The 127085-nt window shown below is 39.5% G+C and overlaps 1 protein-coding gene across 4 annotated transcripts; it reads left to right on the top strand.

Annotated features, from left to right (window-relative positions):
- Positions 1 to 10269: 10269 nt before the first annotated feature.
- FRZB (frizzled related protein) lies at positions 10270 to 60405 on the top strand. 4 transcript variants are annotated; one of them, XM_045806266.2, is made up of 9 exons: positions 10270 to 10490; positions 13269 to 13342; positions 15696 to 15857; positions 27735 to 28495; positions 35896 to 35943; positions 51262 to 51327; positions 55165 to 55369; positions 55747 to 55810; positions 59168 to 60405. In XM_045806266.2, the coding sequence occupies exons 4-9, from the start codon at positions 28018 to 28020 to the stop codon at positions 59282 to 59284; spliced, it is 978 nt and encodes a 325-aa protein (XP_045662222.1). In that variant the 5' UTR covers positions 10270 to 10490; positions 13269 to 13342; positions 15696 to 15857; positions 27735 to 28017; the 3' UTR covers positions 59285 to 60405. The 4 variants fall into 4 exon arrangements, with proteins under 4 accessions (XP_045662222.1, XP_045662221.1, XP_045662220.1 ...); XM_045806265.2 differs by lacking the exon at positions 13269 to 13342 and having other exon boundaries at positions 15700 to 15857; XM_045806264.2 differs by lacking the exon at positions 13269 to 13342.
- Positions 60406 to 127085: the final 66680 nt, after the last annotated feature.

Below are 127085 nucleotides of genomic sequence, written 5' to 3'. Positions count from 1 at the left end.
GTCAAGAAACTTGGCTCTTTCATGAAAATAATAGTTACTCATTAAACAGTCCGGGAAGCATTATGCTAGTGCCTTCCGCTGGTCACAATGCCATGTGTGTGGCACACCGGCCAGGAGGCAGCTCGGCAAGCCCAGGAGCACAGCTAGCAACTGGTGAAGACACGAGACCTGTGCCCGAGCAATGGTCTGAAGAGCTGATTTGTTCACAGACTCTATGACTATAGAGGGGACCTCTGCTTTCATACTCAGTCACTTCCTTCATTTTACACGAGAAGATCTGAGCCCTAGAGACATCACATGAATGGGAGCAGCAACTTTAAAAACCTGTCAGAACTCCTGAGTCCCCCCAGCCCAGTGTAAGTTTTTTCTTCCAAAAACCTTTATTCTCAGACTTTCCTGGGTCAGCACAAGAGCGTGTGCAAGACATTTCCCCATGATGCTGCTTGGCGATTTCACCTCCAGGGACTGCAGGGACTGTGAGGCTTTCTGGGGGCTCCTTTGGCTCTGTGAAAGGCTGTAGGTGCCCTGGGGAGGAGCAGACCAAAGTACCCCCACCCGCCTTCGCCCCGATGGAAACCTGGAAACCTGGGCTCTTAACTCGAGGTGGGGAGGCCTCTGGGCTCTACTGCAGGAGGCTTGTGACCCAGGCTGTGTATTTACATACGTGTATTCTTTCTCCTAGGGCCATAGCTCATATTGCTTATCAGATTTTCAAGAGGGTGGGGGAAAGGTTAAGAATTATGTCACTGTACATATATAAAATAGTCACCGAATGGATGCTTGCATTGGACTGTATTTCTTCTTGAAAAATTTCTTTTAATATGCATCATTTCTTCTTGAAAGATTTCTCCACTAGAAATTCCTCAACCAACAAAGGTAAGAGCCTATTATTTTACTGTCAGCAGATGTGTAAACATTTTTTAAATTGTTTCCTTTTCCAGAGCTCCCCCGCTCCCTTCTTCTGGAATCTTTCAAGTCTGAGAGGCAAAGTACTCCTGAATGTCAGAGAAGCTACACAGATGGCTGTGGCCCGAACATTTCAGGGGCCTTGAGTTCCCCCGAACATAGAGTCCTGGCTGTTCTGTGGCCAGCAACACAGCGGTCCATGTCTTCAATTAGCGCAGAGCCCGGGCTCCCATGAGGACACCCCGTCCCATTCAGCCTCAAGCAGCGACGTGATTTCTTGGGCTAAGCAGGAGGGAAAGGAGGGACGAGATGGCACAGCCTGAAAACTTGCAAGTGAGATCAACTTTGAATTGATCCAGAATGAAGCCTTTTTTCCCTCCTAAGCTGCAAGTCTTTGAAATGCTCACTGGTGTCTTTGGGGTGGGAAATTAGCATAACTTCCTTCTCTCACGGTCAGGTCTTCCAGCCTCCCAGTGGGGGCTCTCTTTGAAATACGAGGAGTGTGTGTGGAAAGGATTCAGGAGCAAGGCTTGCAGGCCAAGAAGAAAAGCAACCGGCCTATTTCCCATCCAAAGAGTAACCAAATACAGCTGTAACTTTAGAATGAGGTGCTTGGGAAAATGGTTTTTATTATTATTTATTATTTTGTAAGAAGCAAGTGTGCACTGCTATGGAAAGGATCTAAAACGTGGCTTAGGAAGTCTGGCTTTGATGATATAGTCTAATGTATTACGTAAAATTCAACAAGTTAGCTGATTTGTTTTCTTGGGGAGAAAAATCTCATAATTAAAAAATTTTTTAAAAGACAAAATAATTAAATATTGATTTAGAAATACAAACCAGAGATGCCCAAACACCCAGCGGGTAGAATATACTTACAGCCTGTTCCTATTTCCTTCTATATTAGCTCCGTTCAAGTTTGAGCAATTATTAAAGGAAGCTAAAATTCTCTTGTGTTTTGTCTACCTGTGGGAGCTATAACGGCATTGCCGCTGAAGCAGGAAATATACAATAAATCCCCCCTTGATGACTGGAAGTGAAGTATTTTATGGCCTTTGCAAGTCATGTAACTTTGTAGGGGAAACGAGTAAATTACATTGTAAGTTATGTATCACTAAATAGTCTCTGCTGAATAATAACCTGTTTTGTATATTTGCCACCTCTTTGTAATTGCATCCGGTGTCTGCCCGGTAGGTAGCACGTAATCAACTGTGATATTGAAATGAAGAGAAAAGAGGCATTTGACACTGAGTTTGTGAAAGCTTATGTGTAATGAGATTTCCCATGAGCAAATGAGACCAACAATGATATATTGTATCTTATTAGTTTGAATAGAAAAACGCTAGGTGACTTAAAAACTAGGAGATATTTCAAGAATATGTTTTTTTGGCTCAGTGCTTTTTTTTTCAAGGAGTCTTTAATTCATGAGTCTTTCTTCTGCCATTTTAAGAGAAATTCAGAGTAGTTATTCTTTGATGACTGTTACCAAAAAGCTAACTTTTAAAAAAGAAAGAAAACGAGACACTGTCTTAGTTTTCAAAATCCAGTTTATTTGAAAAGCCTATACTGGGGGTCACCATATTATGTGCATTTGAATCAAACTCTTTTTGCTCAAGTCAGTCTACCCACCTCTGATCCAAATTTGGTGGTGTTTCTTGATACCTGCATCACCTCTCCCCTGTCTGACTTTGCATCTCCAACCTATCACCTGGTCAAGAGCAGACGTAATCGAGATGAGACTTATAAGGTGTATCCCTAATCTCGACACTATTGAAGATTCTGGTTTAATGTCTTTAAAGTCTTGAGAGACCTGGGTTCTGTGTATCTCCAGTGTAAGGCTTTGATCATGATATCAGTGACCATCAGTCTCACTGCAACCCAGGCGGTGTCTCTAGAAGGAAAAGAAACCTTTTTTCATACAAATGGAAGACTAATTCATCATAGAACCCATTCATCTGAAAAGGAATTGAAGTGAAGGGATGCAGAAGAAACTCAGAATCAACCTTCTGCACCTGTTTTTGTTCCTGGTCCTTGCTCTGAGTGTTGTGATTGTGGCTACAATCATAGTGAGGCATTTTGTGAATCAGAGGATAGACTGCAAATACCAGAGACTGCCAGAATGTTAGCTAGAGGATTCAGCGTCGAGTGAGACCCATTTCTCCTGAATGCTGAGGGCAATGCTACCTTGTGGCTATGTGCATTATGAATAAATTAGGGAGGGCCTCATAAAAGTGGGGGGAGAGCCCACAAAACAAATTCGAGAAAAGTAAAGAATAAAAAACAATCTCCTTCCATGAGACCATTTCACTGAACCCGTTAGTATATATACATTTCTACTCGATGTGCTGTTCACTGGAGATACTGTGACTTAAATAATAATGCAAAATTGGATTCGGTAATTGTTCCTTCCTATATTTTTCATGCACAGCATCTAGGCCTTCTGTCATGTATCAAGCTGAATCCTAATCTTCCATAGTTGAAAAAGACCATTTCTATATTTATTTCTTTAAGGCCTTCTTCTTAAGAGCCAGCATTCTGCAGAGGATATTATACCAGAAGTATTTGACTCTAAGGTGTTATTCCCTAGTGGAGGTGACCACATTTCCTTCTTCGTTATTAAACTGGGGGAGGCAGTCCTAGGTGGATAAAACAAGAAGGAATTGGATGCCAAAACAAATTTTCTATTCCATCTACTACCCAGCCATGAGTACCTGGCTTGACGGATTGGCCCCCATTTTGCTTGCCATAGAAAGGTTCAGTGTGGAATTAGGCTCGTCTTCACTTCAAAAATCTGAAGATGTTTCCCAGATGAATTTAGAATGCCTTAAAGCAACCATTAAATGCCTTTTTATCATGTTTCAGATGATAGGTGGCTCAGTGTCCTAGAATTTGTGTGAAAAGTCACATATCCCTCAAGAAATCAAAAGCTGCCCCTGCAGTTGTCCCCGGCCTGGGGACTGGGATGGTGGCTGTGACTCCGTTCCCATGTAGCCTGGCCACGTGGCAAAGGAAATATGGCTCTGCCTGCGATAAAGCCCAAAGGGCATGACACAGCATTGGTAGAATTGGGGCTTAAAAAGTATAATCACAGGAAGATATGCATAATAATACTTTTCTTTTAGAGTGAATATGGCATAGTCTCTTATTGGTCTAGATATGCTGTTTTCTCCTTGTGTCATCCACTTAAATATTTTTCCATATTATAAAGTAATACCCGTTTGTTGAAGGAAACTTACATATTTATTGCAGAAAATCCATGTTTATTCAGAAAAATACATCAATAGACACAAATGTTAAATGACCTCAAATCCCATCTTTATTAACATTTTATCCAGATGTAAAGAGATATCTATATAGATATCCAGATATGCATATACTTCCTAGAGTTATATGTATTTCTGTATCTACATTTATATTTATAAATATATCTACATTTATCCTTACACACCAATCTATCATCTCTCAATTTATTTCAGTATCTATATGTACTCATATAAGATCATGCGAGATCTACTGTTTGACAATTTTTTATAAGACTTAACACATCATGAACATTTTTCCATACCATTTTCTTCTACTACTATATAATCTACAAAGTCATTTTTAATGGCATAATGCGTAGTATTCCATCGAGCATACATTTAACAACTCTCTGTTGTTTTTTTAGGATCAATTCACAGAAGTGGAGTTATGAGTCAGTACTGCAAAGCTTCTGCTACTCAATGACATTGTCTTCTAGATGGTATGTTCCTATTTCTACTTCTACCAGCAGGGTTGGGGAGGGTCTGCCTCCCTGCCTCATTACCAAACATTGCTTTAAGCTTCTCTGGGCTGTTCTTTATCAGAACGGCTCAAAGTGCCACACAGACGTCCATTTAACAACGTCTTCTATGTTAGACAACAGAGTGAAAAGAGTTGTTATTCTGGTTTAGCAAAGAGTATTCACTATATGGTTGAGGCAGGAAATTAAGAGTAGATTCCCGGTCAGCTGATTGCCCAGTTACAGCTCTTTCTTTTAGCTGTATTGTAAACATTGCCAGCTCTTTGCTATTGGGCTGACCTAGAACTTAGAGGGTTTCAGTGAGGATTAAATAAAATAATGTATCACGAGTACTTAGCACAGAGCTTAGCATACAGAAAAAAACCTCTTTATATCTGAATGCAGGAAAAAATGTTTTAGAAGGTGGAGTAGACAATTGTTTGGGACCCCATTAATTATGTTGACTCCACTTGATATTACTGGGGCTTACTTTGCCCCCATAAGAGGCAAAACCACCTTTCCACTCATTGCAGAAAATCCAATGCCTTCCCATCTATGTCCATGAATTTCCGAGAAACGTATGGTCACCTATGGCTCCAGTCTCCTGCTTCTACCAAATTACTCATTAAGAGATTGCCTCATTTTCCCATGAATCTGTCCATGTCCTGTGCCACTTTGACCCTGACACATCACCCAGCGATTATCTTTCATTTCCATATACACTCAAAAATTACTCAGCAAGGATACTAAGGTCTGTGTTGAAAACTTGACTGCAGTGTCAGGTAGAGGGATTTGCATCACAGACACATTAACTTACATATTCAATGTTGGATATTTCTGATTTTGAAAATGCCTTGGCCATTTCTGAAAAGTGGGCTATCGTTAAAAGGATGGTGAATAATAATACCTAAACCACAGGGTTGTTGTGAGGGTTAAATGAGATAAGCCATAAAAAAACACTTAGAACAATGCCTGGCATGAAGTGGTTAGCTGCTTTTCCTCTTGCTACTACTCTCACTATTATCGATATCTGGGCTGCCACCATGTGACTTGGCCATCCTCTGTCTGCGTCCCGTCTCTTTCTTCTGCCAACCACATTCCTATTTGTTGTCTTGGCAGGTGCTGACCTTTAGCTCTGGCATTCATCAAGATATTTATGAAACATTTCCCAAACAGAGACAGTTCCCTTTCTAAGAAGAATTCTGCTGCCAGCTGTTAAGATAACATGTTTGTGTGTGTGTGTGTGTGTGTTTCTTTGCCCTACTACTTACATGTTTCAAGCTTATAAAACAAATTTACTGAAGAAGGCAAATTCCGCGTGTATCCCAGATTGAGATCACATTCATCCTCCTGTCCTAAACAATCTATACCTACTAGCTACCCAGGTAACTTATTGACCAAAGAGTGTGTTTCTTGTCTTTGTTACAGGAGAATTTACTCCTTGATGGCATGGTTGTGCTCCATACATTTTGGTTTGACACGGAGACCTGCATGCAGGTGGCTGTCATAAATAATAGTGGATTGCTTTTCTCCCTTTCTCCACCACTGTGGTGTGTGGGGTTGACACCTTTCCTTGTCCTGTTTCCTATAAGACTTTCAGGATCAAGTGATTTCTGGCCAAAACAAACAAAAGAAACAAAAGCAGAGTCATTTTCATTCCCCAATGAATTCACCTGGAAACTCATAATAAATCAGGTACAACTCTAAGAGGAGACATTGGAGAATAACCAAGCTGTGTCTGTAAGGAATCACTCATCGGATGACTCACACCTGATGCTGTTGTCAAGCTCACTAGCATTTTACCCTTGTATCAAGCTGAAAAACTGCCACTATCAGAACAGTTGGGCATATTTTATTGGGAAAATAATTTTTTTCTTTATACCTCTGCACAGATTGGTGCAGTAATAAATACGTGAAAACTTTTGTTTGAAAAAAAAATAGCTAATTAAATGAATAGACTGAAGAATACTGAGTATATTTAGCTCCAAGGAAGAAAAGTATTTTTGAAAAAAGAGCCAGCAATCTTTTTAAGGTAGCATGGAAAGGTTTAATTCATTCGCCCCCCTCACAGAGGGGTGGAAGTGGTGATAATGGTTACACGGAGAGGCCACCTGTCTGCCCCAGCTGAGCCCACGGGCAGAGGGGCATTCTGGGAACGACTCGCCGCAGCTCGCAGCGTGGCTCCCAGCAATCCAAGTGCTGAAGACACCTGCTGTGGGAGCAGGTGGTCTGGAAGGTTCGCCGGTGTGTGTGCGTGTGTGCACGAGTCTGCTTGTGTGAGTGTGTGTGAATGTGCGTGTATCTGTATGGGGTGTGCCCCGCAGAGCGGTAGGGGGCCGGCCGTGTGTTGAGGGGGTGGGGTGGGGGTGCGCTTTTCCTCCTTGTGTCTAGCTGAGCGTTTCCCGACAGCTTTGGATGCATTTGGCCTTTAAAATAATCTTGTAGGTATTCTAGCCTCGGGCATAATACGGTTTAGGATATTTTATATGAAAGGGGACATGTATATAAGTCTTAGAACTCAAAAATCAATTTTCACCATCTGCAAAAACCACGGATTTGACATCCGTTCTGCCCTTCCTGATGTTGCCCGGTAACTGAGATATTCCTTTGTTTCTCCTTTCTTGAAAGGAAGGAGGAGAGTGAATGATGTTGACTAACTTCATCAGCTGTAACTTGTTAGTAGTTGCGGAGGACCAACCTCTCTAGGCTCCAGCAAGGACGGCTCTACTCCGGGACACGGAAGCCCTACCTCAGCAGAGCTCATCAGCTCAGCGATTTACACGAGAGCCAAGAAGACTGTTCCATTTAGAACTGGCTAGAAAAAATGTGCGAATGAGAGTCAAAGAGAGAAGGAAGGAAGAAAAGAAGGGAGGGAAGAAAAAGAAGGGGACAGGGAAGAAAGTCTAGGGCTTACTAAGGGTTTATTCAGTATTCACTGTGGAGGGAGTAGGGCCTGGGAATGAAGGGGGTTAGGTATACAGTCACTTTCTAATTATGGCATCGATTCACTGAGGGAGGTTGTGGGATATTATGTTCTGACGGTGTTTACATTTTGGAAACTTCCAGACTTCATTTCTGAGACCTGTGTTTTTGTTATCACTGAAAAGACAGTGTGGTTTCCTGTCTCCTGGCCACAGACCTGAGAGATTTCCCCCACCCCGCAAACCGCTCCCTATTTAGGTGGTTTGGTCTCATGGAGGCAGCTGCTTCCCCTACTTGCTTCTGAAGCATTTCTGTGGAAGCAAAAGTTTTAAATTTTACTTGAAAAACAGTGGGAATACACTTATCTGATCTTTTTAGTGTCATGGTATAAAGTAAGTGGCTAAATTCCCCCTCCGTCTACTTGCACCACATTTAATCCCATCCTCCTGGGAAATTTTTACCCTCTCTTACATTTTTGACTTATCCTTTCCAACTCATTCCTACAGAGACGCAATGGTATATGCAGATATATGCAACTATTTCTTGCCACAAAACGGAGTAGTTCTATGTATATTTGTTTGCATTTTTTCCCCCACTCCATATATCATGGCTTTTTTTTCAAGTCACAGTGTGCAAATCTGCCTTGTTCTTTTCAGTTGCTGTATAGGGTCACCTTTGGGTAGGTACCATCATTAATTGAATCAGGCCCCTATTAATAGCATACAACTACAGCAAGTTAATTACATGTACTATATGTATATGTAAAGTTGTTTCCAACTTTCTATTATAAACTATCCAGCAACAAATGTCTTTTTAAAAGCAGGGCTTAATTTTAGAGCATTTAAATTTTTTCTATGGTCTTATGAATGAGTTGAGTTGTGCAAAGCTATTGTTCCTCAACACTGATAGAGACAAGAATTGCGAAGACCAAAATTCTGCGTTTTCTCCTGAAAATTATGGGGTGGATTAGTTAGAGAGATAATCATACAAATAAGTCTAGTATATGTAATTAACTTGCTGTAGCTGTATTTCTTGGCCTGCTAAGTGTTATAGAAGCGTTAGGATCTTTTATTATGTTCTTACCAGTCTTTTTTTTTTCTTAAGATTTTATTTATTTACTTGACAGAGAGAGAGCACAAGCAGGGGGAGCAGCAGGCAGACGGAGAGGGAGAATAGGGTTCTCTGCTGAGAGCCCAACATGGGACTTGATCCCAGGACCCTGGGATCATGACCTGAGCTGAAGGCAAATGCTTAAGCAGCTGAGCCACCCAGGCGCCCCTATTCTTACCAGTCTTAAGATCATTTGAACACAGTCCTGCTTCAAGGTAAGATGAAGAATGAGACGATACATAAGATTACAATCAGTTTGATATTCTATTTATATTATAATTTGTTGTATAATTGGAATAATCTAATTATAATTTTGTAGTATTATATAGTTTAATAATGATACATTGCTGTGTACCTCAAATCTAAGTCAGTTGGACCTGATTTCTGTAAGCCAGTGTTTCTGAGCCACTTCCCCCACAGCTTACCCTGTTGAGAAATCTATTTAATAAGCTTATTTCACAAAAATTTAGCCATTCAGTATGTACTGAAAACCTAATTGTAAACGAGAAATACAGAAATATATGTCACAAAATTTCTGCCCTTAAGAATCTTACTATTGTAAGCAGTCAGAAAAAATTCACATTTCATTTCAACGTATGAAAAGTTGAATGAATAAATATAAATGACAATGTGATGAAATGCTAAATAAGTCAGACAGTAAGTTTAATAAAGAAGAAATGAAGGAATTGAGTCAACTTATCCTTGAAATTTCATTGTTAAAATGATTTAACATTGTCGAAATTACAACTTACAAATTTATACTGTTTTTATATACATTATCTTATTTCACCCTTAAAATTGCTTTTTGATACAGAGTGGGAAAGGACTACTAGGCTCATTTTACAGATGAGGACACTGAGGGTCAGAGAAGTTCAATGACAGACAAGGTCAAGATATTCGTATGAGATGGAACCAGGACCCAATATGCCTTGCTAGACTTTATATTCAGTGAGGTTATTATGATGAGTAACTTCTCAATGTTGCTGTTCTTCAAGAACAATCAGCAAAGATTCTTCTTCACACTCATTCATTAATTCATGCAACAAATATGTTTTAAATATGCACTATGTGCCTGGTTCTATTGTAGGCACTAGAACAAAATGGTCAAATTACTATCCTTGTGAGCTTCCATTCTAGACAATAAAATATATACATATATAATATTGTTTATTACAAGGTGCTAACAGTTATGGAGAAAAATAAAGCAGTACGAGAGGGCTAAAGAGGGCCATGGGGTTGAGCATGTACCTTTTTAAATAAGATTGTCAATGAAGTCTTCAGTAAGAAGTCAACATTTGAACTTAGAGAACTTCAGACAGAGAAATTCACAAATCAGGAGCATTTCCATTCCCAGCATGTTCAAGAAACAGCAAGGAACCACATGTGGCAGAGTGGAGCGATCGTGGCTAAGAGTAGTAGAAGATTAAGCCAGAAAGGAAAGGGAAAGGTAGCTCCCGAAGAGCCTGGTTGGCCACTATGAAGACTTTGATGTCTGCTTTCCGTGAAAATGAGAAAAGTAACATGATCTGACTTCTATTTTTAAAGTATTACTCTGACTGTGGTGTCAGGATTAGATAGTAAGGAGCTGACAGTGGAAGCAGGGAGATGACTCGTGAGGCTCTTTGAATAATCTAGACTTGTCCCACTGTGCTAACGGTTGAGGTGATAAGAGGAGGTCAGATTCCTTATATATTTTGGAGGTAGGACTGAAAGAAAGAATGGCCCCAAGGATTTTGGTCTGAATTAACTGGAAGGATGGAGCTGCCATTCATTAACTGAGATTGGAAAGATTGTGAGTGAGCCAACTTTTTAATTTTTTATTGTTTTTTTGTGGGGGTTGTTGGTGGCGAAAGATCAGGTGGTGAAGATCAGGAGCATGGTTTGGGACATGCTAAATTTGGGGTGTGTATTAGACATCCAAGTGGAAATGTTAGGTAGGAAGTTGAATAGAGTTCAGGGCCAAACTTGGGCTAAGAGACATAAACCTGGCAGTTTCTCGATGGAACATAAAAAGCCATGAGATTGGGTGAGATCACCAAGGAAGTGAATTCAGGGAAAAGTGTAGGATCAGAGACTGAGCTCTGAGGCTCCCCAACATTAAGAAATGAGGGAGATGAGGATTTCCAGGATCATCTTTTAGGTAGAGAACATACTAGGACTCTCCTACATATACAAATAGTCTGCCGCCACCACCATGACCACCATCATTATTATTATTACTTCCATGGCCACATAGCCGTTGTGTGATGCTGGTTAGGTGCACTGGATCTGCCATCACAGTGCTTTACAGAGCAAGAGTGACCTCTTTGCATATCCATGAGAGTGGTGAAATTGCTGAGTGGAGAAATTCCCTAGCCAACTTTCATATGAGAAGGGATACCTCTTATTCTACTACTATAGAATATTGGCTCAGGAAGGGCTTTGCTCTGGGTTCACATGCCTTGATTAAAGAAGCTACACAAGGTAATTCTAGAGAAAAACGAAGAATCTGTTCTCATTTAGGTTACAAATACTAACCATGTACTATGGGAACAGCACACTGGGAAGTATGGCGAGACATACAAAAGAGTTACAATATAGCACGCAACCTTGAGGCATCACGAATTGTTACATGCCTCTATAACAAGGAGCTATCTGATGAAGTGATACAGTTGTGAGTCCCTGCATGCTGCCAGGGTTGGGGAAGAGTTCGTGAAGGTCATGCTTATACAACAGTCTTCCTGAAGCAGAGCATATGTATTGAAAGGCAGCTCTGTGTTGACTTGGAGAGAGGAGGAGGTCAGATCTAAGTAAGGGGCATGAAGAGACCAGGACCAAGGGAGCCTTGGGGTGGTGGTGGTTTGGGAGGGGAACATGGCCTAAGCAGTGGGAGAATGTCAGGGGTCTGGCCATCCTGGGCCAAGTCTCTGAAGGGTTTTGATTAAAACCTCAAAGGGTAAGTCTCAGCCCTAGCCACTTATACTACTTTAAAGAGACATGGGTTTGGGGAGGACTGGACGTCGGGACTCTGGGCACCTTCTCATACTGGAGATGGAGGCCGAGCAGCCTCACGGACCTTCGGGGGCTTTCCTAAATCTCAGGACATGAGGGGCACAGGAATGACTTCCAAGGATCGCCTTCTTTCTTCCCTTCACCCCCACTAGTGTTAGATTGAATTTCACTAGGAAAAAGTGTTGTGAAATTTTTAAAAACATGATTTTTTTACATGAAAACATTCTTAACAGAAAGTTGTTATATGAGACAAAAGTGACACATATTCTTTTGTTTATTTTTTCATTCACTCTGCTCTCACAATCTACATTTATTGAACATATATTTAAGACATCGTGCTGAGGACACAAAAGGGATGAAGTCTAATTTCTGCCTTCTGTGGAGGCTCTGACGTGCTCACATCATTGTTATAGTTGGAATGCTTTCTGGTAGAAAAAAAATCATTTAAGTATGTGCCCCATCACACCTACTCCCCAGAACCTCAAACAGTGGGTTCAGTTTAATTTTGCACCTGTGTGCTTCAAAGGAGAAAGTAATGACCAAGCATTTTGTTAAATAAAGCCAAACTGTTCTTTTAGCTGCAGTCATCATGTGCTCACCTTGAAGGTTAAGAGCCTACAGAAAAACCTAGTGCTAAAGTTATTGAGTTTTATAATTTTATTCCACTAACAAGTGATGGTTTTCACTAAGCAGGGAAAAGGCATAAGGCATTTAGTGGGATAGGTGGTTTCAAGACTTCTAGTCAAACGATTTTTATTTCATTATTAACAATATCAGATTTTCTCTGAAAGCTTTCTTTTGCAAAGACTATATTGAACCTCAGAATGTATTTTAAGTGCCTTAATCACTGTAATAAAAAAAGATAAACACTGTGGCCATTTTCATAAATTTCAATGTCCATTTTATGTCTTTGCTGCAGAAGAAAGTCAAAAGGGAGAAAATGAACTCTGGCACTTCGTTATAGTTCATCTAAAATTTATTTTGTCTTTTTTTTGCTTTCTTAACAGTTATGGCTGTATTTACCATTTGGGACTGGGTAAATGCAGCAACAATGACTCTGGCAAAAACTTTTTTTTTTTTTTAAAGAAACTGAGAATTTTGGAACATTTCCAAAACATTACACTAAGGAGCCTTTAATTGGTAGCAGTTAAGTTTTGTTTAAGCTTAGCCATTTGGTATTTTATGTTTGTCTGAAAAAAATTGCCTCGTATGTGGCTGCCAAAGAACACACAATACACACAATAAGTTAAATTTGTAGTTCAGTATGCCATCTTGAAACAAAATGGCGACCTAGGAGAATTTTCAAGTCAATGTAACATTTTATGGGTTTCTGGGAAATATTTAATGTAAGTTATTGTAGAGTCTTCTATTTTAGATTGACAAATTAATCAAACTAATGGAAAGTCTAAGTTTTCTAGTTAGTTTGCTTTGAATCAAATGGATTTAAAATTTGTTGGTGGATATTCATAAGTTGGAAGAGCTCTCTAAATTAAACATTGAAAATCTTATTCTTTAGAATAGAAAGGAATATGCCTTTCCAAAGAGTTGTATTTTGTTCATGTTTAATCCAATTTCAAAGCCTCCTGTCTTCTTACCAAGCTGTGCTGCACAGAGAAAGGCTATGGGCAGATCTTGGCTATAGTTGGCATTATCGTAAGTATAGACTGTCTTGTCTTTCCTAGAGGCCCTAATAATGAGACACTGAATCTAATTCTAACCTTATGGTGCTTCATTTGTCAAATCAGGGCTATCTAATCAGAGCTGGAAATGGGAATGAGGCAGTGTTGATAATCTCTGATGAAACCGGCTCAGAGGCTCTTCTCCTCTCCCTCCTCTTGCAAAACTGATTCTGAACCCTAAATGTTTTCTCTGCATATCTCAATGATCTGTTTTTTTTCTCCTTCCTCTTTCTCCCCTAAATTATCATTATCAATAAAATAATCGGTGTCAATAAAATAATTAGTATGTACTTCTGATCTCATAAAGTGATTTAAGTTACATAATTTTAATTGAATTTTCTTATCATTGAAAATAGGATCAAAAAGCCCCAACACTACCAACAACCAGATAATTCAAATTTCAATTACATTCAGTCTGGCTTTTAGTTCTTAATTAGTCAAATTTGTTTGTTAATATATAGATTCAATCATAGGGATGGGTAAATTGTTTTTCTAAGTGCTTAAAATGTAGGCATAACATTGATCTAAAAACAAAATCAAGTATATAGATACAGGTATATATGTGTATGTATAATAAGAGAAAGAGAAAGAGGAGGAGAGGGAGACGGGGGTGGGGAGAAGGGAGAGAGAGAGAGAGAGAGAGAAAAAGAGAGACTGAAACTTTGGTTTGGTGAGGGAATGGGGTTTGAAGGTCACAAGGTGGGGAAGTTATACATTCTATGGTATATTTGTAAATGTAAATAATTCCTAGACCATGTCTGCTCTTAAGTACAGAGATGCATTTTGAAGTTTTTTTTTTTTAAAGACTTTATTTATTTGAGAGAGAAAGAGAGAGAGAGAGGGAGCACAAGCAGGGGGAGTGGCAGAGGGAGAGGGACTGATGTGGGCCTCGATCCCAGGACCCTGATACCATGATCTGAGCGGAAGGCAGACACTTAACTGACTGAGCCTCCCAGGTGCCCCCATTTTGAAGTTTTTACTTTCATTTTTCTTCTCTGCCTCTTCTGTGTTTTCCCTTTATTAGTTTGAAAGTTACATTTGTAGTGGTTACCTTAGACAATTTGAAGGACAAATTTAACCTAATGCAATCTATGTTAATAATTAGACAATCAAATAATCCTTCCAAACAATAAAGGATTTTAAAATGCTTTAGCGCTAATCACCACACCTTTTGGAATTACATGCTATTGTTACCCAGTAAATAGGTACCTATGTGTGGACATTCTTTAAAAAAAAAAAAAAAGAAAGAAAGAAAAAGAAATTGGGAGACATTAGTTAAGGGTTCAACAGATGTAGGTTTTTATAAATAATTTACAAACTAATTAATAATGGAAATGTACAGGAATTTTTACCCCTAAGCCATCCATTGTTTGTAACCATTCCATATCATGACAGAACATATTTGTGTCCTGACTCGAGTCTTGGTTCACAGGCTCCTGTGAACATACTCATTCATTATTTCTGTCAATGAAGAGTTGCATATTAAATAAGCAGGAGAATCTTACATGATAAACCTGGTAGGATACATGGTAAATTACAAGCAGATTACACAGAAGCTCAGTGGTTTTCATGGATCTTGCCTCAGAAACTTACACTATTTTATGGCTTTAGATACAGTACAGATCAGATTCCTGAACAGTACTTATATTATAAAAAGGTACAACATAATTTTGGCCTTATAGAAACATACAATATGCTAAAAGCACCTTCCGTCCTGTGTTTTCTGGGGAGGGGGGAAAGGTTATCGAGCACACCATCTGTTCCATCTTGTATTTATGTAATGGTTAATCTCCAGGGCATCTCTGTTTATAGATAAGCAAAGAACAGGCAACATGAGAGAAAGATTGGTGGGAATGTCATGGTGAACATGCGAAAAACAAAAAAATGGTGAGAGTTGAAGGATTGGTAAACAGTATATTTATCATCTGTGACCTATTTATTCTTTATAATCTTATTTATAAAATTAAACAATAATATTAATAAGAGTAGTACTTTGGCATCAAAACATCTTTTTGGAATCGTATCCTTTTTGGTGGTGTATTGCTGCGGTACCACACGGAGGTCCCATTACCATCCCTATTATAGGGGAACTAGATTCCAGTGGCAGACAGTTGTCCCCGAGGCTGATGAGGTGAAATTAGACTCCTGGTAAATCTTGAAGGAGTCCAATCAACAAATCCCTCTGTTCCCAATTCAAATTGGGAACCACTTGGAAAGTAAGTTCTAGCAGAGAAACTAATGGATGTTATTACTAACAAAGTTGATTGGGGAATGTGGCTTTAGGTATTTGGCTAACAGGGCTTGCTAATTTTTGATTCTTGGCTTAGTAAGAATGAAGTACCCAGTCACAGGACTACTGGACCACCTCTGGTGAAGCTTCCCTGCAGTGGCTGAGCCAACCCTGGAAGTGACCCCACGGGACATCAGAGAGAGTGGAAGAGAGCCTGAGGAGAGGGGAAGCCTGAAGCATCCTTTGCTCAAATTCACAGGTCAGAAAAACTGCTCCTTGCCCACATTCCTCCCATGATTTTCCATCCTGGGGAGAAGAGTGGACATCGCCTCCCCTCTGTCGAAATAACGTCTTGCTTCTCTACTAGTATTAAGTTCATCCCCACCATCCTCCCATCTTATTCCCCCATGCTTTCCTCTGTTCTCGTTAATCTCCTTGGGGTGAGGGGGGTGATCGCATGCTGTATTGATCCTGGGCAGCCATCAAACATTTTTTTTTTTCATTTTCTCCTAATCATTTATTTCAATCATGTATTGTAGCCTTAGGGATATAATATTAACATTAGTTATACCCATTTAAGATGCAAACATGGGAACAAGTATTTTATATATTTTGAGATCTCTATAAGAAATGACACAAATCTTAATTGTCTATATTCAGGAAAGAGAAATTAACTTTGTACTTTGGTTGAAAACATGGAATGTGTGAATGCCTGAGGAACGTTACATTTGTTAAAACTATACAATAAGGGACTCCTGGGTGGCTTAGTCAGTTAAGCATCTGCCTTTGGCTCAGGTCATGATTCCAGGGTCCTGGGATCGAGTTCTGCATCAGGCTCTCTGCTCAGCGGGGAGCCTGCTTCTCCCCCTCCCTCTGCCTGCTGCCCCCGCTGCCTGTGCTCTCTCTCTTTCTGAAAAATGAATAAAATATTTTAAAAAACCCCAAAACCCCCCACTATAGAATAAGTTTCTTTATATACAGAGCCTAGACCTTTGTTTCCCTAGAGGTAGCAATAGCTAGAGAGAAGCTATTGATTGGCTATCTATTTGGGTAGTTTTTTCTTTTCTAAATGTGATTGAATTCTGTTCTATTGGCTTTGGTTCCTTTGTTATAATCTTACTAGGAGTTAAGTGTTAACAGTTTTTATGGTTTTCCGTTTGGTTCTTCTTAAATACTTTAGGGAAAATCTTAGCCTGTTGTTGACCACATTCCTCAGAGAAAAACAAGTTCTAAAACGAAATGCATCGCAGATGTAAAACACTGCAAGGTCCCCCACCTGGTATCTCACTGCAAATGATATGTGTAACACGAGGCGGCACACAGCGTTACTGATGTGGTACTGGGTGACAGAGAATCCCTTGTGGCTTGCGCAAACCTGGCAGTTAGGGTCTTATAGATACGTCCGTGAACATTTTTTATATCTAGATGAGAAAATGAAATTTCCTGCAAAAAAAAAAAAGAAAAAAAAAAAGAAAGAAAACAGCGAACATGTCCATGGATAATGTGGGAAAAGACACAAAAATAAAAAGAATATATAGACCTTTAATTTGGTGAAATGAAACAATAAATGTCACCTGCAGGACAAATAATCATTTCAAATGTACACCCTTAGGGTATTATTATATGCAAGGTGAGTAAATAAATCTATATACCAACACGACAATATGTCAGTGAAATGTAAGCAGTTTTTCAAAAGCTGTTTATATGCACTTCCAAAAATGCCTAGTTAATCATTTTCTATCTGCTAGTTCTTTCTAAACCTCACCTCCCAGGCTGTCCGTCTTCCACATTAAGCAAGGGGCCTGTCTGAAGATAAGAGGGAAATTTGTGGCTTGGTTTGCAGTGGAGTCATCTACACTCTTACAAGAGAAAGGTATTCTCTCTTTCAATAGTAACTTAATTTTTAAGGGAACCATTTCAGGACTTTACCAACCTCTACCTCGAACATTCTTTACAGCTATTGTAACTCTTTCTGGCTGTAACATAATGTTGTAACTTAGTCTTTCCTCAGCTAAGGTACAGGACTGACCATTTACGGTTCTTCCCTGTTGTAGAGAAAAATTTTATCAGAATGCAAATTTTATGGAGGCCCTGACTTTGCTGTGTTTATTGTATTGTTTAGTCCACCTAAAACTATCTGAAACTTAACAGGCCAGCAATAAGTGTTTAGTAAAGGAATGGATGAATTTTCTTCTTCAGAGCAAAAATATTCTTTTAAACTTTATCCAGAGATTGTATTCCATCTCTGCCCCGCAAAGATGTCTCATGTTTCCTCTGTATCTTGTCCAGTTTGGTGCTATTGGACACAGATTTCTAGACCTTAACAGCTGTGTTGTCATTGTGTTAATCACCATCTTCATCACTGTAATAAAAAACATGAAAACATTTATACTGTTTATACAACAGCATAAGTGGATGCCAGTGGACATTCCCCTCCAAGGCTCTCTTGAAGACCTATAAACTGTTTTCATTTAAAGCAGATTATATTATGCTTACAAATTAAAATCACTTCAGCTTCAAAATTGGTGAGAAAGAAAATCTAAGAAAAGAGGTACTATGTCTTACTCTTGCAAAATATTTAAGGAATTAAAAATGTTTTTGTTTGGCAGTTACTAGTGAAAAGTCAAAATCTGAACTTCCATCAAAACAGGAGGTGGATTTATAGAAATTCTGTACTTAGAAAATATCTGGATGGCCTGAACTGATCTTCATGCGTGTTGTTGTTTTCATAACTTTGCCAGGTTTTTATTTTTGGCAGGCCAAGAGAAAGGATGGCTGATTTGTTGTCCCCATTTCCCTTTTCACCTCAGATGGAATAATTGAGTGATGTTAAACTCCATATAACATCTTTCCCTAATTCTCCCTGGGAAACTTTCCCATGTATCATGCTGCCTTTCAGAGGACATGTAACTAGGGGAGAGGGATGGTTTCCCAGAAGACCTGTGTACAAAGTCCTATCAAATCCTACTTCATCAGGTCAAGCAAGGAATTGGAGAGACTCTTACTTCTCTGTTCCTTTAATAATGTACATGATCAGACTGAGAGCCAATATTGAGGATCAAAATAAGTATTACTTATTATGAATTGTAATTATTAAATACATTCTAAATAGGCTTAGAATCTATTTCTTATAAAGGACATAAGTAAAAACAAATTTTTATCTAGATAGAAGGTATAGAAGAGATAGAAAGTATAATTCTCCCCAGAACTATTCTGGAGACTGTCATGTATCATAATGTTATAAGTAATGGGTTTAACCAGATGTTTTTCCTTTGGGTTCAAAAAAATATTTGCTACTGTGTTCAGCTAATAATATTGTATTAATAACATATCAGTCATACATTCACGGTAGGATTTGAAAATTATAATCATCCCGTCTTGCCTTATTATGTCTGAGAGATTGCTCAAAGAAGACAGGACTTACAGGACAAATTTTCTAAGATAAAACCAATCTTGGTGTTAAGGTCTTTGCTACTTATCATCAGAATGAATCAGGATATCAAGAGAATCAGTGGAATAGAATTGAGAATCCAGAAACACCCTTTATATTTATGTTCACTTGATTTTTGACAGAGATGTCAAAACAATGAAAAAGGAATGGAATTATCTTTTCTACAAACAGTGCCGAGACAACTAGATAGGCACATGCAAAAGAATGGAGTTGGACCCCTTCCTCATACCGTGCACAAAATCTAGCTAAAAATGGATCATAGCCCTAAATACAAGAGCCCTAAATACATAGCCCTAAATACACCTACCTCATACCATGCATAAAAACTAGGTAAAAATGGGTCATAGCCCTAAATACAAGAGCTGCTTTAAAAGAAATCAGAAGAGTAAATCTTTGTGATCTTGGGTTACTCAAAGCCTTCTTAGATATAAGACTAAAAAGCACAAGAGGCAAAAGAAAAAAATAGATAAATTGAACTTTATCAATATTAAAAACGTCTGTGCTTCAAAGAACACTATTAAGCAAATGAAAAGACAGACCATAGAGTAAGAAAAGATATTTGTAAATGATATATGTGATAAGGAACTTGTGTCTATACCATATAAAGAACTCCTACAACTTAAAGCAAAACAAAACAAGAACAAATCATCAATGACAAACAGCCCAATTAAAAAATGCAAAGGGTCTGAATAGAGAGATCCCCACAGATGTTACATAAGTAGCAAACAGGCACTTGAAAAGATGCTCCATATGAGTAGTCGTTAAGAAAATACACATCCAAACCACAATGAGATGTCATTTCACAGTCATTAGGATGGTTATAACAAGAAAGACAACATTTATAGTAAGTGTTTACGAGGACGTGGAGAAATTGGAACCCTTATACATTGCTGGTAGGAATGCAAAATGGTATAGTTACTTGGAAAAGAGTTTGGCAGTCCCTCAAAAGGTTGAACATGAAGTTACTATGTGACCCAGCAAGTTCACTCCTGAGGATATACCCAACAGAAATGAAAACATATGTCCACACAAATTAATGTGTGCACAAATGTTATAGCGGCATTATTCATTATAGCCCCAAAGTGGAAAAAAAAGGTGCCATCAAGCTGCTGGGTGTTTGTTTTTCCCCCTACTTTTTGGCTACAACATAAATGAACCTAAAAACATTATAGGAGGTGAAAGAAGCCAGTCACAAAGAACCCATATTGTATGACTCCTTTTATATGAATGTGCATATATGTGTTTAAAATAGGCAAACCTGTAGAGATAGAACATAGATCAGTTGTTCTCTAGGGCTGAAGCAATTAAGGGGGAAATGAGAAGTGACTGCTGATGGGTTTGGGTTTCTTTTTTGGGGTGATGAAAATGTTCTGAAATTGATAGTGATTGTTACATAACTCTGTGAATAAGCTAAGAACCACTGGATTGCATGCTTTTAAAGAGTGAACTTTATACATTTATGTAAATTATATCTCAATACAGCTGTTATTCAAAAAAGATATCTGAGGCATGGCATGCAATTTAGTAGGTAGAGTATTTCTATTATATTAAAGCATCCCAGACTGCTCCTCGTGGGCACTGTGCCCAGGGGAAGGGTAATTTCTCATGCAGACAATTGTCTGAATCGGAATCGTGATAGGACCTCTTATTAAGTCATGGGATCTTGGGAAAATGATTCTTTCTGTGGCGCAGCTTCCTCATTCATAAAATGGGAATAACAATGCTACTATGGTATAGAGATGTTGTGATGATTAAATGAGTTAGATGCTTTTATTGTGCCGGGCATCTAGTAAATCAGTCAATGCTGGGTAAGCACTTGTAACTATGATAGAGTCTACAAAATTCAGAACTTAATCCTCTGGTGCTGACTGAATTCCAGCTCTTCTTGTTTCCAGCTTAGGGAGTAAATACAGTAACAAGGGAGCCCAACTTTGAGTAAGGAAAATAGATTTCCAGGGACAAATTTCAGACAGATAACAAAACAAGAGACAGAGGAAGAATACGGTAACATCTGCATTTGCCTCCTCATGGTCCAGTTCTTTATGATGGAAAAATGGAGAGAATGATTGAAAGAGTATTAGCCAGAGGTGGAGATATTAGCCAGTGATGGGAAGAGTAAAGTAGCTGAGGGCCACCTTGAAGGTCAAGGACATCAATTAGAAAGGATCAGGGGAAAGATTGAGTAGGATGGTTAATATTCGTGGTGTAGCAAGAAGGTCAGCAGACTAGAATTCCCACATGGGGTAAATTAGTTGATTGGTGATATAAGGGTAATAAACCTAGTCCCAGGGGCGCCTGGGTGGCACAGCGGTTAAGCGTCTGCCTTCGGCTCAGGGCGTGATCCTGGCGTTATGGGATCGAGCCCCACATCAGGCTCCTCCGCTATGAGCCTGCTTCTTCCTCTCCCACTCCCCCTGCTTGTGTTCCCTCTCTCACTGGCTGTCTCTATCTCTGTCGAATAAATAAATAAAATCTTAAAAAAAAAATAAATAAATAAACCTAGTCCCAGGAAAGGTTCTATTAACTCTAGGAGGATCCATGTTAAGATTTAGGCTTTAACGTTGGCTAAATTATTTTTGAAATACCTCATTTTGACCCCAGAAAATTTTCAGTAGCCATTTCTGATATTTGGAAAAACACTTATTACTCTTTAAGACCGAGGAAACAATTTTAGACTTACAAAAAAAATTCACTGGCTCTGGTAACTGATTTATTTGCCAAGTTGGCAGATTCATATGCTCATTATTTTTATATCCATGGAAGGGAACAATTCATCTTCCAGGTTAAACATGAGATGTACGACTCACATTTAACAAATCACCAATGACTGAGAACTAGCTGGGTTATTGCTTCTTACTGATTTTTTTTTTTGCAGGATTTCTAATACCGTGGGGGTTATTTTAAGGCTCTTCTGACTTGGCCTTGATGGTCACGGTCAGTTGCTCAGTTGTTCAGCCGTAAGCCTAAAGCGCGTGTTGGAATGACCTGTGTGCCGCTTGATTTCCCTTCATCATCAGAGGGGGGAACTAAGGAGTAAATCAAAGACTTTTAAAAATATAAGACATAAGATATAACAAAACACGCAGGTCTGTTCTAGAGTAAGATGGCAAAAGGGTGTTCTAGAAATCATCTGTAATTAAATATTTTCAAAGGGAGATGAGAAAGAAATTCGGGATCACCTGAGATTCAACTGACATTAGACAGAGGGAGCACTACAGTCTGGGGTCCACTTGGATGCATCCCCTACTTCTGCTGGACCCCCAAATCCATTTGGGCTGTTTGGAAGGTTTGGATGATTTTGCGGGATTGTAAAACTGAATACCATTATGCTTAGTTATCATACATATTTTATACAGGCATTGGTGTTTCCAAATGAAAGAAAGACACATGCTTCCAACAAAGGATGGTGTAAATAGAAAGATCATTGAATGGAGCATCCATTAACTGCCATTAACTGACTCCATCCATGATTTTGCATAAGTGATTTTTATCTCTGAGTTTTTTTCAAAATAAGGTAGGGAAGGCTGGAAGGTTAGAGGGGGAGGAACAGGTGGGTGGGCTAGATTGCTGAGGTTCATTTCATTACTAAGATACTATGGTTACTCCTGGAACTTCTTTGAAGCTGGATCTATTGTTCTTTTGTTGCAGTGGGGGTGGAGTGGTGCTATTTTCCTTTAGGAAAGTATGTCGGGGTCAGAGAGCCAGCTGATTTTATTGTCAAGTCTCACTGGGGCTCTGAGGTTGGCCTTTGAGTAAACTAGTAGAGAAATCTAGTCCTCTTTTTCTCCCTAGCCGCCCTTCAGTGTCATTTAGCTGTTAGACTGCTTTATTGAAATTTTGCTTCTCAATTCCTCCTAAGAAAAGATAACTGGGCAATAAAATAATGAAATCTTTATAATATGCAAAGTTTACTAAGGGTAAATCAGGGCTTCGAAACTAGTTCAAAAGGGTGATTCTCAGAGTGTTGTCCCTGGACAGCAATCCCAGATAACCTGGGAACATATGAGAAATGCAAATTCTCAGGCCCTACCCCAGACCTACCATACCAGAAACTGGATGGGGCCCAGCAGCCCGTGTTTTCCCAAGGCCTGCAGGGGATTTTGCTGCACGCCACAGTTGGAGAGTCCCTGCCCTAATGTCGGTGTAGCTCCCCAGCGGGAAGCTTTTACTGGACTGTTTGGACACCAGAAAGGTAGTATCTTCCTAAAGTGGAACTTGAGGACTTACAAGGTCGGCAGAACAGTTTGAATGGGGCCACAAAGCAAGAAGATCTCCAGATTTGAAGAGCAGGGCTGCACATTCTGTTCCTGGGAAAGCAAAGCCAGCGTCTGACAACCTGAGTGAACAGGGTTCGGGCCGAAACCTAGGTCCCCAGAGAGCTGTGGTCTTTCCTGTTCCTAGATCCTCTCTGCCTAGGAAGAAGTGTGATTGCTGGAGTTGGGAAAGGAGCATGGATTCAAGTCCCGCCTCTGTTGGGTCCTGTTCTAGTTGTGAGAACTTTGGGAAATTCTTCCATTCCTCTGAGCCTCCGTTTCTTTGTCTTTGGAGCGAATACCTCCTGCAAAACATCTGAATTGTTTATGTGCCTCACAGATAGTATAGTTCCCTTCCTCCCCGGGTACAGAGGGATGATCCCCAGTCGGCAGAGTGGGACTAGCCTCAGTCATTCAGACTGATTGATGTCCGTGCTTGTACTAGTTGTTAATTGTTTCACATATCAGCCCTGCTTAGAGAAATGTAAGCACATTTTCTTAAGGGACAGATGTGGATCCTCTTACAAACGTAAACCGGGGGTAATTTAAAGTGTACTTAAACAGATGAAAAAGAATGTTAAATTACTGACAAAAACAAGACATTACAAATTCTTTTTTTTTTTTTTAAGTTGGTCAAATTTAAATTTTGGGAAGATGGCTATTTCACAATGAACACCTCTAGGAGGATCTTTTCTTTTTTTTTTGTTTGGTATTTAATTTTTTATTTTATTTTACTTTAAAGATTATTTATTTGAGAGAGAGAGAGAGACAGAGATAGCACGAGAGAGAGAGCACGAATGGGGAGGAGAGGAAGAACCAGACTCCCCACTGAGCAGGGAGTCTGACGGGGGCTCAATCCCAGGACCCTGGGATCATGACCTGAGCTGAAGGCAGATGCTTAACCAACCTAGCCACCCAGGCGCTCCTGGTATTTTATTTTTATTTTTAAAAATTTTAATTCCAGTGTAGTTAACAGACAATGTTCTATCAGTTTCAGGTATAAAATGCAGTGATTCAACAATTATATAGGAAGATCTTTTCTTGAAATCGCTACTGGAACCCTTGTCAGGAAATGAGATGAAATGCCAGTGACCATGGGGCCATGATGCATTCTGAGAAGACTGATTGGCCATGTGTAGGTCTGGGGACACTTCCTAAGCAGCTAAGAGCCCAGAATTGACTCACAGCCCCAAGTAGGCCCTGGGGGCAGGCGCTATGCTGCAGCTCTCAGAGAGTCAGGTGCCACGTGGTTACTCTAAGCACCCTCATCCCCTGAAGAGGCACTGGGTGTGCTTTAGGGGGCTGTTTAAGGTCTTGGAGTCTGATCTTCATAGATATTTTTCAGTAGGGTCTTGGTACATTAATACTTTGCATTTGCCACCTTGACAACTTTCTCAACTATAAAATCCACTGCAAAAATCTTTGATTTTCATCCTTAGTTCTAAAAAGTGAGTTTTAAAAGATACCTATTGCTGTGCCCATCAAAATATCATTTAAAAGCTTCCGTTCTCCAGCCACTTATGTGTTGCCTGCAAATTCTTTACTCTAAGGTTTCTTCAGCAGATCTGGGGAGATGTCTGAAGCAGTCAGCTGCTTTCACACAGCCCAGGCGAGCTTTTACAGAAGGGTTCTGTCAGTTCAACGCTGGTTAAATAAAAACATCGAAATAACATAAAAGAAACAAATTACCTATGACCCATTTCCTCTGAGGAACCAGGTTTCCATCTTCCCTTGATTTTCTCTAAACGTGGGGCTGTTGGAAGGCACTCATTCTTAGGGTATGGCTCATCCAGTAGTGGTGACCGTCACGCGTAATTTGTGTTTTCTTCATGATCACGTAGCCTATTTTTCAAACTTTGCTATCACTATTTGTTCAAATTGTATTTTATTTCTCTTTAAGGTGTTTATTTTTTACTTTTCAGACATTTATATTTTAATATTTAAAATATTGCATTCTAAACTATACTAGTTCACATTTCTCAAATGCCTGTTTCAAAATATATAGATGAATTCTCTTCTTGAAAAAAATCATGCGGGCCACTTAGGAAGGCAGCACACACCCAGGTGAAAGAATAAAAGAAAAAATTTTAAAGCAATACATTGACAGGTGCTAAAGAATAATTTGCAAAAATGAACCAAGTTCAAGAGGAACTAACTAGAAAAATGAACAGAACCAGGCAGTGTACTAGAAAAACCTTCTGGGAGGCAGTGACATTGGTTTTGGGTTTTGATAAAGACACATTTGGATTAAAGAAGACTTGTGAAGGGGCATGTTAGACAAAGTGGATAATTAACTTCTGTGAAGGGGAAGGAAAGCAGCTTTTATTCCAGATAGTTGTGGAACCATAAAAACAATTGTTTCTTCTTATATTGTAAGCCTTAGGATGAACAGGCCAACATATATAGCAAACAATCTATTATATTTATTCTTCGCTTCTTCTTGCTAATTTATTGAAAATCCCAGCTACATTTTTAGATGCAGAGTAGCCCGTACACGCTCTATTATCAACTGTTTTCAATTTTGCTCCCCCAAATTGTACTTGCTATATCATTTTTTATCTAATTCATTTCTATAATTTTTGGCTTTGTTCTCTTACATGACATTAAATAATCGTAGACCAGGCAAAGTTTGTATACTAAATGACTCCCTATCTACCATCTTTTGTGTGTATTTTTTTCCCCCTCCTAAGTGGAACACACTTTCTTCTGCAAAAATTTACATTAGTCACAAACTGCTGTTTATGGTCATTTTAGAGATAAAATTCCATAAACCCAAGTGAGCACTGCTGTTTTGTCAGTGCCAGCAGGTCGATGCTGGGGAACGGAAACCAGCATCTCCCCTCGTGCTCTGAAGTGGGGGCGTCTTTTTTCTGTTTCTGACTGACTGTGAGAAATGGCTGGATTAAAGCAGCAAAATATCTCAATGATGCAGAGCAGAGGTGACTTCCTGTTTTGTTTTAGGGTTTGTTTCCTTCTCTTCTCAATGAAGGCTGTGTTTTCTGACATTCTGCAATCCTTTTGCCGGGTGAAAGGGCAGGGTGCAGGGCCTCTGTGGGTCATTCCATTTTCCATATGCCCTGAGAAGGGAGAGGGGGAGAGGAAGGAAAAGGGGCGGCTCATTAGTGGAAGGAGCAGACCAGGAGGGGATCTGTTTTCTATTTTCTTCTCTAGATTGAGCTAATTTGGATGGGAAGGGTTTTATTGTTGTCATCATCATCATGATTATTATTACCTGTGTGGAGTAATTTTCTTACACAGTTCTCTCAAGTGTTAGGTGAGATCGTTGGTGACGAGAAAGAAATAATTAGTGCCATGTTTTTGTAGTGAGTAAAATCAGAAAAAAAATATCCAAATACCTCAAAGCAGGTAATTTTTCACTCTTAACCTTAAGAGGCAAACCCAAAAGTTCTAATTCTGCTGGGCAAAGAAAAAAAAATTTTAAACCTTACTTCTTGCTTCTGGGGGCCTACTTGTAATTATGTACAGCATTTTTCTTTTCTTTCCTTTTTTTTTTTTTTGAAAGGCATGTTTCCCCCACTTTGTTATTCATAATGCAGACTCCGTAGTCCTGACCTCTGGGTTGACAAGTCTCCACCACTCACGCAGGGGTCTGTGTTTTCTGTGACTTGGACATTTAAGGTGACATTGCAGCAGTCCAGCCTCCTCAGGTCTGACTTTCTGCAGAGCTGGCGATCTGCAGAGGTAAAGCTGTAGTTGCTTAAAGAGCCACCTCCAGGGAGCGAGGGGGCTTGGGCCGGCTCCCCAGTGGGGCACTTGGGGTACTCCTCCATGAGGGATTTGTGTAGGCTTTCAGGCAGAGGCTGGGGGCTCTTCTTTGGAGCCAGTGTGGGGATGGGGAAGGGGTGCACGTCTCAAGTCAGCGCTGTGTTGGGTTATGGCATCCTGGCTGCTTCTCGAGGCTTCCTTCCCCTCTGCCTGCATTCCGCAGACCTTCTCTCCTCCATCCCTGCTCCCTTCCCAGGAGCTGGCGTCGGAAGGCTAGGACTGCACCCAGGGAGGGTGGGGGCGGAGCTGCCTTTCGGGCCAGGAGGTGGGAAAGCGCAGAGCGGCGGATCGAGGCACGGACCTCGCGTCGAGGTTCCTGCGGCCGGCGGGTCCTTCCAGCCTGTGGCGGTCGCTGCAGCCGTGGCAGTTCTCACCGAGCTGGATCTTTTTGCTCAGCCTACAAGACTTGAAAACTCTTACTGCACCCTCCTCCCCCATTAAGAGTCTTTTCCCTGTGGTTTCCCCTCCATCCCCGCCCCCTTCGCTCCCCCTTCCCATTGGAGAATTTCATGCTTCTGTTAGCACCTTTTCGTAATTCAGGGGACGTGACAGTCCAGAGCTCCAACTGCCTCAGCTGGATTCTACTTTTGTTTTTATTTCTCCCTCGCTTCTTCTTGTTTTCCTCTAATCTGATTCATCTGCGAAGTCTGACGCTTCTGCCAGAGGGAGCAGGGAATAAATAGATGCTGCTGCCCCAGAAGGCTTAGACGTCGGGAAAGAACAGCCAGAGAGGCAGGGGCGGCGGCGGCGGAGGTCGGCGGAGCTCGTGGGACCCCATTGGGGGAATTTGATCCAAGGAAACTGAGATCGTCGGGGGAGGAGAAGCTCCCAGATCATTGTGTCCACTTGCAGCGGGGGGAAAGGGGACCGCGGAGCGGGCCTCTCGGCGTCCTCGGCACTGCTCCACCCTGCCCCGTCCTGCCGGGATCATGGTCTGCGGCAGTCCAGAAGGGATGCTGCTGCTGCGGGCCGGGCTGCTCGCCCTGGCTGCGCTCTGCCTGCTCTGGGTGCCCGGAGCTCGGGCTGCAGCCTGTGAACCCGTCCGTATCCCCCTGTGCAAGTCCCTGCCCTGGAACATGACCAAGATGCCCAACCACCTGCACCACAGCACCCAGGCCAACGCCATCCTGGCCATTGAGCAGTTCGAAGGTCTGCTGGGCACCCACTGCAGTCCCGATCTGCTCTTCTTCCTCTGTGCTATGTACGCGCCCATCTGCACCATTGACTTCCAGCACGAGCCCATCAAGCCCTGCAAGTCTGTGTGCGAGCGGGCCCGGCAGGGCTGTGAGCCCATCCTCATCAAGTACGGCCACTCGTGGCCCGAGAGTCTGGCCTGCGAGGAGCTGCCTGTTTATGACCGTGGGGTGTGCATCTCTCCCGAGGCTATCGTGACCGCGGACGGAGCGGGTGAGTCCGGCCCAGCCTCTCTCCTGACCTCTAGCCACCCCGCTTCTCGAGGAGTTTTTGTGACTCGCCTTTTACTTTCTAATCCTGCCTCCCCCCCCCCCCCATTGGGATCGCTTCTCTTAATCACTCTGTGGGGCACCACTTCTTCCTTCTCTCTTCCAAACTGATGCACTCCATGCCAGTATCTGTCTTTCTAAAACAGGCAGTTCATTCCACTCCGGTCACACTGTTGTCGACGCTGACCCTACACTTTCCGTCCTTTACATGTCCAAGTCACCACATCTTGTATTAGTGATGCTCCTTTCTTACTGTCTTAATTTATTTACAGTCACTGCACTTTCTTTCCAGATTCTCTTGCATTCTCAGTCATCCGTTTTCCAGAGCTTTGCTGGTTTAGCCACTTGTCAATATTGTGAAAACAGAAAACTGAAGCACCATTTTCTTCTAATCATTAGAAATGCCTAATTTCAGTAACCTTACTCCAACCCGCAGATGTTAGTGGTATGTGTTTGCTCAAAGTCCAATTTGAGCAATTACCTTCACCTTAAAATTCCCCCTCCTTTCAATGAGATAAACTGTTCTTCCATTCCAGACTGAAACAGCTGTGAAACATTGCTATGCACTGCTAATTAGTGTCTGTGACTTGCTCCCAGCCTCAGAGCTGGCGAGGTGAAATCGCTGGGCTCTTTTCACATTCCCACATGCCTTCAGGTCCTTTTGTAAGTGACATATGGGTGAAAGGAGTTATATTTAAGGTGTGTTATGTAACATTATTTTTAATCTCCCCCCTTATCCCATTGTTATGCTCGGCAAATATGTCTTTAATACCTTATTTCATGCCCTTTGTTCCGTGTGTTCTTCAGCCACACGTTCATCTTAATCTTCCCCCACCGGAAAGCTTGATTGCAGTTCTACATTTCATGGAATCCATCACAAGTTGTTTTCTCACTGGTGTTTGGTCTAATTATGACAGTCCTAACTCGGAAGACCTCAGCTAGACCTAGTTCATTATGGTTCATTTAATTCTTATTCAATATCACTCCTACCAGTAACCCCTGAACTCAAATTTCACCCTTCATACAATTTCATACTTTCTATGGTTGGTCGTATTTCACACCCTCCCCAGAGGAACTCTGTTACTAGATGCGATGACTTGATTGCCTCCTCTGTTCATTTCCTGGGCATCAGTTTTTTCCTTCTTCTGCCTCTCAACTCGCTCAGCCTATGCTCATGCCCTTAGTCCATTTCTAGGTAACAGTTCTGGGTTGTCAGAGAATTGATTTGGAAAATTTGCTTTCCGTGCACATTGACCTGCTTAATGGAAAGTGAGTGAAGAGGTGAAAAGTACAAACAGCTGCAAAATCACCAAACAGAAAGATTCTGGAAGCTTTTCGATCATCCTCTCATTTAGTGAATTGGTCTTATAGACCTATTGTCCTCTTGATTTTAACCAAGAGCTAAGAACTGGTTGTATACTATAAGCAGAAGGGAATGTATTTCTTACTCTTTGGGCTAAAAGAGCGCTCTTGAGCCTGTGTACTTACTAGCATCCCAGGCTGTGCAGAGTCTGGACGAGCTTGGTCAGTTGCTGCCTGGCTTTGCCAGGCACTTAGAATCAGTAAATGCTGGCGCTTCACTCAGGCCAAGGACTAGGAATGAGGTGACTATGGTTCACTCAGAAATGCTTTCCTCCCCTTAAAGGAGAAGACTTGCTCTGACACCTCTCTTAGAGATGGACCTCAAATGAGAGAGGTTTGGCGAGGTAAACAGCTTTCAAAAGCCATGGCCAATATGGATGGGAAGCAGTTTCCTTAAGTGTCCCTGAATTACCTATCATCAGGGACCAAATGCAGAACAATTGCCTCATTGAAGCACTCAAACAGGTCATGCATGGAAACAGTTTGTCAGTACGTGGGACCTGGTTTCTGAGCTGCTTTAAAATGCCATAATATCTGCTTTGTTGGCAGCATCCTTGCTAGAAAAATACCTGGGGTTGGGTGGCAGTGGGAACTGTATTTTTGTGATGGTCTTCCTTTACCACAACCTGCAGTGTGAGTCAGAGACTGGTGGTAGGAGGGGGCTGCAGGGGAGGGGAGATGGGGAATGGAGAGGTGGATTCTAACCCTAAGCGTCTCCCAGCTTCCGAGGCCAGCTTGCTGAAAATTGCATTCCCTACCCTGGGTTGAACTGTCAGGCACCTGGAATTACTTAGGAACTACCATATGTGGCCAGTTTAATTTACGATGCAATATACTCTGGTTCAGTGGGATATGATAGTTCACGAAGCCCTTTTCCCCCCTTCCTTTAGGTGTAAACAGAATTGCTTATGTTTTATGTTTAGAATCCGGCCGAATACAAAAATGAGGTCTCCCTGAATAGAAGGGGCCACCCTGCACATTCCTTCAATGCCAAGAGGATTTTCAAATCCTACCATTCACATGGGTCTGTTCCGTCCTAGCACAGTATGTTTCCACAAACAAGTTTAGGCCCATTTACAAAGCATTTTGAAATGGAGTAGTGCTTCAAACTACTTTTTGCTTTCAAAATACTAAGGGCCAGCATACATTAAAAAAAAAACAAACCCTATCCTGACCATTACTGACAAATGCACAATACATTTTTTCTTTTTCCACATTGTATACTTACTATGGAGCTGTGGCTTCACGCACAACTGCTTTATCTGAGAATTCATTTCAGCCACTTAAGACCTGTAGTCCAGTCTTCAGTATCGTGTGGCCAGTCAGGAGTGTGCACTGGGAGCCCAGCACACCAGGCTTTGAATCTGGACTCTGCTTCCTCTCCAGTGTTATTATGGGGAAATTCTAGAAGCTCTCTGATCGAAAGTTTTCTGGTCTGTATCATGGAGACAGCCTGCCTCTACATCCCCCGGGGATAGTGAAGATGGAATGAAGCAGCATAGTACCTGGGACACGGTCCCTAACAGATTATGGTGCTGCTTTGCTCTTTCGCCATGGTTATCATCGTTCTATCAAAATGAGGTTTTCTTTGTTAAAATGGTATGCTGGTCAATGCAGATACAGCGTAGAACTTTGATCACTTCAGCTCTGGAAACCAGGCTTCACACTGGGACCCAACTGGAAAAGCAGATCTTCCTTCTGAACACATAAGCTTAGTATTGCATTTTCCACAAGTGGACCTAGATCTCAGGCTCAAGAATAAATCCTGTTGGGAGCACCAGGAAGAAAGAATGAGTCTGACGGATGCCTATTAGTTACAAATAGTTTATCTTGGAAATGTAGAGATCAAGAATGTAAGAAAACTTATGGTACGATATTTACCAGCTATTTATTCAACAGCCATGGTTCACCATGCCAAGGGCTTTATAATCAATCCTCAGTCATCGCTGGTTTCCGCGGCAGTGTTAGCTTGTCACCCCAGCTCTTGCTCAACACACTTCTCCAGGCCCTCTCTTGCCTGCCTGCGCGCCAGCTTTCACATGCACGCACCGCTGTGGAGTCGTTTCTCTGCGCCCCGAGGAACAGGCAGCCTTTTCTTTAGCTCTGGTCTACAAATATTTGAGAGGCCAAATACCGAGAAGGAAGAATTATTTAGTGTGATAGGAGGAAAATGGAATGGAAAGGAGAAATGGAAATTTTAGATTAAGGCCGGAGAGAAAACGGTTCTAAGGATCCCTCATTCCACAAAATATTGAAAGGTATTCCGGATGGGGTAGGGAGGAGACTATCTCCGAAGTTCTGGTATTTCATTATAGCTAACCTAATTAGTGGTAATACAATCTTGTGTAGTCCCCAAATCTTATTTTAATAATTCATTTCTATTTCATTCCTACCAAATTTCCAGATAGTTGTTGCTGTAAATAGCAGAATTGACTCCGTTATATTCGGCCTTTGTCTTTCCACTAGGTATATAGAAAGAAGAGACACAGTTTTGAATAATTAAGAATTGGTTCTGTTTCTGCAATTTCACAGTTTGAGAGGTAGAGGCCCTCAGTGGGATTTCCAGCCTTGCCATTAATGTTAGACCTTGAGCAAGTCATTTGAGATTGACAGTGAGAACAGAGAAGAACAAAAGAACTATTCATGTGACGTGATTGATAAATGGCAAAGCGTAACAATGACAGTGTGCTCTAGGAGAGGACAGGTCCTCTCAGGAGAGGGACCTTTGGTAGCAGCAGAATATACAAACATGTTCTGTCTGCTGTTTGAAGTGTGTTATGCATATCAATTTGTTATAATAACTACATGGTAGGTACTAATATTCCCATTTTGAAGAAAAGGAAGCTGAGGCGTGTGAGTGACTTGTGCAAGTTCATAAACCTATTAAGAGAAAAGATTCAAGCCAGAAGCCATTCTCCACTACACTTTTGTTTCATGAAGAAAGAGGTGATTCATAACTTTAGAAAGAATCTGTGTCTTTTGACACTCAGATTGCAGTTAAAGGATCAAATTTTGTCCATTGTATTTTGAAAGCCCACTTATATGTAGCTTAAGAGAATAAAAGACAGCCCTGGCCAGGGATTTCAAGAGATAAGAGATAACTACTTCACTGCCCTTTTGAGATAACAGAGTGCATTCCAGACTCTCACATCTAACCCTGAGACCCTCAATCTCCTCACGCCACAAAATGAACTTCTCATTTCCTTACCCTCATCTGCCTATTCTTTTCTAGTATTTTTTATATGGTTATGAGGCCCCAGCTTACCCATGCTCCAGACCTGGGAGTCAGCCTAGATTTTACCTTATTGTTTTTTTAAAGATTTTATTTGAGAGAGAGCGAGAGCGAGAGACAACACGAGCAGGGCGAGGGGCAGACGGAGGAGAAGCAGACCCCATGCTGAGCAGGGAGCCTGACACACAGCTCCATCCCAGGACCCCCGAGAGATCATGACCTGAACTGAAGGCAGATGCTTAACTGACTAAGCCACCCAGGGGCCCTGATTCTACCTTATTCTTTATGCCGCTGCCCCCCCCCCCCCCCCCCCCGCATTCAGTAGGGGCCGGTTATTGGATCTACTCTGAATCCAATTTCCTTCCTTCCTTTTCTGATGCTACTTTCTTAGTTCAGATCTCAACACATCTCACACGGATTATGGCCACAGGATAATAACTGGCTTGTTTACCCCCAGTACTGCCCCTCCTTATTCCAATAGGATGATCTTTCTGAACTGCAATTCTTTTTTTTTTTTTTAAAGATTTTATTTATTTATTTGACAGAGATAGAGACAGCCAGCGAGAGAGGGAACACAAGCAGGGGGAGTGGGAGAGGAAGAAGCAGGCTCATAGCGGAGGAGCCTGATGTGGGGCTCGATCCCATAACGCCGGGATCACGCCCTGAGCCGAAGGCAGACGCTTAACCGCTGTGCCACCCAGGCGCCCCTTGAACTGCAATTCTGTTGCTTAAAGTTTTTTTGGTGTCTGTCTCTAACCTTCATGACCTCATCCCTTCCTATCCCTCTAGCTCCATTTCTCCCTGCTCCCACATCTCTCTATTTTAGCCACCCTTAAAGACTTGCAGGTCCCTTGGTGAGTACTGTAGTTTCTTTCCATACTTCTTATACATGTTATGTGGAACCAACCTTCCCCAGCTCCTTTAAGACTCTTCTTCTGGAAACTTCTATGACTCCTACTAGAAATCCTTGGGGCATAAAACCTACTCATGCCTACTAATAATCTTAACGTAGGATGATTTTGTTGGAATTCCCAAGTTGAATTTTCTGAAAACAGGTTTTTTTTGGATTATTTATGACTAGATAATTTTGTTTTTTTCTCTTATAATTCTAACAACTGATTTCTAAGCACTTTTAAAAACAAACATTTTCCTGTGAATAAAAATGAAAGAAGAAAACCACTTGCCTAGGTTCAGCTGTATCAGGGTATTTTTTTCCCAAGGAAAGGGATTTATTTTTCATTTTTATTTCAACCTTTCAACACTTAACAGTTATTTTACATGTGGATTAATATAATTTCTTCATTTATAGAGAACTCATTTTTAAAAAAAGATTTGAGAGAGCGAGAGTGTGTGTGTGAGCAGGGGAGGGGTAGAGGGGGAGGGAGAGAGTTTCTCAAGCAGGCTTCCCGCTGAGCATGGAGCCCAAGTCAGGGCTGGATCTCATGATCCTGAGACCATGACCTAAGCCAAAATCAAGAGTTGGGTGCTTAACAGACTGAGCCACCCAGGTGCCCCCAGAGAGATCATTTTTCTATAGATCATATGTGTGTTATTATGATTATTGGACTTATTCAGTAACCATTGGCATGTTACTTTAATACTTGGATATATTTATCATGAATAAAGTCTTTGAATAGAATAAAAGTCATTAATAGTATATGACTGAATTGAACCTAATGTTTTAGAATACAGTATCTGTTGCCTATTTGTTTATTTGGTGGTTACTTCTTTCCTTGTATATAGCTTTTTAAATACCAGATGAATAAAAATGAAAAAAAGATTAAAAAATCAAATCCCAGGTGATGATTACTAAGCTGGAGAAAGTAATTCATTAATTGTAATTTTGAGTGCTATTGTCCTAAAATGGTATTTAGCCACTCCTTTTTAATTTATTCATGAGACATCCTATAAGGAAAAAGGACAGAGGAAGAATGTTATTTTCTGTTAGGATAAACAGATATTAAACTCATTTAACATAAAGTGTTAATACAAAATTAAAACATGTGAAAGGAGGGAGTTGAAGCTTCAAGACGATTACATAGTGAGGCGCAGCAAGTCTCAGCATGGTGTTTTGCTGGGACACTCGTATCCACTAGAGACTGCATTGTTAACTAGAACACAGAAGAACTTTATATAAGTACTATTTACTGTGTATCATTACCATTTTCTGGGATTATGGGAACATGAGGAGAGTCATTGGCAATTTCCAGTTATTGCCATGTCTATTAATTGCACCGGCTTGAGAGGTCCTTGCATGGTAGGCTTGTTTTCTGCTGAAGAACTGTTTAGTTTACAAGTAACAAAGGGCATGAGAATGTGTTCTAAGTGTTTTCCTGATGCACTAAGAATTTAAATATATGCTAGTCATGCGTGATCTATTTACCGAGGAGATGTGTTTGCTTCTTTTAGTATGGCACAAGTGTTGGGTGAGCACTTAATATGTATGTGGACTTTATTGCGTCAGAAATTTCATGAGACTCAAAAATTTATTAAATCCTGAAATTTTATGCACAGTTGATGAGGATTCAGGAAAGTGTATCATCTCTCAATCACACAGAAGAATAGATCTTGTCCTTATTTGACCTATAAGTAATAGAGTGCCAAGTTCATGGCATTAATAAGAATCCACTTCCTTGAGACTCCTGGGTTCTTACCCTAATTAAATTCATGACTGAATTAGATTTTATATGGGAATTTTTGAAATAATAATGAATAGATTATAATTCTTTCCTTATTCTATCACCTTTCAGATTTTCCTATGGATTCTAGTAATGGAAACTGTAGAGGGGCCAGCAGTGGTGAGTACATCACTATCTTCCTAGTTTTCATTTGTGTTCAAATTAGTCTTTGTAACCTACTCAACTCTTATATGGGTACATTTGTGCCCTATGTTTTAAAAGTAAACTTAAAAAATTATATTTTATTTAAAAAATTAGCATATAAAAATTGACCTTTTCTCTTGGTCATTAAAAATTGTGTGGATTTTGAGTTCTGTGGATTTTAATGCACGAGTAGACTTGTGTAACCACTACCACAATAAAGATACAGAACAGATGTATCACCTCAAAAGGAACTTCCTCATGCTATCTCTTCATAATTACAAGCTTTTCTCACCCTTTACTGCTGGTGATCACTGATCTATTCCTCACTCTAGCTTTGCCTTTTTGAGATGATCTTATAAATGGAATGGTAGAGTGTGTAACCTCTTGAGATTGGCTCATTTCACTTATCATAATGCCTTTGAGCTTCATCCAAGTTGTTGCTGCAGGTAGCAATAGTGATTCATTCTAATTGCCAAATGTTTAATGACTTGGGTCTATTACCATTTGTTTAGCCATTCATGTCTTGAAGGATTATTGGGCTGTTTCTAGTTTTTGTCAGTCACGGGTAGATCTATTAACGTTTGTATAAAGGTTTTGTATAAACATAAGTCTTTATTTTCTCTAGGGTAAATATCTAGGAATAGAATTACTGGGGTTATATGGTAATGGTATGTTTAACTTTGTAAAAAAAACTGCCAAATTGTTTTCAAAATGACTGTTCCATTTTACACTAGCAATGTGTAAGAGTTCCGATTGCCGTGTACCCTTTCTGACATGTATTTTCAGGTTTTTATTTTTTTAATCCTAGCTCTTTTAATAGGTGTGGAGTGATAGCTCACACCTATTAAAGTAGTGCCGTATTCTGGATATAAAGAACCATCTTTTGGTTCCATTGACTTTCTCTATTGTTTCTCTGTTTTCAGTTTTATTGATTTCTGCTCAGTATTTCTTTCCTCTGCTTGTGTAGGATGTATTTTGCTGTTTTTTTTTTCCCCCTTAAGGTGGAAGCTTAGATTATGATTTGAGGCTTTTCTTCTTTTCTAGTATAGTAATTTAATGCTATAAGTATCCATCTAAGGATGGCTTTATTGGCTTCTCACAGAGTTTGATAGGTCTTATTTTAATTTTTCTTCAGTTTAAAATATTTCATAATTTCCCTTGAGACTACCTCTTTGACTCATGAATTACTTAGGATTGTGCTATTAAAGTTGTTGCCATTTGGAGTTCTTTCTCTTTGCTCTATGTTGTTATATTTTATTCTAATTCCCCTATGATTAGAGAACATACTTTGTATAATCTTATTCTTTTAAATTGGGTAAGGTTTATTTTATGACCCTTATTATATGACCCAGGATATGATTTATCTTGGCGAATGTTTTATTTGTGTTGGGGAAAATATATATATATTCTGCAGTTGTTGGGTAGAATGTTCTTTTATTTATTTGAGAGAGAGAGAGAGATGGAGATAGTGAGAGAGAACACAAGCAGGGAGGAGGAGAAGGAGAAGCAGGCTCCCCGCTGAGCAAGGAGCCCAATGTGGGGCTTGATCCCAGAACCCCGGGACCATGACCTGACTCAAAGGCAGACACTTAACCAACTGAGCCACCCAGGCATCCCGGGTGGAATGTTTTTAAGTGTCAATTAGATTAGTTAATACTGTTGGTTAGTACTTTTATATTCTTGCCCATTTTCTGTGTACCAGATCTATTGATCACTTTGAGATTAATATTTAAGTCTCCAAATATTGTAGACTTTTCTGTTTCTCTTATCAGGACTTTCAATTTTGTTTCATGTATTCTGAAATTCTGTTATTTGGTACATTCACAGTTAGTATTTTTATGTCTAATTGGGGAATTGACCCTTCATCATGTAATGTCCCTCTTTATCTCTGGTAATTTTCTCTGCTCTAAAGTCTATTTTCTTTGATATTGATATAGCTTCTTCAATTTTCTTTTTTGATCAGTATTTGCAAGGTCATCTGTATCCTTTTATCTTTAACATACCTATATTATTATGTTTTAAACAAATTTCTTGTGTACCTTGTGTAATCGGGTCATTTTTTTGTTGGTATTGGTTTTTTTGTCCATTTTACCAATCTTTGTCTTTGATTGGTGTATTGAGACTATTTACATCTAATGTGACTATCGATATGTTTGTATTTAGATCTACCATTATATTATTTGTTTTCTGTTTGTTCCTTCTCTTTTTCATTCCTGTTTTCTATTTCCTAGTTTATTTTGGATTATGTGAATGTCTCTCTCTCTCCCTCACACACACACATATATAACACACAGATAAATATATATATTCACAAGGTATATATATATATCATGAGAATATATATATACTTGTGTTTTTTCTTTCAGACATTAAAAATGTTTCTTTTAAAGATTTATTTATTTATTTTGGGGGGGGAGGGGCAAAGGGAGAGTGAGAGACTCTCAAGCAGACTCTGTGCCGAGCATGGAGCCTGATGGGGGGCTTGATCTCCTGACCCTGAGATCATGATCTGACCTGAAACCAAGAGTCGGATGCTTAACTGATTGAGCCACCCAGGCACCCTGACATTAAAAATATTTTAAACAACTCAATAGAAGAATAGCCTACTGGGTTTACACAGATGTTTTTAATTTCTATTGTTTTCCTGATTTCTAGTATTCCTTCTGCCTGAAGAGCATCCTTCAACACTTCTTTTATTTTTTTAAATTTTTTTAAATGTTTTTTTAATTATGTTAGTCACCATACAGTACATCCTGGTTTTTGATGTAAAGTTCGATTCAACACTTCTTTTAGGGCAGTTCTGGTGGTAATAAATTCTCTTAGTTTTCCTTTATCTGAAAATGTCTACCTTTCACCTTTATTCCTGAAGGACGTTTTCATCGGATATAGAATTATTGGTTGGCAGTTCATTCAGTGCTTAAAAAAGTTATTCCACTTACTTCTGTCCTCATTGTTTCTCATGGAAAATTGGTAGTCATTCAAATATTGTTCCCTATATATAATGCATCAGTTTTCTCTGGTTGCTTTCAAGAATTTTTCTCGGTCTTTATAGCAGTTGGATTATGCTATGTCTGGACATTTGATTTCTTTGCGTTTATCCTGTTTAGGGTTAACTGAGTTTTTTGAGTCTATAAGTTTTTGCATTTATCAAATTTGGGAGGCTTTCAGCAACCATTTCTTCAAATATTTATTTTTACAGCACATTTTCTTCTACTTCCAAGTCCATGATGATGTGAATGTTAGAGCTTTTGTTATTGTCCCACAGGTTGCAGAGGCTCTGTTAATTCCCCTCCCAATCTTTTCTGTTTCTTCAGATTAGATAATTTCTTTTTGTCTGTCTTCAAGTTCATTGACTCTTTCCTTGATCATGTCTGTTCTGCTATTGAGCCCATCCAGTGAATTTTTTATTTCAGTTATTGCAATTTTCAACGTTCAAAATTTCCACTTGGTTTTTCATTGTATCTTGTATTTCTTTCTTGAGACTTTCTATCTTTCCATTCATTTCAGGGGTGTTCACTATTACTTTTTGGGCAATTTTTATAAAGTTTGCCTTGAAAGTATTGTTGCATAACTTCAACATTTGTGTCATCTGATTTTTTCCCATACATATTGAGATTTTTCTGGTTCTTCATATGCAAAGTAATTTATTGCATCCTGGTCATTTTGATTATTATGTTCTAAGAATCTGGGTCTTATTTAAAGTTCTATGAAGAATGTTGATATTTTTATTTTAGCAGGAGTCAATCTTGCTGGGTTAAAGTGGCAAATTCTGACTTGTCTCCTGTGGGTTGTGCTTTCAGTATCCGTTCCATTGTCCATCTTTGCAATGACTTTCACATCCATCCCATGTGTATCCTACCCAGTGGCCAGTATGAGATCAGGGTCATGATCTATCCCATAGTTTAGTTTTCAAAGTCTATGGTGTACTGTTTAGTGTCGGACTCATATATACCCAGGGGTGAATCTACCAGTTCATATACAATTTTATGGAATTTTTTCTAAGTTCCTCTCTCTCTGTGGTCTTCTCAGTATTTTTCAGTTCATTGGGGCTCCTGTTTTTGGTCTTTTGGCCAAAAGCTGGAGCTTTATTTATCCCACTCTCTGATGTACTTCCTATGACTGACTCTGCATCTGAGGCCAGATGGTGGGAAGACAAAGTGATGGAACTTTGGCCCAGTCTCATGACGCTACATGTCCAATCACAAAGGAGGTCCTTCAACATCAGCAGTTTAGGCTCCTGAGGGCCTCCCTTGGTGCAGCTATTGTCAGCATGGCCCCAGGATTGTTTGAGGGATGGGGTACAAGAGAATGGAGTGTTAGAAGACCCTTTTCCTACTTCTTGAGTCAGGACTAGAGGGCTTCTCCTGAAGAACTCTGTCTGCATCATGCCCACTTACAGGCCATGGGCTGTGCTGAAACTAGGCTGGAGGATTCCAGAAGGGAAAATCTGATGAACCTACTACCAGTTTGATAGTATTGGTCTTTTCCCCCAGTCTTCCTGCTACTATTTACTTTTTGGAGTCCTTAAGTAGTTGCTTCATGCATTCTGTAACTGTGTTCAGTGGGAGAGACAGGGTGGAGGCTAGTTAGTCCATCTTAGCATAAAATAAGCTTTGAAATGAAGTATGACGTATGTGCAAAGAAAAGCACTAATCATAAGTGTGCAGCTCAGTGACTTGTCACAAAGTAAACATTCTTGGGTAACCATCACACAGATCAAGATATATACCATTACAAGCACTTCAGAAACCTCCTTGTGCCTCTTCCAAATTGCTCCTTCCACCCTTCTTTCCAAAGGTAATTGCTAGGAGAAGTTCCAATACCATATATTAATTTTGTCTGATTCTGAACTAGCTATATATACATATATATATATATATAGGGTGTGGCTTCCTTTGCTCTTTATTATGCTGTGTATAGTAGTACTTGTGAATTTTCATTGCTGTATCGTAGTTTATCATATGAGTATACCACACATTATTCTAAGGCTCTTGGATATTTGGGTTGTTTCTAGTTTTTATTTCTATGATTAATGCTGTATTTGCTCTTCCAAGAATATTATAACTACAATTAGTTCCTGTATACCTTTTATATTTTACTTTCCTATAGGAATTTATACTGATTTGGGTCCATGTGTCCTGCCTTCTAAGGTGTCTTTTTTTTTTTTAAGATTTATTTATCTATTTATTTGATAGAGAGCAAGAGTGAGCTGTCATTCCCCTCCACAGACTTGAGATTAGTGGGAAGTTCGTTTCTACATTTGCTTTCATTTCCGATTTAGCCTCTACAGTCCACACATCCTTTCCTTTTGGGACTGGACAAGCTTCCCTGAGCACATCCTTTCCTTCTTTATAGCTCCTTGAGTTCTCAACACCCACCATTCGAAGTAGAAACAACAAATAATGGTTGTACTTTATCCCCTTCCCCCCAAAAACCCCAGCTTTAGTTGTCTTTCAATGTATTGAATCCCTGTCATAATAAAAATATTTAATGAAAGAAAAGCAAGAGGAATTAGGTCGTGTAGAATAGTTTTTCTCTGCTGTGGAGGCCGCTGGTGGCAGGAGGGCTTAAGGGAAGATCTGAGAAGGAGAAACAAGAGTTCCCAGTGGAAAGTAGCCAATCTGGTTTTATCTGGAGTAACCATCAACTTTGAATTTCAACTTTTCTCGTGACCTTGTTAAATACTATTAACTCCATACTTCTCTCCAAATTCAAGGAAAAACGGAAATTTAGAGGGAAAATAACCATTTTTTTCTACTGAGAATCCCGTATCTTTAAACTATTAATGCTCAAACAAACCGAACTATTAATACCAAAAGAATCACTTGACTTGTTCATTTACCTGCTCATCCTCTATAAGAGTCATTCCACTAGGGGCGCCTGGGTGGCACAGCGGTTAAGCGTCTGCCTTCGGCTCAGGGCGTGATCCCGGCGTTCTGGGATCGAGCCCCACATCAGGCTCCTCCACTATGAGCCTGCTTCTTCCTCTCCCACTCCCCCTGCTTGTGTTCCCTCTCTCGCTGGCTGTTTCTGTCAAATAAATAAATAAAATCTTTAAAAAAAAATAAAAATAAAAAAAGAGTCATTCCACTGAAACGACCTGAGATCATGACTTAGCCAAAATCAAAAGCCGGATGCTTAACTGACTGAGCCACCCAGGTGCCTCTACCTTGTAAGGTGTGGAAGTGGAATATTTATTTTATTGAGTTGTAAATAAATTTGAGATATCAATTTTCATTAGACTGCAGCAGTTTTCATTGTTGATTTCCACTGAATCTTGTCAGAGTGACAAGGGTTTGGCCAGAGGCAATGTCTGCCAAAGGTGCCCAACAAATATTTATCTTGTGAAAAACGTAAGTGAATGAAAATGACTTATTTAGAATTATTTCATTACCTACTTGATGCAATTGAGAATGTTCTTGCAGTGTCATAAAATCAGCTGAAAATTATCGGTGTCTAGCCATGGTTCTATTTTAATGATCACTCCTACTTTATATTTGATCAAAACAAACCACAAGGCTCATTTGTATAGTATAATTGGTAAGTCAACATTTTTGGCCAAGTGCAGGCATGTGCTATCAAATTATCCAGAAGTTATGGTTAGAATAATATAGTACTTCAATTTGTCAATGAAAGAAGATGGCATCAACAATACTATAAATAATATACAAAAACAGTTCAGTGTGTAAAACTACCTGTGATGAATGTCATTTCTTGGGTTTTGTGTTTACTGTTCTTCTTTTACAAATGTTTTCCCATTCCCTGGTATAATGGGAACGATGAAAACCAACCAACAAACAGGCAAAACCAAGCTCATTCTGCTTGTGAAAAAAATGCACTGACATATTCACATGTTCTGTAAAGAAAATATAAATTATTTTGCACTTAAAATTGTGTGCTTTGGAAAAATGGAGCAGCCGAGGTTGATAAAACAGGGAATGAGGAAGGTATAAAAACACTGTAAAACCCACATAACCCCACTTTCAAAAGTGTCAAGCTGTTTCTGCCTGGAATTTGGAAAAGAAATTCTTTCACTCCAGTTAATGTATCCTTTGCCAGGAAGCTTAACGATTCCCTTCTCTCCTCCCCTCCCCCCTTCCCTCCTCGCCTCTCGCCTCCTCTCGCCTCCTCTCTTTTCTTTTTTCCTTTCCCTTCCTTTCCCTTCCTTTCCCTTCCTTTCCCTTCCTTTCCCTTCCTTTCCCTTCCTTTCCCTTCCTTCCCCTTCCTTCCCCTTCCTTCCCTTTCTTTCCCCTTCCTTCCCCTTCCTTCTTCCTTCTTCCTTTTTGAGATAATGACTTTGTTGAAGCAGCTTCCAATTTGTGAGTTTTACTATTGTAAACCCGCTGTCCTAACAAGGAGTACATCACCTCTAGTTTCCATCACGTGGAATTTGGGGAAAAACAATTTTAGTTTTATTCCACTGAATCATTTGGTCTGTCAAATCAACACAGAAAATGAAGGCAGGTATTCAAATGATGCAATGAAAAGATCTATTTTTTATTATAAGAATTCTCTGTTTTCTACTTTGGGATGGTGACCAGTTTATGAATTTTTATTTTTGAAAAACACAAATTTTTCCAGGGAGGAGATATAGCTGGTAAACTCTGACACTAATTAATTATAGAAGCATAACCAAATTGCTTTTCTGGTTTGTTTACAAATATAAAATCAGACTGTATTGACCTCTGAGTTTCCATCGGATATATTTTCGAATCAGGGAAACATTAGCAGTATCCCCAGTGTAAGCTGGGTGCTCTGCACGGTGTTCACTAACATCTCCCTGCCCAATGTCAGAGGTGCTGCCGACTCTTCCGGGTGGCTGAGTGGCAGCTGCTGAGTAACTGGATCCCTGATTGCCTGCACCTGCCAGGTCTGCACCAGCTACCCCCTCTTCTGGGGGGGGGGGGGGCTACGACTGGATTAGGTTCTAAAAATTCACTCTCTCTCTCCTTCTCCAAACTTCTTCCCTTCCCTTTGACTTCCTCCTAATTGGGGGAAGGAATTTAGTTTTTCTCTTTGGTGCAAATGTACATTGACTATAGCAGGTGAATTAATTTGGGGGGAACTTCTGCCTTTTATTGGAAAAAAAATTAGGATAGATAAAAAGTAGTATATTTATAATTTTATAGTAGCTTACAAGTATATGCGTTCTTTTTTTTTTTTTTAAAGATTTTATTTATTTATTTGACAGAGATAGAGACAGCCAGCGAGAGAGGGAACACAAGCAGGGGGAGTGGGAGAGGAAGAAGCAGGCCCATAGTGGAGGAGCCTGACGTAGGGCTTGATCCCGTAACGCCGGGATCACGCCCTGAGCCGAAGGCAGACGCTTAACCGCTGTGCCACCCAGGCGCCCCTATGCGTTCCTTTTTTTATTGTTATTATTACTTTGCAGTATTTGACACTTTCGATTCATTTTTATTCCTAAGCATTCTCCTCCTCGAGCTGTTACCCAAATCGTGCTTGTGCTTCTCCTGTCCCCCAGCTGTGGGCATTCCCCGAGGCTCTGTGCTTGGCCTCTGCTCCTCTCTCCTTACAATGGTTTCTTCCTGTGGGAGTGCACCCAGCTCCATGGGCTCCGTTATCAGTCTCGTGACTCCAGGTCTTATCACTGTCACGGGTAGAGCACCACATTTCTCGTTCAGTAAACATTTCTACCGGAGTCACCTAGTTGTACTTCAAATACAACCTAGTTAATATTTAAAGCCATCTTTGAATTAATAACACATTTCTTCTTTACAACTTTCTTTTTTAGTATATGGCACCATTGTTTTCTCAGGTCCCCAGTATCGAAACTTCATAGTCAGCTTATTGGTCCATCCACCCCACTGTTCATTAGAAATGTAATGGCTGCCTCCTCGTGCCAGGCATACTGTATGCCCGGGACATGGGTTCAGGGAGTGAGCAGTGACTGCACCTCCCTTTTCTGCCCTCTTTTCTGTGTGCTTGAGAGGGCTAGATAGATAACTGATCTTCTTCTTCTTTTTTTTTTTTTTTTTTAAGATTTTATTTATTCGAGAGAGAGCGAGCGAGTGTGAGAGAGAGCACAAGTGGGGGAGGGAGGCAGGGAAAGGTGTGAGGGAGAATCAGTCTCCCCACTGAGCAGGGAACCCAGACACAGGGCTCCATCCCAGGACCCTGAGATCACAGGACCCTGAGATCATGACCTGAGCTGAAGGGAGACACTTAACTGACTGAGCCATCCAGGCATCCTGATACATGACGTTCTCAAAGACTGTGAAGCCCACTTTGTTTTTGTTAATTGAGCTCTTTAGAGTATATTGCTGAACATAGCACTTCAGATCTCACAGGAGAAAATGGGCGAGTCTCATTGACTGTCTATATTTTGTATATCCTGAATGATCCTTGGGTCCAGAAATGTGAAGGACAGTTTATTTAAAAAATTCCGAAGAACGAAATCCTAAAGGAATAAACTAAATTTCCTTTTCTCATTAATACAGTGTTAGTCCTCTCAAACGTTCCCCTTTACAAATTACAAATTACTATGAATAGAGACCTCTATTACAATATTTGAGGTTTGTTTTTTAAGCTAAACTGAGCAAATGTTATTTTTGCGTTTTAAAGCCTTATTATATTACCTACGTTCACCAATCAACTGAATTGCATTTTCCACATACTGCTCTCATCCGAAATAAAATCTGATAGATTCTTTGTCTTATGCTTATGATTGGGAAATAAATATTATTTTAAACATGTAATGAACAGCTGCTAAGTCATGTCACACTTCAGTTTATGGAAAAATGAAAGGAATGTCTCATGAATTTTTATGTTATTGGTACTTTATCGATGTATAATTCACTTACAGTAAAATACATAATTAAGTGTATGCCACACTGAATTTTGGCAAATGTATACACCTGTGTAGCTATCACCCAGATCAAAATAACATTTCCATCACCCCTGAGAATTCCCTTGGGCCCAATCACCCACCCCACTGTGAGACAAGCACAAGGGTTATTTTTATCATAATAATAATAATGTCTGTTTTTCAGGTTCATGTAAAAATCATATAGTACAATATTCTTTTGTGACTGGCTACTTTTGTTTTTGTGTAATGCTTTTGAGATTTATCCATTTCTGTGTTTCATTTCATTCTTTTTGTGGAATAGTGTACCCTTGTGGGAGCATAATACCGATGTGATTTCCTCTATTTTTTTAAAATATAGTTCCTCCCCAAACTAAATGTAATACATATAGAAGTTTCTATCTCTAGGAAAAAAATTAGTACATTTTTATCCTTAAACTTAAACTTTTAAGTATAAACTTTAAACTTTAATTTTAAAATCAACTTGCAGATGATTTTTGGTTAGAAGATTATCTCTTCTGTTTCATCAACTGCTCTTGAATTTGCATAAGAATATAGATGTTCAAATTGTAAAAATTTATTTTTTATGTCTGTTTTAAAACTTGTGGTTTGCTCCTAGGTTTCTTAAAATGGAGGGAAGGGGGCAAGTGGGCTTCTAGGGTCAAATGCCAAGATATAAAATATATTATACATTTGGTACAAATTAAAATTACTTAAACTCTGATCTGATTAGAATGAGTCAATCTTGAAATTACAGTGGAAATGGTAAAACAAATAGAATATTTTCTTTAATCCCCACAACTTTTTGATAATAGATTTTGCACACAGATCTAAGGTGTCTTCTCCTAGAAAAAGCAGAAAACTACTAATTCATAGATAGTATTGCAAAGTCATGGTACCCGAAAATCTATAGGGGTTTTGGAATCTGGCAAAGGAAGTCAGTTACAGTCGTAGGGCTCTGGATGAGCCCAGGCAGTAGTCAATTTCAAGCAAAGGTCAAGGTTAGAAAATTGTATCACCCCTAAGCATGAAGTTGAACAGATCGCATTAAGTAGTGAAGGTCCACCAAGAATCAAATTTCATCATTTTATCAGGTACTTACAATTCTTCAGATTTTATGAAACCATATGAGTCTTTAAAAATACTATTATCATTACGTGTTTTCGATAAATGGGGCCGTTTTTATGAACGAAAATTTGAATAAAGAAGGATGTGATTACTTTCCTCTCTGAATTATATTTATAAGAAGCCTCATTGTTGAGAAGTACATGGGGGCATCTCCTCTGAGTTGCAAACCGGATTCTGTGGAGCTCAAGCATGTTAATTTTGAAACTGTTTGTATGAGGGTGATATACTCATGTTTGTACAAGGATAATAAACAGTCTTCAGTTTCATTAGCAGAGATGTAGGAAATCATTGATTCTAGGAGAGTGCCGGAGAGAACCAAGCAAAAATGTGAGGGAGAGCTGCCAAAGGTGGTTTGCTGATGGAGGCCCGTGGATGCTTGTGGGATGCAGCACGCCACGCTATTTTGTTATGTTCGATCCTAGATGTTGAGGCAAATGTATTGTTAATACAAAACCTTCCCCATGGTTGAAGAATTCTTTGTCACTTATCTCGTTGCAGCCAGGTCCTTTAACTTGTTCATGTACTTTTTTTCTTTAGATAAAAATGCCAAAGCAGTTCCTTTACAACCTTTTCTTCTCAACAGAATGCACGCAAATCAATATCTAACGGTTTTTGTGCAAAGCTCAGTAAATAATAGATTTTATTTTGCCACTGTAGAAACCAAAATTTAAAAACCTTGTACAATTGGGAAGCTGGGAAAGGAAGACTACTGGCACAATTACTAGCAAATTAAAGTAGAAATGATGATAATATTACTAGCTCCATAAAGTTTGAGAAATCAACTCTTTATAGAAGAAGAAGGAAAAAAAAGAGGCAGTTCCAATCTGATTTAGGGTGGCAGGTACAAAAACCATAATGAATAATGCATGTACGATATCCCTCCATGCTTTTTTGCGAATTCCCAGTTTTTGGGCTTTTGGGGATATGTATGTAGATGTGAGCAAATGTACTTTAGAAGAAGAAGAATCCATCTAAGATATAGTTTTCATGACGACACTCTGATACGAATGTATTTGGCTTGAGTTAGCATCGATAAGTGAAAAGAAGTGTCCAGATTTGAGCCTTGTAGATATAAATTTCCACTTCTCCTTTTATTCTGTTATTTTAGTGAGCTACTAATTACTTCAACTAGCCAGATGTTTGTTTGTAGCAAGAGCTAGGGACTGAAGCATGGCAAGGGTCACATTTATGGTGTGGCTCTGCCACCCCTGAGGCTAGCAGAGATAAGTGCGACGTAGGTGAATCAAATCTAGTCCCAAGAATGTAATTGCTTTGCTCTTTGGTGTTAGGAAATGATCTAGCTATGTATATGTAGTTGTGTGTATATAGTTATGTAAATTCCTACTTGAAATCTTCCTAAGTCACTTAATGATATAATTTTCGAAAAATCGGTGCTTGGGAAGGTTATGGAATCTATTTGTTTATGCTTCAAGCAACGTTGTATGGTAACATGCTATTAGACTCAATCCAGTGATGGTATAGTTTTGCCAAGAATTATTGTTAGAGTATGAGCACATTTCTAAAGAATTACAAATATGTAGATAATTTATCTACATGCATTATGTTTGAGAAATATCTATTTTTAAATGATAGAAAGGCACAAATCCCTCTGTGTATGTGGGAGAGAAGAATTTGTAAATCAAAGGCTATAGCAGCTACTTCTTCAGAAAAGGTCTCATCTCAAGAATATCTCTCCTTGAAAAGGAACCCTCGTGAACTGGCCGCGGGAATGTAAATTGGTGTAGCCACTGTGGAAAATAGTATGCAGGCTCCTCAAAAAATTAAAAATAGAGGGGCACGTGGCTGGCTTAGTCAATATAGTATGCAACTCCTGATCTCAGGGTTGCAAGTTCAAGCCCCACATTGGGCGTAGAGCTTACTTTAAAAAAAAAATTAAAAATAGAAACACCGTATGATCCAGTAATTCTATTACTGGATATTTACCCAGAGAAAACAAATGCACTAATTCAAAAAGATATATGCACCCCTTTGTTTATTGCAGCATTATTCATAACAGCCAAATAAGAGGCAACCTAAGTGTCCATTGATAGATGAATGAATAAAGATGTGGTGCGTGTGCACGTGTGCGCACGCGCGCACACACACACACACACACACACACACACCGGAATATTACTCAGTCAAAAAAAGAATGAGATCTTGCTATTTGTGACCAGATTGGTGGACCTAGAGGGTATTATGCCAAGTACAATAAGTCACACCAAGAAAAACAAATACCGTATGATTTCACTTATATGTGGAATCTAAAAATCAAAACAAATGAACAAACAAAAACAGAAATGGGTCCATAAATATAGATAGCAAACTGGTTATTGCCAGAGAGGATGGGAGGGGCAAGATGGGCAAAGTGGATGAAGGGGAGAGAGAGGTACTGGCTTCCAGTTATGGGACGAATAAGTCACAGGGATAAGAGGCACAGCATAGGGAATATGGTCAATGGTATTCTAATAGTGATGTGTGGTGACAGATGGTAGCCACACCTTTGGTGAGCATGGCATACTGTATAGACTTATCCAATTACTGTGTTGTACACCTGCAACTAATGTAACATTCTGTGTCAACTATATTTCAGCAAAACAGGAATATCTCCTTAAAAAATTTGTAACATTTCAGTACAAAATAAAGCAACTAACAATAGAACTAGATAACTTTCCTTTTTTTGACAAATAGGAATATAAATGTTTTGTGGGTAAGAATGTTATTGGAGTGGACGTCTTCAGAATAGCAACCAACACTGAAATTACCCATAATTTATTGATTTGAGATCTTTATTCCACAGAAATTGTGTGTTAAAAATTATCTGCAGAACAAGGGAAGTGCTGGTAGTATGAGAAAATCCTCACCTCTCTTATGGATGAGAATAATGTTGTTGTCACTGCTTTGTAGAATAGCACCTATCCCCATTAATGGTGATTTCTAGAACTTAAAAGCTGCTAGGAAGGGTGCCTGCTACTCTTCTTGGGACTGCTACTTTACAGCATGTTATCCATAAGTTCAACTGGAAGTAACATTTATTTTGATTAGAAAACATCGGCTGGGGGCGCCTGGGTGGCTCAGTTGTTAAGCGTCTGCCTTCGGCTCAGGGCGTGATCCCGGCATTTTGGGATGGAGCCCCACATCAGGCTCCTCCCCTGGGAGCCTGCTTCTTCCTCTCCCACTCCCCCTTGCTTGTGTTCCCTCTCTCGCTGGCTGTCTCTCTCTGTCAAATAAATAAATAAAATCTTAAAAAAAAAAAAAAGAAAACATCAGCTGGTCATCAAAAGCTTCTGCCTTTTATTGGTCTATGCTAACGTAAAACATTTCTAAAACAAAATACTTCTATTGACTTTCTTTCTGTGATTGATGTACTCTTTTTTTCTTTTTTCTGTGTCAAAGCATAAACTGATGCCATTTATCTTCAATGAAGCTTTCTCAGGAACACGGCTTAGAGAAATCTTTGTACAGACTAAAATGCTTCCTGAGAGAATTGTGTATTATTTTCTATTTTTAGATTGACTTTAATGACTAACAACTTATCATGGTTACAATGCATATGTGACATATATTTGTTAGCTAAGTAATCTATAAACAATATAGTAATCCACTTTCCAAGATGTGAAGTGATTTATCCTCTATTTGAAACATTTTGAGACAATTCAAACTTTCATTACATATACCTGTCTTATATATAAAATGTATTCTTGTCACTACTCACCAGATTTGAAAAACATGGAAGTTCTCATTTCAAATAGTAATTTCTTCTAATAAGCATAAAAATACCATTGAGTTAAATAGCAGTTATTTGGCCTCTAGATGGGACTCATGGCTCCTCTTAAGAACTTCACTAAGTTCCCTGAGTTGTAATCATACCTGCTTATCCCATTGAGCTGCTTTTAGATCAGGAACTAGTATTTGGAAACGTGTCATGTAATCTGTAAGGCATATATGAAGCCGGCGGTACCCCACAGAGGTAAACCAGTTACCTGATCATAAGCAGCCAATTGCCTCTCAGTAGCCCTTGATTCTACTTCCATAGGCACGAAACATGCTTCTTTCAGGATTTGGGGTTCATGCTCTCTTCATGCGTGGTGGTGAGCAGGGTTTCCTCAGGATTTGGGTGGTTTGTGGAAGAGTAAGAGCTTATGAGCATATTGACATTAAATAAGAGGCTAGGTAAGTAGAATGAACATGAAAGTGGTCCCAGGAGAAAGAGATCAGACACATAGAATTGCGAAGAGCCTCCTCACCACCAAATTTGGGTCGAATCTTACCAACAAATGTGAACGAATAAAAGAAAGCTCATGTTGAATTTTTGCTTATAGCTAAAATGTTGTATTTTTCAGAACGCTGCAAATGTAAGCCTATTCGAGCTACACAGAAGATCTATTTCCGAAACAATTACAACTATGGTAAGGATAACTTCATGATTGACCTATCAACCGCTGTGCTAAGAAAGGGGTGTGTGTGTGTGTGTGTGTGTGTGTGTGTGTGTGTGAGAATTCGTAGAGCAGTTTAAAAATAAGGCTTAAAACCAAACAAGGACAACTTTTAAGCACAAGTCCCCTGTTCCTCCCAAACAATTAAAATGTCCCATGGGCAAAATTCTTTTGTTCTTTTTTCTTAACACATGCTTGATTTTGCAGCATCTCAGGCGGCATTGCTGCCATGTTGAAACCATGTAATTAGGTAAGTACCCAGAACTGCGTTTCAAACGAGATGAGAGGAACTCTTCCTTTTCTGAGAGGGTAAGGAGGGTTTGAGCCTGAATGTCTGGAGCTGTGTGGGTTTTCAGTTGTGCTTCAAAGTCCACTTTGCTGGGGTCAACAGAGGAGTACTCTGACGCCTCAGGGACTGACGGGTAATAGAGTGCAGCTTGGTTTCTCCAAGCAGTCTATCTCATGGAACACGTTGACAGAGTTGGAAGGTAGCACTCACAGAAGTTGTTAGTATTCAATTAAGGAAATGTTTTTTTGTCTAGCTTGACCAAGAAAAGTGACATTCTGTTAAAATATTCATTGAAGAACCACCACTCCAAATGTAGCCGACAGACTTAGGGAGGAAAATCCTCCTGTCTCTGTACCAGGTACTGGGCTGAGTGGTTCCTATACACTTGCTCTTACAGTTTTCTCAGCTGCCCCATGAGATGTACTATTATGCTAATTTTATCAGTGATTATTGAACCCAGATTGTCCTTTCTTAAATCATTTAGAATGTACTTTTGGGTACTGGCATGCTTGAGAGTCACAGATAGCAAGTACTATTATATTTGGAAAGCTCAGTTAGAGTTTTCCAGCTGATAAAATAAAGGACAAATCAACATTTGCTGTAATCCATAGGCATTTTATTGTGATTTTTTTCCTAGCATCTATGAGATTAATGAAGGTTGTGTGACTATCTCTGAAGAAGATTGTTGATGCTGAGTCAATGAATAAAAACATGACAATTAAATAGAGTTTAAAGGAAACTATTTTATTAAAATGAGAATTTTATCATTGAATTTATGTGCCTTATTTTAGAGGACAGAGGACATATAGCACAGATTTATTTCTATTTCTAAGCTGTTGGGAATCAGGAGGAGAGAAATTGGTAAGACTCTGTAAGACTAATCTTTGATATCTATGAAAATACTGTGTATTACAAGGTATAAAGTAGAAAATTTTCAGTGTAATAAATCTCTTTGAAATAAATGTACTAGTTTCCCAAGTCTTTCTTCAATGGAATCAATTTTTATTTTTTGCTTACTACTCATCTTAAGAGGAATCTAATTTCTCTTAGCCAGTGGTTGATGCACTTTCCAAGGTTGAAAGGTCATGTTTTTCTGAGGAGTTAAATGGCTGGCTGCTCATCTGAGAACCCATTCCTCTAAAAACTGATGTGAAAACTCACAGGGAAATAGAGGTCTTGATTTTTAGGAGATTAGGTTTTTTGAGACTGAAAAATGTTACGTGAACTTTTAAGTATAGTTATACTAAAAACAAAAGCATAGTAAAAATGTTATTTCAAGGAAATTCAGTTGACTTTGTATTTATTTTACTTATTATCAATTTTTACTTTATCTCACTTTCTTAGTGCTGTGACGGTCGGTGCTGCTATTTTGGTTAAAAATTAAAATGCTAGTGGTTATGAGTCCAAGTGAATATCATAAGGTAAAATGGAATACGGGTCACAATTAACGGGAAGGAGATCATTTCTTCCTCATAGCCAAACAATAACCAGCTTGCCCATAGATGAAGCATTTCCATGTGTCTGCAGCCTCCTTAGAGCTTCTTTGGGCGAAGGCAGGCACCGGAATGATTAAATAGAAGGAAGAACTCCGAAAGGAAAACGCAATTTTAATTCTAAAATATGTTGATTTTTATCAGTAGTCTCTGCCGGTGTCTAATGAGAAAACAAAGTGGGGGTGGGAGTAAATGATAATTCAGACAACCTCGGCTTCATTCAGATTAATTCAGTAAAAGCTCTTGAGCTTTAACAAAATTACTTGAATAATAAAGTAAGTCTTGTAGAGAGATATTTATTTTGGAGTGGGTACATGTGCTAAAAATTTCTAATGAAAATAGCCACACTGGGTAAATAAATCATTAGGTTGAGAACGGTTGCAGTTTGCTAATCTCTAAGAGCTGATGGAGGCTCTGAAGCACATTTACATAAACCAGGACACAGAAAAATGTCTGCTAGCCGGGCTTGTCGATTTATCATCCGAATCTCCCAAATGACATTTCAAAAAGGGCAATCTTATTTTTTGTTAAAATACAAACTTGAGAGAACACGAAGAAGGGATTCTTTGGCTCACAAGTCGCACCAAACAGGGACAGCTGGTAGTTCTGTTCCATTAACGGTAGTCCTTATACTTTCTCTGGAAATTGAAATACTTGTGGAGCAAACAGGTTCTGTCCTAAAGTTTTTAGAACCAGCAGCTTAATTTCTATCATCCACATGTCCTACCTGGTGGAGTGTTATTGAATGTCTCTCTATGAAGTTGGGGCATTGATAGGAGGAACGGTTTATTAGCCGGCTTTGTATTTGCATGGGTTACTTCTTTCTATTCTTTTGTAGTCCAAAAGACCCTAAAGGCCATGGGAAGGGACTCAGACGAAAGTGGTTTGCAGATATGCGCTAAAAGGCTTTCAAAAAGTGGATTCGTTTGGATCCGTTGTGTCTTCCTCTGTGTAACGTCCCTGGATATTGGACTAGGGAGCTGGGCCAAAAGCCGCTGGCTTCTTGCTAATTGACATTTTTACTTCTTTGCAGGCTTTTTCAAACCTCTCCTTAAGAGAGAGAGAAAAAAAAAAGGACAAGCTCATTTATCAGAAGGAGGAATCTAAAACATTTGGCTCTTCCAGAGGACAGAATATACAGATTAGAAGCAGAACTGTACTTTGTAGATTCTGAGTCAAACACTTTGACTTTGCAGCTGAATTGGTTACTTTAAGGCAGTTCATCTTAATACTGAGAAGCGAAGCTGGCTTTTGTGAGTTATATTGGGGGCCAGTATTTCTGTTGAGAGAAGTACATCATGCAATGAACTAGTAGACCATGTTCCATAGCACAGGAGGGGAGGGGATGTTGGGCGGTCTGGCTGCAGAGCACATGGAAGAAACATGGTCTCAGGGTAGCCGTTCTTACTCAAGAAGAAAACGTAGCATACCTACAGGAGAATATAAATGATAATCTGTACCGAAACAAGGGAAGAAAGGAGCTGGCGTCTGAACAGTCCCTAAGATGAGCAAGGTGGAAAGATGGCAGGAGCAGCTGGGGAACACTCTAGAACAGGACTTTGAAACACTGTAGAGGCCCCAACTCTTCAGAAAATCTATTAATAGATCTGATAGAGAGAAAGAAAGCATATTAAATACCAGGTCTTTACATAGAGTGAAATTAATATAAATTCCTGTTGGCAGCAACTGAAAGCATGTATGTACACATTCAAAATAAAATACTGGAGGAAAATCACATCTGATTCCCTCAACCTTTGATTATTGAAGTAGATTTCTCACAATGAAATACATGTACACACGTATGCACACACACACACAAATATCTATGTGTATGTGAATTGGAAGGGGATCAGGGCTGAACAGTAAAGGGGGCAGGTGTGTTGTGTAGTGTGTCATTCACTACGATCTAAGGCAAAAATATCGGGTTGACTTTTATAAATTGACTAGAAAGGGGCCTACTTGTCTTTTTTGAGTGGGGTATCTATTGTGTATCATATGACCACATCAGCTTTATTTTCTTTTATCCAGTCATTCGGGCTAAAGTTAAAGAAGTAAAGACCAAGTGCCATGATGTGACTGTAGTAGTTGAGGTGAAGGAGATTCTAAAGGCTTCTCTGGTAAACATTCCACGGGACACCATTAACCTTTACACCAGCTCTGGCTGCCTGTGTCCTCCGCTTAATGTTAACGAGGAATATATCATCATGGGCTATGAAGATGAGGAACGCTCCAGGTAATTCAGAATAACTGCTGTTTCTATCCTTTCTTTATTGCATTTCTCTAGACCTCTTACTCTGGGGTTCTTACCTGGGGCTCTCTCTAACTTCCAGGGGCTTATAGATAGGTTTCAGTTGGGTCCCATAATATCATGTAGTGGGTAGAAAAGTGTATGTGTGCAATTTGTGGGTGTGCTTTTTCTGGGGGAGAGGGATCATAACATCATTTCTTCTTAAGGGAGTCCATGACTCCCAAATTGTCAAGATTTACTGTTCTAAAACTTGGCTGTCCTACTCTAGAATAAATAATAAATCTTTTTTGACAATGATTCCTTGTGTTTTTCGGTAATATGTTTTAATTTTTCAAAAATGGTTGCTTCTTTAAAAAATACAGATTACTGTTGGTGGAAGGTTCTATTGCTGAGAAATGGAAGGATCGACTTGGTAAAAAAGTTAAGGTAAGCCTGTATTTTATGTTCAAAGTGATACACAAAAATAAAAGTAGAAAACCAGCCATTTGTCATTTAAACGAAAGAGTTACCCTTAAGAGCATGAGACATACTTAAACCTGAGATGTGTGTGTGTGTGTGTGTGTGTGTGTGTGTGTGTGTCTGTGTTTGTGTCTCAAATTCTAAGGACGGGAATTTGTTTTTAATGTCAATTTAAAGAGTGAATTCTTGGGGCGCCTGGGTGGCTTAGTCGTTAAGCATCTGCCTTTGGCTCAGGGCGTGATCCCCGTGTTGTGGGATTGAGCCCCACATCAGGCTCCTCCACTGGGAGACTGCTTCTTCCTCTCCCACTCCCCCTGCTTGTGTACCCTCTCTCGCTGGCAGTCTCTATGTCAAATGAATAAAAATCTTAAAAAAAAAAAAAAGTGAATTCTCTGTAATTGTAGCAGAGATTTAACCATAGTTGCCTCACTTCTCGCAATGAGAAATCTGGCTATGGTTAGTCCAGTCCTGGTTGGGTGGCTCCACATTATCATTAGGGCTCCAGGCTCCTCCTAGCTTCCTGTTCTGCCATTTTTAAGGGTATTGCTTCCATGCTCATGTTCACCTGGAGGTCACAAGATGGCTGCCCACCTTCAGCATTACACCTGTATCTCAGGGAGAAAATAAGGGAGGTAAAAAGGAGTTTCCAAGGGCCCCATCTGGCAATTTATACTTAGGTTTTAGTCTCCTATCCATCCCTAGCTGCAAGAGAAGCTGGAAAATGCAGTTTTTTAGCTGGACGTATCACTTCCTTGGACAAATTGCAGTTCTGTGAGTCAAAGAAGAAGGAAAGAATAAATGATGGGTAGGAAACGGCCAATGTTGTCCCAATTCATAGACACCAATTCCTCTGTACAAGATGCAGCCACATTCATCTGTGTGTAAGAGATCTGACCAAATCAGGTCCTTAGAGCAGTAATGGAGCTTTATTTTTAAGCCAATGATTCTTAGATTCTGGAATTGATGCATTTAAAAAAATCACAGTAAATGACCTTATTATAGAAAGTTAGAAGGTTTCATTTCTTCTTACTATACTAAGCAAATCTGTTTCAAAAAAAGGAATGTATGCAAAAATGGCAAAGAATTGAAAAGGGTGTGCGTGTGTGTGTGTGCGTGCATGTGCACGCACGTGCAGAGGGCAAGAAGGAAGAAAGAAAGAGTGGGAATTGTACCAAACATAATACATCCCCTTCCTTCTGTGAGTTTGAAGGCTTGGGAAACATTTACAGGGTAAGTTAAACACCCCTGGGCAGTTTATCTTCTACATCTGGCACTTGACACAGCAGACACATTTGAGTTTAAGTGACCTACAAAAATGTAAAGGGCATTATTTTGCAGGGAGAAACTACCCTTTGGTAAGTTCTTTTTTTCTCAGTATATTTGTCAAAAGTGAGATGCATTTCAAGTTCAGACTTGTGGGAATTCTCTATTTGTATCTCTTTTCAATTACTTTGCGTTTATTAAAAAGTGGCTCTTCAGGAAGTTGGAATCTCTTACTGTCCTTTTAATTTGGTTTTCTGCTTGCTAATGCAGAACAGGAATTTGTCCTAAATTCCTGTACCAGTTGGAAGAGCTTTCAACATCCCTGCTGCAAAGCATGTAACGAGGCTTGCTGCTTCTCTTTTGGTACCAAAACAATGGCCATCATGTAAAGCCCAGGACACATGGCTTGTTTATCCTATTTCTTAGGCAAACATATTTTCCATTGCTTTCTACAGGGGACTCACAGAGTTACTGTGAAATCCTTTATACTCTCAGTCTGGATTTAAACATGCTAAAGGGAAGAATTAAGCCAATAATGTGAACAATTTTTAATTCATATGCAGATACTCATGGCTGAAGATCTTGGGTAGAAAATCTCTTTTGGCTAGAATTATTGAGATGCTTACTTTAGTTTTCCTGTCAATTTGAGGATGTGAAAAAGAGCTTTATGGAGGATACTGGTTTTTGTTTTTTTTTCCCCAAATAAGAGTTGCCCTTTTTAGCTGATCTTTTTTTTTTTCTTTTTGCTCAGTGAATAGAATAAGAAATAAATAAAGACCTTCTTATGGCTTTGCCATACAAATGGTTGTTTGCCTAAGTCTCTGATATAGCAGGTTGTTAAAAAAAAAAAAAAGATTTGGTCTGCCCTGGGCAGCTGAGAATCAGACGATTTTTTAAATAAGAAAAACAGTAAGATCGGGGAGTAAGGTATGCTAAAATGAAGAATTCTTTGCAGTAATTAAAAAGTGATAATTTATTATGTACTAAGCCCTTTATGTATTTTTTATTTGTTAATCTTCAGAACAGCCTTATAAGTATATTTTATTATTAATTCCAAGTGTTAATGATGAAAATGAGGTTTAATAAGTTCAAGAAACTTTGCACAGTAACTGATGGAATTAGAATTCGGACTTGGGCCGTCTGACCTTAGCTCCTTGCTGCTCAAAGTGTGGTCTCTGGACCAGCAACACTGGCATCACCAGGGAGCTTGCTAGGTATGAAAATCTTGGGCTCCGTCCCAGACCTACTGACTGAGAATCTGCAATTTTAACAGTATCTCCAGGTTATTTCTATGTTTATTGAAATTTGAGAAGTACTGCTGTAGTCCTTACTCACTACCTATAATACCCAAAATATAACTTCCTTTTAATTTATTATTTTACATGTATACCCTCTTGGCATTGTTAATATGAAATATTAGTGAACTTGATTGTGGTTATCAGAAACATTGGTAATGTCTGCTTTGTAAATCTTTGAGTGCAGAACCTTGTCTGTTGTGATTGTTGCACTTGGTAGAGATTACTTGGAAATATATTTTTAAGAGATCCCATTTGCCCCCCAAATTTCCATTTTTTCACTGCTTAAATCAGGTATGTTTTAAAAGGCTATGTTCTGATGTGTCAACAGAGAAGACGATGAAAAATAGCCCTTCAAATTCTGTGTGTAAATCTTCCATTGTCAATCACTGTGGAGTGCCAGCCTTGTGCATGTTACCTCCGGAAACACCCGCGGATTTGGATAGATATTTTTGTCACCATTTGACATGGAAATTTTAAGTTTAAGGTTTGCTATGAAAACATTACTGACATATTCTAGGTGGCCAATTTCGTGCTTTCTATGATCAGAGAATTATGTCCGTATAGCATTATCAGATAACAAAATGTTATACTTTTTTATAATCAGAGAATTATGCCCATATAGCATCCCAGGATAACAAAATTTGATACTTTTGGAAAATGCTTTTGAGGTCTGACTTTGTGGTCTTACTAAGTTGTTAGAATAATAGAAATGATGACCCTGGTGATATGTGCCCGTGAGCATTTTCTGTTTTAAATTTCACAGCGCTGGGATATGAAGGTCCGTCACCTTGAACTGAATAAAAGTGATTCTAGCCACAGTGATTCCACTCAGAGTCAGAAGTCTGGCAGGAACTCCACCCCCCGGCAAGCACGCAACTAACTCCTGAAATGCAGAGAACATCGGTGGACTTCCTATTAAGACTTGCATTGCTGGACCAGCAGAGGAAAATTGCACTATTGCACGCCATATTCTATTTTTTACCACAAAAATCATGTGGTAACTGATATTACTTCTATTTTCTCTCTTGTTTTCTGTTTTTCTCTTCCCTCCCCCTCCCTCCTTGTTTTTTGTGGTCTGAGTGCAGATCCTTAAATATATGTATTCTGTTTCACTAATCCTGGGAAAACTGTTCTTTGCAATAATAATAAATTAAACATGTTGATACCAGGGCCTCTTTGCTGGAGTAAATGTTAATTTGCTGTTCTGCACCCAGATTGGGAACGCAATATTGGATGCAAAGAGAGCTTTCTGGTATCCACTGAAAGCTAGACATGCCGTAAAGCATAGTGTGCTCATCTAATCACAATTGCCTCGTTTTCACATGCCATTCGGGCATTCTCCTCAAGCTTAAAAGTTCTGAATGTTTATAAAGGTAAAATGGCAGTTTGAAATCAAATGCCACACAGGCAAAGCAATCAAGCACCAGGAAGTATTTACGAGCAAACGACACACAAGATAAATTATTTGCAAGATTGGCAGGAAGCAAAATAAATAGTGCAAGGAGCTGGGGAAGGAACATTCCGCCTGACTGAGAAGCACCGCTGAAACCAGAGGCTGTTGGGGTGCAAACAGTAGCATTCTTCTTTGGGCAATACATTTGATTTGTTTGTGAATATATTAATCAGCATATGGAAGTGAATTATAACGAGACATCTGCTGTTATCAGTGTAGCTCTGTTACATTTGCTTCCCTTTCAATAAACCCATTGGTGTAAGGTCTTTTTTTTCCATCTTTTAAAATAAATCTTGCTGCATTGACCAGGGAAAGGAGGTATGTGTGCATATGCGCCAGGGTGGTAGTTTTGAAAGATACATAGCTCTATAAAATGCTGTTGCTTGTGGGATGGTAAAAGGTGCGAGGGTGTGCGTGTGCGTGCGTGTGTGTGCGTGTGTGCACTCACACCCAGGCCGAACTGAATTACAGGCCTGTACTTTATCATTTGGATTTGTGCTGTTTAATGCTCAGTAAAGTATGCCTAATAAAAGGAATTCCGGTTGTCAGGAGAGAGGTTTTTCTGACTTGTGAACCAAATGCAGTCTCACTGGCCAAGCTGCAGTGTCCCCACGGGAGGGGGATCAAGTGATCCTTTTCCTCCCTCCTTTCCTCCAGCCGGGTTCTTCCCTTCAATTTACATGGTTGATATTAGCAGAACCAAATTTCTAAGCTATCATATGCTGAAAATAAAACATTTATGAAGCAAAAGGGTGCTGTGCCTCCTTCTACAAGGGCAATCATGCCAGAGTGAAATTCATTCTGGAACAAACGTTTCCCCAAATAGCAAATAATTCCTTTAAATTCTCCCTTTTGAAAGCAAGAGAACATCCCGACTTTCTGGCTGATGCCTAAGCCCCAACAGTTTCTGGAATCCCAGACGAGTTCCCACCTTTGCCTCCGTGAAGACTGCAAGCTCTTTCGAGTTGCCAGATGGTTCCTACCAGATCATTTGGCCACCTGCCCTTTGGGCTTTATTCTCAAATTGGGGGGGCAGGTGCATCTCTTTCTAGATGCTACTCTCATAGCCTCAAAAAGGGAAGTGTCACGGGATTGTCGTGAAGTGGCACAAGGGAAGAAGCGCACCTTGGGATCTCTCATCGTGGTGTGGATGCCCCAACTGGAGCTTCAAGGACTGAGGGCTGCAAAGCTGTGCTTCCTCATTGTCCTGTTTCTCTCATGCGTCTTTCATGCTCACTGTGGGCAGAAGGGCAAGAATGGACCGTGGGAGATGGAGAAGAATCGGCTTCTCAAATTCACGAAATGTCATCATCTCTTCCAAAGCATAGTAAGACATTATTTGAGAGAGGGAGAGTGAGAGCGAATGGGGGAGGGGCAGAGGGAGAGGAAAAGAGAGACTCTTCAGCAGGCTCCATGCCCAGCGTGGAGCTGGACAGGGGGCTCCATCTCAAGCCCCCAAGATTACGACCTGAGCCAAAATCAAGAGTCGGTTGCATAACCAACAGAGCCACTCAGGCGCCCCCCACAGTAAGAGGAATTTTTAGTGATGAAATATTTTGATGTACAATGAAAGACACAGATGTGTCCAGACTCTGCAGTATTTTTTCAGGGTTGGGAGGTAGTGGTGGTGGTAATAATTAGCTTCTGTGTAGAGAGGTGACACAATTTATGCTCAGAACATATACAATTTATAAACAAAAGAGCCCTCCATTTTTGGGTTCAGCTGTGTTCTTTGCCCCCTTTCCTTTAGTGATCTATGCTGGTAATGTTTGAGTTTGCTCATCCGTGTGAAGCTCCGTCAGCCAAAGTTTCCAACGGTCTGAGGTCCATGAATAAAGTGCTTTTGGTATTTCTGTTTGATTGTTGCAATATCTTCATTAATAAATTATGCGTAGGCCTCTTTGGGGAGATAACATGATTTTCATCATGACAGTCGTGTTTTTCATCAGACGGCAAAGTCATTTCTACTTCGCAATTGCCATAATACAAAGGTATCTCATTAGTGCCTCCGTACGGGCTTTTCTGACAGGCACTCACTTTCAAAGCCACTAAAAATTTAATGTATATGCACCCTCGTTGGTAACCTTGAGATCTACAGAGTTAAAATTTCTTTGAAAAATTTTGTTCACCTTCAGGATTTTAATTTCCCCACCCCAGTAACATCACCAAAATGTTAGGTGCGTGCTGAATAGACTAGCACAAATGAAAATAACAGCAAATATGGATTCTCTTCGCAGATACGTGAGTATTTTACTGGGTCACATGTAGAGTGTAATCTGATTCAGTGCCATATGTTGCGCGGAGCATGTGGGGGTGGGGTGGGACAAGTCCATGGCTTTCCACATCTGTTCTGTATTACTCAGGCAAATACAAAAATTACAATCACTGTGAGTAAATAGCACTACTTACTGCCTTCTGCAAGAAATTACTCGCTATTATTTTTTCAACAAGTAAAATGACAAGTATTTCAAGATTGGTGTGTATTCAGACTGTGAGCTTTAATATTTCAATAATATAAGCATTCAAGAAGATGGTAAAAATGAGATTGAGCAGTGATTTCTAATACTGTTCCTGAAATCCAACTGATAGAATTTTTGAATATGGTTCCCAGCTGTATTAATAACAAAAAATGGCATAGTCAGACCTTTTTAAAGTTATCTCGTTGGGTAATAGTATCTAACAGTGGCTAGAGCTTTATAGAAAACACCTGTATGTGTATTACCTCATGTAATACCTACTTCGCAGAAGTAGGTTTTATTTCCATTTTACAGATGAAGAAATCAAGGCCTTAGAACTCAGAGTTTCATAAAGTAGCAGAGCTGGGCCTCAGGCCCTCTTATTTTTATTTCCCAAGTTACATGTTTTCCACCACTGCAAATGTTGATAGAAAGATCAATGCATCCTAACATTGTAAAAAAGCCTCGTGTCAGGCATGGAGTGGGCTACTAATATTTTTTCTTAAAATGAGGTCTACCTACTGCATGGCAGAAAGCATATACAATATAGTTCTAATTCTGATCCCAAGTACTGTTGTTTTTGCTTTTCAGTTTTCCTGGACTACAAAATTAAAGTTTCAGTGGAATGACTCTTATAGAGGATGAGCAGGTAAATGAACAAGTCAAGTGATTCTTTTGGTATTAATAGTTCGGTTTGTTTGGGCATTAATAGTTTAAAGATACGGGATTCTCAGTAGAAAAAAACGGTTATTTTCCCTCTAAATTTCCGTTTTTCCTTGAATTTGGAGAGAAGTATGGAGTTAATAGTATTTAACAAGGTCACGAGAAAAGTTGAAATTCAAAGTTGATGGTTACTCCAGATAAAACCAGATTGGCTACTTTCCACTGGGAACTCTTGTTTCTCCTTCTCAGATCTTCCCTTAAGCCCTCCTGCCACCAGCGGCCTCCACAGCAGAGAAAAACTATTCTACACGACCTAATTCCTCTTGCTTTTCTTTCATTAAATATTTTTATTATGACAGGGATTCAATACATTGAAAGACAACTAAAGCTGGGGTTTTTGAGGAGAAGGGGGTAAAGTACAACCATTATTTGTTGTTTCTACTTTGAATGGCGGGTGTTGAGAACTCAAGGAGCTATAAAGAAGGAAAGGATGTGCTCAGGGAAGCTTGTCCAGCCCCAAAAGGAAAGGATGTGTGGACTGTAGAGGCTAAATCAGAAATGAAAGCAAATGTAGAAACGAACTTCCCACTAATCTCAAGTCTGTGGAGGGGAATGACAGCTCTTAGTAGCCTAGGAGTGCTGGGGCCGCCCTTTTGAACAGCCAGCACCCACCCCCTCTGCATGCACTTAACTTCATGAAATGGGATTGAATGGGTTTGTAGGGTTGGGTCTTAGGAAAATTTTGGGCATCAACAAGGGTAGGTTGGGGTGATACCTGAAGCTTAGGCTAGCTCTGAGATGGTAAATAGTCTGTGAAACAGAGAACAAGGTATTTCTTGTCTATACTGGATGGCAAATAAAGCTAATAAAGTTGATCTGGTCACTCTAGTTTTATTTCTACATTATTTTGGTGACTCTGGTCGGTGGCGGGGGCGGGGGGAATCAGGGCTTCTCTGAGATAGGATCCCTTTACTAGTATTAAGAAGAGAATATGAGGTAAATACCATGACTTAACTGGACAAAAGAATAGATGAGTATAAACAAAATCTCTACTGCAGAAGTCTTGCCCTATGACTTATAACTCAAGGGAACTATCAAAGCTTTAAAAAGAAGTGTGAAACTCAGAAATATTATAACCCCAGAGACTGCATTGTCCTGTCTGTGCACATTTATCTCTTTCCATCTTGTTCATTCTCCCTGATTCTGCCTCTCCTCCTGTTGCTCCATTCATTAAATACAGGACTGTAGGAAGTATCTGCAGAATTGCTAGAAAATCAAGCATGAAACAAATAGAAGAGATTGCCATTCTTTAAGCCCATTGATCAATATCCATGAAGCTCATCTGAATTTCTTTCAAATCACTAGTTCAGGCCATCTTGTCTTTAGCTTCTCATATACCCGGTACCAATAGCCTGAAAGTACAACTGCTTGCACTCCTTCCTTAGAAACTTGCCATCATTCAAAATGGCTCCCTTATCACACCTTGAAAAGAGCTTTGAAGTTAGGGCACCTGGATTCAAATTCTTGCTTTGCAACTTTCTGGCTGTTTAGCCTGTTCTCCAAGTTCAAGATCAGGTGAGTGGAGCTGGCGGAGGCTGCTGAACAGTGCCTGGAGCACGGTGGGTGTTTAATAAATATCAGAATTATTCCACCTTTTAATCTTGAATTCTCTCTGTAAGGTCCCCAGCTCTCACACAGGGCTCTATTGAGTGCTTACCCAGCCAAGAAGAAAAAGGGACTTCCGGGAGATCTTACACCTGCCCTGTTCTCCTCCACCATCTTTAAGATGCCAAACTCAAAAAATTCCCTTCATTCATTCTCAAACTGAAGATTGAAATCCTCTTTCTTTTCTTCTTCTTCCTAAGCAGATGTGCTTAGACAGTAGCATGGTCAGGAGACAAGATGAATTCTTTCAATTAAGAAAGATAAGATTCTGGAAAAACCACATAATACTCAATTCTACAAATACTTATATAACTGATGAAAATTTGTTTTCTTCCAAACATGTTTTATTTTGGAAATCAAAAAACCAAGAAGCTTCTCTAACCACTTTTAAATACAGAGGATGGTAAACTTATAGGAAGCTGAACAGCTTTATGTTGGTTATGTCTAAGGAGATGTCAACTTCCAGATTGATTCACTTAACCTTCCAGCTTTGGAAGTGGGTTTTTATGCTTTGCTGTTATTCAATGTAAGTAATAGATTATTTCACATAAAGGAACAAAACAAGTAAACCAATATTTTTCTTAATGTTATTGGTAACATTTTAGTTGCCAAGAATGGTTATTGTTCATTGTTTAGGTGAGCAAGGAGACATCTTTTGCAAAGATATGTGTTCTCAGTGTGAGCTGAATTTTGTCAGAGGAGCTTCTTGGTGTTTTTCCTTTCCTAGAGAGTTCCAGAAGTACTAAAATTATATCGAGACAAAGTGTTTATGTTTCAAAAGTGCAGGCTCTGCATTCCAGGCTACACACTGAGGGTTCTCAAAACAGAGGCAGCTTTAACTGAAATTTGGGAAATATGGGCAACTCCTAAGGGCTTGGACTAGCACATATAAGAAAAAAAAGAAGATAACCCATCAGCCAGCTGAAAAAGGGAACAACCTAATTCCAGAGGTTGGCACACCTTTCTGTAAAGTGTTGCATAGTAAATACTTAAGGCCTCGTGGGCCACAGAGCCTCTGTTGCAGGCTCCGCCCTTGAGGCTTACAAGCAGGCATTGATAGTAGTATGTGAATGAACATGGTGGTGTTCCAATAAAACTTTATTTACAAAAATGGGAGGTAGGCTGGATTTGGCCTTTGGGCTATAGTTTGCCTACCTTTGTGGGTCATCTAATCAAATATTCACTAACTAGTTTGAATGGTTTGATCATTTTTTGGACTTAATGAAGTAGGTAGTTTTGGTGGCATAGAGACTTAAGTACTGTGAAAGGTTAGGCTTGTGCTTAGATAGGACTTTGCCTAGCATTTTGCCATTGGAGAGTGACTCTATTAGGTAGAACATTGTTCTCTTCAGGAATAAAATGCAAGGGCTTGGGAAATATATCAAATTGCCATTTCCTTTGTATCAGTTAAGTAACGAGGGCTGAAAGAGGCCCTAGAAGTTGCAGGAGAATACATGGTACCTGGCCTAGGGAATAGGGGAGTGAAAGAAGCCAGGAAAGGGAGATGGTAGTTCTTCCCTTTAAGCAGTTGATCACAGGACTCATTTGACCACCCAATAATTTGTTGTTTTCCTGCAAAGGCACATTCTTCAGGATGATCCAGCAGGGAAAATCCATGTATAATACAAGATGGTAGAATTTACTAAAGAAATAAGAACAAAAGATAATTCTTTCAAAAGTCCCTCAAACTGCTGGTCTCATTTCTTTCTTGCCTCCCCTCCCATTCATTCTAGTTTGATGTATTGAAATGTGTTCCTACTGCTAATTATCCCCTCTTTTTAAAGCCGGCATGCCTATAGTAAAGAAAACCTATAGATATGGTTGGTAGTTGTCATTTTAAAAAATGTTATTTACTCTTTGCTGTTTCCTTAACATTTCCATTTAAGTTGCTAAAACAAAAAAAAAAAAGAAAGAAAGGAAGAAAGAAAATGAAAAAGAAAAAAAAAAGATACTAGGAAGTGTTGCCCATGCATTAAAAACCCTGTTGTGTGTTTAACCCATTCACCGTAAGCTTGATTTACAACTGCTTTCCCTGCCTGATGAATCCCACATGCCCCATAATTTAAACATCTTAATGTGCCTCTCACTGGAGTCCCTTTTTATTTGAATGTAAATTGATTCTGAAACTGCTCCCAGTCAGAAGTTTGTGTTTGAAATACTGTAGCTTAGAGTCGAATATGGTCATACTAAGGTTCAATCTGCGAGGTATAGGAATGAGGTTCAATTGCTGGCATAATTAACCTACCTCAGGTTAATTTAACCATAAAATATACACTCCAGCTGACTGTTGAACCTGCCATAAATAAATAAAGGGCAGAGATCCTGAGCCAGTCAACAAATGGACTGCAGTTTGTTCGTATAAATACAAAAGAAGCTTGAGTTCCTTTCTGGATTTCTGCAGCTTATTCTTTTTTTGAGGACTTTTAGGGATTTTCAGTGGAAGGCAGACATGATTCTTTTAGCATTCTAGACCTGAGAGCAAGCCCACTAATTCTTATGTAGTCCAGGTAAAACCAAATATAATCTATGTAAGTGGGTTATCTATCATCTATCTCATTCAAAAAGAGTATTCTGGAAGACATTTAACGATCTCCTTTTGTAGATAATTCTGGAATTTAATAATTCCTGCTATTGGCAAGTTCCACCACAGGTTTCAGCACAAGAAAATGTCAAATTACATGAATTATTTAACGACAATTATAAATGTTATAGTTTTTAAAAATGCTTGTTCAACACCTTACACTTAAATAGCCAGATCTGTGAGTATTTTGGACTTAGATTGGATATACTCCTAATAAGTCTTGGTAACATGTCAAGTCCTACTGTTCTCCTTCAAGCTCAGGAAGGAAAGGTGTTAGCTTCAAATATGCCTGGGTTTGGGTGTTAGCCGTCCTTGGAGACAAACCACAGACCCTTCACCTGATCCCCTTCTCAGAGCCACAGCCTGGAGAGTGGGAAAACGTCTTGTGTGATGAGGCCACTGACTAAACAACAACAACAACAACAACAACAACAACAACAACAACAACAACAACAACACATGAACAAATGAGGCAGTGGGCACACAAATGTATCCAAAGTTAGGCTTGAGCCTAGAAAATGTTCAGAGTTCCACAGAGAAGGCTAACACCCTGGCCCTAGTCTAGTGTCAAACAGTCAGAAGCCATGTTGAAGCAGAGATCTTCCTCTAAAACACAGAAGATGGTGATTTTCACCCGGGGAACCAATCTCTCTGGGCAACTGCCTTTTTTTTTTTTTTTTTTTTGGGTCTCAGGAAATTAGGTTGTGGTCTTAAAAATCCCTGAGGCTTGGAGCAGCTAGAAAGAGCATGTCAGTTGTTTCCTCTGCACCAGGAACTGCACCATGCTGTAAGCTTCTCACGATGGTTTAGAAAGGGAAGGAAAACAAGCCTTCTTTAATAACATGCAAACTTCGTTTGTAAAATACCTCTTTACATTTATCTGGCACTGTTCATCTTAGAGGGCACTTTGTCACTTGGTCAAGGGCAAGTTTTTCCTGAGTGCTACTGATGAGGTTGGGGACTATACATGAGGTTCAGTGGGGTGGGGTCCGGAGCCGACGACCAAGAAAGAATTCTTGAGGCATCTTTAGTGCAAAATGGTGGTTTATTAAAGCACGGGGACAGGACCCGTGGGCAGAAAGAGCTGCTGCCCCGGGGTTGTAAGGAATGGCCCATTATATACCCTCAAGTTGGGAGGGTAGAGACTTAGGGATAGCCTAAGTCTCTAAGGAATTTTGGAAGCAAGGTCTCCAGGACCTTGAGGGGGCTAGCTGTTGTTGGGAAAAGGTCATTCATTACCGTCTAATAAAACCTGAGTCACGAGACCCTTCAGATGTATATCGGTGGGCCATATGCTTGGGGGATGATTGCCAATACGTATCTTGGGGGAGTTAGAGATAAAGGAAGTTTCCAAAGGAATTTTTATACGTTAAAGTAGACTTACAGGATCTTGGTGGAGGGGAGGGGGTCAGGCTAGGGCTGCCTTTTGCCCTTAGCAAAGTATTAACATCGAGGCAGCTGAGTTCCTACAGGAATGTCACCGTGCCTGTTTCAAGGACTTGTCAATGGGCTGTAGGTAGTAAGACTGTTTCTTTGTCCTGTATGGCAGCCAGGAGTGCCTGAGGAATGTCTCATACATCCCATTGGGGGGGGGGGGTTGCAGGGTGTCAGCTTCTGCTTTGTCCTCAGCTTGCCTTCCGTTCCCTCATCACTACTGTGCCAGATGCTCCGTTTGGTGGTGGGCATTCTCACGTGGGGCCTGCCCCGCTGTGACTTACAATGTGATGTGGGAAGCAGACAAGACAAGTGACGTATTGTGAGAAAGGCTAAGAAGGGTAAATAAGATGCAATGATATTAGGGGTAGAGGTGGAGGCAGCAGGGAGCGGGTAACTACCTGCTGAACAAAGGGAGTCATCGAAGTGGAATCACTATGAAGCCGATGAGACTAAGCTTCAATGTCCTTCACTTGTCCTGACCTCTTCCAAGGTCCTGAGGCATCCCAGGATCACGTGTTTTTGTGATGTTTGCAAATTTGAGATTTTAAAAAATTATTTTTCCATAAAAAGATTCCCCCAAATTGTGTAAGTTTTAGGGCTCAAAACATCTGAATTCATGCTTGGTGGTTAGGGAAGATTTCTTTGTGGAAGAAATATTTTAGTTGATTCCAACAGGATTAGAAGGAACCTGCCATGCTTGATGGGAGGATAGTGGTCCAGGTAGGTTGCAGGACCATTTGAAAATTCTGAAGCTGAAAATTGCCTGGCCACTTGGAGGACCTGTGGAAGGAGTAGAATGGGGAATGGAGAGAGAGGTGGGAGATAAGGTTGGAGATGTTAGCAGGGGCAAACATGGAGGGCCATGGTAGCCCTACTATGTAGTTTGGTATATGTCAATGTGCTGTGTAAAACCATTAGCATGTTTGAAGCAGGAGAATAACATGATCAGATTTATGTTTTTAAAAGATGACTCAGGGGCTCTGAGCCGCTCAGTCAGTTAAGCAACTGACTCTTGGTTTTGGCTCAGGTCATGATCTCAGGGTCGTGAGATCCAGCCCTGTGTGGGGCTCTGGGCACAGCACAGAGTCTGCTTAAGAATTTCCCCCTCCTCTCACTACACAGCTATCCTTCTGCTCCTTCCTCCACTCACACACATGCTCTCGCTCTCTCTTAAACAAACAAAACGTTAAAAAAAAGATGCTTCAGATTCAATAAGAACGTTTGATATGAGGCTGGAGGCATGCTTAGAGAAAGGAGCTGTTGCAATATTGCCGGTGAAAGATGCTGGTGGCTTCGGTTAGGGTGGTTATGGAGGGAAGGAGACAGGCATAGGATGCACATTAGATTTTTCATAGGACTACCTGATGGGTTGCGTGTACAGAGCTGGAAAGAGACAAGAGTCAAAGGTGACAAGTGATTTTCTGACTTGAGCCACTGGGTGGATGGTCGTGCTACTTACTAGGACGAGGAGGGCCTAGGAAGAGGGAAAGATCGGATGGATGGGTTGTGGGGAAATAAGAGTTCTGATTTGGTTGCATTAAGTTTGAGATACTTATTACTCGGCAGGAAGATATCAAATAGGTGGTAAGATACATAGTCTGGAACTTAGAAGAAAGCCATAGGTACAAATGTAGGAGCCACCAACATATATATGATAAATAACATATTTCCAAACTATATAAGGTTCCTGTTCCTGCTCTTTTTAGTGGTTCTTCATTCCATAATTTAATTAAATGTGACAGGACAAAGTTTCTAAACTAGATTAAGTGGAAATGCTCAGTTGAAGAATTACTTTCGTGGAATGACAGCATTCTTATAAAAAGATGTTGGAGTCTGGAGTATGGCTAGAAGGTTGCAATAATCACACGAAGTTGTATTAGGAATATCTCAACAGGCATTTATTATTATTATAATGGATATGGATTTGTAAGTGTAAATACGTCAATGTTGACATCTCTTTGAAGGTGATATGAAAGCGGGATTATGGAGTTAGACGTGATTTGGCGTTATTTAATCCCACTCGAGTGTGCAGAAATGAATTAGGTATGTGAAATATGTACACCGTCTTAATAAATCAGACTTTAACTTTGTTATCAGAGCAAGTTTACATTTCTTAGTGGCCTGGGAGAAACAATTATGTGAGTACCACTGAATCATTCCAATCAATGAACAGACCAGGCTTTGAAAGCATACGTGAAATGTGGCCAACATTGTGTTTGCCTGTGGATTAAGACCTTGACTTTAGGAGGGTTCAGTTAGGCGATGTTGTCCCAGAGTTAAATACACATTTTTGCAAATAAGCAAGGAATAGGAATATTGGCTAATCGGGCTGAAAAGTTCTAAATGTCAACTATAATTAAACACAATCTGAGGGTTCAGGTTCCTGACAAAACCATATTTGTACTTGGTGTCAGTAGCATTAGAGACAATTTCTAAGAGCTGCGAGACAGAGATGCCGTACTAGAAGGGGAAGGTAATTTCTTAGGCTGCTCTTTCAAACATTCTTACCTTTTCCTTATGGAATATAGATTAGAACACATAATCAGTACTTGCAAATGCAATGAAAGTTCTGTTATTCTTAAACAATTTCATTCAGTCAGTCATTCAGCTTTTAAAAAATACACAGGTATTGAGGTAACTTTGGAATTCAGGAAGGAGATTATTAGGCTACAAAGTAAGATTTGTAGGGATTGACATCCGTAGCTATGAAATGTGAAGAATGCCAGCGTCAGCTCAGCGTTCGACTATATAAGAAATTTTCCATGAGTGGATTTTGTACAAATGAGTTTCTATCTTATTACAGACCCCTTTCTTGAGATTCTTCTCTGTTTTTGATGAGAGTTGGTGACCTAGAAGTTTTTGTATCTTATCTTTGTGGGATTTCTGTCCTCTATGACCCTCATACATACAATTCTTGAAATACTTATTTTGAAGCTTAGCATTTCATTCATTTGAATGAAAATCTAATCTGGACAATAAAGGTGGGCATGAGGAAGGTCACGGAAAGTAATAAGCACAAGAGACAAGCAGACATGAGTACTTCAAGGGCGAAAATCATACTTTTTTTGGTTACTTGACATAGAGTGCTAAACCCTAGAGAAGTACACATTAATGATAAGATAAAAACATTTTAGAGAAAGGTAGGAGAAGAGGCAAAGATTGTGCTAGGATTATAATGGAACAATTGAAGAGACCCTGCTGATAGTGCTGGAAAGAAAAGGAATGCAGTTGCAAATTCTGCTCCGTGTAAACTTTTCCGTAGGTAAACGAGCTAGTGCGCGGGTAGAACGGTCACTCTAAGCTGTGTCCTTGTGAAGTCAGCTCCAACTCAGACCCTCTGTGGTCATCAGCCAATAGCGATGTCCACAAACCTAAATCGTTAAGTGTTCACACGTGGGAGGTCCAAGTGCCAAGCGTGAACTACACAAAGTGACCCATCCCTCCACTGCTCAGACACGCCAATGGGCCACCGTCTGGACCCATCCACGCTGCTGTAGCTCCTCTCACAGCCCGACTCCCGGAGATGTCGCTGTGACCTCCGAGCTCCAACAGGCGGCTCCGGGAACTGGTGCCAAATGGCTCCAGGGGAAGACTGCGCCAGTGGGACGTGGAGCCTCTGCCTGGGTGCTGTCCCTGGTCCTTCTTACGGAGCCAGAGTCCACCCCGCAGCCCCTCACACTCTGCCCTACGAGTCCCAGGGGCCGACCTGTGTGGCGCTGTGCACACGGGTTGGATTGTCTCTCACCAGTGACATTTCAACCACTGCGAGCGCTAAAGAAGTCGGTGTGCTGTGGCCACCAAAGACCAGTGCTGACTGCGTCACCCATAAAATACCCTTGTTCGAAACTTAACTCTGTTTGCCTGCCTTTGGTTAGAAAAAGATCACTTTTAAAGAAGAAGAAAACCTTGAATGAATATGAGGTCTTTGTTTTATTGTTGTCAAGTACGGCTTTTGTTAAAGCTTGAAGAGTTGAGAAAATGAATAACTTTTCACCACCTGCTAATGGAAAGAAAATAGCTTAAATATGTGACTTTACACAACGTTAAGTTAAATTTGGGAAAACTGGCTGGCCTTTCCACATCCCTCGTGTTCCGCAGTAAATCCACGAGACAAACGCGTCGCAGCCAAATTTGCCCTTCTGTTTTGTACGGAGAAAATGAGTTGTGTGTGCAGTTTGGGTGACGCTGCCTTCGACAGCCCGAAGCTGCTTTGGCTTGCTAGTTGCATCGTCAACAATAAACACAGGAAAGGAGGCACTTTAAGCTACCATTTCCACAAAAACTTCACTTAAGGGCTGCCTGCTGTTTCTTCCAACTACGCATGAAAAGCAATTAAGAAAAGTCTTGTATAACTGTAGTCGGCCAAATGAAGGCTAAGCTGGATGCTGGAACTGACAAAAGACACACAAAATGCTTACAAATCTTCTCAGAACCAAACTGTGTGCAGCGGCGCTTGGAAGAATGTGTGGCCCAATTAATGGAAAAACACTTAACTGAACGTTAAATTGCCCTGTTGCCTTTTGCCCTATAAACTGGTGTCTAGCCTTAAGCACGAGAACCCTAGCTGCATGCTTATTTTACCAAGGCGGAAACACAATGAACCAAGATATGAACCAGTCTAATAACTTTACCAGTCCTGGGCCAACTCTTAATGCTAAGAATTTACACTGAATGAATACATACCTCTTTGTTATTTCTAATTGTGGCGGTGCAAAGGTTACTAAGTTCCCACATGGGACGGTACAAAAGACACTGTACCGACACAGGAAGGGACTGCAGGCCTGGAAGCAGCGTTAAAAACATAAAATAAAATAAAGGTTGCATTTGCAGGCAAGTGGTTGTGCCATGGTAACATAAACCTAAGTTACCCGTTTGTAAAATTGTGTGGAGTTACTCTCTTGTTACGAATAGCTTCTGATTTTGACATATATTTTACCACTTAAAATGATTCATAAAATTTTGAAGCCCCAAATGACAGGTCAGTTTGAAGCATAATTAAAATCATCCCTGGGATAAAATATCTACAAGATTCTTTTACCCCAAAAGCCGTTCTCTGGTGGTATAGTGTGTTTAAAAGCAACGTCCACTTTAATCCAGGAGAGCCTCCCCTACCCCCGAAATGGGCCCATAGAATCTGGAGGTATATTTAAAGCTATTGATCAACATTTTCTTAAAAGTAAGATTTTAAAAATAAAGCAAAAGCTCGAACGCTGCTAATACAGAGTAGTTCACCTTACAACATTGTTTCACATGAAAACAGACTTTGTGAGCCTATATTTTAAAATGGAAAGTAAACAGTAATAGTGGAAATATATCAAACTTTTAAAATGCTGATTTATCAAAGTTTTAAAGTTAACATTATAGCAGGCGAGAGTTTGTGGGAAGTATATATGAATGTATATGTGTGTGTCTTCATATATGTGTATGGCTATTTATTGGAAGGGAAGATATTTTCATCAGCTGATTCCAATTGGTCCTTAATTATGTTTTTAAGTTAGGGTATGACATACTGTAGTAATTTAATTTTTAAGGATTATTTTTGTTATTTCAAGTGTGGACCGTAAGTGCCTTTACTGTAGACAGCAGCACCCTTTGTTCTGTTAAGTAAAAAGCAGCTGTAATAAGACTGGGCTCTTTGCTTCTGTCTCCATTTTTAGTAAATCAAGGATATGTCCTAGAAAATATTTCCTATGATCATTTTTTCCTCCTTTTCCTTACAGTGCCCAACGAAAACTAATCATCTTTAGGAAAATTAAAGTCTAAATCATACAACATGTTGATTCATATTCTGTGGATTATGGAGCTAGAATGGATTTGACATTTCTAATAGCAAAACTATTGCAACTAAGAATGCAGAATGGATAAACATGATATTAACAACGCCGCATCACACACTCGCTCATGGAACATTTCTGTGTTTAATCAGTTCATTTAGGTAAAACAGAGTGACTCTTGGGAAGCAATTGTAAACCTAACTGGTAGGAAAAGTTTCTATTTCTCTTTTGGCTCTTCTCATTTTTATTTCATTCTTGTTTATAAAAATCTTGTGGCAAGAGTTACTGGTATTCAAAACATCTACTCTGACACAACTGTCCTTGCTTATCGATTTGAAGCAGCTGCAAAACCTGAGGGGGTCAAATGAGTTTCCAATTTCCATAGGCATTTAACAATGCCTATGATAGAGTCCACATGATCAGGGTTGTTTTGCATTCTTGGAATGAAGCTCATTGGGCTCCTGGGTTCTCTTTGGGCCTCAGTGAAGGCTTTGCAATTCCTGTGTGTACTTTTGAAAATATTCAGATACCAAATGAAATGTTAGCAAAGACACGTTAGCCAGCACGAGACGTTGCCCCTAAATGTTTGTAGTCAGTTAAAGCCCTGTTCAAGGTTAGGCTGGCATTCCTCCAGCTGTGGTGTTCCATGTAAAATAAAATATTGCCAGCTGTAGTCAATTATTTGATTTCCCTCTGAAACTTTAGAAACGTGTAATCACTGTTAATATGGTAGAAATTGATCAAGTGTGACATGCCATATAGTTCCCTGATTGCAATAGTCTTGTAGGTACCCACTCTGAGAGCAGCACCTACTGGTTACTTTCTAGATCTCTAGAGCTGAAGCAAGAGTTTAGGTTAACCTTTAGACTTCAGATTTAGCTTTAGTCACATGATGGAGAATTGGTTAAAAGACCTATGATTTATCCATCTGAGAGAACAGAATCAACTATTAAATGTTTCTGTGTGTCTAATGACATAAGAAATGCTTACAATAATTTGAATGAATAAAGCAAGACCCCAAGTTGTATATATAATGATTACAGTTGCATAAAAAAAATCCGAGGTTAAAAAAATCTAGAACATCAAAACAGCTTTTTTTCTGATTTCCCTTTCTACTAAGCCAAATGTATGGCTTCAAAGTACAATTGACAGTCTGCATATGATTTGGGGAAAATGCAGAGGCAAAAATAAAGCACTAAAAGCACCAAAATTGTAAAGAACCAAAACAACCAAAAAACCCCAGAAACAAAAAAGTGAAAAATAGAGGAATCTGAGGGCCCAGACATACATTTTCACAACCTGTGCCGAGAAGTTAATTCCCAACTACGTGTGCTTTGGTGATAAATTCTTAGAGATCTTAATATGCTGATTATCTTTGGAGAGGGTAATGATAATGAGGCCATATAATGCTGTCTAATTACACACAGAGGGTGTGTAGGAAGGTGAGTTCAGGAGCTAGTCGTAAATGCAGCACCAAGCCTGTCAGAGTTCAGCCTTCTCACCTACAGCGGGGGGACAAATAGGGCTACCTACCCTGCAGACTGCTAGACAACCAAGTGAGATGATGCAGAAAAAACATTTAACGTGCTGCCTGGTCATACTAAAAGTTCAGTAAGTGTTACCTATTTTTATGAGTTTCAAAACATCCTCATTTGTATTTTTTAACTTATAAACTACAATCTGCAAGGTTTTTTCTTAAAAGATTTTATTTAAGAGAGAGAGAGAGAGAGAGAGAGAGCACATGAGCGGGGGGGAAGGGCAGAGGGAGAAGCAGGCTCCCCACTGAGCAGGGAGCCCAATGTGGGACTCAATCCCAGGACCCCGGGGTCACAACCTGAGTCAAAGGCAGACAGACGCTTAACTGACTGAGCCACCTAGGCATCCTGTAGGTTTGCTTGTTTGTTTGTTTTTGTGACACAATATACAATTAGCATTTAAAAATATTTTCATGGGCACAAAATATTTTTTCTATCTGATGAAGGGGGCGCCTGGGTGGCTCCGTCGGGTAAGCGCTAACTCTTGATTTCAGCTCAGGTCAACATCTCAGGGTCCTGCGATCGAGCCCCACGTTGGGCTTTGTGCTCAGCATGGAGTCTGCTTGTTCCTCTCCCTCTGCTCCTCCCCTGTTCATGAGCTCTCTCTCTAAAATAAATAAATAAAATCTTTAAAAGTCTCTCTGATGGGGGGTCCAGGATGTTGTCTTTTGCTGCCTCTCTGGGTCTAAGCAATCCTGCCCTTTGTTAACCTGACTAGTTTACACACATCTTTTGGGATTCGCTCCAGCATCGTCTTCTCTGTGTTCTACTTTTGGCCCTTAAATTCTACCAAAATTTATAAGACCATTTTTTTTGTATTCAACAATGGTGTAATTTTGGAGCAGAAAAAGTCTAGTTTTAACTTTGGCTCAATATATCTGACTAATCGGCAGACAGCACTGAGACAATGGCCAAGGACGAGAGCCGAAGTTCACGTTTCATTTTCTGGGGGTCACGGCATCATCTAACTTCAGCAAAAGCTCTTGGAAGCCCACCATTATTAATTTATCTTATTATGTTTTATTTACTGAGGTGGGATTGACATGCAGTGTCAGACGAGTTTCAGGTGTTCTGCATAATGACACGCCGATCATCACAAGGAGCCTAGTTACCATCTGTCACCTTATGAAGTTCATTTGGCGCTGTTGACTGTATTTTCCAGACTCTACATTACATCCCATGAGCTATTTATTCTATAATTAGAAGTGTGTATTCCCTAATCCCCTTCACTTGTGCTCCCCCGGCCCCCATGGTAACCATCAGTCTGCTGTCTTTATCTCTGAGTCTGAAGCCCATTATATTTTGTTCCTCTTTGACTATTTTGTAGCTTCTTAGAATTATGATTTTATTAGTAATAATGACTCAAAGGGGACTAGGGAGCATGAAGTCTTTGAGCTTCCTGTGTACATTGGTCCATTTAAAGAAACCAAACAAAACATCTGCCTCACAGTTCACAGGCCCTTTGGTCATGCCTCTGAAGAGTGGCGAGGGCAAACTGGCAGTGGAGACCTGTCTAAGGAAGGTCACTACCGTGATGCTACCTCAGCCAAGAGGTCTCCCCACAAAGGTTACATCTCTGGGTTAGGTCAAGGATCGGAACTGACCACCACCATGGTCTGGAAGCTCCATCTCCCTTTGACGACCGGGCGGGGTGCAGTGGCCGTGCTCCTCACTGGTCTCTCCCACCACAGGGGTGTTTTATTGCCTACCCCTGGGCCTTTGCTCAAGTCCTCCTGGGTCCTCTGACAGATGTCAGTCACCTGCAAGCTCAGAAGGCTTTGGAATTGCTGTGTGCAAATTTGTCCACTTCTTGCCCGGCTGCTTTCAGGCTCTGTACATCAATAGTCTGTGGGGGTAGGTTCAAGGAGAGCCCTCTAGGACATGCCTAGAAACACTGAGAACTTATCGCACTCTTCAAGGTGTCTAATACGATGCGTCTGACATGGGCCAGTGTTCAAACTGCCTCTATGGTGTTTCCTTCCACTTTTGTTTTCCCTGAGTTTTGCAGATAATTTTAAAGATGAGATTCAAGATTTTATGGACTTCTCAGCAGGTAGTTGTCACAATGAGGATCCATTCCCAGCACTGTTTAGAATATCATGAACAAAAGAACAGCTGTGTGTCCACTTGGAGGATAACCACAGAGCCTTCTCATGTATTTCCTTTATGCTCATTTGGCCTACTGCAAACACAGAATAAATACTTAGCATATTTTATTGTAGTTGGGCATAGAGACAAGCTGGCACTCAAGTTCCTTATAAATACCACATGCTTCTTGGTGATTTGTCCTCGGCTGCAGGTTGGTAAATGCTCCTGGGGTAACCAGATAATGCTCTGCATTGTTGGCTAATTGTAATTGGTTTTCTAATAAAAGTCATTCATGCAACCAAGATGAAAATACTGAAACTTGAATCTATTGGTCAACCTTTTAAGTTTCTTAAACCAAAAGTTTTCTACTACTTCTGACTACATGCTATATGATTACATAAGTTAAAGAAAACCCCCACATCAAATCAGCTGGTGGTAATGGAGGCAGATGAAGCCAGAAAAGGCAGAGATTTGTGTGATTGTGTTATTTTATCTAAACAGAAAGTCTACTAGTGAACCCCCAAAGCAGTGTCTCATTTCCATTTGGAACATTGCAATTGGTGTTTTTTCCATTGTCTATTTTGGTCCTTATGAAAAGAAAGTGGAAAATGGCCTGATGAGGTGGCATAATGCTTAAATCCACACCCGGTCTCTAACTTTTCCCCCACAGGGTTCAGTCTACCAAGTCTCCAACACTCGCTGCTGTTAATAAAAACGGAACAAAATGATGCCTTTGTCTGAAGACATTAGCAGAATTGCAGTCGTGTTCCAAAGTACTGGGGGCCGAGAGGAGGGTGTGAGGAGGCCAGCTGCCCAGGGTGCAAACCTGAAGGGCTGCTCTATTTGTTAAGGGGAAAGGCACCCAGCCAGCCAGCCATGAACCACAAGGGCGCCGTCGCCAACCTAGGTGTCCATGCCGCTTGAACAGTTTTGCTTACTTTAAGCAGTTCTACCACATGGGCTCAGGGATTCTAAAGACCATTTATATATTTTACTAAAACAAGTTTTAAAAAGCTGGACAAGCAGTATTGGTCTCTGCTCATACTAACAACTACTTTAGAGTCAAGGTTATAAAGATAGTAAACATTCTGGACTTCAACCAGGAAACTAGCACCATATCCTCCCTCCCCACATGTCCCACCTCCCAAGCCCTCCACAATAGAAAAATTATTGTCCTATTTAGCTCTTATTTGAGGATACTGCAATGTTGTAGCACCCTGGCAAAACAGTGAAATCGCCTAGAAACTCTGGGCCCCATCAGAGCCCAGCTGAAACTGATTTCTGGGGGTCGGTCCCAGGAATCTCTACATCGTAAATGTTCCCCAGATGATTCCGATATACAGGGAGGGTTCAGTGAGAACCACGTGGCAGTGCTTATATTATACCCTCACGGTTTCGCTCACACCAGAAACTCCTGAAGAGCTCGTGAAACTCGGCTCGCTGAGCCCTCCTCCCAGAGTTTCTAAGTCTGGGGCGAGTCCTGAGAATTTCCCTTCTATCGAGAACGCTCATCGTCGATGCTCCAGGGATCACACTTTGAGAACCGCTGCTCTGATATGAATCCTGACTCCTTCTGCATATCTTAAGGTATTTTCACCTCTAGAAATCATCCAGAAGTGCTACTGTTGTTCATGAGGGAGTTTCGGAGAAGGAGATAGAGTTAGTGCCGCAGGGCAAAGGTGGAGGAAAAGGAGTTTAAGAAAAATGGCGAGAATGTTATAAAAGTTGAAGAGAGGGAAGGTTTGAATTTGAAAAGTACTTCCTGGGCAGAGAAGTTGTATCAGCAAAGTTTGAGGGGAAGCTATAATGGATGTAAAAGGGTTTAAATGAGGGGCGCCTGGGTGGTTCAGTCGGGTAAGTTCTGACTCTTGATTTTGGCTCGGGACATGGTCTTAGGGTGGTGAGACCGAGCCCCGCCTCAGGCTCCGTGCTCAGTGGGGCGTCTCCTCGAGATTTTCTCTTTCTGCCCTTGTGACCCACCTCTCTCTCAAAGTAAGTAAGTAAATAAAAAAAAAAAAAAAAGGATTTAAAGGAAATTCTTAAATGTGTGTTGGGGTCTTCCTTTCTCTCTGGATGTGCCCAGAAATGTAAGCACAGCAGGGTTTGTGGTTGTGCCCCCTATCACTGGGGCCACCCTCTCTGGGAGGACCCATGGGTCACGTGTTTATAAGCATTGCACTCCCCACACTTTTTCCTTCTTCATTCCCCTCTCTAGAACACAACAAGCTAACTTCAACAACTCCCTAAGAAAAAAATTTAAAAGGAATGGGGTTTCAAAGACTCAAGAGACTGAATTCTTTGGGCCTGAGCAAAAAGAAATTTGCTTGAGTCTAGGCGAGACTGTGTTCTGGGCTAAGATGGGGGTGGAGGGAAACGGAAAAATTTATCCAGTGGTTTCCATCACCCTTTGGTCAAAAGATACCCTGGGGTGTGACAGACCCCAGCACTTTGGGTGTGTGTGTGTGTGTGTGTGTGTGTGTGTGTGTGTGTGTGTGTTTGGGGGTGGGGTGGGGTTGAAGAGGTGCCCAGGAGGACCCTACAGAGGGAGGGCATCTCGGCTGGAGGTGAGCGTCCCAAGCACAGGCAGGCTACCCCTGGGGAGTTGTCAGAGTCGACCCCGGGGGTGGGACAAGATACATTAGGGCTGAGAGGTTCTGGGGGGTGGGGCGTGCAGAAGAGGCATGTGATTAGGTCAGTGGAGACGGAGCAAATCTGGTGGAGCGGCCCACTGTACCCACCACAAAACTCTTGATTGCTCAGGACAGGAATCTACACGTGAAACAAAAACCAGCCACACAATCCCAATAAATCATTTGTTTCAAAGTTCTGTCTAGATTTACTAACTCTGCAAACTCGATAGACCAAGGTAGGCTCCGCCATTGTTTATAGCGCCCATTTTCACTACAGGAAGCACTAACGAGCAATATAAAGTGACCCAAAGGAAAACGAGAACGTGGGCTGTGGTCATCGACAAACAGCTTCGCTGATTTCTGGATTAGTGAACGTGGGTGCTATTGGGATGGGAAAGAAACGGAATTTAAAATTTACTTTAGAAGAATCGGATGGAATTCACTATATCTGGGTATCACAGTTTATTTTTTATCCACAAATAATAGCAAATGCTTTTGATGGTTAGTAGGAAACCAACTGGTTTAGCACTCAGAAAACCTGAGATCTAGTCCGAATTTTATTGATTTTTCTAGTCTTCCTACAGAACGATGTTCTCTAAGGGCAGCCCTGGCAAAGTAGCCTATGAAACAGAGGCGAAGGCTCTGATGTTAGGTCCTAGTTAAGCACCTGGTTTTTGAAGCATGAGCTAAATTTGTCCTCCTTGCCTGTGTTCCACTCAGATTCAAATTAGAGAAAACTCAGATTTCTTTCCTTGGGTTAGGAGGGGAGGCCAAAGTAAGGTTTAAGAGAGCACAAAGAAATCAGTAGACCCTTGTCCTCCAGGTAGGAATGTACAGGACACATGTTATGACAGTTCAATTTGGGTAAACAGGACATTTGGCCACATTAGCACAACACCCAGGAGAGTTTAGTGACTTGAGTTTCTTTTTCTTTTCTGGAGGTAGAGGGGAATTTACATTCCTCAAAGGACTTTGACTAAAATAGATGAGACTTAGACTGGAATCTTCCTTTTATAACAAACAGCAAACCTTTCTTCATTTCTTCTGTTGCCCTCTGTTGGTTCTGATACTGGCAAAGCAAAACAACAAAAACCCTTAGAGATTTAGCCATTTATTTTATGTGAAAATTAAATATATTTGTTCCTCAACCTTGGTCCTATTTCTACCTTACCTTCAAAGGTAATGCATTTTGTAGCTACAGTAGAAAGTTTTTCTAAAAAATTAAAATTCTAGGGGCACCTGGGTGGCACAGTCGTTAAGCATCTGCCTTCGCTTCGGCTCAGGGCGTGATCCCAGCGTTCTGGGATCGAGCCCCTCATCGGGCTTCTCTGCTAGGAGCCTGCTTCTTCCTCTCCCACTCCCCCTGCTTGTGTTCCCTCTCTCGCTGGCTGTCTCTGTCAAATAAATCTTTAAAAAAATAATTAAAATTCTAATGGAACAAATACAAACTCAAACTGGGTTATTGAGGATTTAATCAAGAATTTAAAATCTGATATTATTACCTATTTCATGTAATTGCATTATTAAACTAATAAAATGAGAATAGTATTATTAATTAAAAATCCTCCTTTACAGGTCATTTGTGGCTTATCAATGACATTCTGCAGTCCTACTGAAGCTAAACTTTCATTGTATTGTTAATATAAAATTTATCCTTCCACTAGTTCCTGGTCCCATCTTCTTGCAGAGCTTTCTCGTTCTATCTTGCTTTCTCTTTCCTGTGTCTTAAAACTCTACCTATGGGTTATTCTATTATTGTTATTAAATTTTTTTTAGAGGGGGAGAGCGAGAACATGAGGGGTGAGGGTGGGGGAGGGGCAGAGGGAGAGGGAGATTGAGAATCCCAAGCAGGTTCCACACTGAGCACAGAGCTTGATCTCAATCTCACGACCCTGAGATCATGACGTGAGCTGAAATCAAGAGCCTGACGCATGATTGAGCCACCCCGGCGCCCCCCCATGGGTTATTTTTGCCTCCACACATAAATATACTCAAGATGTTCCCATCCTGAAAACAATTTGATCCTGTCTACCCACTGCCATATCTTTCCTTGTCTTGCTTTCTCTGTTCTTTTTTTCTTCCTGCCTCCATTTCTCTTTTTCTCCATAGCCCCCCTTCCCTGTCATCCTCCTCCCTTCTCCTCCCACAACCTCTTCCTTTCATTCACTCATTGGGTACGTACTATTGAGGGTAGGTGTTCCTACGATGTGTCTAACACTGTAGTGAGGTCTGGAAAACAGGAATGTACTGGAAAGGCTGGCCTGTGCCCTCATGGGACCTAATATTTGGCACAGAAGACAAACATTTGATAAACAAGTAATGGAGTAGCCTCGCCTTCACTTCTTACCTCAAATCTATTGCAACTGGCCTTGATATCCAGCCCAGGCCATCTGTCACCTCTCAGTTCCAAAAGCAATGAACCCTTTTTGTTCTACTTAAACTATTAATTTCTTATCAGAGTGTATCACATTATTCTTCTGGAAACTTCTTTCTCCTTTGTTTTGTGTCCCCATTCTTCACTGGGTTTCTTACTCTTTCTTATCCCCTGGGCCCTTTTGGTAACTATTCCTGTGTTCATCAGTGACGTGGATGGCATGCCGTAGTGCTCGGTGATTAGTCCTTCTATAACTTTTCTTCTCTGATTCCTGAGGCAAACCTACCTACTGCCATGCATTCTCTTGCAGCCAATGCCCTGGGAACTGCATATTCGATCCTATCTCTTTCCCAAGGATGAGTTCCATCTATTTAACTATTGGGGAGCGTCCTAGCTTAAAGTCAACAGGTTCTAAACTGAACTCTCAGTGTCTATAACACTGTGCCTCATGTCTTATTTTAGAGAACCCCCCCCCCATCCCGTACACACAATCACCTAAACTAGGTTGTTGTAAAGAAGAGAAGCATTTTTAAAAACTGGCTTTTACAGGTAAGATTCAGACTGAGATTTAAATGAAAAGAAGGAGCCAATTACATAACTACCTGGGACACAAAGTGTTCTAGGCAGAGAAAGCACAGCGCAAGGGCCCAGAGGTTGAGAATGATCCTGAGGATTTCACGGGACAAAAAGAAGGCCAGCGTGGTTGGAGGGTAGCATGAAAGAGGGAGGCTAGTATCAGATGAGCTTGAGAAATTGGCAGAGATGACATCAAAGTTGTTGTAGGTCACCAAAAACATTTAATTTTATTCTACATTAAATGGGATGGCATTGAGGGATTCTTCAGCCAGAGAATGACATTTGTTTTTGTTTTTTTAAATGACATTTGATTATACCTTATAAAGATTACTTCTACTCAATAAAAAATTGTGAGAGAGTAAGAGTGCAAACAAGCATGATGTTCAGCTAGGAGGCTGTTCAGTAACAGGCAAGAGATGCTGGAAGTTGGAAATAGTAGATCAGGGGAGCTGGAAGGAGGAGAAAGCAGGATATATTTTGGAAGTAGCATCATTCAGACTTGCTGACAATTTAGGTAATAGAAGGTGAGGTGAAAAAGGCATCAAAGATTACTCCTAGATTTTTGGTATGAGCAGCTGTGGAGCCATTTTACTGAGATGAAAAGAACATGGGAGGAAGTGGAATTTGGGGGAGGAGGAGGAAGATAGGAAGTTTTGTTTTGATTATGTAAAGTTTGAAATACCTTTAAGATCTCCAAAAGGAAATGTCACATGGGCAGTTGGATAGATGAATCTGGAGCCTGGCAGAGAAGTCAGAGCTGACACCTACATGTGGGAGCCGTTGACAAACAGATGGTATTTGAAGTCATGGGAATGCACAAGATTGTCCAACAAGTGACGGCAGGCAGAGCAGAGGACAGGAGGGCTGAGGGTGGAGTCCCGGGCTACGCTAACATTTAGAGGTCAGGTAGGAGAGAAGCAGGTGGACTAGTTAGGCTGGGACAGTGAGGAAGCAGAGACCGGGAGAAGGTAGTGTCCCTGAAGCCCAGAGAGGAGTCGGCTTTACTAGAGAGCATCAGTGCTACCGAGAGGTTAAGCAAATGGAGAGCAGAAAAGGGATCCTAGGATAGTTTGTCAATGACCTTGACAAGAGCAGTTTTGGATTAAGGGTAGTCCTGCCTTTGAAAGTGAGCGCTTCAAATTGTCCTGATATACTTTACTTGTATTATTCTTTAAGTTTACAAATGGCTGTATTAACACTGCTGTCGTCCTGTCTAATAGCTAATAACAGTCACGGTTAATGAAAGCTGATTAGAATAGTGTGTGCAAAAGCATAGATACCTAGAAAATGGTATGACCTTTTAGGAGCTGGGATTAGTTGAACACAGCTGGAGTTTATAGTATGTGGGGGAGAGGGAAGGTGGAAGAGGATCAGAAAGAGTGAGATTGAAGTTGGGACAGGTAGACAGGACAGATTAAAAAGAGTAATGTTTTATACTTTTGTAGTTTTTCCTCATATAGATCTTACATAGTTTGTTAGATTTATACCTAAATATTTCATTTTTAAGGGTGTTAATATAAATAATACTGTGCTTTATTTCAAATTCCACTTGTTCATTGCTTGTATACAGAAGAGTGATTGACTTTTGAATAGTAACCTTGTATTCTGCAACCTCATTATAATTTCTTCTACGAATTTTCTATAAGGAGGTTTAATGTGTTGATTCTTTAGGATTTTCTACATAGAGGATCATGTCTTCTGCAAACGAAGGCAATTTTATTTCTCCCTTCCCGATCTGTATTCCTTGATTTCCTTCTCTGATTGCATTACCAAGGCTTCCATTAAAATGCTGAAAAGCAGTGGTGAGGGGGGAAATCTTTGCCTTGCTCCTGATCTTAGTAGAAAAGCTTTGAGTTTCTCATCATTAAGGATACAGTTAGCCATAAGATTTTGATTAATTTTTAAAAATGAAGTTGAGGATGTTTCCTTCTATTCCTATCTTAACAAGGATTTTTATCATGAATGGGGGATGGATTGTTTAAAATGTTTTTTCTGGGGCACCTGAGTGGCTCAGTCACTTAAGCCTCCTACTCTTGATTTCAGCTCAGGTCATGACCTCAGGGTCCTAGGACTGAACCCTGTGTCTGGCTCTGCTCTGGATGGAATCTGTTTGAGATTCTCTCTCTCCCTCTGCCCCTCGCCGCCTCCCACCCCTCTGCCCCTGTGAGCTTGTGTGTGTGTGTGTGTGTGTACGCGTGTGTGCGCTCTCTCCCTCAAATAAATAAGTAAATCTTAAAAAATAATTTTTTTTTCTGCATCTGTGGATCCTGTGATTTTTCTTTTTCATCCTATTGATGTGATGGATCACATTTACTACTTTAACTTTGAATGTTCACCCTTAACTTGATTTTTGAATGTTGAACCAACCCACCTGGAATAAATAACACTTGGTTATGGTGTATAATTCTTTCTTATACATTGTTGGATTTCATTTATTATTTTGTTGAGGATTTTTATATCCATGTTCATGAGAAATATTGGTCTGTAGTTTTCTTATAATGTCTTTGGTTTTGGTATTATGGTAATGCTGGCCTCATAGAATGAGTTAGAAAGTATTTTCTCTGCTTCTATCTTCTGAAAGAGATTGTAGAAAATTGGCATAATTTTTTCCTTGCATGTTTAGTAGAATTCACAAGTGAACCTATCTGGACCTGGTACTTTCTGCTTTGTAAGGTTGTTAATTACTTTTTGAAAAGATACAGGCAAAGCCAGCTTTTATTTCCTCTTGAGTTCTAATAGATTGTGTCTTTCAAGGAACGGTGCATTTCTAGGCTAACAAATTTGTGGGCATAGAGCTGTTGATAGCATTCTTTTATTATCCTTTTAATCTCCATAAGATCTGTAGTGATATCTCCTCTTTTATTTCTGATATTATTATTTTGTGTTTTCTTTTTATCTTCGCCAGGCTACAAGTTTATCAACTTTATTGGTTTTTCAAAAAAAATGGCTTTGGGGTTTTTAAATTTCTTTATTTCCTGTGTTCAGTGATTTCTGCTTGAATTATTTCTTCTGCTTACTTTGGAATTAGTTTTCTCTTCTTTTTGTAGTTTTCTAAGACAGAAGCTTAGATGATTGATTTTTAGATCTTCTTTTTTAATGTATACATTCAATGCTATAAATTTCCAAGCATGGTTTTGCTGTATCACACACATTTTATTAAGTTGGGTTTGCATTTTCATTTAGTTCAAAATATTTTAAAATTTCTCGAGATTCCTTCTTCTCATGTGTTGTTTAAAAGTGCGTTGTTTAATTTTCATGTATTTCAGGATTTTTCAGTTATCTTTGTTGCTGATTTCTAGTTTAATTCTACTCGGATATGAGAGCAGACACTGTGTGATTTCGATTGTTTTAAATTTGTTGAGGTGTGTATTATGGCCCACAACATGTTCCGTCTTGGTGACTGTTCCATGTCAACTTGGAGAATGTGTATTCTGCTGTTATTTGATAAAATAGTCTATAAGTGTTTATTATATTCAGTTGGTTGATGTTGAGTTCAACTATTTTTTATTTTTCTCCCTGCTGGATCTGTTTCCAATAGGGAGGTATTAAAGTCTCCAGCTATAATAATAAACTCACCTTGCAGTTCTATCAGTTTTGCCACATGTATTTTGATGCTTTGTTGTTAGGCACATACATGTGAAAAATTATTACATTTTCTTAGAGAATTGACCTCTTTGTTGTTACATAATGCCTCTCTTTATCCCTGGTAACCTTCCTTGCTCTGAAGTCTGTTCTGTCTGAAATTAATACAGCTACTCCTGCTTTCTTTTGATGTTAGCATGGTATGTTTTTCTTCATGCCTTTACTTTTAATCTATACAGAACTTTATCTTTAAAGTGCCTTTCTTGTATGCTTGGCTGGCTCAGTCAGTAGAGCATATGACTCTTGATCTCAGGGTTGTAAGTTTGAGCCCCATGTTGGGTGTAGAGATTACTTAAAAAAAATCTTTGAAGTGGGTTTCTTGTAAGTCAAGTCATCATACTGTACATATTATATTTCTACAGTGCAATATGTCAATTATATTCCAATAAAATGAAAAAACCACCCAAAGATAACAAGTGTTGAAGATGTGGAGAAAAGGGAACCCTTGTAGTGTTGGTCAGAATATAAATGCTGGGGTGCCTGGGTGGCTCAATGGATTAAGCAGCTGACTCTTGATTTTGGCTCAGGTTATGATCTTGGGGTCATGGGATCAAGCCCTGAACTGGGCTCCACACACAGCATAGAGTCTGCTTGTCCCTCTCCCTCTGCTCCTCTTCCCCTCCCACCCCCATCATGCACTTGCTCTCTCTCTCTCTCAACTAAATAAACAAACAATAAATAAATAGAATGTAAATTGGTACAGCCACTGTGGAAAAACTGTATGGGGGTTTCTACAAAAATTAAAAATAAAACTACCTTATGACCCAGCAGTCCCATATATGGGTATATATCCAAAGGGGGAAAAATCACTATCATAAAGAAGTAGGAAAATAATGAGTTTCTTAGAGACAACCTATAGAATAGTCAATTATTTCTATGACTTTGTTTTTAACAAATTTAAGTCTTATTTGATATTAAAGCATATAGTAGGTGTTTAATGTTTGAGTTAATGAATGATGATACTGAATTGTCATTGACATTTTTTAATGTGATTTTTGGATGTCATTACTGAATAAGTATTAATGACAAATGTTATTTAAAAATACTGGGGTTTTTTTTGTTGATAACTAAGAAAATGGTATTGTGGTTATGTTAACAAAAAGGTAATCCTTAAGTGAAATACATGTCAAAATACAGTTGGTTCATTATTTGTGGATTCATATTTATGAATTTGCCTACTCACTAAAATGTATTTGTGACCCCAACATCAATACTCATGATGGTTCCATGGTCATTCCCAGACATGTGCAAAGCAGCACAAAATTTGAGTGGCCTGATGCACATATTTCCAGCTTTGGTTGAGCAAAGTGGCTCTCTCCCTTCTTTCAGTTCTCATAGCATAAAGAAGCGTTCTTATGGTCTACTTAGTGCCATGGTTCTCATTGGGTGCTTTGTTATTTTGCTGTTTTAAAATGGCCTTCAAGCATAGTGTTAAAGTGCTGTCTAGAGTTTCTAAGTACAAGGAGGCTGTGATGTGCCTTATAGAGAAAACACTCATAAAGTAAGGTTATATATTCACCAGTTGTCAAAAATGTGACCAGAGTCTTACAGAAACCTAATTATATATTCCCTCTGGAACGAGGGTTCAGTATTTGCTAATACAATGTTTGTGATGAATTTATAGAACAAAACTACACAGAAAAGTGACAACTGACTGTATTTACTGATGAAGTGATGAGGTGACCAGGTGTTGCTTAAAATAATTCAGGAATTACCGGAAATTGTGTCAGGGGATAGATGAAACACACAGGCAATGAGTTGAAAATTAGTAAAGCTGTGATGGGTACCTGAGGGCTCATTAGACTGTTTTCTCTCTTTTGGTATGTTTGGCATTGTCAATCATAAAAAGTTATCTTTAAATCCCATTACAAGTAATTGAAGACTTGAATTACAAATATTTTCATGAACGTTTGATGCTTCCAGTCAATTTCAGTACTTGTCTCAAAATTTTCATAATTTTTTAACCTCCTGTTTCCTCTAGCTTTACTCCATTCTACTGTCACAAGAGAAAATGAAAGGAAATTAGAATACAATCTGAGGGCTTTGAAAATTGTTTAATTAAATTGCACAGACCCAGAAAAATTATGTCTTGTGGGGTTCTGTCTGGCTTTCTAGAATAGTCGACACATTAAGCAAGTAAGGTGCTGCTAGGGCTTTGATTTACATAGCTCTCTTGTCTACCTCAAGGACTCCGTGACATCCTGTGCTCTTTTGCTTTTTTGAGAATAAAAATTCTCTGAGGGAATGCTCCTAGTGAGCATTAACCCTTACACACTGGGGCCAGCAGTGATTGGCTGAGAGAGTTTGTTTCCCTTAAGCTACAGAATATTTTTTTCTTAGTTTCATGCTGACCTTGAGCCTACAGTATAGAGGACAATCTCAGGACTGCCCTCGATAGATGAAGAATGTATGAACTGACCTGCGAGGTTGGCTTACAGAGAGGGAGGGATAGGCCACCAGCTCTGTTTGTTTGTTTAATAATTAAAACAAAAACAAAAACAAAACTGAAAGAAACAAGAAAAATACTGGGGGGAAAAACATAATTGTACCTTGTGCTTTCCTCATGTTTCTTGCCTGTGGGGCTCAAAATAGTCTCTAAACATTAACTCAAACATCAGTAGCTCCAAGGTACAGACAGGGCAAACATTATTACCTTCATCTGAAGGATGAGGCTAAACAGGGCAGGGAACTGACAGAGCCAAGACTAAGGCTCAGAACTTGGCTGCTGTTTAGCAACCAGCTAAGTTAACGCCAGGACCCCTACCCTCCCCCGTCACTGGGTGATTGTTCCTTCCTCTCCTTAGTTGTAATTCCACCCCTCACCGCAGGCCTCTTGAATCTCTCTTCTCTCACCAGTGAGCCTTTCCCAACCACCCCATCTAAGTTGTATTCCTCCATTCCTCATGGCCTTGTCACTCTCTCCCCTTCTCTAGCTGGATGATTTCTTTTTGCCCTTATCATCTGGCACATTGTTTGTCCCTGGTTTCCCTCCGTTAGCAGGCTCCATGAGGGAGTAGGCATTGGTGCATCTCCAATGCCTGCTGAGTCCAAAGTGGGTGCTGAGTAAATCTTTGTCAACTCCCTTCTTTTAGGAAAACCTGCTTTTAGTTAAAATCCGATAGTTACCTCAAGGTGCTTGAGACAGCTTAGTATAAGATATCTTCTGGGAATTGCTTTCATTATAAGAGGAGAAACCTTGCTGTGAGTTAGCCAAAGGAACAAGCTCTAATTCGTAGCAACGAATAGTTTCAAGAAAGTATTTTTGCACAGCAAGAGATCCTTTTGATGATCTCTGAGCTGGGCCCAAGGCGAGCCTTCCCGAGAGCTACCATCAGGGACGGAGTGAGAGGAAAAAAGCGATGAGAACTAGACTTTGCATGATGCACAGCAGCAGTGCCGAGCAAGCAGAGGGAGGCTCCTTCTACAGCCCAGACCTTCGCGAATCATGGATAAAGCGGAGAAATCCCTTTCCTACTGGCTTGTCTACCGATGAAGAGTTTCATGCAGTTTCCTCGTGCCAGTCTTTGAACAGTTAGGTGGCATAAACGCTGAATCTTTTCTCACAGAATCTCATCAGGACAAATTGTAATTAGGTGCAAATCAGAACGTGATCATACTTCCAGTACCTTCTGAAAGGTGCAAATGCCAGGTTAAAGTCTATTTAGATAATAAACTTATGCAACAACAATATGGATTATTTATTTTATTATTTTCTTTTGGAGAGAGAGTGTGCATAGGCATTCGAGTGGCAGGGTGCAGGCGCAGAGGGAGAGGTAGAGAGGGAGAATCTTAAGCAGGCTCCACACCCAGTGCGGAGCCCAACACGGGCTGTGTCTCATGACCCTGAGATCATGACCTGAGCTGAAATCAAGAGTTGGCTGCTTAACCAGTTGAGCCACCCAGGCATCTCTGTGTGAGTTTATTTTCATAAAAATGAATATTTTCATCTTGGTAACTTCTAATTGATTCTTAATTGCTGCATATATTTTGGCATTTTTTTGGGTGCTCGTTTGCTTTTGTTTATACCCAGCTTTGTTCAAGGAAGCAATTAAGAAGACTTGCATACAATAAAAATTAAAAATCGGTGAAAGAAATCGATATACAGGAAAAGTGAATAGGACAGGTGAGACAAGAATAATAGTGCATAAATATCGACCATGGGCTGAGTGGGGGGCACTTTTCTGAGCACTTTGCATATGTGCATTCACTTAATCCTGACAACAATCCCACAAGATTGGTACCGTTACTGTCTGCATTTACAGACGAGACAACCGAGGCACTGAGACGTGATGGAGACTCTAAGCAGTAAGTGGTAGAGCTCTGAGCTCAGACTCGGGCCTTCTGGCTCCATCATGTTTTACTGATTTAACAATGAAGCTGCAAGTAAGGGTAATACACAAAGTAGGAATTGTAAGGTCCTGCAGTCCTGCTAGAGACCGACCACAAATTTACCTCTAAGATTTTTGGCAGACAAAATCGAGAAGGAAAAAACGATCAGTTACATGATTCACAGTGTTGAGGAGATAAAAACAAGCTAGCTGCTCAAGGGCAGCAGAATTATTTCTGGTTGGGAGACGAGGAAGAACATTCTCTTATAAATCCTCACAAAGGAGGCACTATGTAATGAAGTGGACACTTCTCCAGTAAGGCTGTCAGATTTTCATAGGCCTGTTTCTTACAACATCCTTCACTGTGTCATGATGTATAACTAACACCAAAGCCAAATTCAGTAAAAGGCAGTTCTACAGGGGTGGGGATTTGAGAAGATGTGGTCGGGTTTGTGGATCTCTGCTGGTCTGGCTTAATTTAGGAAAACATTTTAGGCTATTTAGGGGGGAGAATGGACTGTAGATTCCCCAGGCCATGGTCCATAATTATTATTTCTCTCAATTGGGCTTTTGTAAAATTCTGAGTGGTAGTGAGTTGGAGGTTATCTGCTGACCAGCACCTGGAGCGCGGCCCTTCCGTGCTGCTGGTAAAATACGGAGCTTCAGCAGCCAACTGACTCGGGCCGGGGAAGGACTGCTTTGTAAAAGCTGAGGAAATGCAAGGACACGGTTTGAATAAAGGGCCACCCACTCTGCACAGGACCATATTCCAAGGAATAGAATCTGGGGCCGTGACCACCCCCCAAAAATACAGAGAGCCAAAGTGACTTTGTGGAGATCAAAAAGTTCTTCCCAGAGGACTTCGATCTAGAATTCTTTAAAAGAAGCTTTTGCCAAATTCAAGAATAATTGACATACAATATTGGATTAGTTTTAGGTGTACAGCCTAGTGATTTGATATTTATATACATTACACAATGGTCATCAACAGTAAATCGAGTTACCTTTGTCATCACATTCCAATAATTGTTATGTTATTGACTGAATTGCTGACTGTATTACCTCGCTGTATATTATATCCCCAGTTTATTTCATAACTGGAAGATTCCATCTCCTAATCCCCTTCATTTATTTTGTCCATCCCCCACCCCACTCTCCTTTGACAACCATCACTTTGTTCTCTATATCTATGAGTCTGTTTCTGTTTTGTTTTTGTTTTGTTTTTCAGATTCCACATGTAAGTGAAATACTATGGTATTTGTCTTTCTCTGACTTAATTCACTTAGCATAATACCCTCTAGGTCCATCCACGTTGCCAGAATGACAAATCTCACTCTCTTTTATGGCTGAGTCATGTTCTATTGTATGTCTACACCACATCTTCTTTATCCATTCCTCTGTCAGTGGGCATTTGGGTTGCTTCCTTCTCTTGGCTCTTATAAAGTTGCAATGCACATGGGGGTGCATATACATTTTTGAATTAGTGTTTTCATTTTCTTTGGATAAATACCTAGAAGTAGGATTGCTGGACTATATGGTATTTCTATTTTTCCTTTTTAGAGGAAACCACACAGTTTTCCACAGTGGCTGCAGCAGTTTGCACTCCTACCCACAGTGCATGAGGGTTTCCTGTTCTCCACGTCCTTGCCACGACTTGTTATTTCTTGTCTTTTTGATACCAGCCATGCTGAGGGGGTGAGGTGCTAGCTCCTTGCGGTTTTTATTTGCGTCCCCCGATGATGAGTGATGCTGCACACCTTTTCATGCATCTATTGGCCGTCTGTACATCTTTGAAAAAATGTCTGTTGAGGTCCTTTGCCATTTTTTAAGATTAAATTTTTTTCAGTGCTGAGTTTAGTTCTTTGTGTATTTTGGATGTTAGCCCTTCATCAGATATATCATTTGCAAATATCTTTTCCCATTCAGTACGTTGCCCTTTAAAAAAGAAAATCAAAGATTTGTATATTTTAGAGAGAGAGCATGTGCATGTAAGCTGTGGGAAGGGGCAGAGTGAAAGGGAGAGAGAATCCTCAAGCTGACTCCCTGCTGAGTATGGAGCCTGATGCGGGGCTCGATCCCAGGACCCCGGGATCATGACCTGAACTGAAGGCAGCTGCTTAACCGACTGAGCTACCAGGTGTCCCTTAGGTTGCCCTTTGATTTTATTGATGGTTTCCTTCACTGGGCAAAAAATTTTTAATTTTGTGTAGTTTTATTTGCTTATTCTTACTTTTTTTTGTCCTTACATAAGGAGATCTATAAAAAAAAATATCACCAAGACCAATGCCAAAGAGCTTACTGCCTGTTTTCTTCCAGGAATTTTATGGTGGTAGATAGTTAAGTCTTTAATCCAGTTTGAGGTTTTGTTTTTGTTTTGTATGGTGTAAAAAAGTGGTCCAGTTTCATTCTCTTGCATGTTGCTGTCCAGCTTTTCCAACACTATTTATTAAAGAGACTGTCTTTTCTTCGTTGTGTATTCTTGCCTCCTTTGTTATGGCTTAATTGACTACATAAGCATGGGTTTATTTCTGGGTTCTCTATTCTGTTCCTTTGACTTATGTGTCTGTTTTTGAGCCAGTACCATACTGGTTTTATTATGGTGGCTTTGTAGTATATTTTGAAATCTGGGAGCATGGTACCTTTAGCTTTGTTCTTTCTCAAGATTGCTTTGGCTCTTCAGGGTCTTTTGTGGTTCCATATAAATTTTAGGATTACTTCTTCTAGTATTGTGAAAAATGCCATTGGTGTTTTGTTAGGGATTGCAATGAGTTTGTAGATTGCTTTGAGTAGTATAGACAGTTTAACAATATCAATTCTTCCAATCTATGACAAGGTATTCCATTTATTTGTGTCTTTTCATCAATCTCAGAGTTTCCAGAGTACAGGTCTTTCACTTTTTTGGTTAAATTTATTTCTAGGTATTTTATTCTTCTTGATGCAATTGTAAATGTGATTATTTTCTGAATTACACTTGATAGTTTGTTATTAGTGTATAGAAATACAACATATTTCTGTATATTGATTTTGTATCCGGTCTCTTTACTGAATTCATTTATTCTAATAGTTTTGGGTGGAGGCCTTAGGGTTTCTTATATATAGTATGTTATCTGTGAATAGTGGCACTTTTACTTCTTCTTTTCCAATTTGGATGCTTTTTATTTCTCTTTCTTGTCTAATTGATATATCTAGGACTTCCAGTACTACGTTCAATAAAAATGGTAAGAAGGGCGAAGCGCCTGGGTGGCTCAGCCGTTAAGCATCTGCCCCCGGCCCAGGGAGTGATCCCAAGTTCCTGAGACCAAACCCGACATTGGGCTCCCTGCTCTGCTGGGAGCCTGCTTCTTCCTCTCCCACTCACCCTGCTGGTGTTCCCTCTCTCGCTGGCTGTCTCTGTCAAATAAATAAATAAAATCTTCAAAAAACAAAATGGTAAGAAGGGGCATCCTTGTCTTATTCCTGATCTTAGAGGAAAAGCTTTCAGCTTTTCGCTGTTGAGTATGTTACCCATGGGTTTGTCACTCATGGCCTTTACTATGTTGAGGTACATTCTATACTCACTTTGTTGAGAGTTTATCGTGAAAGGATGTTGTACTTTGTCAAAAGCTTTTACTACATCTATTGAGATGATCATGTAATTTATATCCTTTGTTTTGTTAATGTGGGGTAACATGTTGAGTTCTACATATTAAGCCATCCTTTCCTCCCATTCCACTTGATCATGGTTTATGATTTTTTATTTTTTTACTGGTACAAATATGTTTTATTATAATTTTGGTCAAATTATTTACATTAAAATATTTAACTTTTAAGATACAATGATATTATAAAATAGATTATTAACAATTTAATTATAATCACTTATTTGGTATTAAATGGTTTGATTCTACTTATTAGACAGTCTGTTTTTTTTTTTTTAGGTTACATAATTTATTTTTTTTTCATAATTTTTTTTATTATATTATGTTAGTCACCATACAGTACCTCCCTGGTTTCCGATGTAAAGTTCGATGATTCATTAGTTGCGTATAACACCCAGTGCACCATGCAATACGTGCCCTCCTTACTACCCATCACCAGCCTATCCCATTCCCCCACCCCCCTCCCCTCTGAAGCCCTCAGTTTGTTTCTCAGAGTCCATAGTCTTTCATGCTTCATTCCCCCTTCTGATTCCCCCCCTTTCTTTATCCCTTCCTTCTCCTACTGATCTTCCTAGTTCTTATGTTCCATAGATTAGAGAAACCATATGATAATTGTCTTTCTCTGCTTGACTTATTTCACTTAGCATTATTTCCTTCAGTGCCGTCCATGTTGCAGCAAATGTTGAGAGCTCGTTCTTTCTGATAGCTGAGTAATATTCCGTTGTATATATGGACCACATCTTCTTAATCCAGTCATCTGTTGAAGGGCATCTCGGCTCCTTCCACGATTTAGCTATTGTGGACAATGCTGCTATGAACATTGGGGTGCATATGGCCCTTCTCTTCACTACGTCTGTATCTTTGGGGTAAATACCCAGTAGTGCAATGGCTGGGTCATAGGGTAGCTCAATTTTTAACTTTTTAAGTGCCCTCCACACTGTTTTCCAGAGTGGCTGTACCAACTTGCATTCCCACCAACAATGTAGGAGGGACACCCTTTCTCCACATCCTCTCCAACAATTGTTGTTTCTTGCCTTGTCAATTTTTGCCATTCTAACTGGCGTAAGGTAGTATCTTAGTGTGGTTTTGATTGGAATTTCCCTGATGGCTAATGATTTTGAGCATTTTTTCATGTGTCTGTTGGCCATTTGTATGTCTTCATTGGAAAAGTGTCTGTTCATATCTTCTGCCCATTTTATGATTTGTTTGTTTCTTGTGTATTGAGTTTGAGAAGTTCTTTGTAGATCTTGGATACCAGTCTTTTATCTGTAGCAATACTTGCAAATATATTCTCCCATTCCATGGGCTGCCTCTTAGTTTTTTTGACTGCTTCCTTGGCTGTGCAGAAGCTTTTTATCTTGATGAAGTCCCACGAGTTCATTTTACCTTTGTTTCTCTTGCCTTTGGAGATGTGTCATTAAAAAGGTTGCTGTGGCCGATGTCACAGAGGTTGCTGCTTATGCTCTCCTCTAGGCTTTTGATGGATTCCTGTCTCACATCGAGGTCTTTCATCCATTTAGAGTTTATCTTTGTGTATGGTGTGAGAGAGTGGTCAAGTTTCATTCTTTTGCATGTAGCTGTCCAATTTTCCCAGCACCATTTATGGAAGAGACTGTCTTTTTTCCACTGGATGTTTTTTCCTGCTTTATCAAAGATTAGTTGCCCAAAGAGCCGAGGGTCCTTTTCTGGGTTCTCTATTCTGTTCCATTGGTCTATGTGTCTCTTTTTGTGCCAGTACCATGCTGTCTTTGTGATCACAGCTTTGTGGTACAGCTTGAAATCCGGCATTGTGATGCCCCCAGCTTTGTTTTTCCTTTTCAACAGTTCCTTGGCGATTTGGGGACTTTTCTGGTTCCACACAAATTTAAGGGCTGTGTTCCACTTCTTTGAAAAATGTCATTGGTATTTTGATCGGGATAGCATTGAAAGTGTAGATTGCTCTGGGTAGCATACACATTTTAACTATGTTAATTCTTCTGATCCATGAGCATGGAATATTTTTCCATCTTTTTGTGTCTTCCTCAATGTCTTTCAAGAGTGATTTGTAGTTTCTAGAATATAGATCCTTTATGTCTCTGGTTAAGTTAATTCCAAGGTAACGTATGGTTTTTGGTGCTATTGTAAATGGGATGGATTCCCTAATTTCTCTTTCTTCAGTCTCATTGTTCGTGTATAGAAATGCAACTGATTTCTGAGCATTGATTTGTATCCCGCCACATTACTGAACTGCCGTATAACTTCTAGTAGTTTGGGGGTGGATTCTTTTGGGTTTTCCATATAGAGTATCATGTCATCTGCGAAGAGAGACGGTTTGACTTCTTCTTTGCCAATTTGGATACATTTTATCCTTTTTTGTTTTCTGATTGCTGTTGCAAGGACTTCTAGTACTATGTTGAATAATAGTGGCGAGAGTGGGCATCCTTGTCGTGTTCCTTATCTTAAGGGAAAGGCTTACAGCTTTTCCCCATTGAGCATGATATTTTCATAGATGGTTTTTATGAGATTGAGGAATGTACCCTCTATCCCTACACTCTGAACGGTTTTAATCAGGGAAGGATGCTGTATTTTGCCAAATGCTTTTTTTCTGCATCTATTGAGAGGATCATATGATTTTTGGCTTTTTTCTTGTTGATAAAATCTAAGACATAGATTTGCGAATATTGAACCACCCCTGCATCCCAGGGATGAATCCCACTTGGTCATGATGGATAATCCTTTTAATGTACTGTTGGATTCTATTATCAAGGGTCTTGTTGAGAATTTTGGCGTCCATATTCATCAGGGAAATTGGTCTGTAATTCTCCTTTTTGATGGGGTCTTTGCCTGGTTTGGGGATCAAGGTAATATTGGCCTCACAGAATGAGTTTGGTAGCTTTCCTTCTGTTTCTATTTTTTTGAAATAGCTTTAGGAGAATAGGTATTATTTCTTCTTTGAATGTTTGGTAGAATTCCCCAGGAAATCCGTCAGGCCTTGGCGTTTTGTTTTTTGGAAGGTTTTTAATCACTGTTTCAATCTCTTCATAACTAATTGGCCTGTTTAAAAAATCAATTTCTTCCTCTTTCAGTCTTGGTAGTTTATAGGTTTCCAGGAAGGCCTCCATCTCTTCCAGATTGCTTAATTTATTGGCATAAAGCTGTTGATAAAAGTTTCTAATAATCCTTCCAATTTCATTGGTGTTGGTTTTGACCTCTCCCTTTTCATTCATAATTTTATTAATTTGGATAAGTCTTGCCAGTGGTTTGTCAATTTTATTTACTCTTTCAAAGAACCAGCCTCTAGTTCTGTTGATCTGCTCTACTGTGCTCCTGGTTTCTAATTCATTGATCTGTGCTCTAATCTTGATCAACTGCTTTCTCGTGCGTGGATTAGGCCTGTTCCTCTGTTGCTGTTCCAGCTTCTTCAGTTGAGAATATAAAAACTGCATTTTAGATTTTTCTCTTCTTTTGAGTGAGGCTTGGGTGGCTATGTATTTTCCCCCTTAGGACTGCCTTTGCAGTGTCCCATAGGTTTTGGACCATTGTGTTTTCATTCTCGTTGGTCTCCATAAATTGTTTAAATTGATTTCTGATTTCCTGGTTTATCGAATCATTCTTTTTTTTTTTTTTAAGATTTTATTTATTTATTTGACAGAGACAGCCAGAGAGGGAACACAGGCAGGGGGAGTGGGAGAGGAAGAAGCAGGCTCCTAGCGGCGAAGCCTGATGTGGAACTCGATCCCAGAATGCCGGGATCACGCCCTGAACCGAAGGCAGATGCTTAACGACTGTGCTACCCAGGCGCCCCTCTTCCAAATTTTTCCTTGTGGTTGAGTTCCAATTTCAAAGCACTGTGGTCTGAGAATATGCAGGGAATAATTTCAGTCTTTTGGTATCACTTGAGACCTGTTTTGTGATCCAGAATGTGGTCTCTTCTTGAGAATGTTCCATGGGCATTAGAATAGAATGAGTATTCTTTGGTTCTGGGGTATAGTATATATCTACGAGGTCCAACTCATCTAGTATGGCATTCAAAGCTCTTGTTTCTTTGTTGATTTTCTGCTTAGGTGATCTATCTATTGCTGATAGTGGAGTGTTGAGGTCTCCTACTATTAACGTATTTTTATCTATATGTCTCTTTATTCTGGTTAAGAGTTGGCTTGTGTGTCTTGCTGCTCCCCTGTTGGGGGCATATATATTTATAATTGTCATATCCACTTGTTGGATACATCCTTTAAGAATAATATAGTGCCCTTCTGTATCTCTAACTATAGTCTTTAGTTTAAAATCCAATCTGGCTGACATGAGAATTGCTACCCCAGCTTTCTTTTGAGGTCCATTGGCGTGAAAGATGGTATTCCATCCCTTTACTTTCAGTCTGGATGTATCTTTAGGTTCAAAATGAGTCTCCTGTAGACAGCAAATGGATGGGTCATTTCTTTTTATCCAATCTGCAACCCTGTGGCGTTTTATGGGAGCATTTAGGCCATTTACATTGAGAGTGATTATTGAGAGATATGCTTTTAATGATACCATGTTGCTTGTAAAGTCTTTGTTTCTACAGATTGTGACTTTCTGTTCTGTATCACTCTTGGGGCCTTTTTACTTTTATAGAACCCCCCTTAATATCTCCTGTAGGGCTGGTTTCGTGGTTACGAAATTGGTTAGTGACTGGCGATTTTGAAATGTCTTTATTTCTCCATCAATTCTGACAGCCTTGCTGGATAAAGGATCCTTGGCTGCATGTTTTTCTCTGAAAGAGCTTTAAAAATGCCCCCCCACCAACCCTTTCTCTCATTCCAGGTCTGCGTAGACAGGTCTGACGTAATTCTGATATCTTTGCCTTGGTACGTGAGAAATTTCTTTGCCCTGGCCACTTTCAATACTGTATCCTTGCATCTAATATTTGCGAATTGCACTATGACGTGACGTGGTGTAGCTTTGTCATGGTTGAGCTTGGGAGGGGTCCTCTCTGCCTCTTGGACATGAGTGCTTGTTTCCTTTGCTAGATTAGGGAATTTCTCAGCTACAATTTTCAAATCTCTCTTCTTGACCTCTGTTTTTCTCCACCCCCTTGGGGATGCTGCTGATTCTGACATTGGAACGTTTCATTGAGTCAGTAATCTCCCATAACCTACATTCTTGAGATTGGATTTTTTTGAGCCAAATTTCTATTTTAGCTTTCTCTTCTACTAACCCATCCTCCAATTCACTGAAACGTTCTGCCTCATTCACCCTGGCTGTCAGAGCATCTAGTTTTGACTGCATTTGATTCATAGAGTTTTTAATTTCTGCCAGATTCACTTTCATTTCCACCCTTAGAGCTTCTATATTCTTGTTAATATTTTTGTTAATATTTTTTTCAAGTCTACACATCATCTTGACCATTGTTACTGTGAACTCCATTTCTGATAATTTGGTTTTATCCATATCCATTACTTCTGTGGCAGAGCCCACAGACTCATTGTCTTTTCTTTGCTGGGGGGGGGGGATTTCTACTTCTCCTCATTCTGATGAGGAGAGGTTGTGGGGCTGTCCAGAGCCCAAATTATTGACCAGGACCCAGGCAGTGCCCCTTGTTTTATAGGGACCTTAGGGATGTGGGCTTCTTGATTTTTCAGCCTGCCTTCTGGGGGAGGGGCCTGCCGCGCCCATACTCAGGCAACCCTGTTTGGGTAGAGTCGCCCTGTCCCCTGCGAGGGGGGATGGGGATGGGCACACTGTGAGCCGGTCTTTCCAGGCTTTTGTTCTCTGGCGGCTTTCCCTGGTGGTTTGCTGTGCCTCTTCTGAGAGTCAGAACAGCAGTGGCCGAATCTCAGCCTCTGTCTCAGAACAGAGGGATCGCGGACCGTCCTCCACTGATGTTCTGGCCACTTTAACTCTGTTTCTGTTGGTGCTGCTCAACCCTGCAGCGTCCCGGGATGTGCGCCCCACACCCGGCGTCCCAGCCCTCACTTCCAGGGCCCGCGCGTCTCTGTCCTTTGTGTTTCTAACGCCGCCAGCCGCCCCCGCGGGCTCTGAAGCTCCGGCCCTCAGACTGGTCTCACGTGTTCCCCGGCTCAAGGTCTCAGTCCGCTCTCTTGCGGGTGCGGGTCCGGTCCGTGAGTCCGTGCTCCCCCGTGCAGTTGGCTACCGCTTCCCGGCGCCCGAACACGGCGGCTCCCTCCCCCTTCCGTTTATCTTCCGATATCTGTGCACGGTTTCACGGCTCCCCGCTTTGTACCGCAATACTCAGCGCTGGGGATGTTCATTTGTAGAGATCCAGATGCATCTTCCTGCGTCTCAGGCTTATTCCGTGGGTTTTCAGGATGGTCTGGTAGATATTCAGCTCGACTTGGGACCAGCTGAGAAAGGGGACCCCTACTCCTCCGCCATCTTAACTCCCAAGTATGATTTTTTTAATTTATTGAATTTGGTTTACTAATATTTTGTTGAGGATTTTTAGACTGTTAATTAAGTATACTGGACTCCAACTTTCTTTTTCTGTTGTGTTTTTGTCTAGTTTAGGTATCAGGGTAATTCTGACCTCATAGAATGAATTCAGAGGCATTTGTTCTTTATTGATATTGTGAAATAGGTTGATATAGGTTGGTATTAAATGTTCTTTAAATGTTTGGTAGAACTGACCTGTGAAGCCATCTAGTGCTGGAGCCATCTGGTCCTGGACTTCTGTTTCCTGGGAGTATTTTGATTACTGATTCAATTTCATTACTAGTGATTGGTCTGTTTACTTTTTCTATGTCTCCCTGATTCATTCTTGGAAAATTGTATGTTTCCAGTAATTTATCCATTTCTTCAAGATTGTTCAATTCGTTGGCATGTAATTGTTTGTAGTAGTCTTTTATGATCCTTTGAATTTCTATGGTTTCATTTGTAACTTCCCCTCTTCGATAGTGAGTTTATTTATTTGGGGACTTTTTTTTCCCCCTTGGTGAGTCTTGCTAAATAAAGGTTTATCAATTTTATCTTTTGAAAGAATGACCTTTTAGTTTCATTGATCTCTATTTCATTTATTTCTACTCTGATCTTTATTATTTTCTTATATTACCTTTGTGCTTTGTTCTTCTTTTCCTAGTTCCTTCAGGTGTAAGGTTAGATTGTTTGAGATTTTTCTTCTTTTTTGAGGTGGGCCTCGATAGCTATAAACTTCCCTCTTAAAACTGCTTTTACTGCATCCCATAGATTTGGAGGATTGTGTTTTCATTTTCATTTGTCTCAAGGTACTTCCTTTGTTTCTTCTTTGATTTCTTCATGGACCCATTGGTTGTTTAGTAACATGTTGTTTAGCCTGCATGTGTTTATCTTATTTTCCAGCTTTCTTCTTATAAACTTGTTTCAGTTTCATACTGTCGTGGTCAGAAAAGATAGTTGAAATGATTTGTCTTATTAAACTAATTAATATTCGTTTTGTGCCCTAACATGTAATTTATCCTGGAGAATGTTTCATGTGCACTTGAGAAGAATGTGTATTCTGTTTTCATATGGAATGTTCTATATATATCTTTTAAGTTCATTGGTCTAATGTGTCATTAAGGCCAATGCTTTCTTGTTCATTTTCTGCCTGGATAATTTATCCATTGATGTAAGTGGGGTGTTGAAGTCCCCTGTTACTGTATTACTCTCAATTTCTCCCTTTGCATCTGTTAATATTTGCTTTATATATTTAGGTCCTCCTATGTTGGGTACATAAGTATAAGTTTTCTTCTTTTTGGACTGATCCCTTTATCCTTATGTAATTCTCTTCTTGGTCTCTTATTATAGTCTTTGTTTAAAAGTCTATTTTGTATGATATAAGTATTACTACCCAGCTTTCTTTTTGTTTCTATTTTTTGGAATATCTTTTTCCATCCCTCCACTTTCAGTCTATGTGTCATCTTTAGATAAGAAGTGAGTCTCTTGTAGGCAATATAGATGGACCTTTAAAAAAAAGATTATTTGAGAAAGAGAGTGCATGTGGGAGTGGGGAGGGGCAGAGGGAGAGAAATATCAAGCAGACTCCCTGAGCATGGAACCCGGCATGCGGCTCAATCCCACAACCCATGGTATTGCAATCTGAGCTGAAATCAAGATCAGATACTCAACTGACTGAGCCACCCAGGCATCCCCACCCCTGAGATTTTTAAAATCCATCAGCCACTCTTTATCTTGTCTTTTGAGAATTTTGTCCATTTACATTTAAGTCATTACTGATAGGTATATATTGATTGTCATTTTGTTAATTGTGCCTTAACTTTTTAGTTTTTCTCTGTTGATTTTGCTCTCTTCCCTTGTAATCTTGTGACTTTCTTTAGTGTTATGTTGGATTCTTTACTTTTTGTTTTTTGTGTATCTACCACAGGTTTTTGGTTGTGGTTACTTGAAGTTCATATGTAACAGCCTATGTATATAAAAGTGTATTTTAAGTTGGTGGCTATCTAGTTCAGAAGCACTTTAAAAGCACTACATTTTTTACCTACTACACACATTTTGTTTTTGATGTCCTATTTTACATATTTTCATTTTGTATATCTCTTTAACTAGTTATTGTAGATAGTTGATTTTACTTCTTTTTTTTTTTTTTAAAGATTTTATTTATTCGACAGAGAGAGACAGCCAGCGAGAGAGGGAACACAAGCAGTGGGAGTGGGAGAGGAAGAAGCAGGCCCATAGCGGAAGAGCCTGATGTGGGACTCGATCCCGCAACGACGGGATCACGCCCTGAGCCGAAGGCAGACGCTCAACCGCTGTGCCACCCAGGCGCCCCGATACTTCTTTTGTCTTTTTTTAACCCTCATACTACCCTTATAAGAGTTATCCATTATCTTTTCAGTATGTTTGCCTTTTACTAATGAGATTTTTTTCTTTCATATATTTTCTTATATTTAGTTGTGACCCTTTCTTTCCATTCAAAGAAGTCCCTTTAATATTTTTTATAAGGGTGGTGATAAACTCGTTTAGCTTTTGCTTATTTGAGAAACTCATTATCTTTCCTTTAATTCTTAATAATAACCTCACCAGGCATTGTATTCTTAGTTGTAAGTTTTTCCTTTCAGCACTTTAAATATATCATGCCACTCTCTTCTGGCCTGCAAAATTTCTTCTGAAAAATCAGCTGATAGTCATATGGGGAATCTCTTATATGCACAAATTCCTTTGCTCTTGGAGCTTTCAACATCCTCTCTTTATCTTTAATTTTTTACATGTAAATTATAATGTATCTTGATGTGGATCTCTTTGGGTGCATCTTGTGTGGGACTGGCTGTGCTTCCTAGACCTGGAAATATTTTTTCTTCCCCAGATTAGAGAAGTTTTCAGCTATTATTTCTTTAGACAACTTTTCTGCCCCTTTCTCTCTCTTCTCCTTCTGAGATCCTTATAATGTTAATGTAAGTATGCTCGATGTTGTTCCAGAGGTCCCTTATATTAATGTTATTTTAAAAATTCCTTTTTCTTTTTTCTGTCTGTTTAGGTGGTTTCCATTACCCTGTCTCCCAGATTGCTCTGGCTGGTACTTTGTTACATTTTCCATCTCTTTGTTAAATTTCTGTTTTCATCCATTCTTTCCTGAGTTCAGTAAACATCTTTATGACCATTTCTTTGAACTGCTACCTGTACCCTCCTGTTGTACCTGGGTGTAAGTGCTGTGGGCATGCTGGTGGGTTTGGCTGGCCCCAGCCTGGCTGGCTGAAGGCCCAGTAAGGACTTGTGTGGCATCCTGGTGGGTGCGTTTATTGTCCTGTTGGCTCTGAGGCTCAGCCAAGGTACAGGATTATATGGACCTTTTACAGAGCAGACCCCATAGTGTAAGCAGCCTAAGAGGAGGATTCCAAAATGGTGTTCTTCAGTGCTGGGATCAGCATGGCAGAATGAGAAACAAATGGCTGCCATCAGGGTCTCAGTCCCATGGAGAAGCCCAGCTACCTCCTTCTCCAGCAGGCACCTAAGATGAGTGAGTTTCCTTTATCTATGGCCTATGAACTTTTCAACCTGGCATTCTTGCACTGGTTTCTGGCTTGTGCATGTCCTTTAAGAGTGGGTTTTCCTTTTTCCTACAATTCTATAGTTTTCCTGAAACACTGTTGGTTTTCAAAGCCAGCTGTTTTGGGGCTCATTTTCCCTGTAAGGATCTAATGGTTGGAGTGCCTGGCATAGAGCTCGAATCTCTTGTTCCACAGGAAAATTTCCTTTCCTGACTGGAATGCTGCATATAGGGTGTAATTTTTTTCCTTAGTGAGACTCTATTTGTGCCTCTTCTATCTTGATGCTCTCCCTTATAGAGGTTCTGCTCTTTGAGCTTCTAGGTCCCCTTCAGTGGGAACTATTCCATATGTAGTTGTAGATTTGTTGTGTCTGTGGGAGGAGGTGAGCTCAGGATCTTCCTATGTCACCATCCTGAATGGGAATCCGTCAATCTGGAATTCTTAAAGTAGGTGCAATCAAAATTTGCCTTTGTGATTTAAAAAAAAAAAATCTCAAAGGACTCTTTAAAAATTTAAAATTAACAAGACCAGCTTTCTTAAGCCATTGTGGAACTTCCTGAAACTACTCTGCTCATTGCCAGGACCTCATGTATAGCTAAACTCCTGGAGAGAAGGCAGGCAAACAACCACGAGGCAGACAGCATGAAAATAGTGACTGAAAAATGTCTCGAATACCCGGGGGGTGGTGGGGGATCGGGGGAGCAGCAAACGTGGAGACCCCTCTCCAGGGACAAAGGAATGGCTGGTGCCATTTCCCTCCCTTGCCCCTCAACATAAACACACAGCCACATATCTGCAGTAAACAGCACAGCACTGACACTAGCTGCCTAACCTGCTTACACCACGTCCCAACTGTTGTGCTCTGTCACTACTCTCCTTCCTGGTCAAGTTTGCCTCAGTCCCAGCATGGTGGGCCCCTTCCCCAAAAAACCATGGAAGCCCCTGCAAGGCTTCAGTTCTAGGGGAAGTAGTTTCAGGTCTCATTCAACAAGCAGACCAGAGCATACCTAGTTAAAACTTGCTACACTCTGGCCAAGGACCGAACACTGCCCATGTAGGCAAGGAGAGCCTCTGCAGATGACTGGCCTGAAGGATAGAGCAGTCAGAACACAGCAACAGAGTGCACACAGCACACACCAGGGACACTCTATGAAGTGCCAGGCCTTGGACACTACATGACCTCTTCTTCATAAAGCCATTATCCCAGGAGCAGGAAACATAATACGCTTTTCTAACTCAGAGAAGAAGGCAGAGACTTTGACAAAATGCCAAGATGGAGGAATTAATCCTAAATGAAACAACAAGATAAATTCACTGTTAGAGATCTAAGCAAAACAGATATAAGTAACATAACTGTTGGAGGATTTAAAGCAAAAATCATAATGATACTCACTGGGCTTGAGAAGAGAATGGAAGACTTCAGGGAGGCCCTTACCACAAAGATAAAAGACTTAAAAAAAAAATGAAAAATACAATAACAGATTCTAAATGGACTGAATGCAATGAGTACAAAGATGGAAGAAGCAGAGGACCAAACAAATGATACAGAACATAAAATAATGGAAAATAATGCAGCTGAACAAGAGAGAATGAAGAATTATGGAACATGAGAGTAGATTTAGGGAACTCAGTGACTCCATCAAATGTAAAAATATTCATATTATAGGAGTCCCAGAAGAAGAGAAAAGGGGGTAGAAAACTTATTTGAGACAATACAAGCTGAAAACTTCTCTAGTCTGGGAAAAGAAACAGACATCCAGATCTAGGAGACACAGAGAACTCCCATCAAAATCAACAAAAGCAGGCTAACACCCAGACATATAATTAAATTTGCAAAGCATAGCAATTTAGAAAAAATCCCCAAAGTAGCAAGACAAAAGAAGTCCCTAATTTACAAAGGAATACCATAAGGCTAGCTTCAGATCTCTCCCAGAAACTTGACAAGCCAGAAGGTGGTGGCATGATATATTCAACATGCTGAATGGGAAAAATCTGCAGCCAAGAATACTCTATCCAGCAAGGCTATCATTCAGAAAAGTAGTGATAAAGAGTTTCCCAGACAAACAAAAACTAAAGGAATTTATTCCTAAACCAGCCCTGAAAGAAATATTAAAAGGGGGGGGGGGTCTTCGAATGGAAAAGAAGGACCAAAAGTGGCAAAGACAAGAAAGGAACAGAGCAAAACTCCAGAAACAACTACAAAACAAGTAATAAAATGGCATTGAATATCTATCTATGAATAAATACTCTGAATGTAAATGGACTAAATGCTCTAACCAAAAGACATAAGGTGTCAGAATGAATAAAAATTAAAAAAACCCAAGACCCATCTATATGCTGCCTAGAAGAGACTCATTTTAGACCCAAAGACACCTCCAGATTGAAAGTGAGGGGAGGGAGAACAATTTACCATGCAAATGGATGTCAAAAGAAAGCTGGAGTAGCCATCCTTATATCAGACAGACTAAATATTAAAAACAAAGACTGTAACAAGAGATGAAGAAGGACACTATACTTTAATACAGGGGACTACCCAACAAGAAGATCTAAGAATTGTAAATATTTATGCCCCTAACATGGGAACAGCCAATTATACAAACCAATTAATAACAAACATAAAGGAACTTACTGTAACACAAAAATAGGGGGCTTTAACACCCCACTTACAGCAGTGGACAGATACCATCTACGCAGAAAATTCAAAGGAAACAATGGCTTTGAATGACACACTGGACCAGATGGACTCAACAGATATATTCAGAACATTTCATCCTAAGGCAGCAGCATATACCTTCTTTTCAGTCACACATGGAACATTCTGCAGAACAGATTACACACTAGGTCACAAACCAGGCCTCAACAAGTACAAAAATATTGAGCTCATACCATGTGTATTTTTCCGACCACAATGTTATGAAACTTGAAGTCAACCACAAGAAAAGATTTGGAAACGCTACAAATACATGGGGATTAAACAACATGCTACTAAAAAAAGAATGGGTCAACCAGGAACTCAAAAAATTAAAAGAATAACATAGAAACAAATGAAAATGAAAACACAATGGTCCAAACCTTTGGGATGCAGCAAAAGCAGTCCCAAGAGGGAAGTGTATAGCAATAAGGGCTACCACAAAAAGCAAGAAAAATCTCAAAAAAACACCTAACCTTACACCTAAATGAACTAAAAAAGGAACAAACAAAGCCTAAAGCCAACAGAATAAGGGACATAATAAAGATTAAAGCAGAAATAAATGATATAGGAAAAAACCCAGTAGAACAGATCAATGAAAGCAGGAGCTGGTTCTTTGAAAAAATTAATAAAATTGATAAAACCCTAGCCACACTTACAAAAAGAAAAGAGAAAGGACCCAAATAAATCACAATTGAGAGAGAAGAAATAACAACTAATACTACAGAAATACAATTATAATAGAATTTTATGAAAAACTATATGCCAACAAATTGGACAATCTGGAAGAAATGGATAATTCCTAGAAACATAAATGACCAAAACTGAAACAAGAAGAAATAGAAAACTTGAACAGACCAATAACCAGCAAAAAAATTGAATCAGTAATCAAAAATCTCCCAACAAACAGAAGTCCAGGGCCAGATGGCTTCACAGGTGAATTCTACCAAACATTTAAAGAAGAGTTAATACTCACTGTTCTCCAACTATTTCAAAAAATAGAAATGGAAGGAAAATTTCCAAATTCATTCTGAGGCCAGCATTACACTGATACCAAAACCAGATAAAGACTCCACTAACAAAGAGAACTATAGGCCAATATCCCTGATGAACATGGATGAAAAAATTCTCAATAAAATACTAGGAAATTGAATCCAACAATATATTAAATAAATCATTCACCACAATGAAGTGGGCTTTATTCCTGGGCTGCAAGGGTGGTTCAATATTTGCAAAATCAATCAACATGGTATACCACATTAATAAAAGAAAGGGTAAGAATCATATCTTATTCAAAAAAAAAGATTTTATTTATTTGAGAGAGAGGCAGAAAGCATGAGCGGGGGGTGGGGGAGAGGGAGAATCAGGTTCCCCGCTGAGCAGTGAGCCCAGTGTAGGGCTCGATCCCCCTGGGATCATGACCTGAGCTGAAGGCAGACACTTAACCAACTGAGCCACCCAGGTGCCCCCATATGATCCTTTGAATATCTGCAGAAAAATACTTGACAAAGTACAACATCCATCCGTGATAAAAATCCAAAACAAAGTAAGATTAGAGGGAATATATCTCAACATCAAAAGGCCATATATGAAAAATGTACAGCTAATATCATCCTTGATGGGGAAAAACTGAAAGCTTTCCTCTGAAGTCAGGAACAAGGTAGGGATATCCACTCTCACCACTACTATCTAACACAGTACTGGAAGTCCTAGCCTCAGCAATCAGACAACAAAAAGAGAAGCATCCAAATCAGTAAGGAAGAAGTATCACTTTCACTATTCACAGATGACATGGTACTCTATGTTGAAAACCCAAAAGACCCCGCCAAAAAATTGCTAGAACTGATACACAAATTCAGTAAAGTCACAGGATACAAATTCAATGTACAGAAATCTGTTGCATTTCTATACACCACTAATGAAGCAGCAGAAAGAAAAAGCAAGGAATTGATACCATTTACAGTTGTACCCAAAACCCTAAGATACCTAGGAATAAACCAAAGATGTCAAAGGTCTATACTCTGCTAACTATAAAATACTGATGAAAGAAATGACACAAGAAAATGGAAAAACATTCCATGCTCATGGATTGGAAGAACAAATATTGTTAAAATGTTTATGCTACCCAAAGCAATCTATACATTTAATGCAATCCCTATCAAAATACCACCAGCATTTTTCACAGAATTAGAACAAGCAATCTTAAAATTTGGATGGAACCACAAAAGGCCCCCAAATAACCAAAGTAATCTTGAAAAAAAGAAGCAAACTTGTAAGCATCACAATTCCACACTTCAAGTAATGTTACAAAGCTGTAGTCATCAAGACGGTATGGTACTGGCACAAAATCAGACCTCTAGATCAATGGGACAGAATAGAAAACCCAGAAATGAACCCACAACTACATGGTCAATTAGTCTTCAAAAAAGCGGGAAAGAATATGTAATGGGAAGAAGTCTCCTCAACAAATGGTGCAGGGAAAACTGGACAGCTACGTGCAAAAGAAAGAAACTGGAACACTTTATCATACCACACACAAAAATAAATTCAAAATGGATGAAAGACCTAAATCTGAGACAGGAAACCATCAAAATCTTAGAGAACACAGGCAGTAACCTCTTTGACATAGGCTGTGGCAATTTCTTAATAGATATATCTCCAGAGGCAAAGGAAACAAGCAAAAATAAACAGTTGGGACTTCATCAAGATAAAAAGTTTCTGCATAGCAAAGGAAACAATCAACAAAACAAAGGCAACCTACAGAACAGGGGAAGATATTTGCAAATGGCATCTCTGATAAGGGATTAGTATCCAAAATCTGTAAAGTACTTATCAAACTCAACACACAAAAACCAAATAATCAAGTTAAAAAATGGGTAGAAGACATGAATAGACATTTTTCCAAAGAAGACATCCAGATGGCTAACAGACATGAAAAGATGCTCAACATCACTCATCACCAGGGAAATACAAATCAAAACTATAATGAGATACCACCTCATACCTGTCAGAATGGCTAAAATTAACACAGGGAACAGGTGTTGGTGAAGATGCAAATAAAGGGGAACCCTCTTGTTCTGTTGGTGGGAATACAAACTGGTATAGTCACCCACCAACTCCCCAATTTCCCATATAACCACTGATATATTTTCTATTACTTATATTTTAGAGTTTTATATAAATGACTAAGTATATGCCAATTTTTTCTTCCAGCATAATTATTTTAAGATTCATACATGTTGATGCATATATCAATATTTCATTTTTATTGTTGAGAAATGTTTCTTTGGAGAGATCATAGATTGCTTACCCATCCACCTGTTGATGGACATCTGAGTTGTTTGCAGTTTTTGACAATTACATATGAAGCTATGAACATTTATGTACAAGTTTGTATGGACATGGGTATATAAGGAAATATGTGGATTACATGATAGGTGTGTGTTTGACTTCTAAAGAAACTGCCAAATTTTTCCAAAGTAGTTGTACTATTTTATATTGCTATAGCATTGTAGAAGTGTTCCGGATCCCCTAACTTCTAGTTAACACTTAAATGGTTAGTCTTTTTAATTTTAGTGATTTTAATAAGTACATAGATGTATCTCATTGTAGTTTTAAGCATCACTCTAATGACTAAGGATGTTGAGCTAATTTTGTGTATCATATGTATGTCTTCTTGGTCAAGTATCTTTTCAAATATTTTCCTTGATACTGAGGTTTTCGAATGTTTCTCAGTTTGGGTTTGGGTTTGTCTGATGTTGTCTTTTTATTAGATTTAAGTTATGCATATTCAGCTGGAATACCATAAAAATATTTCCTTCTCAGAGCACCCTATCTGGAGGCACACACTCTCTCTCTCTGCTCCACATTGGTAATATAATCACGTCAGCAACATGTGGCCATCTTTCCATTCCATATTTTCTCTTTTCCTCTTTGGAACTGTAAACTATCTGTGGAGAGAGGCTTTGAGACCATGGAAATTCTCCTGCTCCTCATCACGTTTCCCCCTGGATTTAGTATCCTTTGACGATTACTTCCTGAGCAGTCTTGACTAGGATCATTGCAAAGTTTTGATTTTATAACTAAAGCTCTCCTCCTACATTTATTAGTTCACATTCTACTGTAAGAGAGAGCCTGCTAGATTGATCTCTCCCTCCCTCTCCCCATCTCTTCCTCCTCCTTTTCTCTGTCTCCTTCTTTCCCTCCCTCCCTCTCTCTTTTGTTCATGTCCTTCCTCCCTCCTTCCCTGCCTTACCTTTCTACCTATCATTAGTTTTGACTCGTGGATTTCTAATGTATTCAGTGAATTATAATTCATTACTGTTCTTATATTGATGCTCCAGATTTGGACAGAGTGTGACCCTTCAAGCTACCTTATGTGTCCTTATGAGAGAGATCCTCATCACTTTTTGAGAATGTCCTTACTTTCTGTCACAGAAAGATGTTCTAAGCTCACCTTGTACCTTTCCTATTGCAGCCCTGAAATTAGTCATTTTTCTAACTGGGGAATGATCTTTGGGAACTAAGATCTGAACATTACATGTGCTTGTTTTCACTAGAGTATAATTGCTTGTAGGCCTTTTAAACAGAGGTAGGAAACTTATTTCTCTATCATTTATTAGTGAACTGGAAAAGTTTAACAACTTGCTGGTGGGGGAGAGACAGGGGAGGTGGGGAGGGAAGCCCTGATCTTTAGCATTTGCCAGTTTCCAAGGTGTAAGCATTACCACTGGGGATGGTTTCAAGCTACCATTATGAAATCACTAAATGTGTCTCTGGAAAGAAATGTACAGTTGGCTCTCATAAGTCAGTAGGTGTGAACCCCAGTACACCCCCTAGGTAACCAAGCTAATCTACCCATCTGCCTACCTATCCACCCACCTGCCTAATTCCAATCCAACCCCACAGGCTTTTTTTCTTGACTTCACTCATTCCATATTTTAACTTCCTGCCTTCCATAGTGAGAACCCTGTCTCTCAAGAACATTAACATGGTAACTCATTTGCTCATTCCTACAAAATACAAAGAATTGTGTGAGAATGGCTACATATGTATCACTATCCAAAACAAACCAGTTAAAAATAGTTCAAGATTTATTTGCATCTGCCTAGACTGCAGGCATATAGTTGAATCAATTGTTTAAAGTTCCTAGGATTTGTCCTCCCTTCTTCTTCAGCTTGGTTATGTAGTTTATTTGAAATATAGTTGGATTCATTTATATTTGTTTGTATTAATTTGGGGGGGTTTCATTTCATCTTTGACAATTCAATTTTTGAATATGTAGAACATTAACATGACCCCAAAAGTACAGAAGTGTGTGTTTTCAGTTTTCCTCTTTCTTCTGTCCCTTCTACCCCATTCTACGATACCCCATGTAGGTCTCCAATTTCATTAATTTCTCATTTATTATTCTTGTGTTTCTTTTTGCAAAAATAAACATGTATATTCTTATTTCCTTGTCTTTCTTAGACAAATGTACCATACAACAGATATTCTTTTAAACTTTGAATTGTTCTCTTTGTAATATATCCTAGAAATCACTCCCATATCAGTTTATATAGATCTTCCTCTTAAGAAAACTTAAATCATTTTCCCAGCTACTTAGTAGAGCTCTACTGAGTATAAACTGTAGATCTAGTTTATAAACCCAGTCTCCGATATGTGAGCGTTTAGGTTGCTTATAGCATTTTGAAATTACAAATGATGCTGCAGTGACAATATTGTGCATGTATATTTTCATATTGTTGAGGTGTATCTTCAGTGTAGATTTTCTACAAAGAGGGTTGCTGGGCGGAAGATAAATGCAAGTAGTTTTGGTATATGTTGTGACCACCTTTTATTCCCTTTTTTAGTTCTTCCTCAGGGATTTAGCATGCTTATAATGCTCTAAAATACATTACTTTAGACACTGACATTCGATTTCCCATTATGATGAGTGAGGGTTTAGCACACTGAACACCTTTTCTCTTCCTCCCCCTTTCTCCTGCAGTCTTATCACTGCTCTCCAGAGTTGGTACCTAGGAGTGGCTAGGGGGAAAAGGAATGTTAGCTTCCATAATTTCCCTTAGAACCCCCTGGAAATAAACACAAATAGCACGCTTGCAGTATCATCGCAGCTTTAAGAGATCACCTACATGGTCCTCCGGTGCCCGAAAGCTGCTGTTGCTGCCACAGCCGGCTCAGCTTCTCCACGGGTCAAGGAAGTACCTTCGAACACCTGTGTTTGCTTTCTGCTGCAGCAGTGTCACAAACTGGAGACCCCAGGCTGGATCTGGTACTGTTTGACCTTTATAATATTTTTCAAAGTTTTAAAGTAGTTGACAACATTTGAAAAATCTTTCATACAAATCTGGATTCTGGCCTTACTTGGTAAATTGGAATCTCTGGGTCTCTGTTTCTTCATAAGCACAATCTGTTGGTGCTGAGACACTGCTGCCCCATTTCGATAGGGCCCGTGCTAACTGCCCTCATTTATTTTGCCTATTTGGCTACTTGACTTTGCAATCCCTGAGCTACAAAATCTCTCCTCTCTCTGAAAGATAAAGCTATGAGTGCTCCTACCCTTCCCTTTATCTGGGTCAGTGTATATTTTATATTGTTAAGTTGAAAATCAATGACAGTATTTGTATATTTATGAAAAATTTCTTTTATAAAGAACACAGTCCACTGAAAAGCCAAGTGGTAGGCTGCTCACTCAAAGGAGAACCTGAATGCATTCTACAGTTCTACACTCCACATTTGTTTCTTAATACTCAAGTTTTTCTCAAGCCCAGAGATACAGATCTGCCCCAGCACTTCCTCCTCTCTCCAAAGAGACTTTTTCCCCCAGGTCCTCCCTTCCTAGGTGCAGTTTGACCTGGATCATCTTTAGTCTTCTTGCTCAGCTGTTGCCTTGTGATTCTGCTTCGTTGCTCTGTTGGGGTGGAGCCATTGCTTCCTGGATTTTATGTATTTCTTGTTGATGCCTTCAGTCAGTGGAGGTATACTATCCACTCACCACCTAAGGAAAAATATCTTCATTGTCTGCCTGCTATTTGTGCTGGGGTAGGTGTGTGTAGAATTTTAGATAAAAAATATTTTCTCCTCAGAACTTGGAAGGCTTCCTTCCACAGTCTTCCAACATATCCAGAGTTCTAATTACAGTCTGATTCTTGTTCTTCTATAGGTAACCGTGTGTGTGTGAGTGTGTGTGTGTGTGTGTGTGTGTGTGTATGTGTGTGTGTGTGACTGTGTGTGTTGGTGCGTGTGTCTGTGTTTCTTCCCCAGAAGGGTTTAGGATTTTCTGTTTTGTTCTAGAATTTGACAATTTCGCTTTGAGTAAAAATTAAAGTGCTTACAATGATCCGCAAAGCCGTCTATGATCTGGCTTCTTATTCTGTTTCTCCTCAAGTTCTATCACTCTCCCACTAGGTTACCCCACTCTGGCCACAGTAGCTGCTCTACTGTTCCTTGAATTGCCAAGCATGCATTGGAGCTTCTGCTCTTGCTAGTCTTGTTATGAGTATGTTCTACCAGCAGGTATCCTTGTGGCTATGTTTTTCATCTCCCTCAATATCATCTTCTCCAGGAGACCTACCTTGCCTACCCTATTTAATACTGCAACTCTCCTGCTGCTGCCACCACACTCTTGATTCCTTTTATCTTTTCTACTTTTTTCTTTGTTCTACAACATATCTCCCTCTAACATACTGTAATATTTACCTATATTAGGAATTTATTGTCTTTCCCTGCTAGAATCAAATCCTCATGAGGTCAAGAACTCTAACGTACTACCTTAAATGCGTAGAACAAAGCTTAGTACCTTTTAAGCGCTCAATGAATTTTTGTTGAACAATATGGGTTCATGTTGAACTCATGTGGCTAGCTCATATGATGTCTATTCAAGCAGGCCAAAGGAAAGATGACAAAAAGGATCACAGTGTTCCCTTAGTGGAAGAGTTGAATATAACATCTACTCACTTTGAAATTACAGGCCTCCAATTTATCAAGAAAGAAACTGGGATGCATTTTAAATGGACTGCTATAACCCAATAGGTCTGTAATTTGTGGGATGCAATGCGTTGTTCTTTCAAAAAATGAGATAGATTGAGACAATAAATCCATTGGATGGGACTTCTTTGACTATTAACTTGAAGAACCAAATAGGAAACTACTGATCAATTCTACCAGGGTTGGTAACAGCCCTAATGAAAAGTTTTTTTGTGAAAACAGATTGAATAGGTCCTTTACATTATTTTTGAACTTCAAAATGTTATCCTATTCCACACCCCCAAACTCTGTTACAAAGATAACCAAGCACACTAGTGTAATTTTAGTTAGTTCAGTAAAAAATATACTTCAGTTAGTGCACTTAATTCTAGTGAAAACTATGAAAGATCACAGCAGAATTTAAAGAACAATTGTTCATTGACAGTTTATATACATTTGTGAAGATTGATTATAAATGGACTTTAACACCTATTTTTCTTTTATTCATTTATTCTCCAAATAAATATTGAATACTGAGCCCATGTGATCAAAAGTGAACAAGATAGAATCCTGGGGCAGGGAAATAGACAAACAGGCCTAAACTTACAAGGTAAATGTTTGAATCCAGTTTTCTGACTGTCTAGAATATCCTTTAAGAGTTTAATTTAAAATTTGTGACTTCAACACTTTGCAAATGCAAAAGATAGTTTAAAAACCAGTTTAAACATTCACTGTTGAAATGCACTTTTGGCTTTTAAACATCTATTTTATACCCATGTTGCAATTAATTAAAATGTGATACTAAAAATTCTAACTAGAAATCTCACTGCATATTATAATGATTGAATTACTGTTTTTAAATTGTCTTATATATATTACACTGGAGTGTCTCAAAACACTGTGTATAGTTTGTATGTCTGGATGCTGATTTATTAAGCAGAAGAGAAATGAGGGGAAGAGCAAAGTATAGTTGACCTTTGAACAACATGGGTTTGAACTGCATGGGTCTACTTACATGTGGATTTTTTTTTCAGTATAAAGTACAGCACTGTAAATATAATTTCCTTTTGATTTTCTTAATAACATTTTCTTTCCTCTAGCTTACTTTATTGTACAGTGTATTAGTACATATAATACACAAAATCTTTTAATCGACTGTTTATCTGGTCAACAATAGGCTAGTAGTAGTTAAGTTTTGCGGGGAGTCAAGTTACTGTGGGAGGGGTGGTTGGTGTCTCTAGGCCCCTTCATTATGCAGGAGGCAACCTGTAGTCATTACTGGTGCCAGGTTTTCCTTGTCAAGAAAAATTTCATTGAGGAGGCTGGTTTGAAGAATGTCTTGAATACAAGACATGGAATTAAAGCAGGTTTGGCCCATATTTTGCTAACAGGTATGGACATATGGACAAATCTGTTTTCCCCAGCTTAGTGTCAGGATACATATTAGCTTCTAGCTGGGCTGAACATTCAGGATGTTCATGTGTTCTTAAAATTTCACTGGATTGCAAACCATTTGATACTAACTTGGTCAAAATAGTATCGAAAAATACTATGTATAAATGGCCACCTGAACACATTTCTCCCTGAAATTCTAAGTCTGGAGGCTGAGTGAGGAGTTTTTATGTTAAGGCTTTTTCACACCATGGCATGCCAGCTTTTGTTGCCAAAAAGTTATGATTCAGAAGGACTGAAAACTAGGCTCTGGAGTTTCTTTAATTGGAGAATTACTGCTTGGATTCAGTTTTTATGGCTTGATCCCATAATGGATGAATTGGCCTACTTCTGAGAGAACACATTTCATGTAGGGTAGGTTTGTGTATGGGTATTTATCCACTGGATTTATACAGTGTATATTTTATCCCAAACAAAGAACGCTAAAAATATTTACTTGTTTAAATGCTGGAATAATGAACAAAGGTAGAAAGAGACAGGAGGAGAGAAATATGGTTACTTGGAAAAAGAAAGAAAATAAAGCAAAGGCAACGTCAAAAAACAAATCATATTAGAAGGCAGTGTAACTGATATATTAAGCAACTAAGGTTATTTGATATGTGGTGCTGGAAAGTGTGATTATTACATTACTGTTGTAATTTAAGAAAAGGGAAAATCACTTCTTTAGATAATGGCTTTTACTTTTGGCATTTTATATAACAGATTTAAATACATTGAAGTATTGCTCAGTCATATAAGTCCAAAGTATTTATTTTGCAAACTTCTCAAATTTCACATGCAGAAAGTTATGCAAACTAAGTAAATAAGCTTCCAGGTATTTAGCACCCTAAAGTATTTCAGTGGCTCTTGAAGGTTATAAGTAAAAAACAAATTTCTTTTGCTCTTGAAGGCCTAGCAATCTACTTTGGAAGACAACATATGGAATAATTGGAGAATAATACAGGGCTGAATAAAAGCTAACACTTTCTTATAAACAAATACCAAGTTCTGTGGTAGAGAGTGAGATATTTTTAGAAATTTAGAAATTGATATGGAATAAAGATGTCAGTAAAGGCTTCAGAAAGGAAGATGGAGTTTGGATTTAAAGGATGAGGTGAAGGATGAAAAAGGCATCCAATTGGGACAATACAATGAAGCAGGTGTGAAAATCTATATAAGGCAACTTCCCATAAAATATATTGACATAAAAAAGTAATAATTAAAAACTGCAGATGTACAAATCAAAACCACAGGGTATCGCCTCACATTCATTAGGGCAGCTACTATGAAATAGAAAATAGCTAGGGTAGGTGAGGATTTACAGAAATTGGAATGTTTGTGAACTGTTGGTGGGAATGTAAAATGGTGCAGCTTCTGTGGAAAACATTATGGATTCCACAAAAAACTAAAAATAGAATTACCATATGATCCAAAAGAACTGAAATCAGGGTGTCAGAGATATTTGTACACCCATGTTGATAGCAGCATTATTGACAACAGCCAAAAATGTAGAAGCAATCTGAGTGTTCCATAATGGATAAAAGGAAAAACAAAATGAGGTATACACACACAAGTGATTATTATTTAGTCTTAAAAAAGAAGAAAACTCTGACACATGCTGCAATATGGATGAACCTTGAGGACATTACGCTAAGTAAAATGAGCCAGTCATGAAAACACAAATCCTGTATGATTCCATTTATATGAGACACCTAATGTAGCCAGTTTATAGACACAGAAAGTACCGTGGTGGTTGTTCGGGGCCTGAGGCAGGGGAAAATGGGGAGTTGTTATTTAATGGATATAGAGTTTTGGTTTTGCAAGATGGAAATTTCTGGAGACTGGTTACACAACCATGTGAATATACTTGACATTATTGATATGTACACTTAAGATTAATTAAGATGGTTAATTTTATGTTATGTGTAGTTAGTCACTATTTTAAAAAACTAAAAGGAATCAAGAGTTCTAAGGAAGATACTTTATTAACTTGAAACCTCACTCCCTCCAAAGATAAAACCTAGATACACTTGATATTCTCACAGAGAATCCATAGATACTTCTCTAAGTCTAAAATATTTGACTGTAGTTCTCATCTCTGTGTACAGTAAGAAAAGAATCACCACTGTAAGTGATCGTAAAGTCCCAGAACTTGAAAGCCATTCTAGAAGATTTCTCAATAGTTTACCATTCATTGTCCCAGGAAGGAAGTTACCTGGCTTTCCCCTGAGATAAATAGAAGTCCCTGGTGCTGGGGGCAGCTTGCTGACTTTTGTTCTCCTCTAAAAGTAAAGAACACAGGTATGACTAATACTTACAGGAGGGCTTATTACTACTATTCATTGCTAACATTTCTCATTCCGATATAGTATTTCAAGTCTTCATCCGTATTTTCTAGATATTTTTCAACTTTTAATACTTAGTTATCCATTCTTATTTTTAGTTTTCTTTTTTCTCAATAGTTACTCTTTAAAAAATTTGTTACACTTATTTCTGAGATTATACTGAAATTGTACATCTTAGTTTTCTACTGATCATTACTTCAACTTAGAGGCATCTAATTTCTAAAACATCATTTACCTATTAAATATATTCTATGACTACATCTTTGTTCCTATACCTATTTTGACTAAATTAGATTCTTTTTCCAGTTGAAGTTGAAACTGCTCATGACCAAGCATGTAAGCCTTCAGTAGTGGTCTTGAATAGAAAGGCCTAGACCTAGTGTATGGCTTTGCTGGCATATTTTTGTTCTGACTAGTGGACTGTTCAGCAGTAGTAGTTTATAGGTTGATCTGAACTTCTTGAACCTCAGAACTTGTACACTATTCAGAAGTCGAACACCAGGTAAATTGTAGATAATGTAGGCCTACACTATTTCCTTCCACAATTTCTACAGCCTTAAGAAGCAGAGACCCCACCGACTAGTGGCTCTTGGGTCCCTTGCTGAAGCTTGACTCAATATGAAAAACAATGGTAACACCCTTAACTATGAATCATCCCCTCCAGTGTTCATGTGACCAGTGGGGTTGTGATTGATTTAGAAGTAGGATTCCCAGTTGTAGAAATACTGAGGGGTTAGGCTAAAGCTGGTGTTTAGGTGAATATATTCTCCAGCTGGTCCCAGCAAATATTTTTTTCAATGAATAAGATATATATTTTTTGGATAATTCTCTTTTGACTTGAAATTTACCATGTGCATTGGCTAGCATCCCACTTTCTATTTTGTATTGTAAAATGAGACAGGTGGTCATTATCAAATTACCACTATTACTAATTCCTCCAAGCCACTGGTCCCTATTGCAGAATGGCTACTCATTCTGACTCTTTAATTCCTGACTATTTCCATTGGAGCTCTTGTCTCCTGATTTGAGTGGCACTTTCTCTTCATAGTCTCTAAAAATAATCATTCATAGACTGTTGTGAAATCTGAAAACAATATTACAGCAAATATTTAGGTGTTTGAATCCTCAATTTTCTCCTCTCAAATCAAAGAAATTTCTTCCTTGATAGCTACTAAACTTACTAGAACTGAGTTTGTGCCTCCAACTAGGGGCACTATGGCTTACCTAAGAATATTGCTGGGCCCAGTGTATATAGGTGCATCTATGCCTCATGGTAGGATATGAAAGAAATCTTGAGAGTTGCTCCTAGGTTTCCTGGGGGACTGAATTCAGGTAACAAGAGGAATGATGGGCTCTACTCAATAACACAGGGAGAGGGTAAGGAAGACCGTGTACTCCAAGGACTATAGAAGCACATTCGAAACCAGAAGAGTCTGTACTCTGCCTTAGAACACAGAAGGAAGGAGTTAAAGGGGCAAGGGGGGTGTATATTCCAGAGTAGAATCCATGTGAGTCCATTTCACTCCTCAGTTATACAACCATATACTGTAGTATCTATAGTGTCTTAGATATACCATTTTCTTAAATGAGCAATAGTGTTCAAAAGAATCATCTGAGATGATGTACGATGCACAAGACTCTCTTAAAGAGCTATTTTAAAGGAAAGTCCAGTTTCTTAGAAACACAAATTTTCATATAGGAGCAGTACTTCACTAATAACACTGAGCTGATGAGCTGTAGAGATGATCCAGGACAGGAAAGAGTGATTTAGGTCAGGAAAAGTCACCCCGAGAAGGAGCAACCACTGATGGTTGGCTCTTTGAAGTTGTGGTATACTATCAAGGACAAGTGCTAGGTGCTGCCAGCCAAAGGAATGTCCCTTGGGAACAGGAGGAAATGTGGCTTTAGGAAGATGGTGTGCCCTGCCCTATCAGGCAGATTCAGTTAGATCTCCCTTGCAGAAGATGGTGAGCCTCTGTGAATAATGAGGCTTCAGTTCTGTTAGTCAGGGCTGACCAGACAATCTCTAGTTAATTCTGTTTGAGAATTCAGTCTTATGACCTGAGTAGGAAACAGGATCATAATTTTCAGGCATTCTGATAGCTTGAGCCAATTACATAGGCTCTAAATAGTGAAGTGGCTGTCAGGTTCCAAGTTGGGAGGGAGTAATGGAAGGAAAATGAATTGCACATATTCTCTTCCAAAGTAGTCCTACTTAGTGCCAACCAGTTCCATTTTTATCCTGTAATTTTCCTACCTCTCCTAATACACTGATTTATCTGGCAAACAGATGATTATAAATTTGTCATTTGGAGTTCTGCAAGAAATTTCAGTAATATCTTAAAGACAACATTTTGCCTTTTAAAAACTAAACTTAGTTATTAAATTTTATTATGGAAATTTTCAAAGAGAAAAAATAGAATTATATAACCAACCTCTATTTATCCATATTCAGCTCCAGTAGGATACAGCCAATCTCGTTTCATTTAATAACCACCTCCAGCCCCTGGATTATTATTTTTTCCCCTCTTCTACCCCACCTTCCCCCAACATCCTGGTCAGGAATTATTTTAAAGCAAATTCCAGACATTGCTATTTTGTAAATATTATTAGCACACCTGAACACCATTATTCCTCCTCCCCAAATAATACTTGGTTAATATAAAATATCCAGTCAGTGTTCTAAATATCCTCAAATATTTCATATGCTTTTTGTGGGGTCTGTTTCTTCAAGTCAAAATCTACATAAAGTCCATACATTGCCTCTCTCTCTAATTTTTCTTTTAATCTATAAGTCATCCTTTTCTCTTCTTTTTTCTTGCCATTTTTTTCATTGAGAAACCATGTCATTTGTCCTGCAAAATCCTCACATTCTTGATTTTTGTTGCTTGCTTATGTATGTTTTTCTTAAAAAACACATTATCTCATTTTATCTACAGGACTACCTGATGAAGGAGGTGGAAGAGATGTTTTTGCCATTTAGCACATTAGTTGATCAGGATACAGAGAGATGAAGTAATGGACATTGCTGCTATAAACATTGGGGTGCAGGTGCCCCTTCGAATCACTATGTTTGTATCCTTTGGATAAATACCTAGTAGTGCAATTGCTGGATCATAGGGTAGCTCTATTTTTAATTTTTGGAAGAACCTCCATACTGTTTTTCAGTCCCAACAGTTCATTTTTGCTTTTGTTTCCCTTGCCTTTCGAGACATGTCTAGCAAGAAATTGCTGTGACAGAGGTCACAGAGGTTGCTGCCTGTGTTCTCCTCTAGGATTTTGATGCATTCCTGTCTCACATTTAGGTCTCTCATCCATTTTGATTTTGTTTTTGTATATGGTATAAAAAAATGGTCCAGTTTCATTCTTCTGCATGTAGCTGTCCAATTGTCCCAACACTATTTGTTGAAGAGACTGTCTTTTTTCCATTGGAGATTCCTTCCTGCTTCGTTGAAGATTAGTTGACCATAGAGGTGAGGGTCCACTTCCAGGTTCTCTATTCTGTTCCACTGATCTGTGTGTCTGTTTTTGTGCCAGTACCATACTGTCTTGATGATTACAGCTTTGTATTACAGCCTGAAGTCCAGAATTGTGATGCCACCAGCTTTGGTTTTCTTTTTCAGCATTCCTTTGGCTATTCAGGGTCTTTTCTGGTTCCATACAAATTTTAGGATTATTTGTTCTAGCTCCATGAAAAAAGTAGATGGTATTTTGATAGGGATTGCTTTGAATGTGTAGATAGCCTTGGGTACCATAAACATTTTAACAATATTTGTTCTTCCAATCTATGAGCATGGAACATTTTTCCATTTCTTTGTGTTTTCCTCAATTTCTTTCATAAGTGTTCTATAGTATTCAGAGTATAGATCTTTTACTTTTTTGGTTAGGTTTATTCCTAGGTATCTTATGGTTTTTGATGCAATTGTAAATGGGATTGATTCCTTGATTTCTCTTTCTTCTGTCTCGCCGTTAGTGTACAGCAATGCAACTGACTTTTGTGCATTAATTTTATATCCTGCCATGTTGCCGAATTCCTGGATGAGTTCCAGCAGTTTTTGGGTGGAGTCTTTTGGGTTTCAACATAGAGTATTATGTTGTTTGTGAAGAATGAAAGTTTGACTTCTTTGCTGATTTGGATGCCTTTTATTTCTTTTTGTTGTCTGATTGCTGAGGCTAGGACCTCCAGTACGATGTTGAACAACAGTGGTGAGAGTGGACATCCCTGTCATGTTCCTGACTTTAGGGGAGAGGCTCTCAGTTTTCCCCATCAAGGATGATATTTGCCATGAATTTTTTGCATATGGCTTTTATGATATTGAGGTATCTTCCCTCTATCATTACACAGTGAAGAGTTTTAATCAAGAAAGGATGTACTTTGTCAAATGCTTTTTCTGCATCTATTGAGAGGATCATATGGTTCTTGTCCTTTCTTTTATTAATGTAGTCTATCACATTGTTTGATTTGTAAATATTGAACCACCTTTGCAATCTAAGAATAAATCCCACTTGGTCATGGTGAATAATCCTTTTAATGTACTGTTGGATCATATTGGCTAGAATCTTGGTGAGAATTTTGCCATCCATGTTCATCAGGGATATTGGTCTGTAATTCTCCTTTTTGGTGGGGTCTTTGTCTGGTTTTAGGAACAAGGTAATGCTGGCCTCATAGAATGAGTTTGGAAGTTTTCCTTCCATTTCTATTTTTTGAAATATCTTCAGAAGAATACGTATTAATTCTTCTTTAAATGTTTGGTAGAATTCCACTGGGAGGCCATCTGGTCCTGGACTCTTGTTTGTTGGGAGGTTTTTGATTACTGCTTACTGCTTCAATTTCATTGCTGGTTATGGGTCTGTTCCGGTTTTCTATTTCTTCCTGTTTCAGTTTTGGTAGTTTATATGTTTCTAGAAATGCATCCATTTCTTCCAGATTGCCTAATTTGTTGGCATATAGTTGCCATAATATGTTCTTATAATTGTATTTCTTCAATGTTGGTTTTGATCTCTCCTCTTTTGCTTATGATTTTATTTATTTGGGTCCTTTCTCTTTTCTTTTTGATAAGTCTGGCCAGGGGTTTTTTGATATTTCAAAGAACCAGCTCCTAGTTTCATTGATCTGTTCTACTGTTCTTTTGATTTCTATTTCATTGATTTCTGCTCTAATCTTTATTATTTCTCTTCTCCTGCTGTATTTTGGCTTTGTTTGCTGTTCTTTCTCTAGCTCCTTTAAATGTAAGGTTGTATATTTGAGACTTTTCTTGAGAAAGGCCTGTATTGGTATATTCTTCCCTCTTAAGATCGCCTTTCTGCATCCAAGGGTTCTGAATTGTGTTTTCATTTCCATCTGTTTCCATGATTTTTAAAAATTCTTCTTTAATTTCCTGGTTGACCCATTCATTCTTTAGTAGGATGCTCTTTAACTTCCATGTATTTGTGCTCCTTTCAAATTTTCTCTTGTGATTGAGTTCAAGATTTAAAACATTGTGGTCTAAAAATATGCAGGGAAAATTCCAATCTTTTGGTACCAGCTGAGGCCTGATTTGTGACCCAGTATGTGATCTATTCTAGAGAATGTTCCACGTACAGTTGAGAAGAATGTGTGTTCTGTTGCTTTAGGGTGAAATGATCTGACTATATCTGTGAAGTCCATCTGGTCAGTGTGTCATTCAAAGGTCTTGTTTCCTTGTTGATCTGCTTAGATGATCTGTCCATTGCTGTGAGTGGGGTATTAAAGTCCCCTACTATTATTGTATTAGTATCAATGTGTTTCTTTAATTTTGTTATTAATTGGTTTATATAATTGGCTGCTCCCATGTTAGGGGCATATTTACAATTATTAGATCTTCTTGTTGGATAGACCCTTTTATTTGGATATAGTGTCCTTCTTCATTGCTTATTACAGTCTTTGGTTTAAAATCTAGTTTGTCAGGGCGCCTGGGTGGCTCAGTCATTAAGTATCTGCCTTCGGCTCAGGGCGTGATCCCAGGGTCCTGGGATCTAGCCCCACATCAGGCTCCCTGCTCTGCTGGGAGCCTGCTTCTTCCTCTCCCACTCCCCCTGCTTGTGTTCCCTCTCTTGCTGGCTGTCTTTCTTTTTGTCAAATAAATAAATAAAATCTTTAAAAAAATTAAAAAAAATAGAGGGGGGTGGGGGAATGGGATAGGCTGGTGATGGGTAGTAAGGAGGGCACATATTGCATGGTGCACTGGGTGTTATATGCAACTAATGAATCATGGAACTTTATATCAAAAACTAGAGATGTATTGTATGGTGACATAATATAATAAAAAATTATTTAAATTAAAAAAATAAAATCTAGTTTGTCTGATATAAGGATTGTTACACCAGTTTTCTTTTGATGTCCATTGGCATGATAAATGGCTCTCCACCCCCTTAATCTCAATCTGAAGGTGTCTTTGGGTCTAAAATGAGTCTCTTGTAGATAGCAAGGGTCTTCTTTTCTTAATCCAATCTGATACCCTGTGTCTTTTGATTAGAACATTTAGTCCATTTACATTCAGAGTGATTATTGAAAGATAGGAATTTAGTGCAATTGTATTACCTGTAAATTTGCGGTTTCTGTAGATTGTCTCTGTTACTTTCTGGTCTTTGTTACTTTTGGGCTTTCTTCTCTCAAAGGATCCCCTTTAATATTTATTGCAGGACTGGCTTAGTGATCATAAGTTCTTTCAGTTTCTGTTTATCCTGTAAACTCTTTATCTCTCCTTCTATTCTGAATTATAGCCTTGCTGGATAAAGTATTCTTGGCTACATATTTTTCTCATTTAGCACCTTGAATATATCATGCCAGTTCTTTCTGGTCTGCCAGGTTTCTGTGGACAGTCTTATGTTTTTGGTCGCTGCCAGCCTTATGTTTCTACCCTTGTAGGTTAAACACCTCTTGTCCTGAGCTGCTTTCAGGGTTTTCTCTTTATCTCTGAAATTTCTGCTCCCCCCCTCTCTCTCCTCTTACTCTGGAACCTCTTTATTCTAATATTTCACTTAATGGTATTGCTGATTTCTCAAATCCTTCCTTCATGATCCAGTAGTTGTTTTTCCCTTTTTTTTTTACCTTCCTTATTTTCCATCAGTTTGTCTTCTAGATCACTGATTCTCTCTTCTGCCTCATTTATCCTAGCAGCTAGAGTCTCCATTTTTTACTGCATCTCAGTAATAGCCTTTTTAATTTCAGGCTGATTAGATTTCAGTTCTTTTATTTCTACGGTAAGGGATTCTCTAGTGTCTTCTATGCTTTTTTTCAAGCCCAGGTAGTATCTTTATAATCGTTGTGTTGAATTCTAGTCCCAACATGTTATATCCATATTGATTAAATTCCTGGCAGTGAGTACTGCCTCCTGCTCATTCTTTTTGGGGTGAGTTTCTCAGTCTTGTCATTATGTCCAGAAAAGAATAGGTACAAAAATACCAACAACACCAGGAATATACAAGCAAAACAAATCAGAAGAAAACAAAAAC

Source organism: Ursus americanus, chromosome 1 (genome assembly GCF_024610735.1).
Source record: "Ursus americanus isolate L20-20 chromosome 1, mUrsAme1.1.p, whole genome shotgun sequence".
Taxonomy (NCBI): domain Eukaryota; kingdom Metazoa; phylum Chordata; class Mammalia; order Carnivora; family Ursidae; genus Ursus; species Ursus americanus.
Note: the sequence above shows the minus strand (reverse complement) of the source record. Positions and strands in the feature narration are given on the sequence as shown.

Excerpts from the sequence above, each read along its gene's own strand:
- FRZB (XM_045806265.2), top strand. The coding sequence starts at position 28,018 with ATGGTCTGCGGCAGTCCAGAAGGGATGCTGCTGCTGCGGGCCGGGCTG. Across the intron at positions 28,496-35,895 it reads CGTGACCGCGGACGGAGCGG|ATTTTCCTATGGATTCTAGT; the intron begins GTGAGTCCGGCC and ends ATCACCTTTCAG. Across the intron at positions 51,328-55,164 it reads CCGAAACAATTACAACTATG|TCATTCGGGCTAAAGTTAAA; the intron begins GTAAGGATAACT and ends TCTTTTATCCAG.